General features: G+C 41.1%; 4 protein-coding genes and 1 long non-coding RNA gene across 8 annotated transcripts; 2 read left to right on the top strand and 3 right to left on the bottom strand.

Annotated features, from left to right (window-relative positions):
• Positions 1-38,650: 38,650 nt before the first annotated feature.
• On the top strand, positions 38,651-69,182 carry znf710b (zinc finger protein 710b). 4 transcript variants are annotated; one of them, XM_034076550.2, is made up of 6 exons: positions 57,405-57,448; positions 58,609-58,667; positions 58,976-60,547; positions 64,869-65,060; positions 65,953-66,124; positions 67,086-69,182. In XM_034076550.2, the coding sequence occupies exons 3-6, from the start codon at positions 59,018-59,020 to the stop codon at positions 67,265-67,267; spliced, it is 2,076 nt and encodes a 691-aa protein (XP_033932441.1). In that variant the 5' UTR covers positions 57,405-57,448; positions 58,609-58,667; positions 58,976-59,017; the 3' UTR covers positions 67,268-69,182. The 4 variants fall into 4 exon arrangements, with proteins under 4 accessions (XP_071063270.1, XP_071063268.1, XP_071063267.1 ...); XM_071207169.1 differs by lacking the exons at positions 57,405-57,448; positions 58,609-58,667 and adding an exon at positions 38,651-38,793; XM_071207167.1 differs by lacking the exon at positions 58,609-58,667 and having other exon boundaries at positions 57,404-57,448; positions 67,089-69,182.
• Positions 69,183-72,189: 3,007 nt separating this feature from the next.
• Positions 72,190-77,395, bottom strand: LOC117440226 (isocitrate dehydrogenase [NADP], mitochondrial-like). Its single transcript, XM_034076521.1, has 11 exons — positions 77,151-77,395; positions 76,421-76,512; positions 75,256-75,421; positions 74,552-74,712; positions 74,310-74,453; positions 74,023-74,159; positions 73,698-73,849; positions 73,415-73,527; positions 72,896-72,993; positions 72,714-72,806; positions 72,190-72,587 (listed from the first exon to the last, which is right to left on the bottom strand). Exons 1-11 carry the CDS (start codon positions 77,269-77,271, stop codon positions 72,503-72,505), a joined length of 1,362 nt encoding a protein of 453 aa, XP_033932412.1. The 5' UTR covers positions 77,272-77,395; the 3' UTR covers positions 72,190-72,502.
• Positions 77,396-77,788: 393 nt separating this feature from the next.
• tmed3 (transmembrane p24 trafficking protein 3) lies at positions 77,789-82,466 on the bottom strand. The gene is made up of 3 exons (XM_034076538.2): positions 82,255-82,466; positions 81,403-81,648; positions 77,789-79,003 (listed from the first exon to the last, which is right to left on the bottom strand). Exons 1-3 carry the CDS (start codon positions 82,396-82,398, stop codon positions 78,770-78,772), a joined length of 624 nt encoding a protein of 207 aa, XP_033932429.1. The 5' UTR covers positions 82,399-82,466; the 3' UTR covers positions 77,789-78,769.
• A 1,241-nt stretch (positions 82,467-83,707) lies between these two features.
• On the top strand, positions 83,708-88,428 carry LOC117440236 (retinol dehydrogenase 12). The gene is made up of 7 exons (XM_034076530.2): positions 83,708-83,944; positions 84,722-84,862; positions 84,999-85,190; positions 86,052-86,213; positions 86,399-86,515; positions 86,712-86,916; positions 87,552-88,428. The coding sequence occupies exons 1-7, from the start codon at positions 83,869-83,871 to the stop codon at positions 87,646-87,648; spliced, it is 990 nt and encodes a 329-aa protein (XP_033932421.1). The 5' UTR covers positions 83,708-83,868; the 3' UTR covers positions 87,649-88,428.
• Positions 88,429-108,314: 19,886 nt separating this feature from the next.
• LOC139433455 (uncharacterized) lies at positions 108,315-109,534 on the bottom strand. The gene is made up of 3 exons (XR_011642915.1): positions 109,329-109,534; positions 108,919-109,083; positions 108,315-108,544 (listed from the first exon to the last, which is right to left on the bottom strand). It is a non-coding gene; the product is annotated as an uncharacterized lncRNA (long non-coding RNA).
• Positions 109,535-110,168: the final 634 nt, after the last annotated feature.

The following is a 110,168-nucleotide window of genomic DNA, read 5'->3' as shown; positions in this document are numbered from 1 at the left end:
TTGCAGCTAACAAATGTGTTAGCCCAGCTTGGTTGCAAAAGCAAGGCTACGTTTATAAAAAAATGGGTTGTTGTTTAAACTATCTACCACTTTCTCATAGCTGTCATAACAGTTTTAAGTACAACAAAGGAGATGAAATAATTAGTGCAACACAGCTCATAGTAATAACAACTTTTTAGCATTCTCAAGATGCTATTGGTCAATGGTGGGAATTTGCTTTGTCATACTTCACCTAAGTTGAACTGACCATTTCACACATGTGCAATGTGTCCTGAACCCATCAAGACATTACCAGGAGCTGCATGTATCTGAGAAAACAAATGTCCTAATCATTCGGCCCTGACATCAACACGTCTTTACCCTAGCAGCAGCCAAGTACAAAGTCTATATTGTGTGCAAATGAGCTAATGTGTGAAATTGAATAGGTCTGCTTCTGGTCAGGGACATCACAGCGAGCGAGTGGGCGTGTTGATGACGTTATGTATGCAGCTGGTCCCAAACCAGAAGGACATTGCTAAAAAGATTCAATTAAGGAAAATGTGCGGACATGCTTTTCTGACAATATTCAGAGTTAAAAAAGTCACCTCCTTGGGAAGATACTTTAATCTTCTATTGGAATGAATTAATCGGCACAACATTAAACCTTTTTAATCTGTGTCCAGGCCTTTGGAGACCTCTGACCACAGACAAGTTCATCATGTGTGATAATACAGGAGTGACAGCAGGACTACAGTTGAAAGACAATGATTAATCCTATCACACCGAGTCATGTAGCATACTTTAAAGTACCATCAAAACTAAACAAAAAATGATTCTTTTGAATTAATTAAAGATTGTTCTCTTTTCACCATATTCAGGATTGCTTGTTGTTTCACCAGCTCTTAGAAGTGCTGCCACACTCCTCCTGCCAATACAATGACATGAGATGGTGGATACTTTCACAAAGACAAACATTCCCCTAATTATTCCCTCTTCTGTTTCAAGTTAGAGCAGATTGTGGCCTTAATCAGACAGTAACTGGCAACATAATGGTCCCCCTTTATGTCTTTGTCCTCTCATCTCCCACATAGGAATCGCTGACTGGTAATGCTCCATCCATCTTCTGTGATGTGTGCTGTCAAAGATCAGGAAAGTGTCTCATTTGAATTAATATCAAGGTATTTGACGGGCAATGCAGTTGGAATATAACCAATCAATTTCACTCAGTGGTTATCATCAAAGGAAACCATCATGTCAGAGGTATTGCTGCTGACTTTTAAATTCATCCCCACTCAACTGAATTCATTTTAAAGGTGAAGTGATAATGCAACTAGAGTTTCAGCTTTTTAAATTGACAACATGTGATGTTTTTAAAAGGTTCAACCTTTTATTTCCCACAAGCCATTAGAGATCCTCTCAACTCACTAAATGAAATGTGACAAAGGCTAATGGACCTGTGCCCACACACCGGAGGAAGTGACTCATTAAGGCTACATGTTGCACAAAGCATGTATACGTCTTACATTGCTGCCTTATTGTTGAAAGCACTGTGACAGACTAGAAGTGACATTTATATATTATACACTTCGTATCCATTCAATCCAGATACATTCAGTGTGAAATCTGCATTTAGTAAAGTGTGAGGATTACGGTGCCAGAATATTGGATCAAACACACATGCAGGATTCATGACTATTCAATGTTTGGTAAAGTCTTAGAAGTGCATAGCATTTACACTTCAATTGAAGATGAGACGACGCTCTGAAGCTGCTTACATTACTCTAAAGTATGGCCATATCTTGCCTGTTCTGGCAAGCTTGTTATGTGTGAGTTCCAATGAAGCTGTATCTTCCTAGTGCTACAAAAACAGAACCATGCCAGTTTGGGAGGGGGCCACATCTAAAGTCAACACGGTGGCAGGGTTCCCAGGCTCTGGAAACTAAGCAATGATTAAGACCGTTGACATGAGAATGATGGCCAAACTGCAGTGGATCGGTACGGCATGTGCGCATACATGTTTCATGGATCATTTGTTGTCACGGGTTGCACAACGGCATGCAGTTGTACACTAGGAAAACATGACAAAAGAAAACAGAACAAAATAAGTGGTGCATTCCTGTAGTGATTTATTTTTATTGTATTTGCATCAGGAGGAATGTAAACAGAAGCAACAAAAACCATGGTGAATTCTGGCTGGTTCGTTGGCAGATGCAGTTAGCGGCGATCATCACTTTTTTGACCTATAAGGCCTTATAATATAATAAACAGTTTACTTGACAATATATAGGCTAGTGGAAAGACACCATAATATTATCATTTGTACAATAAAATGTTAGTCCTGGACACAGTCATCCTTCTCCAACAATCTTGTGGACATTATTCAAATGGAGATGGACCCTTTTCCTTCAAGTTAAAGGGGACAATTTATGAAAAAATAATATTTTCAGAACGTGTGGCGAAACATTTGGTTATCCACTGTGAAATAAGACAACACCGTCAGTTTTTTTTTAGAGCTGGCTAGTTCAGAAAACATGGAATTGAACAAGCCATTTTGATTTGGCTACCTTTTCCACATGTGTGTCACATTGATTTGTATAACTGAAACATTTTTTAAGCGTGTTCATTTTCCCTCCGCTGGAGACCACATATCCAACAAAGCAGACATGAGGAATAGATCAAAGAACCCATTTACCCCGCTCTGTGTCCACCGTGAGGTACATTCCCTGATATTGGGCTCTTCAATTTCAGACACAGCCTAAGCAGCACTATTTATGGTTCAATTCAGATTGGTTTAAGAGAAGAAAAGAAGAAGAAAGGGGACCTTCTCTTTCCCCCCTCAAAAGGGTGTGGAGCATCTTAATGCACAAAGGTGTCCCCTGGCGTCTCCAGTTTTCCTATCAGTTCAGACCCGCTCTTCTTTCCCCACCATGCCTGCACTGTTCCCTGTTGCCTTGGCAACCCTACGGCCAGGCCTCCCTGTCTCTGGATACACAGGGACTTCTGTTGTTGCCCCCGAGCAGCTGAGGAGGGACTCACTAGGGCTTTGCAGAGAAAAAGGTACATGCTTGTCCTTTTCTTCTCTGCCCGATGAGACACTTGCGTGACTAAAAAACAAGAAATATAATAGCTCCACTCAAACTGAATGAAGCCTGAAGAAATGTATATTCTAGAGACCGGAGAGTAAACGCCAAATTCTGTTAAAGCGCAACACTCATGAGTTTTTTGTAGGTCAAAAAGGTGCAATCTGTTCCGGGGAGCGGTGAGCACGAATACAATGATGTGTTGTGTCAGATTAGTGTCCATTACGATAATGCGTGAGCACAGACATTGTGTCTCTGTTGCTTTCATACACGGCCTAATCCATTCAGCTAAATCTCATTGTTCAGGGCAAAAAAGGTCCAGCTTTTAATAGTTCAACGTTTTGGGAAATGAGATATTTTTCTTTTCTTTCGGAGAGTGAGATGAAAAGATGATACCCTTCGAGTGTTATCAATTTCCTCAACCGTTTCTCGGAAAGAGAGTTCCCAAAGTGCTTCTCCCAAAGTGCTTAAGGATAATAAGGTTAATGAAACAAATGATAATCCGGACACCACAAGACATTTACTAATTTTGGTTCATAGTTAGTTACAGACACCAAAAGAGTTTTGTTTTGAATTCGATTTTTTGTATTTAAGGTTTATTCAATTATTTTTTAAATGTATAACATCTAATTGAAGAATTAAAAAAAAATGTATTTCGTTGTGTCAATGATTACATTCTGTCATATCAAAAATATGTTAATATAATGTGTCTTTTCTTTTAATAACCACGGTCCAGCGGACATGAGACCCTTCCCAAGTTGATGATTTACAGCTGGGATGAACGTTGTGAAATGCCTTTTACTGTTTCCGATTTAAACTCATTTATGTTGCAGTTCAATGTGTTGTATTTTACAGTAAGATTAGTAAGGCTCTTTTGACCTCTTTAAGAGTCCAATTCAATTAGTATTCATGTTTGCCTTTTCTCTTCTATTTACTTTTTCTTATTGAGGGCATCCTGTGTGTTGCTGCATGAATCCTCACAGACACATTACGGCAGCCATCATTTACATTTTGAGACATGATTGGACTAGAGCTAAAGAGATGTTTTGTCATTCGTGGACCCATTTAACCAGAAAATCAACATGGTACACGCAATATGAAGAGGCCACAGGGCCTTTTCCCATGCTCTGATTGGAGCGATTTAATAAAGAGTCAAGAGAGCGGTTATCACTTTGTCTCTTCAGCTGTAACTCATCAGCTTTAATTGCCTGGTTTTGTCTTGAAGGAACTTGTTGGTGAGTGTGGTTTGGTTCCCCTTTGGAGGAACAAAGTGTCCTGTTCCTAACAAGATCTTCCAAGGTCTGTTCAAGGGCCTCTCGGGTTTAGGGGAACAAAGACTGGGAGGCAGGTGCAGCCTGAACTTCATCCTGTATACCTTTTCAGGAATAATGCACAAACACTGAAGGGTTTATCCGAGCATATATTAACCCCGTTCTGATTTGGAGTGTGCAAATACTAGATGGCATTTATCAGCTTTCAGATACAGCGAAAGTTGAAACAGATGCTTCCTTTAATGATTGAGTGCATGCAAGAGAGTGAAATTGATAGGAAGGGAGAGAGAAACAGGATGTCTCTCGACCCTAAACCATCACTTAAGCCCGTTTCACGAGGCAGTCGAGGAAAGGAAAGGAAAAGGGACAAATATGGAGCTTTCTGCGAGAGACTGTGACCGCCCGAGGTGAAAGGAAGATAGATCATCTGGAACAGCTTGTTTTGTTGACACTGGCAATGAGAGACACTAATCACTCGAGTAACCTAGGATGAGATAATAACTCAATCATAAACACAAACAATGTCTGAAGTAAAGGCTGTCGGAGAACGAGATAATCTGTCCTCTCCTGACCCCTTTCCTCACCTCCATCAGCTCCACGGATCTTTAACAACAACTCCCAAGCTTCATTACCTGACCTTATATGGGTTTCTGAGATCTGATCTCTGCATATTATCATCTCGTTGATTTGAACCCACTTATTGTTTCCTTTTTTAGCACAATGGAAAATGTAATGTGATATTAGTTCACGATATCATGTTGTTTTTATCAAGTTATCTGAGCTACTTCATCAGGAATGGGTGGACTTGTTTTGTCGAGAGTTTACCAACCCCACAAACAGAACATTCGTTTGTAAATGTAGTAACAAAACGTTTACTTGAAAATTGGGTTTTCGTGGCCTTTAGAGTCTTATGTCCTTTTCTATTGTCAATAAATCTCAAGAAAAGATTAAAAACTAAATTGAATTGACCAAAGCCCAATTAGACATATTACTTTGGGCCTAAACTTCCATAGTTCTAAAATCATTAAAAACACATAATTATTACACACTTTTTTGCCCTTTACAATGCCTGTTCTTAAGTCTGCCAAAAACACATCTTCATTCAATGGCTTTTATTATTTTTGCTATATTATCATTGTACACAAATTGGTCAAGTGTGTCTAAATGTGCTTATTTTTAAATCAAATTGGAGTTAATTAGCATGAACACAAATCCTGTATTCTATTTTGAGTCAATTCAACAATGAAATACACACTATTGCAGCAAATGCATATAAATCCCCTGCTGAAAATAGTCCCCAACAAACACGAAGGTATATATTCATGACCTTTTTTTAATAAGACCAATGGTTTTTGGGCTGAGAGCCACAAACAGCTGCTGGTTTAGTTTTTTAATGAGGAACAATAAAACATTTGAAAGCAAATGATGAGAGTCAGCCAGGAAACCAGCCGGTCGTTCACCTTGGCGGTCAGTCAGCAAAAGAGCCAGCTAATTGTACAGTCGGTCAATCATTCATCGTGTGCCTCTGCCAGTCACACAATCACAGTCGGATTGCAGAGCAGCCTGCCAGACGATTAATCAGCTCGGCAGCCAGTCATCCACAAGACTGATGACACAGTGGGAACATAAGGGAAATGGGGAAAAGCTGACGACAGGTTTTCCTTCAATGAGGATAAATATTGTCATAGATCTGAATCAATTTACTCAGTGCAGCAGCAGGATTGCAGAGTGGAAGAAATAGTCTGGATGTAAATGTGTGAATTAATGAACGTGTAAATTGGTTCCTGTGTGAGTGTGTTTTGTTCAAATTGCTGGACAACCTGAAGTCTTAGTCCATTGGGACATGCTTTACACAATTGCCCCACTTACAACCACTAACCAGAGAGATAATCTACAGTACATCTTTCAGTCGATTGAGAAAGCACCATGAAAACCTCATTGTCACAGGGCTGTGATTGGCTGTCAGGGTCATGTGCAAATGTCAGCTTAGCCACATTGGGCTTGGTTAAATGTTAAGGGCATTAAACATCCAAGAGCCAAGAAGATCTGTCAAGCAGTGGGAGACGTCCATTCACCGCCCCATAGGAGAAGGTCCAACAATTGATGTCTTATTGTGACCAATGTGACGTCAAGGGGAATCTGAGGAGGACACCCGTGATGCGTCTCAATAGTGTTTTCTGCAAGGGGCCAATCCAGGAATGAATACACACATATATTGTTCACTAAACCCACCATAGGGGTAGAGGAGAGTCTTTGAGATTTGACAGGAGGACTATTAGTGCCGTGGTTCGGTTCCCCCTGATGTCAACCATGTGACGGTTCTCATGTTGATGAGGTCAACTTCCTCCTGGCTAAATGGAAACAGATTCTGGCTTCTCTTAGCTGCATGTTTTGTTTTTAAATAATCTTTTGACTTCATACCAAGGGTGGAGAGTCATTGTACTGTGAGTTCAGCTTTGTGGCAGCTGTACTTTTTCCTCAACTAAATATGTGAACATTTAGTGAGATGTTTTCATTTAATTCCAAATACTTATTCACATGTAATAACATATTCAATTCAACAGCATCAAAGTCAGAGACGGATAGTAATCCGACTTGGTTTGAGTGTTATTGGTTTTTACCAGTAATACATTTTTAGAGGACAAGCTGCTTTATAAGTTACTCTAACGGTTGATCAGTCAGTCTTTTGGCAGTTTTCACCCTCAATTTGGCCTCAAGGTCAAGTGTGTAGGTGTGAAGATGGGCTTTGTGTTGATGCCACTTTTCAAAAAGGGGGTTTGGTACTGAGAGAGGACTATAAAAAAAGGCGCAACGCTTCTAAACAGACTAACGTACCATGGCCAAACTCACCAATCCTTTGTTATAGTGGGAGGCATCATTGGTCTCAGAGTTGAACTTTTATTGGTGAGGGTTAGCCCCGCCCACTATACGTAGGCCACACCCTCTTTATACACTGTGATCGAAGCAAGTAACATAAATTGTTTGAGAGGTTTGTGTGTGTAAGGACGGAAGAGGATCAGGACCACGTGGGGAAAAAGTTGGAGAATTTGAAAAGATATTCGGACTTTTTTCTCCAAAATACGTTTTTTGAAAATGTTTTGAAATCCTCCTCCAAAAGAAAGATGATGTGGCCCTAATCCTCTTCCGTATGTATGTTAAAGTATATTAATTTACTGTATGTCTATATCTTGTATTGAGTGGTGTGTAGTAAACATGTGTTTCTGGGTCTCAAGTCCTCTCATGCAGACAGCACATACCACTGCTGGATTTCCAAGAACTGCAAAAACATGGTGACATCAGACCATGATGACCCAACTGTCCAAATAACAGATTTAGAGCCAATGAGTTAATGATGTAAGGTTATGTAATATGTTTGAATATATAAACGATTGTATTGGATGTCTGATGCCATTATGCAACTCAAAGCCCCAAATCATATGCTTCGGTCTTTTTCCTGAGATGTCCGGAAATGTTGCAATAAACAACTGTGTGTGTGTGTGTGTGTGTGTGTGTGTGTGTGTGTGTGTGTGTGTGTGTGTGTGTGTGTGTGTGTGTGTGTGTGTGTGTGTGAATGCAAGCATGTAAACATATGTTTGCAGCTTTAAAAAATGAATACTAGTTTTCTGTTCAAAGAGACAACATTATAGCTTTATTATAGTGACTATTGACATGACACCTGTATAGCCAAAAGATATGTGTATTTCCAAACCAGTTTGTTGATGTTGGCAAGATGACTTCCTACTATGGTTTCTAATAACAATAAATCAAGTTATACAAGTATATCCGCAGCTTGGAATTCATTCGTGATTGAAATCAGATGATTTTACTTTGTATTGTTTGCTTTTTTTGCTTTTGAGTTTCAGAGTTAATTCCAACAGTAATGTGGTTTAAGGCAGTATATTAAAACCTCTGTCGACTTATATCAAATTCCTTTTGTTTGACATTTTTCAATCGTCTACATCAGGGGTGTCAAACTCAATTTCATCGCGGGCCACATCAGCATTATGGTTGCACTCAAAGGGCCGGTTGTAACTTTAAGACTATATAAACATACATATATAAATATTTAATATATATAAAATAATAATAAAATTACTTTATTGCCACTGCATTGGATTATTATCGGATAGGGTAAAAACTTCATAAATAACTACGTCTGAAAGCAAAAGTCTAGGGCAAATAAGTGCAAGTCTCTGAGAATGTCACAATTATTTTTAAAAGAAGAGCCAAATTCTGAAAAAAAAAGTGACATTAAAAAAAAAAGTCAAATTTAAGATGCATTATGGGACATGTAGTTTATGGACATCGTGCATCTGTAAACCGGCATGTAACCGTATAATAAACATATTACATTCTTTCAGATTTCTTGCGGGCCGGATTTGGCCCCCGGGCCTTGAGTTTGACACCCCTGGTCTACATATACAACTAAGTACTGCTAAGTACTTGGTGTGAAAGCGGCTGAGAACGTGTCTGTGCGCGAGAAAAGGTAATTATTCTCATGTTTGGCAGAGGGGGCTTGATGCGTTAAAAAAATGACATACAACTTTACTAAATATCATGTCTAATACAACATCTAACAACATATAGGTTGGCTAACTAAAGAGAACAAAAATAATCCTAGACAGTCTGTAATGGAAAAATGTATATTTTATTATATATAATTTTTTGTTTTTCTCCCACTAAACAATTTATCAAATGCTAAACATTGAAATTGTCAATTAAAGGGAAACGTTCACATACAACACACCACGGGATAGGATAAAGGAGGCACACAAGTTAGGACAAACACTAAGATGATGTGAAGTGGAAATGTGAAGCAGTGTTTTTTTGTGAATACTCCAGGGACTAAGCCCAGCCGTCAGAGCACACTGCTTCCCAGCTGGACTGAAGGACTGTGTCCGTTCTCTAGAAAGAAATTGATTCAGGCCCAGCCATGTAGAACAGTAATTCAATTCACACGTATTCCTGATGTTTGTTTGTCCAGTTCCAGTAAAGCAATTCTGAGTTGTTTTATGTTATCTCCAAGGAAACATGACTCTGCCATAATTGGCTTGACTCTCCTTCCTTTGAACCTTGAATTTTCCAAACGGAGAAAGAAGGCCAAATAGTAAAACCTTGGAATAAACAATCACGATATTGGTGTTCTGTTTCATGTCCACTGTTGTGAAGACATGAATCATCTACTCCATTTTCTAATGGCCAGGCACATGTTTCTGTGATTTTGAAACATTTCTTTTGGCTGCATTAACAGGATGAATCTAGCATGTGTTCACCCTGGTACGCAAACTACAATAGAGGTTCAGTCAAACGCTATCTCATTATAAAGTCTAATGTAGCGTGTAGTCTTAAAGCAGAGATGAGGAGTAGCCAGAGGTGTAATAAACTCTTTCTAACTTCACATTCTTATGCTATCCATTTTCAAATGTGTCTTCAGGCTGACACCAGGGACAAAACTGTAAGCAATTTATCAGCCTATGCAGAGATCGCACTGGAGCCAGAATAGCACATAATGTATTAGTACTACCAAAGACCTCTGAACAGACCATTATTTGAACATTTGCTCGAGTTCCCTTCGACGCAACAACGACCAAACCATGTTACAAGTTGCACCATTGAGAAACAAGCATTTAGCTCCGAGCAGTTTATACAAAATACTTGCTGTCAATAGCCTTCACATCTTTTAAATACGCTCCAAACGTGATGCAGACCTCTTTAAAAACTACGGCTTGTCGCATAATCTCTGCCCTAAACCAAAAACCAAGGCCAAACAAACAGAAACGATACTGCGGCTGAGTCAGTGTTGATAAAATGACCCGCTCATCATATTTGCATGAATATGTAACCGTAGGCGCTGTGGAGTTGAGCGGCAGTATAAAGCTTTGAGGTCCAGTGCTGGAGAGGATAAACATATTTATTCAGCCTTTCCTCACCTTTGGCTTCGAGAAAACACAGATCCATATGTAGGGAAATGCAGTTACGCTAGTTTGTGATGCAGTATAATTGTGCCCGAGGCGCCTGCCGCTCCCACACCATCAATAGACAATACAAGACAAGAGCAGATGCAGCTTCTGCAACACAATGGGCTCTGACAACATGGAATTATAGCCTCTGCAGCTGAAAAGTGGCTTTTTATTTCTGTGCTCTTGGGAACGGCAATAAAGGGTGGGACATACATTGAATAAACGCATTGATTCTCATACAAAGAGGAAAAAAGGAGGCGAAGCAAGCATCTGGATAGATCTGTCACTCCTAAATCTTCGCCCAATCCACAAAGAAGTAGAAGACTACGCAAAGGAAGAAACTCAACAGAGAGAAAAATACTGGGTGCGAGATGATTCATGAGGAAACCGAGCCATGTGATACATCAGCCCTTGGACTCTCCAAACCCCACATAGCCTCTGAGGAGCTTGTATTATGGTGTGCAGAGCTGTGTGTTCATGCATGTGGGTCTGTGCTCACTGAACAGCTGTGAGGCAGGTTGCAGGTGACAGATGAGTCAAGTCCTACGGGGAGACATCAATCATTGACGGAGTGACACATCTGAGAAGAGAGGCAGAAGGAGAGCCAGCAGAGAGCAGACAACAAACACTCGGACACGGTGGAGTTCTGACCTTGTTGAGAAGTGGGAGAATCATCGCTGTCCAGCCCATCCCAGCACTCATGAATCCAGTCCGCCCAGAGGGGGAAGAGAGGATGTGATGCAATGCATGACATGGGCTCTGGTAATAAACAGTCATTTTAAGGAAACATGCGTCATATCCTATACTTTAGCACTATAATGCCCATTCATCTCTAATTAGTGATGAAACTTTGATTTCTGTGGCGCACGCATTCACATGTTTGCTTCCTGAATGTAGCATGGTAGTAAGCCAGCATCATACTGCACTATCAAAATGATTAATGGATCACAGCTTGGTTCTTCTATGAGGACTATACGGATACACATTGCTTATGTATCTTGAACTTACTGTGTTGCGACCTGGCTCAAAAGGCCACAACAAAAAGGAGACACAACATGTCAACGGGTAGGTAAAGGTGTTTATTTGCACCACACTGTTCAAGTCAACTCATGGTTTATACTAGAGATGTCCCGATCCGATCACGTGATCGGGGATCGGAGCCGATCACGTGATTTTCAAAAAATCGGGGATCGGGATTTTTTTTTTTTTAATTTAATGTTACAAAACAAAAATGACCATGTTCACGTCTTAAAGTCATCCTGAGGACTTAGTTTTGGTTTAAAATTACACAACATCATGTATGTGTTGCTTTCTTTGGGCTTGTTTTCAGACCTGGTTGCTTATTTCTCTGAAATCTGGCAACAGAGTGGGCGCAGTGTCTAATAGTAGCAGGAAGCTAACGAGAGGCTACGTTCAGCTGGTGACTCGGGAGTCGGGACAGAGCAAAGGTCAGGAGTTTGTAAGTATTATAAAATGGAAAGCGAAGGCAGTGTAACAGCCAGATGCAATGTTTGCAAGGCAGAGGTTCCGCGTGGTGGAAAGAACAGAGCTACGTTCAACACGACCAATCTAATACGCTACCTGAGAAACAAACACCAACAACAACACGACGAGTACACAGCGGCCACTCAGGGAACGGCACTGAAACAACCGACACTTTCAGAGACTTTTAAAAGGAAAGAGAAACTGCCCCAGAACAGTGAAAAGGCCAACACAATAACAGCCAAGATAGCAGAATTCATCGCGTTGGATGACCAGCCGTTATCTGTTACCTTTTTTTTCTCTTAATGCATTGCATAAAGATCGGATCGGGAAAAATCGGTATCGGCAGATTGTCAAAATCAAATGATCGGAAGCGGATCGGGAGCAAAAAAAGGTGATCGGGACATCCCTAGTTTATACTCATCAGAGCCGGGTGCCTGCAGTAAAAAGCAGAGAGAGAGAACAGACAGGAGCAGAGAGGCTTTAAAATAGCTGTAGAGCACCAGACCCAGGTGCCCTGAGTTACTGCAATCAGTGCGATCAATGCAGCCGAGACAGGACAGCCACACCCTCTCCACTGATGAACCCACAGGGGCATCACAGCCCCCCCCTTAAGACGGAGGCCCCAAAGGGATCCCCGAAACAACACCAAATATCCAGAGCCAGAGAGACTTCCTACCCCACCGGGGCACGAGAGAGAGCATCCGCCACAACGTTGTCCTTGCCCTTAATGTGCCGAATGTCCAAACTATAGGACTGCAGGAACAGGGCCCACCTCATCAGCCGCCGGTTCGGACAGTTAAGTGAACAGAGAAAGGTAAGGGGATTATGGTCGGTATAAACTACAACTGGGCTACTCCCAAAACCCACATACACCTCAAAGTGCTGGAGGGCCCATATTAAGGCCAATGCCTCCTTTTCGATTGTGGAGTAATTGAGTTGGTACGAATTAAACTTCTTTGAGAAGTAACAAACTGACCTATCAATACCCTCAACCTCTTGCAGCAAAACCGCACCTGCCCCAACATGACCAGCATCAACCTCCAGAACAGTTCATCGAGGCGCGGCGCAGCGAGAACCGGAGCACAGCACAACAGGGTCCTCACATTCTCAAATGCTACCTGACACTGGTCAGACCAAATGAACTTGACTGTACCCTTCAGCAAATCAGTCAGGCGCGCAACCACTGTGGAGAAGTTCTTACAAAAGGCGCGATAGTACCCGACCAGACCTAGGAACAGCATGAGTTCCTTCTTAGTAGTGGAAAACTGCAAAACGGCCCGCACCTTTGCGTCTACCGGACGAACTTGTCCCTGGCCAACCACCCGGCCAAGGTACGTCACTGTCGCCCTAGCGAACTCACACTTGGCCAGGTTAGCAGTGAGATGCGCCTCAGCCAGGCGACAGAACAGAGCACCAATGCGTTTGATGTGGTCATCCCATGTGTCACTAAACACCACTACGTTGTCAAGATAAACAGCAACCTCCTCAAGACCTGCTAACACCATGTTCATGAGGCGCTGAAATGTCGCTGGCGCATTACAAAGCCCAAAACTCATCACTCATACTCATACAGACCGAAAGGTGTAACAAACGCTGAAATCTTTTGTGCACGCGCTGTCAAAGGAACTTGCCAGTACCCCTTTAACAAGTCGAATTTACTGACGAATCTAGCAGAGCCCACCAAGTCAATACAGTCCTCCATCCGTGGCAACGGGTAAGAATCTGTTTTTGTCACTTTATTAACCTTACGATAGTAGTTACAAAACCGCGGAGACCCATCTGATTTGCCAACCAGCAGACTAGGCGACGCCCAACTGGAGAACGACTGTACTGCAATCTGATTGTCCAACATGTACTGGACCTCAGCCTCCAGCACCCTACGCTTATCTGCAGGACAACGATAAAATCGCTGCTTAATTGGAGGACTGTCCCCCACGTCGATATCATGCTCCACGAGAGTTGTGCGTGATGGCGTATCGCCGAACAGTACCACAAACTTCCCAATTAAAGCCGCCAATTCATCTCTCTGTGCTGCCGGTAAGTGACTCAACAAGCGATCCAATTGGCATAACGACTCCGAATTCCTCAGCCTACCAGACATAAGAGGTTCATCTGGTGCCTTATCATCACACTCCTCAGCCAACCCTCGATCTGAAAGCACAGAATCAACCATCCTTATGGGGCCCACACCCAACTTTTTAGCCATGAAGCTATCCCCAACGGTATCACGAACATAGTACGGTTTCAGGAGGTTGACGTGACACAGTTGAGACAACTTCCTCCGATTTGGAGTAGCAATCAAGTAATTTTGATCTGACACTTTACTCTCAACAGTGTACGGGCCGGCACACTTGGCTTTGAATGGTGAGACCTGCAGTGGCATTAAAGCCAACACCTGATCCCCTGGGCTGAATTCACGATACTCTGCTTTACGGTCATAGAGTCTCTTCATATTAGCCTGAGCACCAGCTACATTTTTCCTTGCCATTTCCACCGCTACATACAGGCGATGACGAAAGCCCTGTACATAGTCCACTAAATTTGTAGGTGGCTCACCCTCAACCAAACCATCCTGGAGAACAGATAACACACCACGCACCTTATGCCCAAAGACCAAATCATTAGGGCTGAACCCTGTACTTTCCTGAACGACTTCCCTGGACGCCAACATGAGCCATGGAAGTCTCTCCTCCCAGTCCTTCCCCATTTCCATACAATAAGCACGCAGCATGGACTTCAATGTTTGATGAAATCGCTCTAGCGCCCCCTGGCTTTGGGCATGGTAAGCCGACGCACGGTTATGCCTGACCCCCAGCTGCTGTAGGATCTGTTTGAACATATGGGAAGTAAAGTTGGTACCTTGGTCGCTTTGAATCACACGTGGGATCCCAAATGTGGAGATGAACTGGGTTAAAGCCCTAACTACTGGCTTCACTGAAATGGAGCGCCAGGGAAACGCTGCAGGATACCTTGTAGTCTGGCACATTATAGTAAGCATGTATGCACAACCGGACTTAGATGGAGGCAACGGCCCCACACAATCTATGATCAAATGCTCAAAAGGTTGACCAAGGGCTGGAATGGGACTGAGGGGTGCAGGCTTCACCACCAGAGTTGGGTGTAACGCGTTACAAAGTAACAATATTACTTTGTCGGTAACGGAGTAGTGTAACGCGCTACTTTTATAATCCAGTAATCACACTACAGTTACTAACATTGCCCCGACACGCGTTACTTCGTTACTTTCTAAAATCAGTCATAATCAAACCTCAACAAACACCTGCAAAGAACACATGCTAGGTGAAGCTAACGCACATAGCTGTTGTTTATTTATATCACACACACACACACACACACACACACACACACACACACACACACACACACACACACACACACACACACACACACACACACACACACACACACACACACACACACACACACACACACACACACACACACACACAGTTCTTCTTCTCTGTTTTCCGGTTGTTGCTTGTTTTGAATGACGAATACACACTACCCGCTGCCTGCTGGTAAGGAGAGTTATTGCCACTCACGCATGCGCAGTTCGTACGTGCTCGGCTGAAGTCTGGCTCCAGTGCAACACATGGCCAACACGCAGGAGAACACGCTGACGCAACAGCGTGAGCAGAGATAGACTGCGCAAAATATACAGATAGCAGGAGACAGAGGACAGCCACGGTCAGATAGCAGGAGACAGAGGACAGCCACGGTCAGATAGCAGGAGACAGAGGACAGCCACGGTCAGATAGCAGAAGACAGAGGACAGCCATGGTCAGATAGGAAAACATTCAGGAGCTATCTGGATCAGTCTTATGCGACAATGGAAACTGAACTAAAGAGAACATTTGAAACTTTAGCAGTCTGCGTGATCTGCCTGTAGGGAGGGGCGGGCCGGCCCTGCGAGTAAAGTAACGAGTAAAGTAACGAGTAAAGTAACGAGTAAAGTAACGAGTAAAGTAACGAATTACTTTATGTAGATAGTAACGAAGTAGTGTAATATATTACTTTTTTTTAAAGTAATATGTAATATATTACTTTTTTTTAGTAACGACCCCATCTCTGTTCACCACCTGACTTGGTTTACCAGTGAACTGACATATGTGGCATGCTTTAATATAACTTGCAACATCGCGCTTTAACCGAGGCCAGAAAAATATAGCGTAGGACACGGTCATAGGTTTTTTTTATCCCCAAATGTCCACCACTATCATGCGCAGTTTGCAATATCACATCACGAAAGCTACTCGGCACCACTACCTGAAACATTGCCTCCCCCACAGCATCACCAACACAGGGCACCCACTTACGCACCAGCAAGTCCCCCTGAACAAAGTAACCCTGGGCTATGTCTCTGACCTTCTCTGCCGGCAACAACTCAGTCCACAGAGCAGAAAGAGATGAATCGTCCTTCTGACTCCTGACCCAGTCCTCCTTTGACACCGACGAAGGGAGATCAGGCAGTGAGACCACATGTACCACATTACTTTTGCTACACTCCGAAACATGTGGGTCAGCAGACATTTTACGGCTCTGTGCACATGTCACAGCGCAAACTGGAAACACACTTGGAAACTGCAAACCACTCTCATCTGGCTCCCCAGATGCCACCGGCCTGGAAACCACCACAGGCGGTGGCACCAGTGGCGGCGCCAGAGATTTCCTCTAGGGGTGCTGTGGGGTAGCTTGACGTTTCATAGGGGGTGCTCAAACATATAGGGTTTCCCATTAATGCACCGGCGCTACAGTTGAATTTTCTACTGCAACACTCCCCACACGCACACACACAGTACACCCGCAACTGTTACAATGAAGGCGTGAAGATTTTATTTTAAATATTGAAGTTAAATGCATCAATTGGTGCAATTTGAGAGCAACATTAAGGGGTCTCTGCGTTGTGTTTTGCGTTGTTCATGGATGGATGAGACCCGAGCCAGCATACAGTTTAGACGATTTCCTTTTAATCGCTGACAACAGATATAACAAATCAGTATTACATTTTGTATCCCTCACAGTGACTCCTCTCACGTGGAAACATTTACATAAACAAAAAGGGAAGAGGAAACGTGAGGGATAATATAAAGGGGGGTGGGTGTACACACACAAATAATCTTCTGCGTATAGTGACTACATTTCAGAAGTTTCGCCCACTGATCTCCGACCTTGTCAAGTATTGAACATAAATAAACGAAGAACACAGAACTAGTGTGATTATTATACTAATTTAAATGATGTACAAACAAAAACCATTGCATATTTACAACTGTTACAGCGGGTAAGGTCCACAAGCCTAACACACTGGCTCTGAACATAGAATTAAACACAAGTAGGCCACATAGAAATAACTATAAATAGTCAGAATGTTTGCCTCAACCATCAATGCATTACATTTATAATAGGCAACAGAGGGGGTGTCTTACCATTAGACGTCTTCATAACAAAACAATGCGTCTGTTGTTGTGGCTGAGGGCAAATGCATCAATGATTTTGTCGCTGTCCAGGGCCCTTGTTCTCACGGTGTTTATAGCCAACAGTGCCAGGTTACTGGTTCGAGAGTCCCCACTGGTGTTCCTCAGGTCGTTTTTCAAACGACGCAGACAAGAAAAACTGCGCTCACAGCTCACTGAGGTCACAGGAAGTGTCAGAGATATGCATATCAGTTTGTACAAGTCTATAAATGCATCTCTGTATGGCCTCATGAGGGATAGAAACTCCTTGGTGCTGGTCATAGTATGTCCCTGTTCTTCTTCTCTTTGCAACAGCCGGCGAACTTGGTAAAGCTCTGCAGACAGGTTTTCCTCACTGATTCCATAGTGGCGGGCCATGGGCAGTATCATTTTTTTGTCCAGAAATGATGTGTGTTTGGGGCTCAGGGCGGACACACCTCTCAGTACTTCATTGGTTTCTGTTGAAAAGTGACGTTTCATCTCCATTAACAACCTGTCTATAACAGGATAGAACGAGTGTGTTCTCAGGTCATCTGTTTCTAAGCGTGCTCTTTCTAACGGGGCTTCCACTACAAACCCCTCCAGATGTCGAGATGTGTGGGCCCGCCTTCTCTCACGTTGCGTCTGTGGTGCAATTCCTGCCTTCACGCACAGACTTTCTGCTTCATTTCTGATTTCCCTCCACTTGTCCTCGGTCCGCTTTTCAGATATGGCAGTGGTAACAGACTGGGCCAGATCATCTGCCGCTTCAAGATCAAAAGTGGCGGACTGAAGCTGATCCGACATGAACTTGGTTGTTCTGAATACATCTTCGAAAATAATGAGATGTACAACAAATGTCTCGTCCATGATTGCACTGAGAGCTCTCGCCTATGTCCTCCGGTGTGGATTTGACAGGCTGATGATGTCACGCAGGGTAGCCAGTATTGCTGGGAGAGTTTTCTTGACTGCCCAGATTGCAGTATATTGGCATGCCCAGCGAGTATCACTCAGCTTCTTGAGTTCTACGCACTGTGCTGTTGGCTCGAGTTCCTTTTGTTTTTTCATGAACAGATCGTGCACCACTGACCCAGAGAAAAAGCATTTGTAGTGTCTCAAAAAACTCTGCTGCAGCGTTGACATTATGCACACAGTCCACCAGCACCAAGTTGAGCCTATGAGCATGGCAATGTATATAAATTGCCTGTGGCACTTCTTTCCTGAACTTTTCCTGCACTCCAATGTTACATCCTGACATTACAGATGCTCCGTCATAGCACTGGCCAACACAACCATTCATGTCTATATTACACTGACTGAGTGTAAGCTTTATGCTGTTTAGTAGTGAGTCTGCGTCTAACCCATCTGCTGGGGTGAAATGCAAGAATTCCTCATGCAACGTCTCTGTCAGTGGCTGTAAATACCGCACGATCACTGAAATCTGTTCCTTCTTACTAATGTCTTTACTTTCATCCACCAAAACAGCAAAGTACTCTGCCTCCCCCACCTCATCACTTATTTCTTTTCGTATCATATCAGCCATTATATTAAATAATTCGTTCTGTATGTTATGGTGAGTGTATTTGGCATTTGATGGATTGCTTGCCAATTTTTTATCCACTGTATTATCAAACATTTTGATGAGGTGCAAAAGCTCCCTGACAAGCGGTATAGCGAAGGCTTTCAACCACGGCCTGTATGTACTTTCGGTTCTCCATAACCAAAGCTGAATGTCCCTTGTCAATCATGTTTGCTATTTTTGAGCCACTTGTCTGTTTTTGTTTAAACTCACTCCATGTTTCCATAGCAAACTTGTGCGCCGCACTTTCATGTTGAGTTGTTGAACCCGTTGCAGATGAATGCTGGTTGCACTCCGTGGTGCACTCGTTTTGAAAAGTGCCGACAAGCAAAGCAAAACCCTGCGTCTTTGGACACGCTGTATTCTAACCATACATGTTGATCCATCCAGCCTTTATAGAAACATCTCTGCTGATTTCCAAATGGCCGTGTGGGGTATTTTTGAAGAATTGGCCGTCTTGGGCCCTCTTGAGGATTGTTACTTATGTCCTCCTCAGAACAACAAAAGGACATCATACAGCCTCATTTACATAATTATCCACATAAACAGGTACCAATAGCTTCTGATTGACTAGCATCCAACCGAGCTTTAAAAACATTTAGTGGCACCAGATTGTTCAGTTTCCATTTAATTTGCAGACTACTCCAAGACAGAGGAGCTGCGCATCTAAAAGCTGTCTTCCCTAAGACAGTCCTAGCAGTTGGCACATTTAATAAAACCACAGCATTCGATCTCAGGCAGTAGCCACTTACAATTCTCCGTGAGATCAGGGAGCAGATATAAGATGGAAGTTTCCCTAGCATGGCTTTGTATATAAAAATGTACCAGTGACTGAGCCTCCGTACAGTTAGTGAAAGCAAACCAGCCCTTGCATACAGGGTACAGTGATGGGTTAATGCTTTACAGTTTGTCACAAATCTCAGAGCACTGTGATACGCAGCATCTAACTTGACCAGGCAATTGGCAGGTGCATTCATATAGACCAGATCCCCATAGTCCAGCACAGGTAAAAAGGTCACAGTGACTAGCCTTTTCCTGGCCTCAAGCGAGAAACAGGACTTGTTTCTGAAAAAGAACCCTAGCCTAACCCTCAGTTTTTTTAGCAGGTTATTGACATGAAGTTTAAAAGAGAGAGACTGCAATCAGTGCGATCAATGCAGCCAAGACAGGACAGCCACACCCTCTCCACTGATGAACCCACAGGGGCATCACATACTGTTAAGAGCTTTTATCCAAAGTTGTGCATCTGGCCACCTGACAAATGTAAATCCAACTTTCCTTTTAGTTATGTTGTAGTTTGGAAAACATTGTAAATACTTCACTTTAGCTAAACATGAACATTGCCTTTCCTAAAGAGAAACTTAAAGAGACAAAAAAAAGTGTGATGTTTCTCTGAGGATTCTGCACTTTGAGTTTTCATACCACACATTATCATTTGATTATTGGCTAATATAGAACAATTTTCATTTGAGATAATGTTTTAAAGAATATTTTGTTTGTGCCTTGCAAATGTTACAGGGTGGTATGAAAACGTCACACCCTTTTCCATACTGATTGTACAGCACCACCATCAGCATGGAAAAAGGTCTCATTAAGAGGACATTTTCTAAGGATTTTCTAATATATTCAAGGCCTGTGTTTTTGTGTTAGAACGATAGGGTGGAAAAGAAAATACGTTTGCTCTTGGTTTTTTATAGATGGCCTTGATTTATGACAGAATGCACAGTGTTGCAATCTTAGTACAGTTGGTTGGAACTTGTTATCAGCCCTCTGATGTCCCCTATGCAAGAAAGAGAACATGAATTCAATTCTGTGTCCAGCGGCTGCACCAAAGTCAGATTTATTGGTTTGGTTCTTGGGAAATGTTTCGTAACATCAAAAGTTCCAAACAATTTTCCCAGAAAGTGCAAACATTTGTTATTGTAAGCCACTCAACAAAAAGGGGTTTTGCACCCACACAAAACAGTTCTCTTGTTGAGCCCTTAAAAAACACATTTAATCCATGCTGACATCAAAAACTGAACCGTGGGAGACTTTAATGTCGTAATGCACCTTTGGGAGAGGAGAAGAAGAATGAGACGTCACTGCACACAATGAAGTCAAGGAGATGATACCATCAAGGCCAGTGGGACACTCTGCTTCTCTTTAATGAATACAATTGGTCTTTCATTGTTAAAGTGAGTCACTGCGAACAGGATGTGCTGAGGTTTCATCCCGGGCTCATCCTTTGACCTGCTCCATATTAGATAACCTTTGACTGATGGGATTTAATTGATGCATAAAAGCATGTGTGAAACTATCACACAGGACTGTGTCTCCGTGACATATGAGTCAGTGGCCAGTGTCATGCTTTAATGACTTCTAATGGATGTGAGCTGGTAAGGTTAAAGACTTCTCCTTTTTTCTCTCCTTTCTATGAAACCTTCATTTCAGGTCTATTGAAAAGCTACAAAGGACTGCAAAAAAAGATTGCAGAATAGAATACATAAAATAAGGCAGAATTACATTACATGTCACATGTTAGACGCTTACATACTCAATACTGTGGGCAATCCCCACGGGAGCAATTTGGGGTGAAGTGTCTTGCCCAGGGACACAACGACATGCTGACTGCAGTGGGGTTTGAACCTGTGACCCCCTGATCCGAACACCACACGCCTCCCATATTTAGAATATAGAATAAAACGCAGGGAAGGCAAGTGTCACATTGGAATGTGCGAGAGATTAAATGTTCTTTGAAAACGGCTTTTCAAAAATGTGTTTCTCTACTAACAGCTGAATGATAGCATCAACCGGTTGGGCAAGCTCCTTCAGACACTTGAGATGTCCCGAGTATAAAGTACAGCTGTGTTTACTCAGTCCAAAGACCCATCTCGTATTTTTAGCCACGTGTTAAATGTGACCTCTGTGACATGCTTCTTGCACGCTCCAAACTCATACCAGCTTTTCTCTATCTATTACCAATAACAAAATACTAGAACTAGAAACCGCTTTTTATTTAAATAGATATATGAAGTGAGCAATTTATGGAATCTATTTGACCTTTACGTAACAAGAAAGCTTTATCAAAATCACCAACATCTCAAAATATAGATCCATGATTTTGATTTAGATCCTCAATCTGTCTTTGTTATCCTTTACTTCTGTTGCGAGGTTCTTGGAAGTTATGTATTCTCCAAACACTGTGGCATCTTACCATTAAACAAACGGACCTTGAGTCCTAATAGAGGCCTGGACAAAAAGCCCCTCTAACATCTGGCTTTTGAAGGTTACATTCGGCTTTAACTCCTGGGACAACTCGACAGTAGTCACGGGTATTAATCAGCTTTTGCTCAGACTGCTCAACTAGAAAACCTGAATCGGACACAATCATTGTTGCATCTTTGTGAGTCTTTGGAGTGTTTCAAAAAATCACATTAGTGGAGACTTTAAACAGAGACTGAATATGTTAAATATACAAAAAAAAGAAGCAACCGTGGCAACTGCTTTCCGCCATTTACGAATCCCCTTTTCATGCAGGTCAGAATAATTTGACACACCAGCAGTAAAAGAGAGAAAGGCAGACTCAAAGGAAAAGACTCTATCGCCTAGTTTTAGCGGGTTGACCCATGTTTCAAAGAACCTGCATCTATTCTAATGTCCAAGTATTTTTCTAAAATTGAGGCTGTCCAAACGCCTTAATGATATTGAGTCCATGAACCTCAGCTAACCCTTACTTTCTGTGGAAAAGAAACCCCCGGGGTAACATCTCGTCCTCGGTTCAAACTGCAATCTAACAGGTAGATGGATTTCCTCCAGTGTCTACATCAAACAGAGGCAGCACCTGGGCCAGCCGCTCACCTAGGGCTACACAACGCTTTCTTTTTGAAGAAGGAGTAAGGGGACAAACCCCTAACAGGTGCACGGCTTACATCCAACAAATCACAAGACTTGTATCAAAGTTTTGCACAGGAGATAGAGAGACACCAACAACCTCACTGACATGTATTTTATCCCAGATGAACAAGATTGCTCAGTTACATAAAAGCTGCTCTCTGCTTCTCATGAGATGTGTGTTTCCTGCAAGAGATCAGCTGGACAAGACGCAACAAGAATGTTAACTATTTAGGTTTTTGATGCAATAAGACAAATGTAATAGGGCATATTAAAGCATCATGTTGAAACCCTCATAGTAATGACTTGTTTTGGTGACTAGAATCTATAAAGTGGAAACCCACCAATTGTATACATCAAATTCTGTTTGAAGGTCTGTTTAAAGATGAGTACTGCACATGAACAAAGTTGAATAAAGCCCTTTGTGGCGAGAGCTCTGCAAAGACTGATACATGGATCTGTTGAGTCTAAAAGTTCAGGGTAACAAAACAACAAGCTCCTCTCTGTGCGGCGTGTGGCTACTAGCTTTATACACTGGAAACTCTGACTAAAATGTAAGCGGTCAAGTTGCATTTTGGGACATGTAGGCGTGAGATTTGACAAGGATTAATATAGCGTGAAATACAACAGTGATATTTCTGCTCCTGTATTATTGCTGTTCTTTTGGTCCATGACGGCATCAAAGGAGTGCAATTCTGAGTTACGTAAATCTGTGGAGAACTCTTTTAAAAAAGACAACTTCTGTACATGTTTGTGTTTATTTGTAAAACATCCATACCCTTAAAATACTGCTGCTGTAGTCAGACTCTCACTTTACTGTGTCGAGCAGCCAGCAGCCTCACTACTGAACCTGGGGACTTCTCTCTGTTCCTGAAGAGGTTTTACTGAATTGCCAATGTTTTCATTTTGGTTTGCTACAATCAGCCACTCTCACTTTGCTCTGGTCTCTGTACATTCATTCAAACATAGGTGATACCCAGCACTGGGCAGTATACTGTAGTGTACATTCACATCACATTTAGAATGACTAAGTGATTATGTCTTGCATTTAACTGAAGGGAAGCCCAACCTAAGAATGTTTAACTACTGACTAATTGAATGGTTACACCTGCATTCATTGTTGTTATATTGAATACTTGTATGAGACGAGTACAAACCTATTGAAATGATTATTGTACCTTAAGGTACTGTATTAACTGTAAGGGAATAGTGTTGGCTTGAAGGTGTTCTCCTTGTTTTGAAACAATTGAAAATGACCAGCAGGTTTTGAAAGGGAAAATGTGGCACAAGAACAATAAAGTGCTTTGTGGTCTGGTTTCCATGCTGATTACAAGTGCAGCTTTCAAGGAAACCTGACGGGTCGGTGCCATTTCCAACACCATGTAATGAGGATTTCCTTCGCAGACATGAACACATTTCCAACATAGGAAAAGGAAACGGCGAGCTAAATTACAACACCTCATTGTACTGTCAAGAATCAGAGAACTACGACACAATCAGAGTCAATTAACAATTATTGCTACGTTATAATCCTTGAGATTTTTATGAAACCTATTGTTTTATTCCTGAAAGTGTCATGTATTCACTCAGTAATCAGCTTTCTAGTCATCAACATTAGTGATGGACTTAAATGGATTTAAGTTGCCTTCAAATGCAAGAAAGATTCACAAGAAATCCAGAATAATATCACTCACTTTTAACTGTTTACTCTCCCTGCATCTTGTCCGAACTGTATTAAGTAACTGCTGCTGCGTCGCATTACAATTACTGATGAAAAGGAATTGGTGCTTGTTACATTTTTTATGTTAACCAGAAACTTTATTAATGATATTAATGTGTACACCACAGTAACAACAGGTGTTGCTAAATCAACCAGACGGAAATGTAAGGATTATCTCAAATTGAGTATATTTAAAATATATTTGATAGCCGAGAGAAACGGAGTTAACACACATTTACATTCAAAGTAGAACAGAAATAGCCGTGGAGGGACCAATTAGGGATTACATGCTTGTTCAATTTGTTCAGTGTCTGTGTTAACTGAACGAAGAGCTTCAGCAATTAAAAATCATCCGGTGTTACATCAGCAGTGCTCTTTAACAAATCACTAAACCCTCAAAGGGTGACGAATGGTGGGAAACACCTGTACAACATGTGTCATGAAAATGTGTGTCAGCTTTAATGGAAGTACATGTTAACCCTCATCCGTCTAAATCCCCCCAGTTACTTTTTGTCATATCGTCCAGGTGTTTTATTCTATAATTACCATTGTGTCATCACTTTGTCATGACATCTGTTTGTAATGATTTCATATCATTGTTTTTTTTCAATTACCAATGTATTAGGGTCCTATAGGGTCCCAGTCAAAAGCTCCCAACTGTCATCTCAGTTGTGTTAGATAAAATAGAATAGGGTGAATAATATGTTTACATCATCACGCAGCATGAGCACTTAGTCATTTTAAAGAAGACACAAATAGATTTTACGGAACATATTTGAATATCAGATATTTTGAATAACATACATCCATTTTTTGAGTATGATGAAATAGCAGTCCTATTGAACCTTCCTTTTCTCGTGTGCATATGTTGTCATGACTTCTTTACATTTCCTAACACTTGTTAGCCCACTTGCTCATGTTGTTGTATTTCTGGCTGTGCACTTCAAATCCAAACCGATGGATACTTTGTCTAGATTAAGAAAGGTTACAATAATCAAGAATGTGCAAGCCATATTGATTCCTGCTTGTTGAAAACAAAATACTATTGAGGGCCAATCTTTAAATCCTTTAAACATCTCCCTCTTTCAGTGGACTCAAAGGCTCAGATGTAATGTTTATGTAATACATTAGCTGGTGGATGATGTAACTGTTTTTTGAAGTTGGCTAAAGAATCACAAAAGTACTTTATGCACTCAGCTAATCAAATCAAGTGCAGTTTTTTTTTAACAAAATGTCAGATATATTTGTTCAAGTGCTATTCATCGTGAGACGGAGTGGGAGTGTACTGCAGTCTGCAGCCATCACTCAGGTTTCACTTTTAAAGGGCCAGTGTGAATTATTTAGGGAGATCTATTTGCAGAATTTAGATATAATATCCATAGGTATGTTTTCATGAGTTTAAAATCCACTGAAATTACATAAGAGATCCTGTTCCACAACGTCCGTTAAAAGTTGCACAGTTAGTTTTTACAGACAAACCCACAAGCGTTTTCTGTTTTTACCTGAAGGTAAATGTACATTTTTCAACAGGCTTGTAATCGTATGTTAATGCCAGTTGCTACCTATATTTTGTTGGTTTTAATTAGTGTTGTAGGAGCCAATTAACTGCGGGTATAAAGGTAGGAACCTATGTTTGTTGGTGAGAGGTTCCGCCGGAAGGCCCATACAGTTTTTGACCACACACACAAACACGGGATTAAAAACAAAGCAAAAGGTATTGTGTAATATCGTGTGGTGAATGAAACAAAGAAACCAGTAAAACAGGGAAATAAATAGACTATTTCGAACTGGAAACTTTGTTTCCGACTTTTATTCGGCAGCAAACAAGGTGTGCGTCAATTACACCCACCAAGCGGATCCTCAGAGTCTTAAAGCGTTGGCTTAGCCTCAACATATAGTCAAAAACTTGCCTTTTTTGGAGTTACACAAGAGGACATTCTTCGTTGCGTTTGTCGAACGCTGAGAGCGGACGCCAAGAGGAGGACAACAGCACGCCGGCTGCTCAGTTGTTATCAGCCACCTGACGCCGAGAAGAGGACGGATACAACTCGTTTGCTCCTGTGCGACACAGTCAAGTGTTAACCCTTTGGAGTCGACCGTCACGCCGGCGTGATCCGATCACATGACCTGTTCAAGCCGGTGCCGCATAAAAACAATAGGCTTGTTTGAGACACATTGCGGCTCGCCTCGAAAGTAGACGGCGGTACACGACACGCCACCTGACACGACGGTGGCTGAGAGGCACCACCGTTAAAAGCGAATTGACTAGATTTACATCATACAGCCCATGTAGTATAAACATTGATTTTAATTTCTTACAGTAGGAGAGGTTTTGGGGTTTAGGAGGGAGGAAGGAAGATTAGGATTAGGTAAAAAGGTAGGGAGTGGTTAGGATGGGGGGGAAGGGAAGGGTTAGATTGAAGGGAGGGAAGAGAACTGCTACCCGGGAACGTTCATACTGGGTAGTTTATTTAGTTTAAAAATTATCCACCGAGTTAGACCTCAAAGGAAGTTGTAGAGTATTCGCATTTGGTCTCTTTGGTCCTTCTGCAGACACCGTACCGGATGTAGGGATCTACATGCGGCACACGAGTAGTGTTGTGATAACTACCAGGTGTATGTATGTTGCTCCGTTACTATCAAGGTTATTAAACCAAGTTCTATAACAAACATGACTCGTTTATGAGAACATCAAACATGGTGTCAGAAGTCAAGTCTCCGGAGTTTTTTTACGGCGGATTTTTCACGTCTGGGTGACGTTTGAGAGGACAACTAAGCCTGCTCCAACACGACGCATGCAGCTAAGCTAACATGGCGGAAGGATTCCGGAGACCCGACCCACTCGTCTTTGACGGTAACATCGCAGAGAACTGGAGAGTATTCGAACAGGAATATGACATTTTCATCGCGGCGGCACACTATGACAAGCCAGCACGGACACGAGCATACATTCTCCTCAATATAGCGGGATCAGAGGCCATCGAGCGCGAGAGGTCTTTCGTCTATGCGGCTGAAGTGAGGGGTCCTGGCGAGGATGCGCCCATCATCACTCATGCCGAGTCTAAAGAAGACCCGGAGTGTCTAAAAAGGAAATTTAGGGAGATGTGTAACCCTCAAACAAATGTCACTATGGAAAGACACAAGTTCAATACAAGGAATCAAAAAATCGGTGAGTCAATTGAATCGTATGTCAGTGCTTTAAGGATCAAGGCAAAGAGCTGCAAATTTGGGAATCTCTATGAAGAACTAACCAGAGATAGACTGGTCTGTGGTATCAGTAATGACAACTTAAGGAAAGTGCTCCTGAGAGACTGTGATTTAACACTAATCAAGGCTGTTAACATATGTCAGATCCATGAGATGACTGAAGAGCACAATAAAACGCTAGCTATGCCACAGCACTCTGCCACAAATGTGGATTCAGTTCAGACTTACCAGAGAGGAACACGAAAATACGACAACAAAAGGAAACCTCAGGCAAATGGAGCTAGCTCTATTTCCAACTGCTACAACTGTGGAGGTAGTCATGCAGCAAATAGGGACAACTGTCCAGCAAATGGTCAACAGTGTCATACCTGCAAAAAGTGGAATCATTTCAAGAAGTGTTGCAATTCCATACAACAAGCATATAACAAGCAAGGGCCCAGGAGGATAGTTCATCAACTAGAACCTGATCAAGCTGATACAACTACAGATGAAACATTCTATGTTGACGGCGTAACACTGCAAGTAAGTGTTGACGCAACTGATGCACAGATCGATAAAAATGATGAGGCTTTTGTCACAGTGCAAATCAATGACAATGTAGTCAAGATGAAAGTAGACACTGGTGCGAAGTGCAATGTTATGTCAAAAATGTCATTCAATGTGATAAAAGGAGATGAAAAAATACAGACGTGTTTTAAATCCACTAATCTTGTTGCATATGGTGGTAGCAAAATCAAAACTGCGGGCGTAGTCAGACTGCAGTGCCACCTAGTGGGAAAAGTCCACACACTGCCATTCTACATTGTGGAAGAGGATGTCCTGCCACTGCTTGGGCTACGAGCGTGCAGACGGATGGGACTAGTTTCATTCAGTGAAGCAGTTCATCAATTAAGCCCCACTGACGATGATTTTTCAGTTGAGATCCAAACAGAATACAGCGATCTCTTCTCTGATGAGCTTGGAAAGCTACCTGTGACGTACTCCATGACTCTCGACCCAGATGTAAAACCAGTCGTTCGTCCTGCACATCGCATACCTGTGGCTATGAAAGACAGAGTCAAAGCTGAACTCGACAAGATGCAGGAACTGGGCGTCATCATTCCTGTCTCAGAGCCCACTGATTGGGTGTCCTCTATGGTAGCCACTAGCAAAAAGGACAAACAAGAAATCAGGATATGCATCAATCCAAGAGACTTGAACACGGCTCTGAAAAGACCACACCATCCTATGCGTACTGTGGAAGAAGTCGCCACACACATGTCAAAAGCAACTATGTTTTCTGTATTAGATGCAAAGAGATCTTTTTGGCAGATTCCACTCGACCATAAGTCTTCCATGTTAACCACTTTCAGCTCCCCTTTTGGTCGTTACAGATTTCTAAGAATGCCATTTGGAATCAATTCTGCCAGCGAGGTGTTCCAGCGCTCCATGGAACAGATTTTCGACGGATACCCCTGTGAAATAATCGTTGATGATATCATTATTGCAGGTAAAGATGTTGCAGAGCACGATGCCAACCTGAGAAAAGTGCTCAACAGGGTCAGGGAGGTAAACTTAAGGCTTAACCCCCTCAAGTGCAAGTTCAGGCTAAGCCAAGTCGGCTATGTCGGCCATGTTTTCACCAGTGAAGGACTCAAAGCAGATCCTTCCAAAACAAGTGCTATTAAGGAGATGCCAGTGCCAGCAGACGTCCCAGCCTTACAAAGATTTCTGGGGATGGTCAACTATCTTGGAAAGTTCATACCAAACTTCAGCCAGCTATCAGCTCCACTACGGCAGCTCACACATAAAGACACAGAATGGACATGGCACGAACAGCAGCAGAAAGCTTTTGAAGATTTAAAGAAACGCATGTCTTGCCCACCGGTGTTGCTATACTACGACGTTGACAAGCCAGTGACACTTACCTGTGACGCTTCACAGTACGGACTCGGTGCAGCGTGTTTGCAGGAAGGAAAACCTGTAGCGTATGCTTCGCGTACACTAACTGAAACAGAAACCAGATATGCTCAAATCGAAAAAGAGTTGTTGGCAGTGGTCTTTGCATGTTCAAAATTCAATGACTATATCTATGGTAAACCAGTCACTATTGAAACAGACCACCAGCCCCTCATCACCATACTAAAAAAGCCCATACACACAGCACCTGCAAGACTACAAAGAATGATGCTACGACTACAAAAGTACGACATCACTCTTGTGTACAAATGTGGAAAGCAAATGTTCCTGGCTGACACTTTGTCGCGAGCTCCCCGCAGCTCCACAGTTCAGCAAGCTGAAGAAGAGGACAACTTCGACGTGATGACTGTTAACTACATATCTTCTTCTCGCTTAGAAGAGTTAGAGAGGCACACCGCTGAAGACATGACTCTGCAAACACTCAGTACCACTATCAGACACGGGTGGCCCGCTAAACAGCATAATCTTCCACATGCCATTAGACCGTATTTCCCTTTCAGAGACGAACTGATTGTTGAAAATGGAGTCATAATGAAGGGTCACAAAGCAGTTATTCCTCTGTCACTACAGAAAGAATACATCAGCATCATGCACAGAGGACATCCTGGCGAAGAAGCTACAAAGCGGAGAGCACGTGGCATTGTTTTCTGGCCAACTATGACAGACAACATTCACACAGAAATACAGTCATGCTCTGTGTGCAACAGCACAAAACCACACCAGCAGAAAGAACCACTCCATCTGCATCCAGTTCCAGACCTGCCGTGGTCAACTGTAGCAACTGACATCTTTGAGTGGCACAATCAGCAATACTTAGTGCTAGTGGACTCATATTCAGGCTGGTATGAGATCGACATGCTTCGTGATATCACTGCAGCAACAGTCATTGCAAAGCTGAAAAGACATTTCTCAGTTCATGGAGCACCTCACACCCTCATGTCAGACAATGGGAGGCAGTTTACTAGCCAGCGCTTTAAAGACTTTGCTTCACAGTGGGACTTCACTCATATTACCAGCAGCCCTGAGTATCCCCAGTCCAACGGGCTAGCTGAACGAGCTGTGCGCAGTGCTAAGCAGCTCATGGAGAAATCTCATAGAGATGGAACTGATGTTTTTCTCAACCTATTAAACATCAGGAATGTACCACGTGACGCAAAATTAGGATCTCCTGCACAGAGACTGATGTCGAGACAAACACGTACAACACTCCCAGTCTCGGTGAAGCTGCTTGAGCCACACATGCGTCATCCACAAGAGGTAAAAGCCCAGCTTCTAAACAAGAGGCTGTATCAAAAACAGTGCTATGATAAGTCAAGCCGACCACTACAACCTTTGATGGAAGGACAGGTTGTTAGGATGCAGACCCCACAAGGTTACAACAGGACTGGAATGATTCAAGAGATTTGCAAGGAACCCCGGTCATACGTCGTCCACTCAGACGGGAAGCTGTACAGAAGGAATCGTAGGCACATTCTGCCTGTAGCTGAGCCCGTCCCGTCACACACCTCCACAAGTGACACTGATCATCAGGACACAGGACTTGAGTTCACAGATTGTAACACACAGGAATCACTGAACAGTGAACACATGAGGGCTGATGTTCCCACAGCTAAACTGCTGCCAGACACTCCTGAGAGTGTCTACAGGACACGCTCAGGCCGTGCTATCAAGCCTAATCCCAAATACAGAGACTGAAACTTTGTCATGTATGCATAAGCATACCACTCTGAGAACAATGACTCTAAACTGTTAGTTCACACAGTTATGCCATATTGAGGCCTAAAGTTTTGTTGCATAGTGCAAATGTATTCTATTCTAGTAATCTACTTGTTACGGTAGTAATTACTGAGTTAAATGCTGCACTCCTTCTTTGAGATAGCCTCTGTGTTCATCAGTTACTAAATGCACACATAGTTTGATAATGTGTACATTTGCAGCATCCTGTATGTTCTGTCATATGTGCTCAGTATAACAGTTTTGTTCACTACTGTAGGAAGAGCTAAAGAAAGGGGATGTAGAGTATTCGCATTTGGTCTCTTTGGTCCTTCTGCAGACACCGTACCGGATGTAGGGATCTACATGCGGCACACGAGTAGTGTTGTGATAACTACCAGGTGTATGTATGTTGCTCCGTTACTATCAAGGTTATTAAACCAAGTTCTATAACAAACATGCTCGTTTATGAGAACATCAAACAGAAGTGTAGTACCGCCGTTTGGCCACAAGACTCCGGCGCACTCCTGGGGGCTTGGTTCAACCTCCACTGTCCGCGGCCGCAGCTAGTGTCGTGTCAGGTGGGCGTATACTGTACCATCGTGTACCGCCGTGTACTGGCCGCGGCCGCAGCTAGACCCTTCTCCATAAAAACAACAGTCCGGACAACATTGCCGTGTGTTTCTGTCGAAAGTACTGGCTTGAAACTATATCCCAGTCTTTGTTTCATGCACAAATACCCAGTACACACGGAGATACGATGATATAAAGTTAATACATTTCAAAAGTATGACATATGGAAGCACATATTTGAATATCTTCGCCGTATTTGATAATTTTACGAAACGGAAAATACTGGAAACTGTAGATCCTGCTCAACAGGATGTACATGTGTATTTCTGTCGAAAGTACTGGCTTGAAACGATATGCCAGTCTTTGTTTCATGCAAAAGGACCCAATAAACACCGAGATACGATGATATAAAGTTAATACTACTATTTCAAAAGTATGAATAATGGAAGCACATATTTTAATATCTTCGCCGTATTTTATCATTTTACGAAACGGAAAATACTGGAAACTGTAGATTCTGCTCAACATGATGTATTTACCAGGGAGGGGGTGAGGTAATCAGGTAAACGGAGTGATACGAAGCGAGACGAAGAGGGACGGCGGGAACCGAAGAGAGACGGCGGGAAATGGAGAGAGACGAAGATATACGAAGACAGGCGGCGGGAGACAAAGAGAGACGGCGGGAGACTGCGATTGAAGTTAAGTGACAGACAAACATTGAGAATTTAGATATAGTTAGATAGATTTAGAGTTTTGAAGATTCAACTATAATGAAGAGAACTCTGAACGTGAGTAAGCTATAAGCTTGTTTTTTGACATGGAGGAGGAGGAATCTGTGATGTTGCCCTCTGTGTCGTAGTTGACAAACTGCTTTGAAGCGTGGCACAGATAAAGACAGAAAAAACAGATTATTGTACATAATGTGTATATATATTTGTATTATATTTATAATAACACTTTTGCCTTATCAGAATAAAATCACATGTACATTATTAAGCTTTTAAATGTTTTGTTGTGCCTACTGTGTCACTGTTGACAGAACTTGAGAAATGAGGGAAAAAAGCCTATGGATAAACCTGTTATTTGTTCATAACATTTGTATATAGGTTCATGCTACCTAAATCAAACTTTCACATTATCATAGTGACATCCCATGTATATATTTCCAGCTTTCAAATGGTTTCGTTGTGTATGTTTGTGTTACCTATATGAAAAATAATATCATTTTCAAAATCAGTTTTTACGTTTTTTTTTTTGTGATTTTGGGTCCAAAATGTTCATATAGTAGGCCTATCTCAAAATGACAGAAATAACTATCAGGTTATATAGGTGAGGTTGTCTTTAAAAAAAAGATACCAAACATTGACATGCCAAACATTTCTTAATGGGGTTTAGTAAGACAAATCAAAAGAATGCGAAAACGGCCAAATTAGCCCTGGACTCCAAAGGGTTAACATGCAATGAAGGAGCAGTTTTGCTGAAATAAACAGAGCGACAGAACATCATGTACACAGACCTCCATGACGTTCTGCATATGTTGAGGTTACTACCCAGTTGTCGATTGAGACGTCTCTTCCCTTTTCCTTGTCTGTCTGCACAGTCTCTTACATTTGACACTGTACACTCTAACCTAACTGGAGCTGTATTTCCTGAAATAGGCCAAATAGCTTGGTCTATTCAGGCCGTAAGTCATGTGGGAGGAGGATGCTCCTGTGTTGCTCTCTCATCAGGGGGTGAGAGTGACCCCGGCTATATTAAAACTCCTCACAGGGGTGGGATTCTTCAGACACTCTGACCCCAACTGTGGCATTCACACGGCTGTCATAGTTCACATACTTTTCCTACAATACTGTGGAATGTGAGTCCAACACCTTTCTGTCAATGTGGCACAGTTTTCAAGCACTTTAGAAAAAAGCATATAAACAGATTGAATCTAAAGTCAGATCTGCGCCCACGTGCAACAGCTGTCCAGGAAGCAGAAAGAATGCTTTCTGTTTTCAATGCTTCTTGAAAACACACTCTTTGAAACAAGCTCTTACGTAACAGCCTGGCTTTCCCCAGGGATTAGTTTTGAATTTGAACATGTGAACTTCACTTGTCCCAACACGCCCTGCATGTACATCTCTTGAAAGCACAGAAAGCTTGGAGGCGAACTGTCAGAGGATGGATGAGGTAATGCTGTTACACCCCAATAAAAACACTGTCAAGTACAGGGGAAAACAGAGTACTACACTGACTTGAATGAATAGATAACACATGGGTGCCCAAAGTTAAAATCCACTGGAGCAACACATTGAACATGCTCTGTCATAGGCCCTCATGAATGCCTACAGTATATGAAGTGACATGAAATGTCAAGCCTAGGTGAAGGACACAAACTATTGGATTTCTATTTGTATTGCTTGTTTAATTTCTTTATTGTCGTGATAGAACAAGTCTAAATATATATAGCCATGCCAGTGGCTCATTTGAAACCTTGGCTTTAAGCAACATGCTAACATTTGCATGCTAACATGCTCGAAAGATGAATGCAATGAAAACATGCTGGTGTTTAACATGTAGGCTGTAATGTTTACCATCATAACACAAAGTAGGCCTTCAGCTGAATGCCATGAGTATTGAAAATATTAAGTCTCAAACCAAAGCTTTGAAAGAAAATGACTTGAACAATGAACACCTGCTGGTGCTGCTGGAGGATAATCATGCATTTCTCTGAGGAGCATGAACGGCTGAACGAAAGAAATCACAGCAATCCATCCAGCAGATGTTAAGACATTTTGCATTGGATTAAAATGACAGATCTTGAGCAATGCCACTTGCTTGAGAACAAAGGCTGATAAATATGAGCAAACCTGGAACAATGCAAGGTGAAATGTCAACAACACTGATCTGTTTTGTAATTAGGATACAAAGAAGACTATTTTGTTCTACTTTTTTCAATTTATGGGGCTAAAAATGTAGTTTGACTTTTGTGGAATCATGCAAAACAAGTGCCTTCTATTATATTTCAGGTATGCTGCACAAATCTGCCCAAATTCCTGTTGGTCTCTGTCTTAAACTCTTGCATTTACTGTCAGTAACGTGTTACATAATTGGCTCAGATGACATCACCATTGGCTCCATTATGTGTAGTTTAAGAAGAAAATTATAGTTGATCACAAAGCAGGTCTCAGCCAGCTGCGGCTTTAACAAGAAGCACATGTCAGATTATCTCTCTGATGTAGTTTTCCTTTAAGAAGATGTGTTTCAGATTTAATAATTGTGCAACATCTTGTCCTGAGAATCAAATACAGTCATAAACTCATCACGCTATTCTTGCCTCACTGTACTTACAGGAAACACACCAACCTTTATTGCTATGATACATTGGATAAAAGGAGATTTGATTTGTTGTTCAAACACGCCTGACAAGTTCTGCTTTAGCATCTTATTTCATAAAGAGAAGGAGAGAGGGAGGCGGAGAGTGTGCACCGTCTTCAAGTGATGAAGCAGATGGTAATCACAGTCTAGACAGGCAGGGCAGAGAGGAGGAAGGTGAGAAGGAGATGGGCCTCGCTGCTAAATCAACCACCCACAGGAACAACATTGTGTAGCCTTTTCAGAGACTCCACAGCACAGATTCCTGCAATGCGAAAAGCAGGCAGTCAAATTATCACCGTAGCGCATCATGATGAACCAACAGTACCAGACTAGAATATTAATACGCTGGCATGGCGGAAGTAGGGAGCATGTGTTACTGTAAATCAAAGCAGTATCACAATCTGTTTTCATTAAGTGAACAGCACTTGTTCTGCTCACAAATACAAAAAAGACATCCAGTATGTAATGACAAGAAAGCCTCAAATGGTCAGAACAAGTATGACTTCTGACCTTCACAAACACCCCCTTATTGTCTGGTTGTACACTCCAGTGCTGTTCTGTACCTGAGGGGAAACAAGCGGATTTCCCCCTCTGACAATGCCTGCAGTGTTCGTACCTTTGGATCTTCTAACATAAAAATCAATGAAAAACTCATCTCACTTCGTTGACACGGTTTTAACCTAGGTTTGAGACCCCCAACCCGCAGACATTTAAATTCACAGCGCATTCTGTATCGATGGGCCTCTGTAAACTGAAGGGCGCCACAGCAGCGGCTTTATGTAAAAGAGCATTCTGTCAATAACACTGGATAATCACCGGCTGCAGTGTGGAGACGGATAGCACTGTACGACAGGGCTGAAAGGAACACAGATGACACACAAAAATACTTAGAGTATATCTGTGTTTTTGTATGGCTTTACATCACATCCCTCAACCATGTTCTGATTACCAGCAACAATTCATTTTGATTATCATTTCCTTTATGGGTGTAAAGCTTTACCGCTGAACATAACGTGGATCTGCCCTGGTCTTCTCTGACAGTTTACAAGAAAAACACTGATGTAGTTATTCCCACATTTAGAGGAATTGATTAATTAGGGAATCATCTGACACATTCATTATTTGGACTCTGCAAATTCACTGTACTTTAGCTCAGTGCCAGAACTTTAGTGGAGTTATTGTGCCCTCTAGTGTCTGAATTGTGTCTTTCTTTTAGACACAATTTTAGACACAAAGTATAATTTAACTTAATCTAATGTAGAGATACTGTGACACTGTGATAACTTGTCAAGCATAGTAGAAATACAGGTCACAGCTTTCTTTTGAAATAGGTCTTGTATGTACATTTATTTTTGTCACAATATTATTTAATGTGTCTATCTATGTATGTGTACTTGTATTACTCAGTGTTGGGGGGAAATGTCTGCACACTGTCAAATGATGGAGACAAACATCTGGTTCCCCCAAATGTACTCATGTATTTGAAAGTCAAGGCTTGTTTTTCAGAGTCATAACAATCCCTTCAAAATGAGGTTTTCTTCGATTTTTCAGTCTGTATGCAGTTTATCAATGTTGTGGTTGAATAAGATAAGATATCTTTCTTGAAGAACTGTTTCAAAGAAAGTCTTATCAATCGAAAGACATGTTTTAATGTCTGCAGGGGATCTTAATGGATTTTTGTCTGAATGCCTAAATCAGTCCTGTTGCTATGGGCTCAGAACAGTCTCATAATACACACATGCACACAGCAGGATTCAAACTTGTATTTCCGGATCCATACTTGTGTTTTTCAATACACACACAAATGTATTCCGTTTCATATACATGTAAATACAATCCAAATACAGAACAAAGTTTTACATATGTATTTTTGATCCTCACTTATTAGTTTCCCGTTTAAATCCCCTGAACCTGCAAACACAAACCGCTTCCTGTGCACGGATCGCTTTGCATTCGTGTGTGGGTTTTTTGAGACTCCCCTGACGGTCAGCCGATTCGTACTTGTAATTTTTTCTATCTATAGCCAATCAGATGTCTCCTTCATTCTAAACCAATCACACGAGCACGCCCCCACGAGGGTAAGATTACTTCATACGCATTTTGCGCAGTCCGGTCAGCTCGTTAAACAGAGGGAGGAGCATCAGGTGATCATACAGAGCAGCGTGTCTCCATCAGACTCAGCAGCTGATCTGATCTCTCTCTCGAGTCCGGTTATACTTCACTCGCGTTTATGTCCATATCGATCAGATCCAGCTCTCCTGATCGGCCTTTATAGAGAGCACCGATCAAACTATTAAGAGTGAATATCGGCCGATAATGACCGGCGGGGCTCCCCCCGTTAACAGGTCTAGCACTGGCTTCGTAGTGCACTGATCGATTAGGCTAAGCTAACCTGTAGCTGCTCCCTCCACACTCACAACAACTTCATACAGACATAAATAAAGCAGCTGTATTCGCCATACAGGAAACACACATTTAAAACGGTTTTGCCTGCCGTTTTTGTGTACACAAGCATTCATCAATGGTTTGGAAAGTGGCGCTGTACCTTAATAATATAAAGGCTTGTATTTGCGTGCATTTCCTGTTCGGAAAGTGGCGCTGTACTGAGAGTGGAGGGTGTCCTGACATTAGCGCCTGCAGGCAGGCTGCTGTCATCTCCGGACTGCGCAAAATGCGTACATGAAGCGCTACGTCATGAACGCAAGAAATCTACCCTCGTGGGGGCGCGCTCATGTGATTGGCTTATAATTGAGGAGACATCTGATTGGCTATAGATAGAAATAATTACAAGTACGAATCGGGAGTCTCAAAAAACCTACACACGAATGCACAGCGATCCGTGCACAGAAAGCTGTTTGTGTTTGCAGGTTCAGGGGATTTAAACGGAAAACAAATATGTGAGGATCAAAAATACACATGTAAAACTTTTTTCTGTATTTGGATTTTATTTACATGCATATGAAACGGAATACATTTGTGTGTGCATTGAAAAACACAAGTGTGGATCCGGAAATACAAGTTTGAATCTTTTTGCGGATCATGAAATACAAGTGTGAATCCTTCTGTGCGCATGTGTGTATTATGAGACTGTTCTGAGCCCATAGTTTTCAGGGTGCAGGCAGCACCACCTGCTGGATTTAGTTTTTCACATACAAAATATGTATTTTACAGTAAAGCTAGTTTTATGTCACTTAATATAAACTAATGATGCAATAAAACAACTGGAAGATATCATATATACAAACTAGGATTAGTATTTTTGAATCAGCAGATGTTCTATTTGGCATTCCTAAACGAGGAAAAGGTTGTAAAGCCTGTTAAAAACATCAGTATTTGCTGGTAAATACTAATTTAAGGGCATGCTTTAATGGCTGCTTGTGAATTGCTCAAAGTCAGCCACATTCCGCCTTTACTTGTGGCGCTGAGGAGGAGCTCAGTTGTTTATTCATTCACGTCAGCCCCTCTCGCCTTCCCTTCCCTCCTTCCTGCTACACACAACGGGGACCCACCGTTGTAACTGGTTTTCCCATATTGAAATTAACCACAATCACGTCGCCACCATAAACCGATTTTGGAATCAGGTGAGTTACGCATTTCATATGAATTTCTCTCGGTTTTGACGGTTATAGAGGAAATGTCTGTGCCGCCGGAGCGTTGACTTGTCCGGCCCGGCGAGGCGGAGCAGTGTTGCAAGCGTAACTTATCAAATTCCTCCTGACCAGGATACAAAATGTATGCGGGTAATGTCTGGCTATTTTAACAGCCTGTGCGTTTTCGCTTTGCGGTTTCGGTGCGGGTTTTAGCGCTGCGCTGGAAACAAATGGTCGATGTAGGTCAGCAACTACAGTCAAAATGTCGTCTTTTCTTTTTTTACTTCCACATTCTCTCATGCCACAAACAGATGGCGTCGAGAGGGGGGATGGAGAGAATAGGGAAAGAGACGCATGAGGGAGTAAGGGGCTACGCCAGGCCACATTAGCCCGGGTCTGCACATCACTAACCCGGACATGCACGTATACAACATTACCCTCTCAGAGCCAGGACAGCAGGCCGAGATGTCTTGAGCAGGCCTGTCTTCAACAAAGTTTTTGCTCTTAAGTTGTCGGGCCTTTTCTTTTAAAGATACAGTGCGAGTTTCATATGAGGGGTGGGGGTAATGTTTTGTTTTTTTAAACCGTCAAAAGTGTCCACAAGATAAAGCTCACCCATTGCAGCTTCGGTACTGCATGCAGTGTGGAGCACATTGTGGTCAGTGCAGAGGGGGGTGTTTGACAGCTGAAGCACCGGGAGATGCACTGCAGCAGATGACCTGTAGCCCCGGGATGCTCCTCCTCTGGGCAGACAGGCCACCAGTTGGCTGACTCCTCACCGAGATCAGTGATAGGCCACAGGTATCCTCCACTGCTCTAATGAGGGCACTGCATCGCACACTGGCTGTACAGGGATGTGACGATGCTCTACTGTACATATCTGGATCTGCAGACTCCTATTTTGGACTGCTTCAGTGCCATTTTAGATGCAAAGCTAGAATGATTAACAATGCTGACCCCTTGCACACCTGCCATGCAGTGCCTAATGCAAAGTGGATGGTGCACTGTATGCAGCAGGACAGATGCATACTGTACATATACCAGTTGGCAGCCCGGGGCCTATAGATGTGCTTCAATGTGGTTCAGTGTCAGTGCACTTCAGTGCCTGGCAGTAATTAAAAATACATCCTCCCCGAGTGTTCTATGGGTCTATGAGTGTCTTCTGACTGATGGTCATTTAGATGGAAATATTCAAATGACTCAGCGTTGTTCGACCCAGGTAATATTGACATGCCGATCTTAGTTCCTGCTGCAGATCTCACTGTTTTGCAGATTGACCCATTTCTGCTGTCAGTTTCTCCTGAAATGACACCTTGACTAAACTGATTTAATCATCTCAGTGCCCAGGGGAGTGAGGGGCGTCAACCATCTCTATCCAACTCGACTTCTCTAGTGTTATAGTAGCCATTTGTCAAAAGATCCTATTTCATCGCAGCTCTTAGATTGAATATACCCCAGACTTTCAAAAGTGACAAGTGATGATGTCCTGGTGTTTTCTCCTCATAGAGTCCACCTCTGTATTCTAAAGATTGCATTTAATAGGCCGCTCTTACTGGACTTCTTTTGCAAGTTGTCAAGCAGCTCCAGTGAATGACCAGCTATGGATAAATTGTTTATGAGTGATCAGCCTCCCTGAATGCCGTTTAGAGCTTCCTTGACTTACACCGTTTGATGTTAACCTCTCCAGTCTGTTTTCGCTCGAAGGCATCTCGCAAAATATAAATTTGCAGACTTGCCATCTCACAGCTGGCTGCTATATTTGGTTTCTTATGTGTTAACACTGTGTTAATGGTGTCTATACGGCTCTGCTTATTAGGAAATGTTGTGATTACCGTGTTGGTAAAGAATGATGCACGCGTTGTGTTTTTGTATTTCAACAAGATATGTAGGGTTGAAAGATTGATTGATGATATAAAATATACATTATGTATGGTCATCTAATATGTTTTCACGTTGGCTCATACTTCCGCCAAAAGTATGCCTCCAACTGTAACAGTACAGTTTATATTTAATTGTTTTGATCGATAATATGTCATTACACTGCTGCTGCTACTACACGATATGTATGCTTCTTAACGGGTCATAAGCCATCATCCATCCAGGGATCATCAGTGGCAGGGTGGTTGTTGAATGAGGTCCAGCAAAGCCAAACAGGAAGCCCACCAGGACATCCACAATATGCATAAAAAATACGGAATAAATCCTCCTAACTGACACTGAAAATTACACACGTCTTGTAAGGGAAGATGAATACAAATTAGCTGTTGTCTATTCTCTCTCCCTCTTTTCTTTTTCTGGATGTGTGGATATAGCTGTGGTAAAGGTTTAGAATAGCTGATGATGGTGTCAGCACATTGCGGTGCTCGGCTGTGCTGCAGGCAGGGTGTAAAAAAAAAAAGAGGCTGATGTTTCTCGAAGCACAAAGGCCTAATGTGTAGGGCCTGTTTGTGACAGCCGTGCTGAACGACCTCCAGAGTTGTATGTATGAGTGTAACGTGCCTATTGGAACGGCACAATAACAAGGGCTTCTGGAAAAGTACGGCCTGCAACATTTAATTATAAAAGACATTGAAATCTAGCTTTGTGTTGTTAAGTGGGCTAACGGCTTTCTCTACATCTTGCTATACTCCCATTGCATAGCAGATGACGTTTTGTTGAAATGTTTAAATGTTTTAGCTATATCACAACCGTTGGCACCATTATCGGACTTCCGTGCCATGTGAATAAATGTTATTTAAAATATAACTATGATTTGACATAAGAGCGTTTTCAACGTTTGTTTTTACCTATGAGAAAAAGCAGTGTTGTTTATAGAGATGCTCAACACAACATCTGATCTAGATTGAAACGGCTGATAGCAAATTGTCCTGTGATGGCCTGTGTTTGACCTAAGCTAATGCCAGGGATCTCTATCTCAAAGGCTATTGGAACTATTGCAATGATATTTGATATTCATGATCCTCAGAGGATGATCCCGGATAACTATGGCGATCCCTTAAATGTTCCTGTAGCTCCACCATCTGTTAAAAGTTTCCACCTATTTTGCGAAACATCTCAACATCTATTTGATAAATTGGCACACAATTTTGTGCGGACATCCCTGGTCCCCGACGGCTGAATCAGACAGACTTTTGGTCATTTTTTCTCAATTGCCACAATAACATGGACATTTTGGGCTTGAGTGAAATAAGATAAGATAAGATGGACTTTTATTAATCCCTCGTGGGGAAATTATTTCTCTGCATTTGACCCATCCTAGTGTTAGGAGCAGTGTGCTGCCATTTTGAACGGCGCCCGGGGAGCAGTGTGGGGAACGGTGCCTTGCTCAGGGACACCTCGGAAGCACTTGGTCTTTCCGGGACTTGAACTGGTGACCTTCCAGTTCCCAAGCCAAGTCCCTATCGACTTCACCACCACTGCCCAAATGAAGTGCAGGATGGATTTACATGATTTTTCGTGCACATATATTTGGAAATATAAACTGCTATACCTTTGGTGATCCCTTAGCTTTTCATGTAGCGCATCATCATGTCAAATAATTGTTTTCCCCAATACTTTTAGGGACCAAAGACCTTTTTAAAACTGGTGAAATTGCTGCCTCCGCTGTCCTTTGTGTTGTGTGCGATGTTGGCATGCTATAAAGCTAAGAAGATGTTGAACACAGTTGTAATCAAAGCACTCTACTCACTGTAGTCTCTTAGTTGTGTTATTTATGCTTAAAATGTAGTGTTCATTTTTTGTTCCAAGCCATACAACTGGCAAAAAAGATCTCTGTTGGCTGCTGATACATAATAGAAGAATTGAAAAATTCCCATACAAATTGAGCCAGTCAGCTTCATGGAGTGTAAGCACTAAGCAGAAGACGTTTTTAATAGACAACTCCAGTGTGTGATGCTTATTAGGTGCGAGTCATGCCTGTCAGTTTTAGTCTCGCTGCTGGTCTGGCTAAAAGCCGTGCCTGCCAACTTTTACTGAGCGAGGTTGTTACTAGTTGTCTGATGAGTTGGTTTGCCAGTCACTCCTCTCAAGTCTTGCCAAACTCTCAGTGGGAAGAAAATAAGCTGTTGAACGTTGTTTTTTTTGCAGTTTAAGAAAACATGGTACCTCATAATCTGGTCATTATTTAATAGCTGAAATGATTTGAAGTTTAGAGATAAAGTATTCTATTCTCATGTCTATAACGACGACTGATAGCTCCACGTTTTCCCTTTTTCCTCTTCTGGTTGGATCTTGATTATTAGCCACTGGGCTGACAATGATAATGTGTGTTCGATCACGTGTAACCACATTTGGTGTTAGCCTGCAACCTTGATGTCTCTGAAAGTCTCTGTTCTCTTGGCAAACTACCACTTTCCTGCCTAGTGCAGAGCAGTGGCCTAGTTCATGCCCTCTTGAATGTAATTTTAGCCATGTGTGTGTTTGAGTGCATGCATTGTGTGTATGTGGTTGTGGACGACTCTGTTTTTTGTCTCCTTCTCTTATCGTCTCTGTTTCCTGTCCTCTCATTCCCTCTCTGTCCTTTCACACTGTTACTCTCTCTGTCAGTAATGAGGCTTTTATCATGACACTGCAGTACCTGAACAGTGATGCTGAGGTAGTGCATCTGTAGTTATGAAGTTTGTTGTGGTCAGCTTAGCTTCCCCTCTGTGGACAGACACACATTAGGAGGACTCTTGAGGGAGTTGACAGGAACTAGGCCATTGAGTATCGGTTTTATTGACACCTTGTGTTGTAGCCATTACTGCTGATATCTAGTTTACGATAAGGCTGTAAATGGGTGACAAGTAGCTGTATTAAAGACATTGACAATGAAGTTGCTAGTTTAATAGTATTTTGTAGATTAAAATGAGTATGAGTACTAAGAGAAACCATGTCTGTACCACATCAGATTCACTAAAGGAAAGAAAAAGCAATGGGATCCATACAAAGACTAAAACTAAAGATCTGGTCAAGCTAATAGATAACATTGTGACTGCCATATTTAGTTCACGGTAATGTATTATTCATTTTCCTCAAATAAATATGATGCCATGACCAAGCCAACAAATCCTAAAATAAAAATAAGACTTAAACAAACATGCGCCACAGTAAAGACCTCACAACTTGCCCCCTGCATACAGTCTGACCTTGCTGCTGGGTTCACTCAGTAACACTGTTTGTGTACCGGCTGCTGAGAATCAGCTGTAGATGTGAGGAAGGAGCTTGCAGCGCATGAATGTGATGCAAATAAATTCACACTAAACAGATTGTATCCAAGAAATGCTGCAAGGTGTATAATTGCTTAGAATCCAGGCTGATGTTGAACTAACTATAGAAACATTTTATGGTAGAAGGGCAACATGTTTGTCACACATCTGCCAGTAAGCATCATCTGGGCTGCCGTCAGCCAGTTAAACCCTTTAGGAATCCGGAGAAGGCGGGACAGTGTCCAAAACCATTTCTTTTATTTGCTTGTTGTGTTTGAGAAAGGAGCCACGGTTTGAACACTGTGAAGGACTTCCTAGAGACTGTCAGAAAATATGCAAATTATTACCGTTTTAAATTATATCACTTCTCCTGCCGTTTTATGACAGCATATTTTTGTATTCGCCTTCTACTGTGGCCTGTAATGGACTCACTCTTTTGCATGCAGTGGTGAAACTGTTTGCTGTTACTGTCATTGAAGGTGAAATGGTAAAAAAACTTTAATGTAAGAATCTCGAAGATCTTAGTTTCTTTCTCTTTGGTGGCACCTAGGGCAATAAGGGGTCAACTTGTGTTTGTTGGATCTCACTTCACAGAAATGCAGTGCTTTTGTGATTATACCTGATACATCATGACACTAACACCCAAATGCAAGCGCGTTCATCAGTAGGCAAGATCACCATTAAGTAGGGAATCGGGATGCACGATATTGGTTTTTTGAAACCGATACCGATAACTTCCTGCTTCTCAAGACCGATACCGATACCGATAAAAAAAAAAAAAAAATTAACGCCACTAATTATTTTAACGCGATTAACGCATGTGTATTTTTTTTCCTTGGCCGCCCCGTAGTTTCAGAGCGCATCGAGTTTAAAATACCATCTACAAGCTGATGCTGCTGACAGCCCCGCTCCTGCCGCCCGCTTGTGGCAGACCACACTTCCACGCTCACCGGCAGGCACCGACTGGCCATCTGGAGGACCGGGAGGGTGTGTGTATGTGTGGCCCGAGCGAGTGAGAGAGAGACCTTACGTGCATTGTTGTTGTTAGCATCTGGTGCTAGCTCGCTGCGCTAACGGATATAAGGAGCTGTTTAAATGAAAACAGAGGAGCGACATTTCGCCACAACTGCGCCGAGCACTTGACTTTATGCAGGCAGCCAGACAGCGGGATATTGTAGGAGAAGTCAGCACACTCAGCACGGATAGTGCACAACATGATTGCAGCGTCCAGGCAGCTCCGGTTCGAGCATATGCCTTGAGTTGCACATAGCTCCAACGCGCGCGCACACCCACACACACCCACACACACCCCCACACACACCCCCACACACACACACACACACACACACACACACACACACACACACACACACACACACACACACACACACACACACACACACACACACACACACACACACACACTTTGTATTGTATTATTGTCTTCGTACGCTTTTAACACACCATCGTAGCGATGGCGATGTTTCAGGTAACTGATCAGGTTCGAAGTATTAGGGAGCGCTGGATTTGTGAAGAACTCCCCTCTTCCTAAACCACTAATACCACAGTACTGGCAAAACGGGAGGAGCCGAGTGAAAAACAAGCGCCCCTCATCCCAATCCACCCACACCGCAGTATTTCTTTCTTTTTTTTTACCCAAAAAATATATTGTATATTATCGGGGCTATTAATACTGGTATCGGGTTTATCGGGATGACGTCATAATTCCTAATATCGGACCGATAATTATCGGGCATCCCTACCATTAAGTGTAGACTTAAAGGTGGGGTATGTAATTCACTTCAGAAACACTTTTTGTTATATTCCATGGAATGCTCTTAACATCCCGATAGCAATGAATATATTAAATGCTTTGACAATAAATACATACAAAAATTCATCTGTGGAAGCCGTGGTGCTGTAAAAAGCACGCCAGACTTATCTCGTGCCCTCATTGGTCATGTGCGTGTTCGTGTGTGTTGGAGGAGGGGCTCTGTAAGGAAGTCTGAAGGAAGAGGCAGATATTTTCCGGTTGTGTACTTTCAAATTCTAGCGCACTCGAGCTGGTTTCTCCAAAATTACGTACCCCACCTTTTACCGAGTCAAAATTAAAATCTTCAGGATTATTACTAAAAGCGTATTTTCTGAAATTGTCACTGTTGTATTACGGGATCATTAAACCTCTTGTACACAATGTCATTCATATATTTTACTTATGGACATATTGATTCCCTTTTATGTTACATTTACATTTTCAAACAACCAATAGGTGCTTGTCTGCTGTTTTATTTTAAGGTTTCATTTTGACAGCTGTCCGTTCTGTCATGAATTTCAAATGTTAGGAACCCACTGTTAGGTTAAGAGGGCAACATGTTAAGCAAGGAAAAATTGTCTGAAGTGTCCTTGAGCAAGGCACTATTTCTCCCTCTCATCTCTGGGGGCGCTGTTGTAGATCATCTCCGATCAGATAAAGTCTGTTAGGGAGAAACTTGTTGAGTAAAAAATCAGCAATACATGAGTGTTAGGGATATCCTGGAAGAGAACATATAAGAAGGAAGTGATGAAAAGGGGGTGAAAGGAAGAGAGATAAAAGGGGAGGGGTGTATCCATGGAGACATGAGGAAAGAGTGATGGGAGAGAGGAGAGAGGAGAGGGATGTATAGTTTGAAACTGTTTGTTACAAAGCTCTGAAACAAAATGGTAGACCCACTGCAGCATTTAACAGAGCAGCAGAGGCGACATTTATTGAGACTTTAAATTGTGCAGGTTCTCGTAATTCCATTCAAAGTGATTTGTTTAAGAGCTTTGTCTCTTGACATTTCAATTATGCTTTTCTGAATTTGAAACATAAGAGTGAAACATGGATGGAATAAAATGAAAATCTGGGGCCATCATTTAAAAGCTTTAAGGTTAATTGATGTCCTTTTTTAAAGCACTAAACACTCTACAGTAGTTCATCTCGCAGAACATTCATATCTACATGAAAAATATTATTAATGTGTGTTACTGTGTTTCACAGGATGTTACCAGGAACAGCTAACACACCATGTTTTTGGGAGTTCTGGACCTTATTCCCAAAGGACAGCTCTTCATAAATATATAATACTGTATACTTGCCTGAAGCTCTCCAAATAGGCTTCTTAAATCTGCCGTTTAAATCTTGTGTAAGGTGTGATGGCATTTTCATAGATTTCATAGCAGTTTAATGTAGATTTCAAAAACGTTAAATTCAATTCAATCTTTATTTCAGACTCAAGGTCCATATCACATACAAAATGACAAGATACACATCCATAAATAAGATTAAAAAGTTAAAATACAAAACAAAAAAACAAACGTAAAATCTGTCCAATCACAGCTCGCCACATATATGCTCACTGTCTGTAGAGGCTGTTGCGCCAATGTCTCCAAATCATGGAAGAGAACCGAGTAGAACTCTTCACAGGGTTAATTAATTAATTGTTATCGAGATAACATGATTGTTAGAGTCTTCTAGGCGACACATGCATTTGTACATTACATTTCTTAAAAGGGCTTGACAAGTAGGTACCCCCAAGTTAACAAACAGCCAGAGATGGAGTACTCGAGTCCTGGACTCGGACTCGAGTCGGACTTGAGTGCCGATTTTCGGGACTCGTGACTCGACTCGGACTCGCACACTGATTGACGCAACTCGGACTTGGACTCGTGAATTCTCGCGCAGGATGACTTGGACTCGGACTCGGACTCGTGAATTCCCCCCCCCACGATGACTCGGACTCGACTCGTACATTGACGCTCCGACTTGGACTCGGACTCAAGCACATTTTCTCTGGAGTCTGATGTCCTCTATCCCAGTGGTTCCCAAACTTTTTGTGCCCAAGGCACACCAAAGGACATGTAAAAATCTCAAGGCACACCTATTGTGCAAAATAGCCCTTATAACACGTGTTATCACTCATATCATGTAAAATATCTGTAAATGTGCATAATTATTTACCAAATAAAAAAATAAAAACTATATTACTCATGAAATATTTATTAACGAAATATTTCAGAAATTAATTTGAAACTTTATCAAATTAGGCTTCATCAAAGCAGCAACACACTCATTTAAACCAGACAGAGAACGCCAACTCCAGAGATGGGGTCGTTACTACAAAAATGTAATATATTACATATTACTTTTTTTTTTAAAGTAATATATTACACTACTTCGTTACTATCTACATAAAGTAACTCACCGAGCACGTGCGAACTGCGCATGCGTGAGTGGCAATAACTTTCCTTACCAGCAGGCGGCGGTAGTGTGTATTTGTCATTCAAACCAGGCAATAACCGGAAGACAGAGAAGAAGAACAGACTCCGTGATATAAACAAAAAAACATGTGTTCTTTGCAGGTGCAGGTTTGACGTGGTGTTTACAGCAGTGGATAACAGCTTCTGGTCTGGACACAGTTTGCATCTCACCGTCACATTCCTGTCTATTCTTCGGACGAACTCAAAAATAATGGGCATACCCCCACCCCTCGAAAGTTATCGCTGACTCAGCCATGTTTATGCAGCACTGCATGTGGAGATGTGGATGCGCAAGTCGCGCAGATTACGTACATATAAACCTACAAAGTACTGATACCCTATAGTAAATTAAAAAATAATTATTTTTGTGTAGTTGTATATCGCAATAATAACGTATGGTTGTCACAAAATCCCAAGGCACACCCGGACTTGACTCACGGCACACCAGTGTGCCGCGGCACACCGTTTGGGAACCACTATCCTGTATGGCGAGTTCACGTACTGGGCCCCGCTATTCCAGTCTAGAGATGTCTACAGACACACCCCGCATCATGCTGTATGCTTTCACACATTCTGCTTCCACATTGGAAAAGAGCAAAATGCTCGTTATGTGGAAACAATATTGAAGAGAAGGCTCCGTAACACATTACTCTAAGGATCGAGTTCAGACATATAGGCTGTCTTGAACACTCATCAGAGTAGTGATCGAATCAATAAATAAAGATTCAGCCGATAACACGAAAGCACATGGCTACTTAACATGCATAATGACATCATTTTGCATGCTAAGTAGCCATGTGCTTTCTGGGGCTAAATCTTTATCGGTAAACTGATTTAACCCGTAAAAGTTCCTTCAAAATAAGAGTCCCGATCTTATTAATATCAAAATAAAAGTGCAAAACGAAAACTTTACCATAGGAAAATATTGGCATACAAATATAATCACTTCTCTAAAAGGTAACTCATTTTAAATATAGTTTATTTATATATAATAATAATATTAATATTAGAAATAAGCTTTATATTTGTATAGCACCTATTACAAGAATTGTAGCTAACTCGCTTCACAGCAGTTCAATAGACAGGATAACAGCAATGTAGAGGAGCAGCTACATTTCAAAACATATATCCACGAAGATTAATACATGAAGACTTGTGACTCGGACTTGACTTGGACACTCCTTGGGTGACTCGGACTTGGACTCGGACTCGAACACAGGTAATGATGACTCGGACTCGACTTGGACACTCCTTTGGTGACTCGGACTCGACTACGACTCTCCCTTGGTGACTCGGACATGGACTCGGACTCGAAGAGTGGTGACTCGAGGGTGACTTGGACTCATGAATTGGTGACTTGACTACAACACTGCAAACAGCTGGCTGGCACTGTGCCATCTTCGTACCCTCACCAGCAACCGTAAGGCATCATTGTATGCTACTTTTAGTTTCTGCATGCTTCTAGCCTTGTAGTTACTCCACAGGTGAGCCGTGTGCAATGGTGTACAGAAAGATACCTTGGCATCTACAGAGCACTTGGGAAATTTCCGCATTAACATGTTTGCCTGGGCATACAGTTTGCAGCGTTGTCTATGGATGTCTTTGTCATCTGTGAGATCATCAGAGATATAATGACCAAGGCGTGTATATCTATCAAAATGTAATTGAGTTTACGTATTGTCCCCCTATAACAAAAAAGACAATTATATGAAAGAGTGGGACAAGTAAGCAAGCACTTCCAACTCTCTTTATGCTTAGACTTGTTGTTAATCTAGTAGAACATTTAAGTTATGAGCTACAGGCTAACGACCCGTCCACATGGCAGCGTGCGTCGCTTCAACGGAGACGCTTCCCATTCACTTTGAATGGAGACGTCACGCTTTGCCGAACTGCATTGTGGTTCCGTCGCTTTGCCTCCGTTGCTCGCTTCGAAAGTTGAGAAAAGTTCAACTTTTCAAGTGTCGACGGAAGCGCCAGCCAAACAAATCATATGCCAGTACAAGCTCTGAAGCTATGAATGTCCTCTAGCAATTTTCAGACAATATACGTGTGTAAAGTTTGTGAAGGCAGGAGGAAAAAAGCTTCCGCGATCACCGTCTCCTCTCCGTTCCTCCAAGCCCCGCCCCCTCCCTGAAAATAATGAGTGACATGCTGATAGTGACCCGAAAGAAACTTTATTATTCACTGAGATATAATGAAGCTAATTTAATCTCATACATTCATGGGATTTATGTAACAGTAAGACAGAGAATGTAAGTGTGCACCCACATGCAGTATTTGTGTTGTTATATGCTGTTGTAAATACTCCTGTTGTCTGCTGAGTTCAGACTCAAGTCCTGCGTGTGATGCCACATTCAGGACATTCAGTGTCCTTTTTTAACAGAAGACCGTTGCTAGAAGCTGCAGCTAGACTGCAGAAGCATTAGCTTTTTGTTTTTGAGGATGGAACAACTTCACACACGGAGGCTAGACCTATACAATTCATTTATTTTGGTTCATAAATTAATGTCAAGACATTTATGTTATTGATTTCTGAAGCACTTTCTAAATAATAAAAAGAGAGTTCATATGTATTTACTGCATGTATGCATTGATGAAAAATAAGCCATGTGCAGTAATATAGAAAATTGAGGATGCAACGCATTGGTATGAATCGTGATGCACCGGGATATCGAACCGAATCGAATCGTTGACAGGATAATCGTAATCGAATCGAATCGTGAGACCAGTGAAGATGCACAGCCCTAGTGTCCAGGGCGGGAGATGAATGTGATTGGTTGTTGGTCGCACGCCAGTCACGCCCACCGGCAAGCTTCAACGCACGCTGCCGTGTGGACGTACCGTAACTGGTCACTGAGCTGCAGTTCGACCCAGGGTTAGTTACGCTCGACCCTCGGTGCTCACAACTTCGATTTTACAGTATTTCAGTGACCCGTCCAGCCCTGTATGGAGGCATTTGCATTTCTTATTGGCCTCCATTTTAGTCAGGTTTCCTTTTAATTGTATCCCTTCACTGTAGAACATTTTATTAGCAGGGCTCAGTTATTTATGAATTGTCATTTGAACCCAGTGTGGCGGCTCAATTCCAGTTAAGTTTGAGTCGCCGAGAGGCTAAGCTTGGCTTTCTACTGCGACGCGTTTTCATTGAGAAAGTCCATACTGAAGTAAGATAGGTTGAAGGTATTTAATAAACAAAATCAAAATACACAATAACTTAGAGGGACAAAAACGGTCAACAGAAAAGATGTCAGCTAGCTCACCCTCTGTCATCCCGACATGAAACCGGTGACCTATACACAAACCACACCCATGTGACGATTGCCGGAAGTGCTCAAAAATACAAATAATAATAAACTCAGGCTAAGTACTGTAGCATTTTGGCTCCTACACCCAATATAATGTGTGTGTGTGTTAAATTGCAGAACTTTGAGTTCTCTCATACCTCATAACTTTTAATGATTGTGAGCGCTAGAGTCCAAAATGTAATTATTTTCTCTTACTATAAATAGTCCATGAGTATACTGTAGCTACATCTCTTTAGCAACCACCTCTATCCTGCTCGCATATATAATGACTATAGATGCAATGCATTCTTGAGTTTGCTTTACTTGTGGTTCACAAGTAATTTTTGTGTGTATTGTGTTTGAAATGTGATAAAGGACAAGTTCAAACTGTGTTCCTTGTATTGGACAAAATCACCTGGGCCACTGCCTACAAATAAACATTTTCAGACACTTGGAGCATTGCCCATTTTCACACTTACCTATTTTGAGATGCAATTACTACGAGATGTGGGCTTGGGTCTTTGTGACTTGGACTCAAATAGAGTGGCGGTCACTTTCTTAAGGAACTGGAGACTCGCGAGGGACCTGACTTGGGACTTTACTTGCCTTAACTAAGGACTTCACTTCCCTAAGAATAAATGTCTTTTATTAAGAATTGGACCAAATTACTAGCCAGTTGCATCACTGAGTTGCATGGCTAACTCTCTAGTTAACCACCCTGATAATGAACTGCTGACAAGTTCATTCTGCTTTGCCTTTGTTGGCACTAGTTCTTCGAGGTCCCATTGGGAAGAGAGTTACTGCGTTCAGTGCGTTGTAATGCTGGTTGGCTCTCTTGGCTCAACTGACACATTTTCTAAAAGCATATTATCAGAGTTTTAGAGAGAAACATGGCAGTGCTGACACAGTATCATACCATAGTGGTCGGCCTGACTTCTGTATTCTCCTGCACTCCCTGTGTTCTAGGAAGGCTTAAAATGACAACATGTGTCATCAATTCCAACTCAAAAGTTATGTATTTTTTCCAAATGTATTTTCATCACCCCTTTTGTTAATGTTTCCATTTGTGTCACTCTTATAGTAGTGGTATCATAATGTTTCTGATGAGGAAGAGATAACTTAGATGGAACTTTTATAACAGATTCAAGATAACTCAGATGAATGCACCAAGATCCTTAGTAATGATCAAACCTCAGTTATTAATGTTCAACTAAATGAGGTGTTGCAGATGTGACTGAATACATGTGACTCATAGAGGAATTATGATTACAATGACAAAGAAATCAAGTATTCTAGTACTAGTATTGCTACAATCTAGTCTTTGTTGTCTGTACATTGCAAACATGAACTGCTAAAAGCTAATTCTGCATATTTAAAATTTGCCAAAAATTACATGATTGAATATCTAGAAAACCAGGAGGAGATGGGAGCGTGTTGGTAGTGTCAGAGGGGATGGAGCCGTTTTAACCTTACTCTGATTCACATTGGTCATTCACTGTGTGTGTGTGTGTGTGTGTGTGTGTGTGTGTGTGTGTGTGTGTGTGTGTGTGTGTGTGTGTGTGTGTGTGTGTGTGTGTGTGTGTGTGTGTGTGTGTGTGTGTGTGTGTGTGTGTGTGTGTGTGTGTGTGTGTGTGTGTGTGTGTGTGTGTGTGTGTGTGTGTGTGTGTGTGTGTGTGTGTGTGTGTGTGTGTGTGTGTGTGTGTGTGTGTGTGTGTGTGTGTGTGTGTGTGTGTGTGTGTGTGTGTGTGTGTGTGTGTGTGTGTGTGTGTGTGTGTGTGTGTGTGTGTGTGTGTGTGAGTGTGGCAGAGAGGACTTGTAAAAACCAACAATGCCATTCTTCTTTTTCTTTTTCTTCTCTCGCTGCAGCCATGTTTTTGAAACCACCAAATAGAGCGAGATTTTTGAGCTTTCCTTCTCCCTCGCTCACTCCCTATTTTTTTTTTTGTGCTCCTTTCTGTTTTTCTCTCTCCAGCTCTCTTCCCATCCCCCTCTCTTTCTCTCTGTCTCTCTCTCCCTTGCTGTTCCCCTTTCCTCCTCTCTCCCTATTTCATTCTCCCTCCCTCCCTTTCTCTCTATTGCTCTCGGTTACCATCACGCTTTACCCCTCCCTCTCCTCTCTCTCTCCCTCTCTCACGTTGCACACTGCCCCATCTCTCTCTCTCCCTCTCTCACGTTGCACACTGCCCCATCTCTCTCTCTCTCCCTCTTTTCTCTGTCTCTCTCTTGCTTGCTCTCCCTCCACATCCTCCCCTCCCCCACTGCTGCCTCTCATTTTCTCTCTCTCCTTCCCTCTCTCACTCACTCCACCATTTCTCTCCCTCACTCGCTCACTCCCCCTCCCGTCCCTGTTCTCTTTATCTCTTCCCCTCCCTCCCCATTCAATCCCTCTTTCATTCCGTGCAATCATCTGTTCTCTCTCTCTCTTTCTCTCTCTGCTTCCTCTATTACGCCCCCATTTTGTCCTCTGCTGTTTCCCTTTCTCTCTCTTTCCTCCATGTTCTCTCTATCCTGTTGTTCATCACACTCGCCCCCCATGACATTTCTAATACAAACTTTATTAAAAACAACTGTTTTCTATCGCTCAAAAACACATTAGGGTTAGAAACTGTTTGGATTCTATAATAAAAGCTTCATCTCGCTCACAACATGTTTGTTTCTTATTTAACCCGTCCATCCGTGGTGCTTTTCCCTGGCCTCTGTTATTCACATTACCCCAAATATAAAAGCCTTCCTCCTTTAGCAATCTTCCTCAGAGCCGGCGGTTTCCCCCGACATGCCGGTGCTGTTTGTCCGTGTTCAACAAGTGGCTAACTGGCCGAGCTACAAAGGAACCGCAAATGACAGTCATCGTCTTTTCAGGAATGTAAACTAGAGGAACCAGGTGACGGGCGGCCTCACCTGTCCGCGCCACAGACGGGATGGACTCCTTACCTGCAGTTTGACGCATGTTGAGGTTTAACTGCAGGTAAAAGTGTTGCTGCTATGGCTGGCAAAATGATCTGAGAACGTAAAAGCAGTCGCATACTAATCTCCTAAAGACCATACTGTGTGGTTCTTTGATACAAAAGTCAAAAGTCCAAGACTGTACATAAAAAAACATGGTTCAAGAAGTCAACTACAAGTCCCAAGTCGCATGTTGTCAAGAGACATCCAATCGAGACTTTTTGAGAAAACTAATTTTCGTGCAATCTATCGTTTGAGTTAACTTTCTATTGCCATGATTAAATAATTAAGTAAAAATCTGTTTTGTTTTTTTATTAATGCTACAACTCACAGTAATTATTAATTCCACAAAATGTAAAAAAATGCCACCTTTTCAAAGTGAAGCATATGTGTGTTTTTCCAACCAACAATTTAAAATCCTAAAAATAAATGTAAAACAAAGAAAAGCAGAAAGTCCTCATTTTATAAGCTTTAACCTGATATTGTTTTGCCATTGTGCTTGATAATTTCATTTGTTTAATCGACTTACTCTTTGACCCGATGAGTAATATACAGTATACCCAAATATTGCCATGGCGAGATACCTTATGACTCTGAATTATTTGCAGCCAGCTCTGTCTGGACCATGAGCAGCCCTACCCCTAGGCATGTTGTGTAGCTGCATTAAAAAAGATCCATTTAGTTTCCTGTATATGTCAAACTGTATTTATCTGATGGGCTCTGGTCAGTTTGAAGAAAATAGGAACTTCTGCAACAGTTCAAATAATTAAAGATAGATGAATTGGCTGTTTTCATTAAAGGTTTACAGCAGAACAATGCAAAAGAAACCGTATAAGGTAGATGGTCCACAGAGAATGTAAAACATTTGCTAAAAGTTTTCATTTTGTAGACGAAAACATTGAAATCAGTGAAGTCAAAAGACACCCCCGCTTGTCATGTCTCAGATCCTGCAGTATTTCTTTATGCATACTCCAATATGACACATTTAAAACAATTCGTAAAATAAACCAAAAGACAGGGAACCCCGAAGTGTTTCTTAGTCTTAAGGATGCTGATAATTGTATCTGTCAATTCAAAATGTCGTCAGAAAAGTTCCTATAATGTATCGAGCCCATTGAGCCAAAGGTCCAAGAATCAACCATCATCAACAAGATACGTTTCAAGCTACAATCCGGATCTCCCAAACCTAATTAGTGTTTTTATTTGTATTTATCTTATATGTATGACATTTACAGAATGTTCTTTTGTTTATTGTTGTTATCTAGACTAAGTTTATCTCATACATTTTGATCTGATCCTCACTTCATTGCTTTCTGATACATGCCTTTTCATTCGTTGAACCATTTGGCGGTTCTTTCACACGTAGAGTCAAAGTGTTCCACTGGAGCACACTTACTCTAGCTTGAAAATGGGCAATACTAAAACACAGAAGCTGCCCGGGCCGTTTGAAACACAGGCTGTTCTGCACATCTCAATTAGAATCAGAGGATAGCTCCGACTGTAGCTCGACTGTCCTGTAGTTGGCTCTGGGCCACGAGAAGGTGCATTCTCTTTGAACGAGGGTCACTTCTTGGATTATCATGCTGTGGCTATCGAACATGTTGCAGAGAGAACTCACCTTCAACACAATGACAAACAGCATCTACAATTACAATCAACCAGCCATTCACTCTTGGCAGCTTTCATGGACTCACATCGTCTCAGGACACTCCAGCTAAATAAATGAGCTCTTGTCTCTTCGCACCCTTTCTTGAGTCCAAACATGTGTTTACTTTACACCGAGTCAGTTTTGCAAAGACATCTTGAATGAAGGTGTTCAATTCATTTCTTTGAAGGACGTGTTTTGATTACAGACGTGTCTCTTGCTTCCATAGTTTCATTTCGTCATTGGCAGGATGTGCTTGACCTTTTTGGACTCTCAGGCCACCGTGGTCATCGTCTCATCTCTGTGCTTTCGCTAATTAAGCTTGTCACCGGATGACGTGAAAAGAGATTGAAGTTTTTCCTCACTCGAACCCGTTTCCTGGGGTGTCGATCGGAGGACTCATTTGTGTGTGGGGTTGAAGGAAGGAGAGAGGAAGATTAGCTTCATCATCAACAGCAGCGCAATGCCTCTTATTCTCTCTCTTTACCTTCATTGCTCCTGCTTCTTTCCCTTCATCCATCTTCCATTTCTTCTTATTCTTTTACCGCATTCTGCTCCACTCTTCCCATCCCCCTCTGTCTCCTTCTCTCTCTCTCTCTTTCTGTCTCCCATCCACCCCCCCCTCTCTTTTCTTTCAGTATTCTTTCCTTCCTCTTCCTCAACATCTTCTCTCCCTCTTTTATTCACTCATCTCCTTGTCAGTCACCTTCCATCTCTTTCTCGTCCTCTTTCCCTCTCCCTATCACACACTTGCATCCGAGTCCGTGCATGAAACAATCTTCAAACACTTTTGAGAGAGGGAGAGACAGATGGACAAATGGACGGACGGATGGACGGACATTGGGGAAGGCAGAGACAAAGAATGACAGACGGAGATGTAGAGTGAGGCGAGCCAGCCTGGAGGATCCATCCTTTCACACCGATATAATGTGCATTTCATTTTTGTTTTTTGTTGTTGTTGTTGTAAATGTTTGAGGTGCCCACTTATCATGACACTACCAAGGAGCCAAGTGCAAGCCAATCATAAAAAAGCTGCTTGTTTGTTTATTTTAAATCTACTCCCCCCCCCCCCCCCCCCATGCTGATTCGTCGGAAGGACGTTTGTTTGTTTGTGTCTGGTCTATGTTTGTGTGACCAAAAATGAAACTGTGTTGAAGAAAAAGAAGAGGGTTGGAGGCGGGCAAAGTAAGCCCCGCCTCCTCTCATCCCTCACGTATAAATAGGAGGCGAACGTAGCCCGTTCTCACTCCACACTCCAGTGAAGAATGAGATCCTTAAAGCACCTGAAACCTCACAGCAAGCGGAGCGCGGTGAGTTCATCGGCTCTCACTCGTAGCATGTCAAGTGGTCGTTTCTGTGCCGATGACACTCACAGCTGAGAGGAGAGCTGCTGGCTGAGATGCTTCTCTAGTTTGTTTTTAAAGTTGCCATTTGCAGATTCATCCTCACTAATTGAGAATCGTGTCTGGCTTTAACTCCATTCGCCTTTTTCAACTCTTCTTCCGTCCTCTTTCTCTTTTTTGTATATCTTTCATTCTGTCTGGCTTTCATTTTGTCGTTTCCTTTCTCCTTCTGGTTGCTCACTGCATCTCTCTCCCTTCCTCCCTCTCTCTCTCTCTCTCTCTCTCTCTCTCCCTCCCTCCCTCCCTCTCTCTCTCTCTCTGTCTGTCTCTACATATCTTGCTTTCTCTTTCTGCCTCTTGCTCTCTTTTGACTGCTGCCTTACACTCACCCTCTCACTCTTTCACTCCCCTCCCTCTCCAGTGTTTCTCTCTTTCTCTCTCAGCCTTCCTCCTCCTCCCCTCCTCACCCACCCCTCCTCCTTATCTCTCCTTTATTCTCCCTTTCATTTTTCCTTTCTCCCCCCTCCCTTCCACTAGACGAGTGCCTGCTCTAAGCTCTCTCTCCTCCCTCCCTCCCTCCCTCTGTCTCTGCTTTTTCCTCTTTCTCCCCCCTCTGTTCTCTCTCTGCTCTCCCATGTTTTTTGTCTCCCCTTCTGCTTTTCCATTCTTTTTTATATTTCTTAATCTTACTCCTTTTTCTCCACTTGCACTTGCACATGTGCTGTGTGTAGATCAGTAGGCCATCTTCCACACACACACACACACACACACACACACACACACACACACACACACACACACACACACACACACACACACACACACACACACACACACACACTAGCCATACATGGTTAGCACGCTGGAAAGGATGGTGGTGTCTTTCATAGCGCCAGTGTCTCAGCCACTCTATCCAACGATGTGCCTTAAGACAGTCCAGATTGTGATGAGGTTAGTCGCTGCAGGAGGAAATGTTCTCTGCTTCCTTTGTTTTTCCTTCCTTGTGATGCAATAAGGGGCTCCTTAGAATAAAAATAGTGTTTTTCTCCTTCCTTCCTCCTTGAAAACCGACTCAAAGTGACGCTCTGATTGGACGATGACCTACGACACCTTTTTGTCTTCATCAGATCACTTTGATGAAGGACACATTCTCGTTGGAGGACAGTTTGCTGTAGTTTGTCTCTTGGTAAATCATTGTCATTATTAGTGTCCTGTGTTGACAATTTCGTGCTTTTTGCAAGTTATCAATTGAGAGATTTGGTGAAACAACAATCAAATGTTTCAGGTGGCTGGTTTCGGTGAAACCCTTCTTGCCGACGATGCAACTTAAAACGCTGATGGAAATAAGAACCTTGGTTTAATTATTGTTCTAAAAATATGTTACCGTAGATGATTCTGAACAACTAAGTTTGACTGACTATATCTCTTTAATCAGATGTATATTTTCTTCCTTGCAGTACTGATGTCTTGTCTTTGCTTGTCTCTCTGTTCCAGGAGGAGGCGAGCCGGCGCCTGGGTAGATGTGAGCCCAAGGTAATGGCCAGGCTGGTGGACATAGGCACACAGACAGATCCAGTGGTTGTGCTGTCCCTGGCCCAGGCTGCCGTGCTAGGTCTCATCTCCCAGAATGAAGTGTTTGGCGCCACCATTGCACCCAACGGCTTCTACACCGGCGAGCCCAAAGAGTCCCCCGCACCGACAGTAGAAGGAGTCGACTACGAGTACGCAGACCAGCTTATCGGAGCCAACGGAGATTACCTCGGAGACAACTTGGGAGAAGACGGACAGATGCAACCCAGCTGCAGTCAGAGGAGGTGGCAGCAGGGGCCCCCTCAACACCCCGACACAAAAATGGTGGGTCCCGATCGCCACAGCCTTCAAGGCGCTGACATTTCCACATCACATGTGAAAGGGGAAGTGGTGAACTCTGGGATGCCCTCCTGTGTCCACATGCTGAACAATATGGCTCCCAGAGGCGGATTAGTACAAGTGGACCCGGCCACGCTCAGAGGCACCAACAAGAACTGTGTAGAGTGTGAGCGGGATGTAACCAACCAGACGCAAGCCAACCCACACGTTCACCCTCCTCCCCCTCAGGTGGGCCACAGAGGAGGGGAGCAGGGCCACAGAGGGCTGCAGGGCCAGCGCCCGATGGGGGCCCACGGTCGAGGTGGCAGAGAGGAGGAGGAAGAGGTGGAACACCCGGTGAACAACATGATGAAGCCCACGCAGCAGGAGGAGGCCATCAGCAGCTACTTCCAGACCAGTGAAGTGGGCAGCTATGATTCGGCAGAAATGAGCATGCCGAGCGAGTACGAGGACAGCAGCCAGAACATGATGTGGACGGACGGGAACACGGCGGCGCAGCACCCGCCGCCGCCACACCCCCAGCCTCCTCGTCGGCACGGCGGCCGCAGAGTGGACCGGCTAGACATCAACATCCAGATCGACGAGTCTTACTGCGTGGACGTGGGGGACGGTCTGAAGCGCTGGAAGTGCCGCATGTGTGACAAATCGTACACCTCCAAGTACAACCTGGTCACGCACATCCTGGGCCACAACGGCATCAAACCGCACGCCTGTCCGAACTGCGGGAAGCTCTTCAAGCAGCCCAGTCACCTTCAAACCCACCTGCTGACCCACCAGGGGACGCGGCCGCACAAGTGCACCGTCTGCAAGAAGGGCTTCACCCAGACCAGCCACCTGAAGCGACACATGCTCCAACACACCGACATCAAGCCCTACAGCTGCCGCTTCTGCCGCCGCGGCTTCGCCTACCCCAGCGAGCTGCGGGCGCACGAGGTGAAGCACGAGCGTGGGCGATGCCATGTGTGCTCTCAGTGCGGCATGGAGTTCCCCACCTACGCCCACCTCAAACGCCACCAGACCAGCCACCAGGGGCCCCACACCTTCCAGTGCACCGAGTGCAACAAGTCGTTTGCGTACCGCAGCCAGCTCCAGAACCACCTGCTGAAGCACCAGAGCCCGAGGCCTTACACCTGCTCCCAGTGCGGCCTGGAGTTTGTGCAGCTCCACCACCTCCGTCAGCACTCGCTCACACACAAGGTACTGACACCTCTCACACCCTGACTTCCTGACTGCTATTGTTAAAATCATTCTATAAATATTTCCTGCATTGATAATCAGACTGTGGAGAGAGTAGAGTTATGGCTGGGTAAAGTCATTGAAATTGTGATAATATGTATCGTATTTTTTGGGATATAGTAATATCTTTTCCTGGTTTTAAGGATGCATAAGAACAAAGTGATATATTTTTCTGAAATGAATGTACTTATATCCATATTACTGTGCATTGGTCAACCCTGCAATATGGTCACATTATCTATATTGAGGTTATATTTGGTCAACATTGAAGGGATATATGATTTTCCTCATATTGCCTAGCCCTAAGAAGAATACAAAAGCACACACACACACACACACACACACACACACACACACACACACACACACACACACACACACACACACACACACACACACACACACACACACACACACACACACACACACACACACACACACACACACACACACACACACACACACACACACACACACCATGTATACATCACTTCAGGGGACATTACATTGACTTACATGCATTTCCTGGAGACTTATCCTAACCTTAACCATAACCAACACATGCATAACCCTAACCCTTAACCTAAACCTAACCAAGTCTTCACCCTAAAATTAATGATCCCCCTCATGGGGACCTCCAATTTGTCCCCATAAGGGAAGCCAGTCCCCACACGTGACTATGTAAACAGATTTAGGTCCCCACAAGTATAGTAATGCTAGACCACACACACACACACACACACACACACACACACACACACACACACACACACACACACACACACACACACACACACACACACACGCACCCTCTGTTCATCTTCTGTCTCGACCTACTGTTTGTGTGTTATTTCAGACGTGTATTGTAACTAAAACTGATTTGGGGACCGGCAGCATAGAAGTGTGTAAACGGCAAAATGTCCCAAATCAAGGACAGCCTTTTTTCCATATTTGTTCTATCCTTGTTATAACCCATTTATTGTTGGAGGGCTAATAAGCAGGACATGTGCCTGTGTACAGTTACTCACCCATTCTCTATTCAACAGAGGATGCTCCAGGCAGTGTCCTGGGGAGAAGAGAGTATCTTGCTTTGAAGAAGTGTGTCATGTTAACAAATAAGGACAAATCCCTTGCAAGATAAATCCCCATCAAATGTTTGATTAAGGAAATGACAGGAATAGATATGTTGGTTCAGTGCTGCTTTGTCACAACTATTTGATTCTGTAAAAACGCAATACTGCGCCTCTTCATGTACTCCTCATTATAGTTCCATCTGAATGAAATGTCTGTAATTGCACAGCCCCCCTGTGTGTTCCACACACAATTAGTCGCGCACACAGGTAGGGAAGAGAGAGAGAAGATGACACAGAGATCACAATGCATTACTTATTATTACAGGACTATCTTTTCACCAATTATTCAGTTTGAGGTCGTACTAAAATACTTGACATGTGACATCTTGACGTTTCTATTCACAAACCACAATCTCCATCTGGATGAGGTATTTTTCTACCAGACCTTTAACTTCCTCATATAGATGGAGCAGTGGATAGATAGAGTATCTACTATAAATCACACGGTGACAAAAGAAATTCTGAATTCCAGAGGATTTATCTACATTTGATTACTTTCGAGAGAACAAAAACACTAAGCCACAGTCATCATGAGCGGTATTCTCAGTGGAGAGAATATTCTCTTGTATTTAAGCCTGAAGTCTGTTCACTGCTCCCCCTGGTGGAAAACAGCGACACTACACATTTGTTTTGCAGACATTGTGGGGACGACGACTGACAGTCAGCCAGATTTCTCTGCTTATACAAACACACAGTCACTTGACCCGCTGGCGACCTGTAATGCATAGTTGTTCTTCTCAATAAACCAGAATGCATGTATCCAAACCAATTGGTGTGTCTGCTGACATCAAAGACAAAGTGTGTGGTGCAGCAGCTGACAAGCCTCAGGGCTGTAGATGTGTTCTGCTTCTCCGGCTGCCGCTCACTGCTTATACATGTCCTGTCGCATGTGCTTGATTTTACAGGAACCACATAAAGATGAGTCGCTTAGGGTTTCTTTCTTTCTCTGTACTTAAAGTAATTTATTGTGGTACACTTCAAAATGGCTGCCATAGATGCCAAACAAATGAGAACCATCCCACTGGCAGGATGTGAATATTGTTACGCTATTATTTTAAAACTGTCACTGACATCCCAGACAACCGGTTGGTTTGCCTTCATAGCCCTCTGCTAAGCTGTTATTCCTTCCTTGTTGAAGATCAAACCAGATACTACCTTTCAGTTGATAAGCCAGTTGTTTTCAAAGTGAAATGCTTGGGGCCTACTCCGAGACCAGTGCCCCCAAAATGAGATAAGAGTTTCAGAGATATAAGAACCCTGTTGATCGTGCAGTTATGTAACACGTCTATATTGGGGGTACAACATGAAACAACAGTTCATATTATTGGATTTTGTCCCTCCCAATATTGTTCCTTATCTTACTTCTTTTACCATATCTCAATGCTTTGGAAATCCCATAATGCTTTGGGGTGAAAACAACAGGAAGTATATTGTTGCCATGATGATGGGTTACACCAGGGCTATTCAATTACACATTCAGTAGGGCCAGATTTTATAACTACAAAATTCAGCTGGGCCAGACATTCAGCGGCCTGTAAAAAGCGGGTAATGACCCATTTTAAACCAACACATATTACTGCGATGAAAAACATGCAATTTTTATTCATTGTTCATCTAACAAAGGTACGTCAAAAAGTGCATAAAAACACAACAAATTAGCATTAATTTAACAGAATCTGAAAAAAGTGCACAGTTGTAGCATGACATTTGTTTGCTTTAGAAGTCAAATATTCAGGTTTTTTTTTTTAACCAGGCACATCACAAAGTGCATTTAACTGAATACAATAATAGCAGTCTTAATAAATGTCCTCACATACAAAATAAAATTGGATACATATGACACATGCACATCAAAAAGTGCATTAACAAACAGTTAAAGAGCTCCAATGTAACAAAAAGAGGTAGTACTATAATTTTTCCACTTTTCAAGTAATAACAAAAAAAATCATACGTTTTGGTCACAATTGACCCAGACACATTACAAAGTTCATTTAAATGAATACAAAAATAACTGTCAAACCCTGCACAAACCCATAACAAGGGATAAGGGTAAATAACATGAATGAATACTACACTACACGTCTACTATAGTAAACTAGGTGCTTACTATCACCTCATTTGTGATTTAGTCATCGCTGACTTTTTTTTTTAACAAGAGCAGTGATTTTTGGCTCATTGGATGTCAATGCAATCCTAAAACATTGGTGAAGAGTGCTGTCAGTCAGGGAGCAGCGAGTGCTACTTTTTATTGAGTTCATGTGTGAAAAGCTTGATTCACATGTGTATGTTGATCCAAACACACTGAGCACACAGATCGCTACTTTCTGAACGAAGGGAACTGCTGTTTTTTGACATCGCTCCAAAACTTTGCTGGCCCGTTAGTGCGCTGCTCTTGTGCCATGGTTACGGATGAATGCATGGGACCACTTCCTTTGCTCTGGTTGATACGTCCCCCTCTATTGCAACAGTGAAGGGGTCTCTGACAAAGCCCATCACCTCTGTGGGCAGAGCAAGTCCATCCAATCAACCGGCAAAGTTCTCTTTCAACCTCGCAATGAAATCTGTCATCACATCTGTGATTTGTTCCGGGGATGTGATGTGTTTGTGGAGCGTCGGAAAATGCAGCATCCGACCCGTACTCAAGTCGGTCGCGAAAAGGTCCAGCTTGACTTGGGCAATGACTCGCGCATCTGCTCCACAAGATCAATGCCCGATTTGTCTCTGTTTACGCTTCAGAGTTCCGAGAGACATGTTTTAGAGTTGCTATCATATGACCACCGTTACTAGCACCACTAGATACACTTTCAAAAAACGTGTTGCGTTGTGGTTTAGTGGTTTCTATGCAACGCGGAGTGTTGCATTCATGGTCTGTACTAGTGTAGGAATTTAGCCACGGGAGGCTGGGCCACTCGGGAGTTGGTTCTGGGCCGCATCTGGCCCGCGGGCCGCCATTTGAATAGGCCTGGGTTACACAGTGTTCTAGGTTTTTTTAGCCTTCATTTTGACAAAAAGACATCGTGAAAAATGTGCGGAATTAGCTGTTAGCTGTTACTGTGTGCGATGTGCTGCTCATGGATGTTTAGAAATGATCCCTGGATTACTCGGATTGGACCTGGATTAACCCTTTGCTTTCTGTTTGGACTCTGCAGGGGGTGAAAGGCCACAAGTGTGACGTGTGTTCCCGGGAGTTCACCCTGTCGGCCAACCTGAAGAGACACATGCTGATCCACAACAGTGTCAGACCCTTCCAGTGTCACGTCTGCTTCAAGAGCTTCATCCAGAAACAGACCCTGAAGACCCACATGATCGTCCACCTGCCTGTGAAGCCATTCAAATGCAAGGTGAGTGGTGGAAGTGGATACAAGAGAGTATAGATAGATGGATAGACGGACGGACAGACGGACAGACAGACAGACAGAGAGACAGACGGACAGACGGACAGACAGACAGACAGACAGACAGACAGAGAGACAGACGGACAGACAGACAGACAGACAGACAGAGAGACAGACGGACAGACAGACAGACAGACGGACAGATAGACAGACAGACAGACAGAGAGACAGACAGACGGATAGACAGACAGACAGACAGAGAGACAGACGGACAGACGGACAGACAGACAGACAGACGGACAGACGGACAGACGGACAGACAGACAGACAGACAGAGAGACAGACGGACAGACGGACAGACGGACAGACGGACAGACAGGCAGACAGAGAGACAGACAGACAGACGGACAGACGGACAGACAGGCAGACAGACAGACACTTTGTTGATCCCAATTTTGGAAATGTTTGCGTTCCAGCAGCATAAAAAACAAGGCGTTGTACATAAGAGAAATTAAGACACAAGAAATAAAAAAATATTTCTGAAATAGCATAAAAAGTTAAAAAATATGTACATGTGGAAATACAGTAACAAATATAATGCAGGATATTATTGTGCAAGAATTGATTAGAGGAAGTGCACGATTTTACAATCAATTTTGGTGTGAAATGAAATGTGATGGCGCATTTTCAGTTTAATTTAATATAACAGGATTATGTGAGGAGGATAATACGCTGAAATTCACATTAGTGTGGGCGAGAATTTCACTCTAAGCTTTGAGGCATCCGTTATAAGGCAGGATGTTTTCATCTCCAACTACAAGAAGCTGCTCTAAAGTGAATCTTTAAATTAGTTGATGTCCTTGTCAGTATTTTATGTGGTTTCTTTATTTTCCTCCAGGTGTGCGGCAAGTCTTTCAACAGAATGTACAACCTGCTGGGCCACATGCACCTCCATGCTGGCAGTAAGCCCTTTAAGTGTCCTTACTGCACCAGTAAGTTCAACCTGAAGGGGAACCTCAGCCGGCACATGAAGGTCAAGCACGGGATGGAAGTCTCGCCAGAAGGACAAGGTGAGGCCGCTGCACGTGTCCTCACGTTTTATTCTACAAGTCTTATTTAGCAGCCAGCGAAGGTTCAACGTCTGAGGTCTTGTTCTCAATCCCCAGCAGTGGCCCTCTGATTGTAAACCCATTTATAGCATGCTTCGACGGCTTTAAAGCGAACACCCAAACTATAAAATGATACACACATGCCTACACATTCAAATTATTGACAGTGTCTGTGGTGAATGTTTCGTCATGTTTTAATTTTGAGGTTAGATTTGTATTTGTAACTATGTTTTTATTCAAATGAATCATCCTTGTGCTAAGCCATATATGTAGATATCATATAATTGGACCTCTTCTTGTTCCTGTTTCTTAATGCAAATGGATATTTCTCCCAGACAGGCGAGAAAACAAATACAAATACAATTGCTATTTGGAAGATAAATCCGTGATGTCATTATAAGCATTCAATTTATTCAATCATAGCCACGGTTTGATGCATTGTGGTATCCACTTCCTCTTGCTTGTCTTTGTCTTTTTTAGGCAACATTTAATTTATTTGTAATATGTTTACAATTATTGCAACATTATATTTAGCAAGAAAGTCCGTACAAACCTGAATCACCAAATCTCTCCCTCGCAGCTCTTAATTAAGCCGGCTACAAGGAGTGTTTGTGTGTTCAAATCGTAATTCAAATGACCGGTTCGTTGTTGCTCTTTTTAATCAGAATAGTATTGGAGAACTATCTAGGATTTGAAATTGTGAGGCTTTATTTAACCATATAAATACAAGTTAGAAGTTTTGTAGCATAAATGTATGAATAATATTATTTTGTTAATGTTATTTTTGAAGCAACAACCCATATTTATTAACCTTAAAGCAACACAACAATGTGAGACATGGTTTGTAACCTTAATGACCAAAGTTCGCCCAGGACATATTTGAATGTGACACGTACTTAACAATACTGTTTGTATTCCCCAGTAGTTCTTCCGGAACTGGATAACCAGGGGGAGTATGAAGGACAGAACTTCAACTTCACATCACCAGACAATATGGACAATGGTGGCTCCCAGAACCTTACTAAGCTCACCACGGCTAACATGGATGACATGGAGGAATATTACAACTTTGGGAAGGATACGAGCAGCTACGCTACACCTTGAGAGGCGATGAACCAGAGGACATGTTTTCTTCAAGGCAGAAGGAAATCACAGAGCTGTTGTCAAGGCTATGGGAGACACTGGGGACGAGTTATTTTTTACTTTTAGTTTTGGCCTCTTCCAGAACAGCCAGAACTGAAGGACTCTGATGGGAGGCCGGGAAGGAGGCGCACGTCAGAGGAGACGCTTTAGCTCTGCTGCTGAGGGCAGAGACACTGAACATGTTGACGCTGGTCCTCTTTTGGGATTACTTCACTTACCCACTCAAAGACTTTCACTGGCGGACAGTCAAATCTGTATGTTGTGTGTATGTATCGGTTATTTGAAGAAAAAAACGAAGAAAAGAAAACAAGTTGCAGAACCATCAGTTACATTTAAAGTGATAGAAATTTGTTTGCCATTTTTGTAATTCACCACCCTTATATGTTTGACTGAAAGTGCCAGCTAGATACTAAGCTTCCACCAGGTCAGCTATTTACTCACTGTATATCGAAGTTTGGATACGTAGTCACAACATGAAGCTCAGCGTAAATTCTTTCAGGAAGACTGGTTCCCACGCTCTCATTCACAATTCTCCCTCACTCACTCGCCGCCTTTCTCAATTAGCAAAAGGCCAAACTCACCCCAGCTAACCAATCGGCTGCGTCTTGTTTCCCACAGCCAATCAGAACATCAGACAAAACGTTTAAATCCGCTCTTCTCTCATCGTTCAGGAGAATTGATGCAACCCTCCTCCAGCTGTTCAGACCCAAGGCAGGACAGCCCAGAAGAACCCTCATCACTCCGGATTTTATTTCCCCTTAGTATTCACCACCACCAGTGTCTGACCCCGGGGGGGGTTTCTCTTTTAGTCGGCTTCCCCTCCCCCTAATTCATCACAGTATGATGGTCTCATCTCCAAAAACACTATCGCGCACACGGCAATACAAATGCCATCAACCTCAACCAAGTCTCTCCTGATTGAAATATCCATAGGTTTGAATGCTCTTACTAAATCGTTCCTCATTGTAGTTTCTTGCCCAGCCCTCAGTTTAAAAACAGGACGCTCTCTCAGTGGTTTTCTGCACCGGACATTGTAGCCTCCATCTCTCCAGGGCACTTCCGACCAAAGGTGCTACTGCCCCATGTCGGCTGATACCGGAAGACTTTGTCAGCGACATGCAAAGCCCTGTCACTGTACAAAGGATTCTGCAACATGCCGTGTTTCCCCACCTTCTGTCTCGCATGGTTTAGCTGGACATTAATAATCTATCCCGTGTGCTGAAGAATATACTGCTCAAAGTTCTTGATTTACTGAGTGAACAATACAAAGCACTTTCTCAATGAGACCTTCCTTCAGTAAGAGTGAACTCATTCGCCTTGAGGAGAAGAGCTGGGGGAGCTAAGATTGTAGAATCTTTCAAGCCCCCATAACGGCAATATTATTGAACACAAATAGAAATGTTCTCTCAGTGCGTGTTTTGTAAACTGCAGTTTCACAGTTTAAATGCAAATTGAAGAATCAGCAGTTTGTATGAGGATCAGCAGGTTCGGGTTTTTGTTGTTTGTAGTTTCAGCACTCTTAAATCCAGGGCGGTTTTCACTTCACTTTCTCAATTCAGAAGTATATGTCCTGCTTATTTTGAAACGGCACTTGAAGTGGATATCCAATCAGTAGATTGAAAAGAAGAGAATACACTTTTGGGAGGTCTTGGTTACATTTTGTATGATTGAATTGAAAGTGGACTGACAATTGTCCTGATATCCATTAATCTGTTTTGGGGAAGGCCGTCAGCTCCCCCTGTCCTGCCATGCAGGTCAGCCTTGATATGCACACTAAACCAGAGGAAGGGTCTACTCGCTCTTCTTCGAGATGAGGAAAATCAAACTGACCTCGTGGAAAATGAATTATTTAATAAAGGTTCTCTTGTTTAAATGATGGAGACTGGAGTTTTAATCTCTGTTTTTCGAAGGTTTTTTTTTCCTGTCAGGTATTTTCAGCCGTTAGGCGTTTGTCTGTCAGTTGGTCCGCCACTTTTTTTTATTTCTTTTTTTAGTCAATTTATTGAACATGTCGGAAACATAACATACAACAATAATAATAATATATATATATATATTCTTTTTTTCTCACTCAAAATAATAATCATAACAAAGTACAAAAAAATAACATTACTCAAGAAAATATAATAATAATTCTCAAACAGTCTGTCATGTTCAACAGGGGCAAGAAGAAGCTTAAAAAAACGTTTCTGGTCCCACCACCTCTAGCATACATTTTTCTTATAAATAAAATATTAGGTCATCGTCATCAGCGACATGTTTGTCTTGTTAATTTAGTCTTTGATACGGACTGCAATTGAATTATTATTGAATGGATTCCTATGAATTTAGTACAGAGTCAGACACTCTTGATTCCCGGGGGTTGTAGACGACTGGCTTTGGTTACGCTTTTAGTGAAGTGTCTTAACCTGAAAAGTGTCCTACATGTTGGTTTACGATTGAACACAAAACATACAAAGAGTCGATGCACCGAAGAAACACACCCTTATTTAATTGTATAAGCGTTGTTTCATTATCGTGCACATACGACACATACAGGTCAAGAAATTGAGAGATAGTACCACTATAAAAAAGATAGTTTTTGCTATATCCAGAGCTGTAATTGCACCAATCCCACTGAGATGTAGGGTGGAAACGACTACTCTTAACCCATATAACTTGTCACATTCCCATCAGCCTCAGCTTGTTGTTTGTGATGATTAGCAAATGTTAAATGGCTTACATGCTAAACTAACATTGTGTTAGCATATCAACCTTAAATAAGAAAAAGAGCAAAACAAATTGAAGTCTTCGGCCATTTGTATTGTATGCAGTGAGGAGGTTAGTGTTTTGCTTTAGGGCACCTTGTTGTTGTTGAAACTGAAATGTACCTTTTGGGTTGTGTCTCTCTGAAGCCTCAGCCATCTCCAGTGCAGACCCAACTTTAAGGTGTGCTCTCATGGGTTGGTTCTCCACTGTCTCACGGATGCTTGGCATTGTGCACGGATTACACTTCCATAGGAAATCATTTCCCAGGAAGTGATTGAACAATCTGCTCAGAGATATGACTCTTTTATGGCTGCCGATCATAAGTGAGAGCTGCTTTAGCACTTAACAGTTTCACAGGAATGTTCCTCCTGAAAGGAAATTTAAACACTGGGAAAACGTAATCTAAATGCTAATTTCTGGTAATTTTTTTTGATGGAGGCACCTTGTTCCTTTTCTTTTACTTTCTTTGTACTGTGAGAGAGACACGAGCATATTTCCTGTCAAGCCATTTGAGTATCATATGCTGTAGAATAGACAGAGAATTAACAGCAAGAAAAGCACAATATCAAACTAAATATTGTTTTGTTAGTGTTTGTATTCTCCACATTCATTTTAATTAAATCACCAGCTAGGCCTAAAAACCATTGTATCCACACGATGAACAGCATCTTATTTAGATGAGGAGAAACGTTGCTTGAAGGTAGATTCAACTTGTGATTGACAATCTGACACCATCTTCAATTTAGTGCAGAAAGCCTAATGTATTCTCTTCTCTATCTTTATTAGAGATGTTATTCTATTCTCTATTCTGCAATACAAGCAGTTTTAAACAAGGATTAATAATGATCTGCAGGTGCATTTTCTTTTTGCCTAGAATGTCAGGTTTCAGTGTAATGTGGTGGTACTTTAAAGCTTTCATACACAGTGCAGCACCTCACTGTCCGACTGTGACCATGTCGACATCTGCTGGTGTGATACTGTAGTTGTAAGTACAGCAGGGAGCTCTGGCAGACCTCCTTAGATCCGGCCCCCTGCTGGTGCGAACACACTCACTGTCAGGCACTGGATGGTGCATATGACAACCACTAAATGAGCATCACGCATGAATGCACTGCTGGAAAGGGGCTCATGTGCAAGTGCATGAAATTAAACTGTGAAGTGAAATTGTACGTGGCCAGCATTTACTTTTAGGGATTATGAATTCAACATCTGGATATGTCAGTTCTCTGGAGCCCCTGTGAGGAAACCTCTACAGCGCCCCTAGAGGATCTATGGATATAACACTGGCTCAACATTACAGACATGAGCGTTACGGAGGATTCAACTGAGCACGACTTGGCATTCCTTCAACAATATCCCATCTGAAGTTCCTCCAGAGGGCTTTATAACCTCTAAACTTATCACACCAAAACTTCCCAGTGCTATTATTAGACATATTTTGTTCAAATGAAAGATAAAGGCTTCTTCATCACCATAAATATAATTGACCCATAGGAACATATTACACATACAAAGGGATAATGATTTCTGTCCCTGAGAACCCTACGGTAAGTAAAAACCAAGTTAACCTATTTAATAATAATAATAATAATAATAATACATTACATTTATAAAGCGCATTGATCATTGACTGATTTAGATCAGCTAGAGATCATCATAGATCTGAGGAATATAAAAAACGGTGTTATTTTAGAAAAACGAGTTAGTGATACAAAAACTAGTACAAAACACAAATGATGCACATATGCATCGGAGTGCTCACTGACAGTGTGACACTTTAAACGCTGACCCAGGACAAACATAAAATCCATCATTTCCACCTTTGACCGTAGACTCCAAAGACATTAGTATTTCTGAAAAATAACAATAAAACCAGAAACTAAAAACAATGATATAAAAGGTGTGAAATATAGCAGTAATATAATAAAGCATCTGTGAGATAACACAAATATACTTTGGTCCAGCTGGTAGGATTATTATTGGTACTGAGGAGTGTGAACTTTAATCCAACTAAACCCAAAAGGATATTGTGTTTGTTCTATCATGCGTGTTCAGGTGAGCACCAAACAACCAACAGTGTTTCAACTGAAGGTGAGAACAAAATGACAATAAAGCAGAACAACATACACTGCATGTTAGAGTGATTATCACGATCCTTTTATTTGCACGCTGAGCAAAACATGGCATCACTGTCCTTGATTGTATATTGAATGTGTTTGACATGGCTGTTATAAGTTAACTTCAATATTAATTCAAAAACTACAATTACTTGCAATACAAAACTGTAAGGTGGCAGAAGAACGAACACAGTGTGTGTCAGTCAGCTTTACAAATACAAAAATGTCATGGAAGGTAGTAAACTTAGTTGCTTCAAAACTTTATACAATGATTAAAACAAATTAATGGTTAAAACGAGATAAAAACGAAGTGGTCCAATCCCCCAAATGTTCATTTACACAGAGCTTTGTCCAAGTTGGTCTTAATGGCATCCAGGAAGTCCGATGTGTTGACATAATGTTCATCCAGCTTGCAGCTGTAAGACAGCAGTGCAGAGGTTACAATTATGATACAACTTGTTAAAACAAGAGAAAAGGTTTTCTTAAAGCAGACATACAACACCAAGTTTAGCATGACGGAGGGATGTCAAATGTTAACTCACTTTGCCAATCCATGAATGCAGCTGGCGAGGTCTTTGGTCATCACGCCTTTCTCCACAGTCGCCACACAGACCTGTTCTAAGGTGTGGCAGAACCTGGAGAGCAACAACGCAGAGGATTGTATTCATTTGAAGTAAAGTAGCATATTTTGTACGAGTAAATACAATTAAAAAATATGACATACTTTATCAAATCAGTGTTTCCGTCCAGTTTGCCTCTGTGCTCCAGTCCTCTGGTCCAAGCAAAGATGCTCGCGATGGGGTTAGTACTCGTTGGTCTTCCCTACAAAGCAAGGACACAGTTAGGGGTCGCTGCAGAAAACATCATTTTCAAGACTTGTGGTTGCTTTGCATTCAGGTACTTTGATGCTACTGTAGATGGAGACATTCCTTTCTCTGCCTCTTTTACTATAAAAGAACAGGATGTACTATGAAGGACTTGCAATGTAACTATAATTGACTATTAATGACAAGAATACCTAGAAAACAATTCCACTCTCAAACTTATAGCAGTTCTACTGAAAATAGCACAACATGCTAAACTCACTGTATTCATTAGGTTCCACACTGACAACTCTGTGAACTGCAGTATAGTATGGTGTCATTTGGTTCTGAAATATTCACATTGACATGATTTTAGCCCACCATTTGATTTATACAAAAGTTAAAGAAACCACTCAGCAGTGTGGCCTGGTGGTTCTTACCCTCTGGTGTTCCCGGTAGTGCCTGGTGACGGTGCCATGGGCAGCCTCGGCCTCCAGAGTCTTTCCGTCAGGGCAAACCAGCACTGATGTCATGAGACCCAGAGAACCAAAGCCTGGACACAACACACAGACACACAATACACAGACACACCTGGCATCACAAGGTAATCTGTACCCACAAATATAAGCACACAAGACGTAGCTCAGATGTAAATAATGTGTCGTTGTGACTGTGTGGCCTGAAGTGAACTGCCGACCAATCATCAAATGGAAGTGCACTTACCCTGAGCCAGAATGTCTGACTGCACGTCTCCATCGTAGTTCTTGCAGGCCCAAACAAATCCTCCAGGAGACTTCAGGACCTGCGCCACCATGTCGTCGATCAGACGGTGCTCGTACCAGATCTTCAGCTTGTCAAACTCTGGCTTGTATGTCCTAAAAGAAACAGAATATAGTCAAACATTTGTCTCATCAACAGAGACTATTTAATCCAGTGGGTTGACCATTATATATTATAACTGGAGAGCATGCACTGTTTCTGCATCGGGTTTCATAACATGAAACCATCCAGTGCATCAAGTCCTCATCCTTACTGTTCAGTATCTTACTTCTCAAAGATGTCCTGGAAAATGTCTTTGAAGCGCCCGTCGTAGAACTTCAGGATGGTGTTCTTGGTGCTCATGTATAAAGGCCACCTTTTCTGGATGGCATACTGGAAGCAGCTGTGAGCAAATCCACCGATGGACTGTGCACACAAAAACAAAACAATAATAAGGTCCACATTTTAAACAAAAACAAGTTAGCAAATGCACAGCCCAAAGGAAATATTGAATATCTAACAGATTAGCTTTAACTGTCTGTAAATATTGCACTTTTTTGCATCTTATTTCATTACCTCATCCGTGTTGTACATCCCCATCCCACAGCCGCCTGCAGGGAAGTCGTACACCTCCCACTCCCTCCGCTGGCTTCCATCGGCGGGGGCAAACACCATCTTGAACTTGCCAGGCCGGTCAACAACAAAGTCTGTGGCCCTGTACTGTGAGATTTAACAACAAACAAGAGCAGTGAGATCATTCCTCTGTCAGTTTGGATGCATCTTTGGAGAGCACACAACACACATGTTGCATTTCTTACCTGATCGCCAAAAGCATGTCTGCCGATTGTTATGCCTTGTGTCCATCCAGGGACAAGACGTGGGATGTTTTTACAAATAATTGGCTCCCGGAAAACGGTGCCATCCAGGATGTTCCTGATCGTTCCATTGGGACTTTTCCACATCTCCTTTAGCTTAAACTCTGAAGAAAATTGTATATGGATTATAAGCGTTTTCCATCTGAAGACCAAAAGCAAGTCTCCAAACAGTAAGGATACCTACTCATGAAGAACCAAAAAGCGTCATGTGTTTTTATTAACACACTCACAAATATACAACCGATTTTATAACTAACATGCAGCCATGGTTGACAATTAAAACATGCGGAAATATAAAGCAAAACATGTCATAAGGCTTGAAACTAAGGAAGCATTTTGCATCCCCTTGAGAGAAAAATGTTTACCCTGCTTTTCTGAATTAAAAAGATAATTATCAGAATGATGAAAATAGTTTCAAAACAGAAGGGACATATATGCTTCCCTGAAACCGAGCTCTCAAGTAAATGAGAGCTTCGGTTGGGATTTTGAGATATCTTGTTCATAAAAAAAAAAAACAAACAGGACAGCTCATTTTTGGAAAGCAAACGCATCATGCTTTTCTAAGTGACTGCCTGATTTGTTGTGTAACTTGAACACATAGTATTCCATCACAGATACCATATAATCACACACTATGTCAAACTGACCCTCAACTCGAGCCTCGTCGGGGGTGATGGTGGCACACTTGACAGCCACGTTGTATTTCTTAGTTGCCAGAGCAGAGTCGATGGTGACCTGGTCGTCTGTCTGGTCGCGGTAGGGCAGACCCAGGTCGAAGTACTTCAGCTCAACATCCACGTTGGGCAGGATCAGCTGCACATGTGCAAGATGTTACTGTGTTATTTATAAGAGGGCAACACTGCACAGCATACACACAAACACACACTGAATAAGTGGATTTACCCAAGTAGGATACTTGAGTTCAATGTTGAGGTATTTTTTACTTTACTTGAATATTTCCTTTTTCTGATACATATATTCATACTTCTAATCCAGCTAAATTCTGGTGGAACTTTATTCTACTTAATTCATTTGCAATCAGATTATTAATACAACCATAACAAATTATACTGTGTATTGTAGGTTAGGTTATACACGTTCTTGATCCTTTAGTTAAAGTGGACCTGCCATGCTATATATTGTAGGGCCATACCTATAAAACATGTCTGTGAAGTAAAAAAATAAATACCAAACAGATCATGCATTTTAGCCATGCCTCATTTCGCTCTATTTGCTCTTTTCCAGCCCTGTTTTTGCAAGGGCTGATTCTGCTTTTGTGGCAGACTACAGTGCCACCTACAGGCCTGGCATATGTACTACAGCGTCTCCAGCGCTTTCGAGCGGTCTCTCATTCCCCTGATAGGTGGAGAGTTGCCCATATAGGCGGAGCACCCCTTTTCTGACGTCAGAAAAATTCAAATAATAATCAGATCCGTTGCAGCCCCGTTTTTAGAGATTTGGGTATGGAGGAAAAGAGAGAGGGTTGTGTTTTCTGACACTTGGTGAGTTCCCTGACACACCGGGGACACATATTCATGTGTGAAAGACGTACAAAAGTGCATTTTGCATGATAGGTCCCCTTTAAGTTCACAAGCTAGTGCACAATGTTCTTTCACTCATGTAGGATTTTGAATGCGGGATGTTTACTTGTTAAAAGATTATTCCTAACCTTCGTCCTCCTCGGATTACCATAACCTTTGGATTCTGAATTCAAACATCCTCATGTTTGCTCGTAAGCAAAAGCGACTTACAGATTTTTGACACAAAGAAAGTATAAATCATTATCAGCTATAACTTCCAGACTGGATTTACCCTGTCTTTGATGAATTCCCATATGATGCGAGTCATCTCATCTCCGTCCATCTCCACCACCGGCTGCTCCACCTTGATGCGCTGTGAGGCATCTGAAAACAATCACAGAACATTAACTCTCATGTTGTACAGTGTAGTTTAAAGCCACTGGGGGATGATGCCGAACATTTTTGGGTAAGGCAAAACTGAGAACAAACTGATCACACCTGCATTTGGGTTAATATCTCTTTCAATGCAGGGTTAATTCTTACTGAGACAGTGACTTTCGGATTATTTATAATACCAGTATTACCTGTGTAGACTTATTTGCTCCTGATATACATGAACTCACGTGCCAAGACAGGGTGGTACCAGCCTTTATTGTAGAATTCATAAGATCCCCTTTATTCATATCCATTTCATCATACACATTTGACTCAGTATGATAAGTGGTTCCTTACTAACATCTTGCTTAAGGTTGTAGATATTGTTTAAACTTTCTGTTCTGAGTTTATATAATAAGTAAATGCAATGCTTAGAAATGTGATCCTTCAAAAAGCGTGTTAGTGTGATTCACTGATGGCTTGTTTCCAATCATCATGTGACCTTTTACTGACGTCTATTAGCTTAGTAAAAATCATTCATAAAACCCACTCACAAAGCCAGCCACATTAATGTTGCTGACCATGCCCACTTTAGTAATACATTTCGAGTCATTTTGTTAAAGTTTAATTTTTAAAGGGTGGCTTACAGTTCCTCTGTTGGAGCCTGTGACGGCAGCCGACAGCCGGTGAGAGCACTGCGGGGTTTAGAGTCAGGGAAGCGGCTGTACTTCTGGATACGGTCCTCAGGGCTTTCAGGTAACCCGCCATGTTTACCGGGCTGTTAGGGACACCTGTGCCCTCTTTTCTTATGAATTAATGTCACGCAGGTAGCAGAGCCCGGTAAAGTAGGGACACCCCGGACGTCAGCGTTTGATAACACGTCAGCTATAGAGCATGCTTCACTCTGATTGGCCAGGAGTCTGATTCAAGTTCAGGTTCCTCTTATTTCCTGCAGCAGCATGTCCAGGTGACGTTTTAGCTAGCTGTTATCCACACCGTCAGTGGTGGAAGGACTGAGCTGTTTTACATACAATACCAAAATGTCTAGAAATACAGAGAATATACGGTACCCCATTAAATATAAGTCATACTTTTTAAACTGTTACAATAGTATTGTTGTTGATATGAAAAGGTAAACGATTATACTAAGGGTCTAAGTCAGCCAGAAAGCTTGAATCATTTCTGGTTCTTGAGAAGATTTAAGCTGGATCTGAGATTGGTGGCATTTCGATAGACATTCAGGATAGGGTGTACATGCAAATCATAATCAGACAATATTGTGAAATACTTTCCACCAGGTTTTATTCAAATCTGTTGACAGGTTGTTTGGACAATAAAGACAGATAAACACAGAACTGCAGTGAAAGCCTTACTGATTGGTCACTTCGCAATGTCCAACATGTCTTTAAGAAAAAAGATGGACTTATAATCACACCCACATGTAATAAAATAAGTAACTGAGAATCCAATCAATCAGTAACAAGAAGATGCAACCAAAAATCGACACATTTAAACAGTACACTTTAAATTTGGTAGGAAATGAGAAAATAAACATTTTTTAAAAGGCACTTTTGTATGAGACACAGAAGGACATGAGGGAGAAAAGAGCTCTTACACCTCATTAAAACAATCCTTTTTGCACATAAATTAAGTTAATAACAAACATAATCAACATTAGAAAACAAGAACAACTAACATTCAGAAATAACCAATGTGCCACAACGTACTAGATATTCTGATGACGCCCCCCATGAGGGTCCTACTGTAAAAGCAATCCGGTTCTTTGACAGATGAATCAAACTTATTTGCTTTATTTTGCACCATGCAAATATAATAAACTAGAAGGGCACTCAGAGAGAGCCGACCTCCACCAAGGCTGTTTACGTGAGTGTAAAATAATGTGTACATCATCTGGAAAATGAAATGTGTTTTTCCTTGGCACAACTTCTCACCAAATTGAAGGTAAAATGGAGCTCCTATAAAGTACTCCTATAAACCTGCTGACAAAGTCATAAACTGTAAACATCAACTTCTTGGAGGAGGAGGTAATCTGCTTCAAGTGCGAGTGCTGTTTCTTCACACAGACATGAAAGAGGCATTTAGTAGACAGGCTAACAAATAACAAATAAAGACTTCCCAAACTATCTATTTAACAAAAAGGTTTGCTGGAAATACCACAAGATGTGTGCTAATCTCACGAAGCATTCAGGTTCACATCGACGAGGTTCCACCCGTGTTTCTCAGGGCACATCAGGAGAAAAGAGTTTTAAGTTGTGGCCGCCACTGAGCCTTTCTTCTCGCTGAAGAAGCTCCTAAGCATCATGACTTGACCGATGCCGATAACGAACAGCAGGACGGTTTCTCCGATGGACCAGTAGGTGACCCGCTCCAGGAGGTGCTCAGCTCTCGTGCGGTCGTGTGCTTCTCTTAGCCTGTACCACGTCTGTGAGTCAGCCACCGCCTTCAGGATCTCATGAATAGACACGCAGGACGACTCCATCTGAAAGTGGAAAGGGCAACAGAAAATGTATCAGAAGTACAGGAACGGCCTGGGGCAGAACATACAGTACAAGGTGGGTCACATGTAGGGTTGAAAAGGGGCGGAACATTTCCATGGGAAGTTAAGCTGGGGAATTTTGGAAATATTCGATGCAAAATGAAACAAAAAAAATGACATTTCAACACATTTAAAAAAAATAAAAATGTTTTAAGTAGAACAGAACAAGTTTTAATTATTTTATTGAACAATTATTTGTTTCATTGAAAAACGAAAACAGGAATGTTGAGTTAAATATTACTCATCTGTGCATGTGATGGAGGAATGCACAGTGCCTCTAGGGGGTGTGGTCTCAATAGCCATGCAGTAAGCAGTGTGCTATGGCATGGATATTCAAGTGTACTTGAAAGGCATCTGTTTGTTTTAGTCAAGATAATGCTAAAATACACTTTCCCCAACTATATTTAAGTTCCCTATGAAGAGCCAACCTTCAATTTAGAAAATTCCCAGTTTATTCCCATAAATTCCCGTTAATTCCCATGGAAAGTTTCCATCTTTGAAAATTCCCGGAATTTTGCAACCCTAGTCACACGTATGCAAACATTTAAATCATATTGTATTATCAAAACTGCTGCTGAACACATTTACTTTGACCTATTTTCCTGCAAGTCTCCGGATTTAAATTAGGTAAAAGTGGAATATATATTACACTTTCCTATAACCATTGAACTAAGAATGTGGGCTCATATCTGGAAAATCTGAGTATGAATTGTTGTCGATACATTTTAATAGAAAATGTTTCAATATTCATGTAAATGGAAAGATGACTTAATCCAGTTTGTGTCAAATTGGAAATGACACTTTATATACAGTCGATGTTATAAACATTAACACAGCAGGGCGTTTCAGGTACTGTGGTAAGGAGAGGGAATTAAACACTGGTTAATACAATATTTGCAGTACATGGTGATGCTTGTTATGTTAGACTTTTATATTTGCACTCTTTCCCAATTTCTCCTACAGTAATTTCCCTCAGGATACAACACGTTTTATCTTATCTGTAGTCAGAACTGCTCTCGCTCCACCTAGTGAACTTTCCACTGTTTGCATTACACATATTTATGTACTACAATACACAGTATTTTATCCTTGTACAGTATTTCATTTAACATTATGTTTTAAGCTCATCTTATTATATATATATAGTTTACTTCTTACGCATCTACCTGCACATTTGTCACTTGCAATATTCTCTTGCAATATTTTTATTTTATTTCTGTTCTTCACTTTTTTTTGTTTATATATATATTATATATATTTATGTTGCATTGCTGAAGGAGCTTGGGACTTAAGCTATTCATTGCCATAACTACACTGTAGCTACTGTGCATATGACAATAAATCGTTGAATCTTTACATTAACTGTCCCAACCCAACTTAAATACTATCAATGTAGACCACCGTTATCAACACAACACAATTGGCAAATAAAGTGTCTTTTTAATCAATATCTCGCCTTCAACTTATGCAAAATGCTGCAGCAAGACTTTTAACAAATACCAGAAGGCTAGACCACATCACCCCTGTTTTAATCTCTCTTCACTGACTCCCTGTCTGTTTTAGAATTGATTTTAAGATTTGACTGATTACTTTTAAAGCTCTTAACGGTTTGGCTCCTGATTACATCACTGACTTGTTGTGCCCTGACGAGCCTGTGTCCTAGATCCTCGGGAAGGGCTCTGCTAGCTGTTCCCAAAAGAATCAGTGACATCTTTCAAATCACTTCTTAAAACTCACCTTTTTATTAAAACTTTTAACTAATGAGGACATCGCTCTGTTTTACTCGACACCCATGTATTATTTGTTTTACCGGTACTTTCTTTTTTTTGTATTACTGCTGCTATTGTTGAACTGCTGCATATTTGTATTGGGTGTGTTTGAGACATTTTTGATGCCGCCTGAACGGCCTGTTCTTAATCCATGTAAAGCACTTTGTGACGGTGTTTTGAAAAGTTCTGTTTATCAAAGTTATTATATATTATTAATCTGGATTATATCTGTAATGTGAACATATGGATTGTAGTTTTCTGTTTGGTCTTTTTGTACGTTTTCTGTTTGACTGCCCATCAGGGTGTACCTGCAACCGTTTCAAAATGGAACAAAAAATAAAGCCGATTTCTCAGCAATGCAGCAGGGTAATAACAAAGCCCTAGCCCCCTATGTGCAAAGACAGAAACTATGTCATTGTGTGGTTCTCTGAACAATTTTAAGAATCAATTTTCTCACACACTGGTTCAACTACTGTAAGTTTCAGCCTGTGTGGCTCTATAAAGTATTTCCACTGCAGCTAACAGATGTAAACACCCAATCCTCAAGCAAACTGTAGTACCAAACTAAATTACCTGCGTCAGTGCTACAGGTCCAGTCATGGTCTGAATGATAGGCTCCTCGTCTCCATGGCGGAAGTCCAGGTACACGGTTTTATCCGAAAAGGTGGAGAACTCATTGCTGAAGCAGACCTTGTAGACTCCCTTCATAGCAGTGGTGTGAGAGAAGCTGTCATACTGCTTCTTCTGCTCATTGTACAGGACATTGTTCAGAGGATCCGTGACAAAGCTGTCCACATCATAGTTGCCTCCTGCAATGACCTAAAAGAACATTAAAAGGCACAAGAGACACATGTGTGAAACAGTAGTAACATATGGTGTAACATATGGACTGAGCAATGCTGAGCCGGCTCAAACTTGTGATGCAGGAAACACTTTAGGAGAGTAAGAAAACAAACCTTTAACAAAACATTATTTCAAAAATGTAAGTGTTATAAGATAAGATTAACTTTTTTGATCACAAACTGGGAAATGCATTCGTTACAACAGCATGTTAAAACAAGGCATTGCACATACATTGACAAATAAAGAGAAGCATATAAACCAAATGCAAAATAGAAACATCTCAAAATAGAAAATAAAACTGAACTAAAAAGTTACATACAAGTTCACCCTGAAAGATTATCTGACAAATAAACACTAAGAAGGGCCAAATTACTGCCAACACAATTTAAAAGTAGGATATTATGTGCATCGAGAGTGTTAATATGAAACTATAAGTATAGGAAGGCATGTCAGCACTATGCATGCTCTCTTTCCAAGAACAAGAGACAGACACCAGATCAAATGACTATCTTTAGAACCACTTTGGCAGCATCCTGTAAACACATCCGAGACGGAAGTGATTAAGCTTTCGGAGTAACTCACTTGGAAGTCTATATCAAACTTCACGTCTTTCTCTAGTTCCTCGTAGAAACATTGCTTATCGTTGTCAGGGAGCTCGAACGTGATCTCCGACCCAAACACCACGAACACATGCAGCAGAAAACAGCTGAGTCCCAGGTAAACCATGATGAGAGCAACCAGAAGCAGCACAGACAGGAGCAGCACTGAAGAGGAGTCTCACAGCTCTGACGTGGCACCAGGATGAAGTACTTCCGGGGCACGTTTGTTTATTTTTGGGTAGAAATGTTGCTACAGTTATCACACGTACGATAATATCGTTAACAGGACACCATATAACATCTAAATGTGACACAAACAAGTTAAAAAACTAAATTACAGCAAAGCATCTACATTTAGATCTTAGCCAATGATTACACGAAGCACAAACATCCATGGAGTTTAGGTTTCAAAATAAAAGCCCCATATTTTAAACTAACTATACTTGTTAACCCACACATTATCTGTTATTAGTATACAAAACAAAAACACAAGTCTGGTTTAGGAGTTATGTATTTTAAATGGTAGAAGCAATATTCATGAAATGTAAAGATAGGTCCCTGCATTCAAAATATATTCAAGTTAAGTTGAGGAAGATGTATGTGTAAACATGTTTTGAAAATGATTAAGGCAAGTCAATGGTAATGCAGTATTTCATATCATTGGACCCTTGTTTTTGGTGCATTGACATGTTACCTGCAGCTGGAGCACATTTGAACTTAAACATGTTGTTGGTTTAAATCATTGAATGACTTGTAATGTTAATTTGGAAAAGTATTAAGAATAGAGCAGTTCAATAATTGTAGTAAAGTAGGAAATACAATATTTGTATCAGTAGTGGAGAAGTAAAGTAAGGCAAGTTTATTTATATAGCACCTTTCAACACAAGGCAATTTAAAATGCTTTTCAAAAATGAAAGACATTAAGAAAATGGCATTTATGAAAAATACCTGATAACTAAAATACTACCTTAACATTGTAGGCACATGCAGTAGTTGATTAAACGTACTTAGTTACCTTGTACGTATGTTGTTTTGTCAAATGTGATTTCTGACCAAATTAAGAATAACTATTCAAAACTATGCCTTTATTTAATAAGATAAAAAAACTACTGGTGTTGCATTTAGGGAAACACTGAACTTCGGTTTGTTTATATAACACAGCAGAAGATGAGTCAGCGAGCTGCAATGTGCAGGTGGGTGGGTGTCGGCCTGTAGGGTGTGTGAAAGGCAGATCGGCTGCTCTGCTCTCATTGAGCCCTGGAAAGATTATCAAAACATGCCCAACATTAGCAAGTCATTACCACAAGTGCAAATGCCATCTTTTAATTGTAGATAAAAGTCAAACAGCAGCAGCTTGTCGTGCAACACAACATGTGTCATGACATTAGAGAAGAGTCTTTTATTCTGAAAATCCCAGCTCTTGCACCACGCCCAATCAAAATCGTCTTTGCTACACGGAGGAAGGGGAAACAGTGTTTGTTTTTTATAGCATTGACTTTCATCCTATAAACTGCTCAGTGATATTCTGAGCGGACATTACTTTTACTTCTTTCTACTAACGCTTGTAGTTTGGTAATAAAAATTAACAGGCTAAAATATGCAAAACTACGCAGATAATATGAGGGACTTTGTGGAGAAGCATGCAACCGGTCTCGCTGTTGCTTTAGTTGCAGGTAAATGTTTCTCTTCTCTCAAGGATATTGTGTATTCTGTGTGTGTGTACCTTTCTACGTGTTCTATCATGTCAGTGCAAAGAAAGCTAACTCTCCTACTAAGAATGCAGCGGGTTGGAATATAATGGTACATTATCAGGCACAGGCAGAAATATGATTGTCAGAGAAGTTTGACATGATGTTGTTCACTATCTATGACACATGTATTCATGTGAATGCAGCTCTCTTTGTTCATATCTTGAAATGCCAGTGGAGTAGCCAATTGATTGAGCATTGTTAAGTATGAAATAGTAAGTATTTAGAGTATTGTCATAAATGCACAGTGAAATTAAGCTCCTTATATTATAATCTCCTTGAATCTAAAGCCATAGCTGAAATTCGAAAGCAGGGGTTCAATGCAACTCTTGTAAGAAGATTTGTTTTACCAACAGTTTATCATATCTCATGTTCAAGGACCAAGAAAACTGTATGAATAAACGCATTCTATTTCAATGGAAATTACTGCTTTATTTTATTGTAATCTTACTGTATTTGTATTACAGTGTTCTTAATATAGTTCGCTATCTGTGTTCTTTTAAAAAAATGTGTTTTTTATTTGGATGTATGCTCCACGGCACCTAGTCAAATTCCTGGTATGTGTGAACCTACCTGGTAATAAACACGTTTCTGATTCTGATTCTGATTCAATGAACATTGGGGTAAATAAAAAAATAACTACCAAAACCAGGCATATTACTCTGCATTTGATATTAATGTTATTATTTGTTCTTCTGTCAGGGGTGAGCGCACTGGCCTTGCGGAGGTGGATGTCAGGGGGAGTGTGTCGGAGCAGGGTCAGGCTGGACGGGAAAACAGTCCTGATCACAGGAGCCAACTGTGGCATTGGGAAGGAGACGGCCCTGGATATGGCCAATCGGGGTGAGCGTTCATTTTCTGTAAATATTATTTGTTGTTTTTGCGCGGCACTATTATGTTAACAGTGTCTTTGGATTCAACTAAATTGACTGCTTCCTTGACTACTTATTCAATACTACTTCCTCTTTTCTTTATCAAGGAGCCAAAGTGATAATGGCCTGCAGAGACATGACTAAAGCCCGCATTGCAGCTGATGAGATCCGCCAGCAGAGTGGAAACGGCAACGTGGTGGTGAAGAAACTGGACCTGGCCTCGCTCCAGTCTGTCAGGGACCTGGCCAAAGAAGTCCAGGAGAATGAGGAACGTTTGGACATCCTCATCAACAATGCAGGTGCTTTGCAGGCGTTCTCCCTTACATTGTTACCACAGGAGCGATAATGAAGTAATCAAAAGCACCACACATTTATAGGAAAACCCGGATGTAATTTATAAACCTACGGGCATATTTCGGAGCACTTTTAAATATCACCTCACAGCTAGAGATCACAACTGAAGCCATTTCCGATTTATGCTGTCTTTTATTAAATCAAATACTTACAATTAATATTTTAGAATGCAATATCTAGACAAGTATTGGGCAGAGCCTAGTGTCAGCATAGAGGCATGTCCACTGCCATGGCCCATATTGCACACAAATACCTCAACAGTGCCATGGGAGAGACTGTTTTCTTATGCAGGCCACTGTCATAGAAGAATGTCATCAATCTAGTCTGCAAGAGCGACTGCTCGAAAGAAAAGTAGACTTCATGAACTGGTTGACTATAATCATGTCATAAAAGTTCCCACTGTTCCAAGTAATCGTATTCAACTAAGAGTGTGGAAAGACACTATTCACTTTCTCTCTTTCGAAGTCACTGTGACATTCAGTTTCTTAGATATGCCTTCCTTCTCAGCATGGAATTCATGGGTGATATTTAACTTTACAGACAAGCTGTTTCCAACCACTTTGTAGAACATTTTACTTTGTAATGGTTTCTTATGTTGTTGTGCTAATTAAAAGCAATGCATGCCAACAATCAGAAATAAGCAAAACTAAGCTGAGATGTTAAAACTGTAAAAAAACACCATCTGCTTTTAACACCACACATGAATACTAGCATTTAAAACGTACTTGATCATGATTCCGAGTATTACCAATTAAGACGGATTGACATCAGCAGTTTCTTATTTAAGGGTTTTATTTGATTTCTAGGTATTATGTACTGTCCTAAGTGGGAGACTGAGGACGGCTTTGAAATGCAGTTTGGTGTCAACCACCTGGGACATTTCCTCCTCACCAACACTCTTCTGGACCTGCTGAAGAAATCTACTCCAAGTCGCATCGTCAACGTCTCCAGCACGGCACACGAGAAAGGTAAAGTCTATGTTTCCATCAATTTGTATTCATCAAATAGTGGTTTCAATTTTCTCTCCGACATTTTTAATCACTCAGATTCATAGTATACTTTGGTTTCTTGTGATAAATTAAATGTACATGATTGTTTTTGAATTTCAAAATGTATTTTCTAATTAAAGACCACGCGTTGTTGTTTCTTACAGGCCGCATTCATTTTGAAGACATCAATCTGGATAAAGACTATGATCCTTATACCAGCTACCGCCAAAGCAAGCTAGCCAACGTGCTCTTCAGTAGAGAACTAGCTTCTAGACTGAAAGGTAGGGTAATAAGGTGTTTTTCAAAAATCTGTAATGCATGTTATTCATCAGAAACTGTGTCCCACTTTTTAAAATAAATATGTAGTAAAATATGTGTTGTTTTGCTTTAGTTGCTACGGTTGCCCCTTTAATTTCCTGAATAGTCTTATAGTGCTTCATGCAACTAACCTTTGATTCGATGCATCCCTCCCATTAGACACTGGAGTGACGGTGTACAGTCTTCACCCTGGGGTCATCCGCACCGAACTAGGCCGCCACCTTTTCCCTACTTTAGCCATGTGGAAGAGGATCGTTGCTGCAGCAGTTATGACCTTTGTCAAAAGTCCCTGGGAGGGAGCTCAGACCACCCTCCACTGCGCGATGGACGAGAGCCTGGCAAACTCAAGCGGCCTCTACTACAGGCAAGATAATTCTCTCCAAGAATGGAGATAAACTTGGATTTATATTTGCAGTTGTCTAGAATTCAGTCCACTTAATATCAATATTCTTGTCCATTTTACAATGGCAGAGAAGGACATTGAAATAATGATTTAGACTGAGACAAGGATTTGCTCGATACCTTTCTCATAGATTTCCTTTTCTTTTCCTAGAAGATGTACATTTGGAGTTCTAACTTTTGAATTTTAGTATATTAAAAGTGGGGCAGTCAAAATAGATGAGACTTGAATTTAAAGTTAATATTACATCAAGAATGGATTTGAATACATTTTTTGTAATTGTGTTGTGTTACTTCAAGAGACAAACCGATGCGCTTTGGCTTTACATTGGAAAACTGGAAGCTCGACCAGCTGTGAAATCATTTATCCAAAGCAGCATTTTGTCATTCAGCAAACTAAACTCGGTTGATTTGACCTGTTTGTGACGAACATGAGATCAAATTGGCTTGTGTTTTCTCAACTCTCCAACAAATGTCAAGTGGAATTTTGTATAACTTCCTTATATAAACCCATGTAGACCATGACGCACAGCTGGAGTGCATTCCTGCAGTTTCAGGACTCTTGTTGATTCTCTCCCCCTTTTTGATTTCCTCCCGCAGTGACTGTGCCCCCAAAGAGCCGGCCCCCCAGGCCCTGGACGACGCTGCAGCGAAGAGGCTGTGGGACCTCAGCGCCTCCATGGTCGGTCTCGCTTAAACACAACACTCCAGCTTTGTTCAGTGGATCACTCACAACAACTGAGTTGTATTATCTAATGGGTAACGGCACTGCATTCATTATGATATTTTCAGATTCAGACCCGACATTCTTTCTTTGGTGTACAACATTTAATCCCAGTCTCCAGTTGGTTGAGTTGATATTAATCTTAGGTGCACTGCTTCATCTTTAAATTATGCTTTTATGATTTATAGTTAATCAATGGTATGCTGCTCTGTCAAAATGATGCTTCAAATGTACCTTCTTTGTGGATTTGTGGTGCTTTAGATAAGACATATTGCTTTGTTACATTTGACTTTGATCATTTGGAATACCATGATGTTTATAGCACAACAAGCGTCTATCAAATCATTCGTGTCGCAAATCCTAATGACTTCAAATTGTTGCTTTTATTCATGGATCTCACAGAAGTTTCCAACATGAGGTATAAAAACACGTAGAGCACCACAACAGAGAAAGGGAAGCACGCGCCTCTTTTTGTAGATTGCGGTGGAAGAAGTAGACTGTGTAGAAGTATACGGACGTTTGCGCAAATGTATGCAAAGTGACCTTACAGTGATATGCAGACAGAGGGGAGGAGATCGTTACACTTCAGAGGAGGGAGGATCCTCCACCAGGTGTAGAGAGGAGGGGGACGCCTGGGGGCCAGAGTGGCCACTAAATCAAGATTGTAGCTTAGGGCCCTCGTGTGTGTGTGTGTGTGTGTGTGTGTGTGTGTGTGTGTGTGTGTGTGTGTGTGTGTGTGTGTGTGTGTGTGTGTGTGTGTGTGTGTGTGTGTGTGTGTGTGTGTGTGTGTGTGTGTGTGTGTGTGTGTGTGTGTGTGTGTGTGTGTGTGTGTGTGTGTGTGTGTGTGTGTGTGTGTGTGTGTGTGTGTGTGTGTGTGTGTGTGTGTGTGTGTGTGTGTGTGTAATGAAGTTTGCTTGTGTTCTTTGTGTCTTTGTTCAATGCACTTATTTACTAAATAAAAGTCTCATTAAAAGTGTTTTTTCTGGCAATTTTTATTAAGATGTATTAACTCTGAGAGAGATGTATTTTATTGACAGGTGAGAATAAGAAATAAAAATATCCAAAACAGTTGAAACACAGTCTTATAGAGACACTTTTAATGTTGCAGAAACAGATAGAGGATTTTGTAAACAGGTTATCGGCACATTTAAACATCGTATATTGTGTTTCAAAGCAGTTTATGCATCTTAAAATATGTCGAAGTCATCCTGAGTTACTTATTGTAAACTCAATTATTTAAAAAAGGTTTCCCTAGAAGTCTTTTAAATTATGCAAGTTGGTTGAACTAGCTTAGAGGTTTAAAAGGAAGAATCCCTCAGCTCTCATAAATAACACCATTTCAAATAAAGCCATGAGGTTTTCCTATGAATCGCAAACATGTTCATATTTCTGTTTTCCAGACGTCAGTTGGAGTTATCTCTCAGTCTCATTTTGATCCATCCTTTTGTATCAACACGTTTATTCTAGTGAGGTGTGTTAAGTATGAGATTGAAACTAAACACTCAACGACCTGTCATTAAAACAAACAGGCTGTGTGTTTCTGGGTGTCAAAGTCATGTCAGCGTTGTGGCATGCATCGTAAATTACTCACCGAACTTTTAGATTCCACGTAACCAGTTGCATCATCCTCAGTGTTTTATGAATTAGCCATGCTGTGTCATGTCAGGGATCACACTCAAGGGAACGATATGCTCCCACTGACATAAACACTGTTTCAGCCCAATACATGTATTTAGTTGTTATGGTCTTGCCTACATACTGCCTTTCTGAGTCAAGAATGTGATCTTGCCTGAAGCCACGAATGAAAACCAATGCTTTCCGACATATTTCATGGAAATATGACTTTAAACCAGATGTTCTCAGAGCTGCCTGAAGGGACTCTTTGTCTCAGTTAATCTTCCACTGTCTCTCCTTTTACAAGACTAACGTGCAAAAACAAAGCTTCCCACTTTTTAGTCATTTGATGTAAAGTATGACGCCATTTATCTAAATCTAAATCATCTAAAAACACTTAAGATTCTTTCATTATACACAAAGTATTAAATAGATCACAATGCAACTTAAATGTTAGTATTGGTATATGAACTTGCTTTTACCCTTTACTAAAGATTGTTTTCAAAAGTTAACATTTAAATATATGACATAGCGCTCTTAAGAACTTATACTTTTACTAACAGTTCTAGTCACGTGAAGCGAAAAAGAACTAAAGCAGAAACACGAAAAAAGTCTTGACAGTGATCACCAAAATGAACTCAATGACTGATTCACCCCTATCTGAAGGTAATGTCATGCACATGCCCTTATCAGTTCTCCGTCCAACGGATACAAAATCTATAGCTGGGCTGGAAAAGTGATAAGGAGATGTGAGCGACCACAGAACCACAACAGCCGATGGAGGACCGAAGGTGAAGGGACGAAAGTGAGTCCTGAGAGGTTTTTAAAAAAGTCCCCATCCATGGCCAGCCTGGAGACACCCCTTCTCCTTGAGTCCTGGTCCTGGTCTGTTGCTGCTTCCATCATTGAGCTGCAGAAGAAGTGCTGTCATGGAGGAAAGTCTATGTCTACCATCTCTTCCTGCTGGAACGCGCTGAGATCCTCACGCAGCGAGGAACTAGTTAAGCTGTAACCAGTCAGAGTGGGTTCCTGCTGAAGTGGCCCCTCGCTGTTTGACTGCTGACAGACTTTGGAGACACACCCCATTGATCAGTTTTATTTCACTGCGTCCCCGCCTGGCTCCGAGGGATTCCTCCGCTGCCATTGGTTCACACTCAGAACTCGCCATGCCTGCCCCCTGGCTCTTGTGGACTGGAGCCAAATAGTTCTTCCAGGTGTCAATCACAGGGAGATCGGCCAGTGGGATGAGAGAGGCCAGGCTTGGTGGGTGTGCTCCCCACAGGTGTGGCTGAGAAGCACATTCCTTATTGTGCATACCTGTCAGCTCCTCTGGTATTCAGCGGCTCCTGGAGGGACCTCTGGCGACCACTCGCGCTCCCCTTTCCTCCTCATGGGGCCCCCGCAGAGGGAGAAGGAGATCACTCCTCTTACTGTTGTACAAACATCTTTCTACCAATGCCATCTTCTATTCTCTCTTAAAGTACACCACTTCCTTTAGAGTTATGATGTGCGACTCAGTAGCAAACCGTGTGCCCATGAACACCTTGTAAGTCACCGATGATGAGTCAGGATGTGCCTCGAAGGCTGTTTGGGGTGTGAACACCTGGGAGTCACTATCGGCAACGTGTGAGCAGAGTGTTTTTATATTGCAGAGAGTATTCCAGGAACCACAGAGCGCCTTAGTTTCTCATTTCATTGAACACACTGATATGTGGAGTCCGTTAGCGTACAGGTGCAGGCAGTGGCATGTGCCCCCCCCCCCAGCAGAGAACATCAGATCATCTGTGTCTGTTTTCCCCCTCTGGAGATCATAAAGCCTAAACGAGAATGTGTGTGAAGCGGACGGTTGTTTTGTCTGCTTCCTCTGGTATGCAGGCTTCTCTCTCTTCCTCTGTTCTAGACATTTTCTTTATGTCTTTCTGCCTTTATCTCTCTCTCTCTCTCTCTCTCTCTCTCTCTCTGAGTACAGAAGCGAACAGTGTGTGCCTCAGCCAGGTGCAGAAATGCAGGTTTGCAGCATTCACCGGCCTGAAGCAGAGCAGCCCATGCCGTGATTACCTTTAGACGAGTCTGTGCATGTTTAATGGTGAATCACAGCTCCTCGATGTCGCCAGATACTATAATATAGATGCAGATCGCATCAGATTATGCTTGTTTTATTTTAAGGAAATCCTAAACCCAGAAACAGCTTTGTAACTCAGTCTCACTCAGTCAGACAAACATTATCATTGGTGTATATTAAGGTTCTTTAATGTATGGAAATATTAGCATCAGACTATTGAAAATGATACTGCTGCTACAACCATTCAAAAATATAGTCATGATAATATCGCAATGTTGACCTCTGATAATCGTCATGCAATCCAAGTTATGTTTCGTAACAAAGCATCCCAAAGCAAATAATGTCCAGAGCTTAGGTTGTGTGCAGGCTAAGCGGGAGAATAAAGTGTGTCACTGACCGTTTTGTTTATTCTGATATGAAACTTTATATTCCATGATATGTATTTCTTCCACTTTTACTTTCATTAGTTTTGTGGAACCAGAAGGTGGTTTTGGGGCTCGTACACATACATTTTTTACAGTGTGGAGTAAGAAAAGGTTGACAAAATGTAAAAACAAAGAAGGAAACATTTCTGAAGTGAACTATGCAGTATCAATACTGAAGTGGTACGGAGGAAATGAGAAGCTACCATGCCAGCTGAGCACAATGCAGATCACTTCCATAGCCATGCAACTCATGTTATCTTAGTGAAGCTTCAATTGTTACATCTCGGTTAAGACTGTATAAGAAGTGTTGATTCAACATGTTATCTACTTGATACGTATTTACTTTATCTGTTAGAAAATCTAAAAAGAATGTTTAATCTTTTATAAATATTATTTTGCACCTAAACACATGTTTCACAAATCCTCAAAGGACAGCTTGTTTGAGTTCTCATAGAAAACAATGGATTTCCTTCTGTTTCTGTGTGTGTGTGTGTGTGTGTGTGTGTGTGTGTGTGTGTGTGTGTGTGTGTGTGTGTGTGTGTGTGTGTGTGTGTGTGTGTGTGTGTGTGTGTGTGTGTGTGTGTGTGTGTGTGTGTGTGTGTGTGTGTGTGTGTGTGTGTGTGTGTGAAAAAATTGAAAATGAGTTTATTACGGTTTATTTTATTGGAGTTTTATACCAGTTTTTATATAAGAGGTCCAACTGGGAGTTTTATCTCTAGGGTCAAATGAACTGAAACATAAGTAATGTCAATATGTAGGATCATTAAATGTGAATAACAAGTTGGCAAACTAAAGGAAAATATTTTTCACCTATTACTTATATAACTTAGGTTAGATTTAAGTTTGCAAAACATACTAGGTTATATGTTTTGTCAACTACAAGAACAAGAAGGGTGACCACTACCGATTTTTAACACATCATTTTAAGAAGGGAAGAAAAAAAGAAAATATATATTTGAAGGCTTTTTTATTGTCACATAATACGGGGGTTACTTTTAGCAGGAGTTTACAATGGCACTCCAAAGGTGTGTGTCTATTAAACTATTAACTTTAAAATGTGATCGTTTTAATGTACCTGTGAATTAAACCCCCTGACCTTTTGAATGATTCTCAGAACAGGGTCAGGATGCGGATCAGGGGTGTCTGTAAGAGTTCCAGGGGCTGGAGGGGGGGTTCAGATATTTGTTTAAGGTTGTTCGGACCCTGAGGCTGTATTCTGTCGCTGTGGATAAAGACATTGTCGAGTGAGCAAACAGACAAGAGGCAGGTGCTGAGTCAGCTGTCCTCCTGGTTTAGCTCACGCTGCGATGCCCCGGACGCTCAGCCGCACGGATCCCATCCCAATCCCATCCCAATCCCATCCTCAGGGCTAATCCTACCGTCCCATTCAAAAAAGTCAAGTATTCTTAATTGTTTATTAAACAGGCACTTTTTTAACTATTGCAGCACAAATTTTTTTTTTCTGTAAATTAAAAAATTTATTTTCTCAAACAATATAGGATTTCTTAATACAAACACAAGCATTCAATGTTGCTTATATTTTATTTTCATTTATTTTTTAAATGGAGTCCCTACATTCTTCCTTACTTATTTTGCAAACATAGGACTTTTAATTATAAAATTCTTTAGTAACGTTGATGTTTTCAATACTCTTGCTTCTATAGGCACATTTTGGAAACAATGCCGTACTAAATGACACAATTTATGCTTTAAAAAAATGTGTTTGCTTTAAAATGCCATGAAAGGATAGAGTAATTAAAAAAGACGACTACTTGTGTCGAGCTTAAACATTTCAAATTTGCTGATTAATCAAAGAATTTGGTGTCTGACTTTCAATAGGAAAACAAATGTGACTGTGATTTAAATGCTTACCACTAGGTTATGTAGTTTAATATGTACTATTTTACCTTTAGTTGTAAATAAGCTGCCTAACAGCTTTACCGCCCAGCCCTCTTCCGCATGGTTTGACATTCTGCAATTGATATTTTGTGATGTCTTAACATACCATCCGGAGAGGAAGGGCTGTAGCCATCTGTGCTGGCATTGTTGTCGATTATTTAGTTGAGTTCCTCTCGTCAGTGTGAAAGTCTGGTGCAAAGCAAACACGCGTCTGCCGCTCTTTACCCAGTTCCGGAGTTAGTGGGAACATCAGACTCCGGGGCCGCTCATGTGGACCAGAGGAGATCTGCTAAAACATCTTCTGTCCCTCGCCGGGATTAGAGGGGACACATTCCTGACATCAGCTCCCACCACTCACTCTGCTCACATGTGCGTATGAATGTCCATTCGTGTGCATTCACACATTAACACTCGCAGATATAAAAGAAATACACAAAGACTGACGTGTGATTCACAAAGTTCAATCTGACAAGTTATTAAATGTTTTTATCATGTCATTCCAAATCCAAATAGTAATTGATATAACACAACTGTTAAGAAGAATGTTCAATCTTTACACATTACTTTCCTTGAATTATGAAGACAGAATCAATTGCTAAAATGTGCAAACTTCTTAAATAACAGGCTACATCTAAATGAAACATTGCTTAAAATCAGCAAATACACATTACATATTTGACCTGTAACAAACTAATAGATTCAGTTTAGTACACATCTACTGTAAAACATGTTACTATAAACCACATTGCTTGATTAAAAAAATACATTCTATATGCAAACAGTATTTTACTGTGATACAAATTACACACCTTGTCAACACAACAACTACACTTTAAACTCAGAGTTCAAAATATGGATTTCATGACTGAACTACAAACTGATGTTGGGTGAAAAACATGAGAACACACCAATCAGTACTGTACAACTCTAACCTCTAGTGGTGTTAACATTTCTCATTCACATCATTTTGTTTTCCTCTGCTTCAATGTTCTGGCAACAACAGGCCACAAACATTTTTCTACACCTCACACGCGACGTTCCCCCCGGCGCGATGAGTACTCCCCTGGATGGACTCCAGTGGAATGTCCCTTCGTGCTTCCTCCAGCACTGCTGAAGGTTTTCCCACTTTATTCACGCAAAAAAAACGATTGTTTCTGAAATTGTAATAAATGCAATTGTCCGTGTGTGAACTGGAGAACGGAGTGTTAATTGAGTGATGTGATGGCTTAAGTATATAGTCCTGGTTCTGATGGATGAACACACTGAGGAACCTCTGTGTGTAAAGGCAAAGGCAGGCAGTTTTACAGAAGACATTTGACTTGTGTAACAGTTGAAAAAGCTCATGTTTAAATATTAACATCAATGATTGTATTAAAGTTCATTACAGCTGGTAATATGTATCCCTGTATCATAGCGTACAATATCAGATAGGATTAATTAACTTGATGCCCCCACTTTGACGAGGCAACATGTCTGCTGTGAAAGGGCTATTGAAACTCAGAGTTCAGCTCTAAATATTTAATAATTCTGGCTGTGAAACAGGAGAAGCACTTTTGACATACTTTTGGGAATTTGCCATTTTCTCATGGCCAATTAAACTATTTGAAATGTGTAACGTAGATGACAACAGACGTTTGGTTCTCCCCCTCTTCACCGAGCCAAGTTTTCATCGTGTAATACTCACTGCAAATGTTGATGTGCTTACTACGCTGTCTTCAAGGCAGACATTTTGACTTGTCACAGCAGAAAATGCACATTGACGATGATTTCATTCCAGTGTCAAGAAACAGACATGCACAATGGCAGCAGGGAACTGAAACCAGAACATTAAAATGGATCAATATTTTTTATTAGTAACACCTACGCTTTTCCTGCCATGACGTGTCACAATGTCTGATGTGTGCCATGTTTTAATAACCAACCCTTCTTTGACAATAAATAAATATGACACAATACAGATGGATATATGAGATATAATGTAATGGTTCAATTCAAAATGATACAGGACAGATGTGGTGATCAGATTAAAATCTTTATTAAAACCAACACATTCACCAGCAGAAATGAAAAACGTATTTTCTGTTGACAGTGATCACAAACATAAAGCTGTTCTGGGTTAAATATGTGTGCGTATCAGTTGCTAAAACAGAAGGCTTCACTACCCTCCTCCAGATTTTACAAATTTGAATATAGATTGTCAGATTGTGTCATCCTTTATGTACAGATGTGAGAAATGTAAATACATCTAGTAATGACACCCTCCAGTGATCTGCATCAAAACTGCCTCAGTTATGTTATGACACGATGCATGCAGCTACTTCCAATATTCCATCTTTGACATCATTTGGCATGTTTAAGATTGCTTTGATGTGACATACAATACATCATCATTTAACTGCCTCTGTTTTGTCTGTATGATCAACTGTTTTATTGTTTGTGTTTTTGTCTTTTAACCATTTAACTTTGTTGCTATGATTGTTTGTATTGTGTGTAGGACAACTTTAAAAACAAGATGGCCCAACTTAGGTACTTACAAGGCAAGTAAGTACAAGGCAAGGCAAGGCAAGGCAAGGCAAGGCAAGGCAAGGCAAGGCAAGGCAAGTTTATTTATATAGCACCTTTCAACACAAGGCAATTCAAGGTGCTTTACAAAAATGAAAGACATTCAGACAAAGGCATTTAAAAACAGTAAAAGATAATAAAAGAAACATTAAAAGAAAAAATACATGAATAAAAAGTACATGAATAAAAAGTTACAGTGCAGTTTAAGAGATGAATAGTTCACACAGAAGTTCCACTTTACTGATGAACACAACGGCTCAGTTTCAATTAAAAGCAGCGACAAAAAGACAAGTTTTCAGCCTGGATTTACAAGTAGTCAGAGTTGCAGCGGACCTGCAAGAAATACAGTTGGATTTCTGCATGTGACACCATTCATAAACCAAGTTTCATTCTACAAATCCTAGATTTAAACCAAACAAAGTAACGTACGCACCTCTCAATATCCATGCTTCAACTATTGGGCAAACAACCCGTGGACATCGTTTACACGCTGAGCAGTGCAGGGACTTTTTCAATAAACTCTAACATGTCAACCTGTGGTAAAAAGAGTGAACAAGGTTATGTGATGTCCAAGTGTTCAAAGCTGTTTTACTCTAGAAAACAAAACATGAGGTATTCCTCCAAAGAAACCAAGGCTGTAAAAATTATTCATGGTCCATCAACGGCCGGTCAGACAGGGCAGCCAAAAGTCCATCGCTCAACAGTGGCCTCTGAAGGGAGACTTTGACCAAAAGGCAAGTGAGAAGAACATTCGAATGGACTTGATATTAAAGTTATAAACTCAAGAGCCAAATGTGGGTTTTTGTATTCGACATAAGGACCCTTTTTTTAATTTGGTTGTTTTTGTTACCTTGAACATCGGATGTGTCCTAAAATGCCTCATGTGAGGGTGAAGCAGATGTAGAAGTCTCTCTTAAAAGTTACTCAGATTGTATCTACAGTATACTTCAGGTTGTGATCTAAACTACACAGGCCACAGAACACACTGAAATGTTTTTACTTCTGACTTCTTTGTCCCAAGCTCTTTAAGCCACTAACCCAAACTCTTTAAGCCACTAAGGGTATCATAGGGCATCCACCAGAGTTTCCAGGTCACTCTTTTCTGGGTCCAGGCGTTTGCTTTTTACCAGCCAACTAAACTGTTATCCTCGTCTTGAAGCGTGGAGCACCTCCAGGTATTTATTTGTACCATGTTTAGTGTCTTCTCTGTTGGTAATCCTTCACAGCTTAATGATGTAGTGTATAACCACACTGCAGGACTGTCTTTATGTTTTAATTTAAATATATTACTTTTATGTTGCATTGTAGCTGTATTTAAGTGTCACAGAGCTTGATATGTAATGCACAAATATTTAGATTATTCCCTTTTTAAATTGCATTTTCTTGTGAAATGTGCGGCAATAGGAAACAAAGTCAAAGAAACAAATGTGTATTTATTTATTGGTATGGATATGAGAGGAACAGTTGTGGTAATAATAACTGTGTAAAACTAGTATAATAAAAAGAAAGCGAGTAATAACGTTATCCATGTCTAAGGGGGCAATGCCTTCTAGTGGCCGAAAGTGAAAACTAACACAGCAGACTAAATGGTTTTATATAAAATAAAAAACTAATTTAAAAAAGGTGTCTTTCACTCTGCATTTATTTGGATGATGGGTTGCTTCAACAGAAGACAGTTTTGGACTTTATGGAGACCTGAATACATTCATTACCAACCCTGCTGTTTGACCTTCCTCTCAGAAAGTTAAAATGTTGAAAGTAAAACAAATGTATTCTCTCTCTCTCCATGCAGGATCTTAATGCTTGATGATAACCAAGTGGACATGATGACAGTTTGACAAGTTGAGTTCAATTAGAAATAGCTGATATTCTAATGTTTGTGTGTATTTTCATTTCATTTAATCGTTTATTTGAATAGGGACAATGCACATTAATGAACACTTAAGACAAATAATGCTTCAAGTGTAAATATGCTGGATTTGAGTTTTGAGCTAATTTCCATCCGTAGTCCCTCACATACGACATTTAAGAACATGTCATTTGTATACATAGCAAAAATAAATACATGATATGGAGAAAGAGCAGCATACAAGCATTAACCACATGGCAGTAAAATGTAGCAGCTACGACATATAAAGTGCAAGAGGAGATACAAGAGATACCTAAAGTGCGAGAGGAGATTCCCCTGTGTTAAAGTGCATTTAGCAGTGATTGCACGTCTGTTTGTTTCTCAACCATTCTTTGAGTTGACCTTTGAAGCTATTGAGAGTGGGACAATCCCATATCTCAGTTGGGAAGCTATTCCACAAAGAGCTGCATTTAATGGAGAGGACATTTTGTCCAAAAGTGGTCCGTCTAAGGTGGACTTCACAGTCTCCTCTGGTTTCTGACCTAGTGCAGCGTCCAGAGTGTTCTATGGAGTCAGATTTGGGTCAATATCCTAGCGCGTAAAACAAGCTACTCACGAGCGGGAAATGTGCTTTTACACGCGCATAAAATGACCCTCGCACGCAGATTAAACCCCCGCGAGAGAGACAGACCTCTTGCTCCCACGCGGCAGTGTCAGCCTCGCGGAGTCTGTCTACGCGCACGTGAAAAGTTTCTGGCACTTTGGGGCGGAGCCACTGGACTTTGATTGACAGCTGCAAGGAAACCCGGAGTTGCCAGGTTTGATAAATGCCTGAACTACCAAGAGCCGAGGAGTGACGGCAGCAAAATCAGTTGGACGAGATTGAATGGTAAAGTTGTCCATATGTGTATATATAATTGTTGCATTTAAGTGATATATTGGTTGTAAAAAATGTAAAAAAAAAAAATTATTTGCTTGATACAAAAGGACATTCTTTATAATTGCTTTATTATCACGCATTTGTAATATTTGTATGCTAGAACTTTTTGTATTCTTTTTGAAAAATAAATAGCTCACTTGTCATTCATTTGTATCCTTAATTATCCATCCAACACTGGATCCTTGTGAAGAGTCTCATCACTATATTCCCTCAGCTGAAAGTCATTTACAACAATAGTTTGCTGAAGATTAAGTTTGTTTTAACCAAGGTATAAGGTTTTTTTAGGTGTGATTTTATGAATTATCTATTCTGTCAACATTTGATGAATTAGAAAAATAGTAATGTTTTTAAATGTTAACAATTATTTTCTTAATGACATATTGTGCTAATGAAATCCTTGTAAATAAATGTCCAATGAATTTATTCTTGCATTCGATTTTTTGAATAAAAACCATATCCACCACCTGGTACTTCCAGTAATCGTCATTGACACACAATGTGCAGATATAACACAATCAAATGTTAATTCTGGTTAAAGAAATATAACACAAAATGTGCAGAAATAACAAATGAGTCAATCAATCAATCAATGTTTATTTATATAGCCCAATATCACAAATGTTACATTTGTCTCAGTGGTCTTCACAGTGTGTACAGAATATCAGTATGACAATACGACACCCTCTGTCCTTAGACCCTCACATCGTACAAGGAAAAACTTCCGAAGAAAACCCACAGTTTAAAGGGGAAAATGGGAGAAACCTCAGGGAGAGCAACGAGAGTGTGTTCATGGTTACACACAGTGTTGGGAAAGTTCACTTTCTACATGAACTAGTTCAGTTCACAGTTCACACATTTTAAAATGAACTAGTTCAGTTCATAGTTCATAATTCAAAATGTTGAACTAAAGTTCATGGTTTCAAAAATGAACTAATTTATAGTTTATAGTTATTTTTTCAATACGTTGCTGCGAGCTATTATTTGTCTCCTGTACGCAGTGGCGACTGGTCATTAGGGGCAGGTGGGGCACAGCCCCACCTAGTGTCAGCAGAAAGTATTAAAAATAATGATTACAAAAAAATGCAAAAAATTAATTTAAAAATATATTAAATATATTTTAAGATCATGTTTAATCATCTGATTCGTCTGTACATTGCTGTTTTAGTCTGTGTTCTTCTAATTAGTGTCTACAGTGTGTGCCTATTGAGCTGTTTCGAGCCATGTGGGACAATACCCGATCCTGCCCCTCCCTCTTATGGCGCATTTCCACTGCAACGGGGTAGCCCCGTTTAAGCGTCCCTAAGCGTCCTCGCTCAGGCCTCGGGCTGCCTCGCTGGCCGTCCGAGGCCGTGGCGCATTTCCATTACAGTTTAGGACCTGGGGTAGCAACGCAGTGTAGGCGGGACGATCGGCTTTTTGGGCGGAGCGACGCTGGGTAAAACTGCAGTGGCGTCATTTTCAATGCGACACAACTCACAAAACACACACAACAATGGAGGATGTGGAAGCGATCGTTTTCTTGTTTCTTGTGAAATCCATGGTGCTGACATGCTGTGCTCTGCATAACGTCTGCGAGAGTCATGGAGAGGACTATGATGATGGGTGGAATGCACCAGCAGCAGAGCCTGGGGTAGCAGTGTATCCTTGATGCGCTACCTGAATACTATGGAAGCAAACAAGAGACAGAAGTATTTGAATTGTATCAGACACCGAATTTATAGCATTGAAAATATTTACTTTGAAAATCATGTATCTGAATGTTTTTGCTCCGAATTTACCTATGTGAAATAAAAATGTAAAAATTCAGGTGAAAAAAATTCGAATGTTCAAATTCAGATCCCAAAAATTCAAGTGAAAACGTCAAAAAATTCGGTGTATAAAATTCGATGTCCAAAATTGCGATGCAGCATCATCCGGGCTACTTAGACAGGATAAGCAATCGAGCCCTAATGCAATCAAACCGACTTCTGGCCTATCAGAGCACGGCTTTGTCAGTCATGTGATCACAACTACCCGGGAGAAAAATTACGGAGAACAGCGGGGCTTGGGTAAGTAGTCAGTTTGTGCTCTTTATTTTACAAGCAGTGAGGGCTCGACAGCATTTGTATCTTACATTAGCTAGCTAAATGAGTGAAGTAGCCTTGTGCCTTGCTGTTAGCAAGCTCCGTAGTTATCATTAATTGAAGTGAATCACAACGTTACCGTGTCCTTTTGTGTGTGGGGGGGTGTGACAGTTTGCAAAGTAACGTAACGATCACTTCGGTTAGATAAGTCAAGTAGACCATGCTACACTATACAAATACTCTCTTACAAAAGACCTGCATTTAAACATGTTAATGTTACTTTAGTAAAAGTATGCTAGTATAATTAGGAAAGTGTTGTTAAAGTATTTAAAGTAGACACAAGTTATACTATTATATTATATCATTTGATTTATTGTTATTACCGATGCACGAGTTGACTTAACTGTTGTAGTTGGAGCTCATTTTGAACAATGAGCTAACTAATTATTACTTTCATAATGGTTTAATGTGCTGACTATTTTCTACATTAATAGATGAAGGTCTGGTTTGTTCAAACTCTCAAAATAGTAGGACATGCTGTCATAATTAGTCCGAAGTGACACCTGTACAATGTTAAAGCTGTTAGATAAATGTAGTGAGGTAAAAACTAAAGTATTCAAGATAGTGTAGTGGAAAAGAGATAGTTTTTTTTTTTTTTAAATGTTACTAAAACAAAATCTCTTGTTTTGGACTGACAGTAATGATTCAAGAAATAGTAAATAAATACACATCAATCTGTGTGCATTTGTTGTGGATGGAACACAACAAATGGTGCTCTTACCTGTGATGCCTCCTCCAAACATTATAACCAGACTGTATCATTCAAACTATAAGTAACAGTTCTAGCTACTTGACTTTAGACAAAGAATTCAAAAGACAAAAACACAATGTATTGAAAGACCAATCTTTATTTTACGGTGCCTCTCCTTTTGTTTGTATTATTAAACCCTTTCAATCTAAAAAACTGAGCAACTCAACAGTTAACTTTATATTTCTTATTGTCCAAAGCATCTATTACACTATTTGTTCCCCTCTCATATTCACAGGATGGATGATTAGAGACTTTGGGGGAAACCTCAGCTTTATGAACGTCCTGTCTGTTGGTTTGGCCGGAGAGTACTGAGGGTCTTTCCCAAAAAATGGTGATGGTTCATGCTTGATAACTTTTAGTTCACATTTCAATAAATTGTATTTGCACTCCTTTTGTCCGTTATTCTTACTGAAAATGTTAAGTTACACATTCACATCTGACTGAAGATTGGCACCATGTATTTATGACGTTGCAAACTCTGCGGTACAAGGCACAAGTATTGTGAAGCTCATAAAGTGAGGCAAATGCATTTGATCAGCTGACTTTTTTTTTTTGCCAAACTTTATAGGCCTGACAATAATCACACTGTCTCTGAGGTGCAACGTAAAACACAAAACAACACACAAATGAAGTTCCTGTTAGACTACAAAACTAGTCAGTGTGCAGGTCTTTGTGTTCCAATATAAGTGTCTCTTAGTGAATGTCCTGTACTGCTCTTATATCTCATCACATCAGCTTCTCCTTTCCCTCTTGGATGTTCTTCTGGACCCTCAGAGAAAGAGAACATGGTGAAGCAGTCCTGTCTCTCAGGCGTGTCCTTTCCTAACAGAAATATCAAAAAACATATTATTGCAGAGCAAGTGTGTTATTTAAGAAAGAGGTGTGTTTGATTGTTCGTTCAGGGGCTATAAATATAATGATTCTTTTTTTTTTATTTGAATGTGTTTTTTTTAAATCCAACAGTGTACTACAAAGATAATCAGGTTATGAATAAACCGTTCTAAATTCATCAACATTGAAATAAATGTATTATTAAAATAATATTTAACTGTTATAAAAACTTAGTGCAACTGTAGAAGCTTGCTCTGTTCGGTTGTCTCACTGAAACAATCACTTTTAACATGTTGTTTACAGTCAGTATGCAGCAGAGACAAAGGGTCGCAGTTCTCACTATGTTCAATCATATTTGCCTTAAATACATTGAAATGTGAAAGTTGAACAAAAAAGTGATGTTGCTTGGTAAAATGTAAATGTAACCTTTTGCTAAGAAAGTACACTCCACATCACTGATGTGTAGGTGATCTAGTATTTAGTCTTGTTTAATGGCATGTATATCGGTGTATTAGAGTCATTACTTTATGCATTCTTTGTAAAGTATGAAAAAGGTGTACCTTGGAATCTGTGCTGAAGTTCTCTGCTGCTAGGAGTCCAGATCTGTCTCTCCTCCTCTGGTCCAGCCTGTCTGGATCACCTTAAGGACACTTTGAACAAACAGATGTAAAGTTACATGCGTGGCTTAGAGACTTCTTTACATGCAAACAACTTTTTATCTTCTTTTAAAAACAGGTCATAATCTTATTGTTCTACTTAAGAAATTGCTGGATATCACAGTCCTTATACTGTATCAGTTTGATTGAGTATTATTGTGTAGGTCCTTTTTATTTTACTGTTACTTTGGATGAGTTAAGTCAGTCAAATTAATTTGTTTTCAAATGCTTTATTCATATGTATCACTCACGTAAGACACAAACCTATTTAACAAATGCAATGCAATGGATAAGCTTCATTTCGACTAAAGTCACAGATAACGTCATACTGTATCTAATATTTAAACAAATCATTTCCTTGTCACTAAAGCATTGACTACGCTATTCATCGTCCTTAAGTTACATGTTCTGTTCTACAGCCACGATAAAGCTGTTTCTCAAGTGTGAGGATAATACAATTAAAAGAGGCATTGGTAATAATATTAAAAACAACAATGTTTGGGTCGTTCGTCGGATAGACGGTTAGCTGCAATAAATAACTCCAGTTCAACAAACCATATTACAATATCTAAGGGAGCGTTTTTATCTTGAAATGTGACGTTCATATTTTAAAGATACACACATTTTATTGTGAGGTTGATTTAATATACACTAAGCCTCTCTTCAACAATACGTTGACGTTAGCTAGTCTATTTTATGCTATAGTAGAGCATAGCGAATTTAAATTAACCTTAACAATGCATAAAGTAACCTAACTAGCAAACTAACTATCTAACGTACAAGGATGACCTTATTTTAGCAACCTCGCACAGAAGCCTTTTGGTATACAGTAGCATCCCACTTCATGTGTTACACTCTTGGATGCTACGCATAGCATCGTTAGCACAGATGGAGCTACGATTGCTCAAATGCTAACCCAACTCTAAACATTCATTAACGTTAGCTTAATAAAAACCAGGGTTCATACACTTTTTCATCAATGATTTTTAATGACTTTTCCATGACTTCTCAATGACCTTTACCTCATTTTCCATGACCAAACAAAAATTACCACTGAAAATGGTTTATTTGAACATGGAACAGGAAAATAAGGTCTGCATATGAAACATGTAGTGCCTATCTAAAACAAATCAAATAGTAGGCTTACTAGCTTATACACGCTAAAGCAACTGTAGTCAGGGATGCAAACTAATCAGGTATGAAAAAGGTGACAAGGATCCGAGCCCCCCGACCCCATGGAATATCGGCTTTAAAATTAGGAATAACAGATGATTTTAGCAGTCAGAACAACTAAAGCAGCAGTGTTAATAATAACAGAAACGCCAAAGAGTCACATCTAATAGAAATATATAAAAGCATTTATTTTAATTGTGTAGCAGTCAGTTTATAATTTTGACAGCACTGTTGAGCATTTTAAAAATGTATTTTCATGCCTCTGTGCAAGGCTTAGTCTTTCTATCTTTATGGCCACTGGTGTAAAGTAACTAAGTTCATAAACTCAACAAGTACTATACTTGGGTACAATTTTGAGATACTTTATTTAAGTATTTCAATGTTTTGCTACTTTGTACTTCTACAGTTCAGAGGTACATGGTGTACTTCTACTCCTCTACAGTTCAGAGGTACATGGTGTACTTCTACTCCTCTACAGTTCAGAGGTACATGGTGTACTTCGACTCCGCTACAGTTCAGAGGTACATGGTGTACTTCTGCTCCACTACAGTTCAGAGGTACATGGTGTACTTCTGCTCCTCTACAGTTCAGAGGAACATGGTGTACTTTTCCTCCACTGCATGTATTTAATACCTTTAGTTACTTCACAGATGTGGATGAATGATGTGAAATCTAACCAAGTCAGACTTTAGTTCCACCTGGAGTAAATTCACAAGCTACCCTGCAGTCTACAAAGTCATTCAAACTAGCTGCACCTTCACCAGCTTTGAGAACACTTTCATGATCAATCATTATAAAACATATCATATATATATAATTCTGAAATGGACCAATCTGCACAATGACTACTTTTACTGTCGCTACTTTAACTATATTTTGATGATAATACTTTTGTACTTTTACTTGAGTAACATTTTGAATGCAGGACTTATACTGTAACAGAGTATGCCTACACTCTGGTACTTCTACTTTTACTCAAGTACGAGATCTGAGTACTTCTACTTTTACTCAAGTACAAGACCTGAGTACTTCTACTTTTACTCAAGTACAAGATCTGAGTACTTCTACATTTACTCAAGTACAAGATCTGAGTACTTCTACTTTTACTCAAGTACAACATCTGAGTACTTTACTTTTATTAAGTACAAGATCTGAGTACTTCCACTTCTACTAAAGTACAAGATCTGAGTACTTCTACTAAAGTACAATATCTGAGTATTTCTACTAAAGTACAAGATCTGAGTACTTCTACTTTTAAGAACAACACCCGAGTACTTCTACTAAAGTACAATATCTGAGTATGTCTACTAAAGTACAAGATCTGAGTACTTCTACTCAAGTACACGATCTGAGTACCTTTACTTTTCTGAGTACTTCTACTTTAACTCAAGTACAATATCTGAGTACTTCTACTTTTACTCAAGTACAAGACCTGAGTACTTGTACTTTTACTCAAGTACAAGATCTGAGTACTTCTACTTTTAAGAACAACATCCGAGTACTTCTACTAAAGTACAAGATCTGAGTACTTCTACTTTTACTCTAGCACAATATCTATACTTATACCACCTCCGTTTATAGCCTATGAAAAAAACTATTAGAAAACGAAGGCTAAAGCTAACGTTAGCAGATAGTGACAATGTATGCTAGCTTGCTCAACGATTCCTTAAATGATATTGCGACAGAAAAACTTTTCAGTTCACATCACGCTCTGCTCTGAACACCTGAACGGCCCGTTCTAACAGCTGTTCACCAGCGGTGCAGTCTGTGCCACAGTGACTCCGCACAGTTAACGAACGCACCGTAGCTAATGTAGCTAATGTAGCTAAACTGACCCTCATCCAGCAGCAGAGTTCAGCCGACAGGCAGGAAGACTCGAGCACACAGCTCGCGCTTCATATATTAAAAAATAACACCATGCGCGTCATGATGGCACATAACAGCACGCGACCGCAGATTATTTCGGCCATTAGATAAAATGTAAATTATATTTGACGCAACTTTAGTTACATTTCCATGACTTTTCCAAAACTTTGGGAAAAATATTGTTTTCCATAACTTTTCCAGGGCCTGGAATTTGCATTTTGAATTTCCATGACTTTTCCAGGTTTTCAATGACCGTACGAACCCTGAAAACACCAGTAACATAACATAAAGTACGCAGGGTTGACTTACCGAAGAAACTGCATTCATGGACGGTCTGTTTTAACCGCAGATAAATCCTATATTTGCATGACGAATAGTCCACCAGGAACCAACACAACAAACACGGCCGAGTTCAAGTAGTGTTCTCCTCAAGAGCTGAGCCGCTGTAGCATCACGGAGCTAACGGAGCTAGCAGAGAGGAGCTAGGAGCAGCCGCCCCGTTGTCATGAAGGGGGAATCTAACTACAGAATATGTTTTTGTGGATCCAGGCTAGAAACATGTTCCTTTTCTGATGTTAAGTTGGACATTTTAACATACGGTCTACGGGAATTGCTCCCATCTGCATCCATCGCCTACAGTTTGCAGCATTGGGCTTCACCGCACTGTCCCGGGGTTTGCCGCTTGGCTCTGATAGGCCAGAAGTCGGTTTGATTGCATTTGGACTCGATTGCTTATCCTGTCTGAGTAGCCCGGATGATGCTGCATCGAAATTTTTGACTTCGAATTTTATACACCGAATTTTTTGACATCGAATTTTAAACACCGAAATATTTGACATCGAATTTTTTTCACTTTAATTTTTGGGATCTGAATTTGAACATTCAAATTTCTTTAACTTGAATTTTTATATTTTTATTTCACATAGGTAAATTCGGAGCAAAAAAAATTCAGATACATGATTTTCAAAGTAATTATTTTCAATGCTATAAATTCGGTGTCTGATAACATTCAAATACTTCTGTCTCTTGTTTGCTTCCATAGCATACCTAAATATGCATTGTATTGCATTCATTGTATTGAACATAAATACATCTTTTTTTTTTTCATATACATGTGTTTGTCAAATGTTTTAAACAAATGTTATCTGAATTGAATATTTAGTAAATATTTGAATTTCAAGCACCAGTAAGTACTGCCCCATAATAAGAACATTTGAGGAAATATCAGATCATGAAAAGAAAATCTTTCTAATAAATTAAGCGAATATCAAAGCTAACTATAAACATAAATACTAAAGTGTAAAACACAGCAAAACTATATTCATAAATGCAAGTGTAAAATAGTGTGGACAATTGTAAACATGGATGGAGACTAAAGTATCCACAACATAAAATAATATATTAAATATAACCTCAATCTTTCTTCTAGACATGTTAAAAGCTTGCTTGAATGGGTTATAGGTTTATGTTGTTCTCTCATCTTTGAAATATATAAGGAATGTGTTGTTTGAGTCTAGTAGAACGAGGGTATTACAATTGAGCAATTTCTACATGTATTATGTATTTATCATGTATTCTAGTTAATACTATTACAAAATAAACATGTAATAATGTTTTAGAGTAGGACCTCAAGCTAGCAAACTCAATTTCTTGCTTTAAATCTCTTAAAAGTAAGGGGCTTTTTCCTAACTGATGGTGTTTGTTATTGCTTTATAAATTCATGTATGTTTATGATTTTTTTATGTTGGGTGCCATTCATTATCAACAAGAGATAAGATAAGTCAAAGAAGTACTTTATTGATGGCAGTATAAAAATACAAATGTTGTATCAAAAAGGCATGCCATTAAACAATACAAATAAAAAATGTAAAACTGTATTGCAGCCAGCATAAATATACATGGAATTGTAAATATAAAATGAACATTTTAAAGAAAATAAATAAACAAGGAAGTACAAATGTTGCATTTAAAAATTAACTAGATAAAAAATATATAATATGTACAATAACTATTAAGGTTTTTTGAAGTATCAGGGAGGAGACGGGCCACGTCGGCTGCCCAGTCAGTCATGGTGCCGTTCCTGCTGGGCCCGATCCTCTCCTCCTCGTTTCCTCTTGCCTGGGTGACAATAAGATAATAATTAGCAATAAGGAAAACACACAGGACAGGTACAGGTCACACAAGGATATAAGAATAACATGTATAAACAGAACAACAGTAAGGTGAACTAAAGAAAGTTCTGGCCCTAGATGTTTACAATGATTGTGAAAGTGAATTACATTATGTCCAGCCTGTTGATAATGAATAATAAAATATATGTATATGATAGGATGTCACACACAACTGTACTAGCTGCTTACTAGCTAAGACTTTACTTGTAACAGAGCATTTCCACACATTGATATAGCTTATTTTAATTACTGACGATGGATGATCCAAGGTTTAAAAAAACAAAACACAATTCCAGTCGTTTTGCCATTTCTATTTCTTACCTAGAACCACACGCTGCGGTGTCGTGATGGCACTCGGTGTTGGTGGTTGAGTCGGTGTCGATTCTTCGGCTGGGGTCCGTTCTGGATTCGATGACGATGTGGACGGAACACTGCCATCACCCGTTGTTCGGGAATGTTCCTCCTCACGAGTCCCAATGTAATCATCTAGAACAGCAAAATGACTTGTTAATTCCACAAACTACTGCAGCACAATACTAAATAGCAACAACAACTATAGAAAAGAAAAACTGAACGTAAACAATGGCATATATGGTGTTAGCAAACAATAGCTCTAGCTAAGGCTATCTGCCTAGGCTATCTGCCTTAGCTCTTCGGGGCTCCATAAAAGCATGGGTTGTCGAACATTAATGTAAGGATAAAATAGACTTCTTTGTTAGAAGTGAGCGTACCTTGCAGGGACTCCAGTAAAGCCGTTGCCGTTTTCCCTACATCGCAGGAAAGTCCTCGAAAATCCGCGTTCGGACATCTGTGCAGAGACATCCTGGAACACTTTCACATTTCGTGTTGTTCCGTCGAGCTCCCGCTGGATTTTATCATCCCCAATGAGATGTAGGAACGTCGTCACCTCCTCGGTCGACCACGGTGTGCTTTTCTTCGACGTTGCCATTTTTGTAGCTCCTCCGTTTACAAAATGCTGCAAGCTTGCTTCTTGATATATATGTGACGCGAGGGATGATCTCGCGCGCGATCTTGTGACGATTCTCTCTGACCAATCAGCAGTCGAGTGTTGACGTCACAGCCCTGGCCTGGTCTGATAGAACCACGATTTTATGGGGCCGGAAAAAGAGGGAAAAAGTACCCGCTAGCCGGTACTAGGCTATATGGAAATGCCACCAAAAACTGGCCTGGCCGCTTGAGGACGGTTCAGGATGCTTAAACGGGGCTACCCGCTGCAGTGGAAATGCGCCATTACTGTCTATGTCAATGGTGACTGTAAAAACTACACTGCGCATGCTCAGAATATTTTCCTATTTAATGTGTGTGGTAAAAAAATAATGACCCTAGGGGCAGTGAGCTGCCATCCCCACCATACGTCATCTCACATAATTCAGAGCTGATTGGCTGTAAGTACGTGTGCCGCGAAAAGTGTGGTGTGTGAAGAGGAGACGAGAGAGCTGCAGTGAGGCGTCCTAAAACCCGGAAGTAAGCTGCGCATGGCTTCCCTCGACAAAAAAGCAACGAGATTTCTCCATAGGATTTTAGAAAATAGCTCCAAATAAGGTCTGTGG

Source organism: Pseudochaenichthys georgianus, chromosome 3 (genome assembly GCF_902827115.2).
Source record: "Pseudochaenichthys georgianus chromosome 3, fPseGeo1.2, whole genome shotgun sequence".
In the NCBI taxonomy this organism is placed as follows: Eukaryota; Metazoa; Chordata; class Actinopteri; order Perciformes; family Channichthyidae; genus Pseudochaenichthys; species Pseudochaenichthys georgianus.
This window is presented reverse-complemented; position numbering and strand designations above follow the sequence as displayed.

Excerpts from the sequence above, each read along its gene's own strand:
- LOC117440236 (XM_034076530.2), top strand. The coding sequence starts at position 83,869 with ATGCAAAACTACGCAGATAATATGAGGGACTTTGTGGAGAAGCATGCA. Across the intron at positions 86,516-86,711 it reads ACTAGCTTCTAGACTGAAAG|ACACTGGAGTGACGGTGTAC; the intron begins GTAGGGTAATAA and ends CCCTCCCATTAG. Across the intron at positions 86,917-87,551 it reads TCAAGCGGCCTCTACTACAG|TGACTGTGCCCCCAAAGAGC; the intron begins GCAAGATAATTC and ends TTCCTCCCGCAG.
- znf710b (XM_071207166.1), top strand. The coding sequence starts at position 57,404 with ATGAGATCCTTAAAGCACCTGAAACCTCACAGCAAGCGGAGCGCG. Across the intron at positions 57,449-58,975 it reads CTCACAGCAAGCGGAGCGCG|GAGGAGGCGAGCCGGCGCCT; the intron begins GTGAGTTCATCG and ends TCTCTGTTCCAG. Across the intron at positions 60,548-64,868 it reads AGCACTCGCTCACACACAAG|GGGGTGAAAGGCCACAAGTG; the intron begins GTACTGACACCT and ends TGGACTCTGCAG.
- LOC117440226 (XM_034076521.1), bottom strand. The coding sequence starts at position 77,271 with ATGGCGGGTTACCTGAAAGCCCTGAGGACCGTATCCAGAAGTACAGCC. Across the intron at positions 76,513-77,150 it reads CAGGCTCCAACAGAGGAACT|ATGCCTCACAGCGCATCAAG; the intron begins GTAAGCCACCCT and ends GATTGTTTTCAG. Across the intron at positions 75,422-76,420 it reads GGGAATTCATCAAAGACAGG|CTGATCCTGCCCAACGTGGA; the intron begins GTAAATCCAGTC and ends GCACATGTGCAG.
- tmed3 (XM_034076538.2), bottom strand. The coding sequence starts at position 82,398 with ATGGTTTACCTGGGACTCAGCTGTTTTCTGCTGCATGTGTTCGTGGTG. Across the intron at positions 81,649-82,254 it reads AGTTTGATATAGACTTCCAA|GTCATTGCAGGAGGCAACTA; the intron begins GTGAGTTACTCC and ends ATGTTCTTTTAG. Across the intron at positions 79,004-81,402 it reads GACCTGTAGCACTGACGCAG|ATGGAGTCGTCCTGCGTGTC; the intron begins GTAATTTAGTTT and ends TTCCACTTTCAG.